At 44.0% G+C, this 144,179-nt stretch overlaps 4 protein-coding genes across 9 annotated transcripts in view; 1 reads left to right on the top strand and 3 right to left on the bottom strand.

The window, feature by feature from the left end:
* Window positions 1–10,725: 10,725 nt before the first annotated feature.
* On the top strand, window positions 10,726–80,592 carry dpp6b (dipeptidyl-peptidase 6b). Of its 4 annotated transcripts, none has more exons than XM_061694919.1 (26): window positions 10,726–10,810; window positions 59,212–59,326; window positions 61,116–61,214; window positions 63,811–63,905; window positions 64,001–64,075; window positions 64,149–64,201; window positions 64,948–65,029; window positions 68,700–68,820; window positions 70,908–71,062; window positions 71,359–71,456; window positions 71,554–71,680; window positions 72,837–72,875; window positions 72,975–73,082; window positions 73,157–73,248; window positions 73,327–73,374; window positions 73,469–73,581; window positions 74,283–74,330; window positions 74,421–74,519; window positions 74,613–74,682; window positions 75,127–75,321; window positions 75,396–75,450; window positions 75,531–75,633; window positions 76,171–76,226; window positions 76,318–76,390; window positions 76,484–76,557; window positions 77,604–80,592. In XM_061694919.1, the coding sequence occupies exons 1-26, from the start codon at window positions 10,754–10,756 to the stop codon at window positions 77,748–77,750; spliced, it is 2,397 nt and encodes a 798-aa protein (XP_061550903.1). In that variant the 5' UTR covers window positions 10,726–10,753; the 3' UTR covers window positions 77,751–80,592. The 4 variants fall into 4 exon arrangements, with proteins under 4 accessions (XP_061550903.1, XP_061550901.1, XP_061550899.1 ...); XM_061694917.1 differs by lacking the exon at window positions 10,726–10,810 and adding an exon at window positions 24,851–25,223; XM_061694918.1 differs by lacking the exon at window positions 10,726–10,810 and adding an exon at window positions 45,313–45,389.
* Window positions 80,593–82,316: 1,724 nt separating this feature from the next.
* arhgap21b (Rho GTPase activating protein 21b) lies at window positions 82,317–115,960 on the bottom strand. Of its 2 annotated transcripts, XM_061694022.1 has the most exons (24): window positions 115,730–115,960; window positions 114,559–114,748; window positions 105,660–105,821; window positions 105,527–105,548; window positions 101,196–101,288; window positions 100,377–100,455; window positions 100,233–100,287; window positions 94,490–96,029; window positions 92,188–92,334; window positions 91,906–92,008; window positions 91,734–91,779; window positions 91,453–91,578; window positions 91,050–91,349; window positions 90,878–90,939; window positions 90,656–90,798; window positions 90,429–90,571; window positions 88,554–88,712; window positions 88,391–88,469; window positions 88,207–88,280; window positions 88,022–88,111; window positions 87,760–87,927; window positions 87,579–87,684; window positions 85,191–85,222; window positions 82,318–85,094 (listed from the first exon to the last, which is right to left on the bottom strand). In XM_061694022.1, the coding sequence occupies exons 2-24, from the start codon at window positions 114,631–114,633 to the stop codon at window positions 83,580–83,582; spliced, it is 5,319 nt and encodes a 1,772-aa protein (XP_061550006.1). In that variant the 5' UTR covers window positions 114,634–114,748; window positions 115,730–115,960; the 3' UTR covers window positions 82,318–83,579. The 2 variants fall into 2 exon arrangements, with proteins under 2 accessions (XP_061550008.1, XP_061550006.1); XM_061694024.1 differs by lacking the exons at window positions 100,233–100,287; window positions 100,377–100,455; window positions 101,196–101,288; ... (2 more) ...; window positions 114,559–114,748; window positions 115,730–115,960 and adding an exon at window positions 97,065–97,197 and having other exon boundaries at window positions 82,317–85,094.
* A 1,582-nt stretch (window positions 115,961–117,542) lies between these two features.
* prtfdc1b (phosphoribosyl transferase domain containing 1b) lies at window positions 117,543–126,568 on the bottom strand. Its single transcript, XM_061694972.1, has 9 exons — window positions 126,439–126,568; window positions 126,167–126,273; window positions 125,390–125,573; window positions 125,125–125,190; window positions 120,962–120,979; window positions 119,669–119,751; window positions 119,418–119,464; window positions 119,190–119,266; window positions 117,543–118,472 (listed from the first exon to the last, which is right to left on the bottom strand). The coding sequence occupies exons 1-9, from the start codon at window positions 126,484–126,486 to the stop codon at window positions 118,425–118,427; spliced, it is 678 nt and encodes a 225-aa protein (XP_061550956.1). The 5' UTR covers window positions 126,487–126,568; the 3' UTR covers window positions 117,543–118,424.
* Window positions 126,569–133,994: 7,426 nt separating this feature from the next.
* LOC133411942 (pre-B-cell leukemia transcription factor 1) overlaps window positions 133,995–144,179 on the bottom strand; it is a 64,264-nt gene continuing 54,079 nt past the window's right edge. Inside the window, exons 4-9 of one of the 2 annotated variants that reach the window (XM_061694809.1) lie at window positions 144,087–144,179; window positions 143,393–143,528; window positions 142,604–142,763; window positions 141,770–141,882; window positions 139,154–139,243; window positions 133,995–134,735 (exon numbers count right to left, since the gene is read on the bottom strand). The exon at window positions 144,087–144,179 is cut by the window's right edge and continues 98 nt beyond it. In XM_061694809.1, coding sequence (XP_061550793.1) covers window positions 134,643–134,735; window positions 139,154–139,243; window positions 141,770–141,882; window positions 142,604–142,763; window positions 143,393–143,528; window positions 144,087–144,179 — 685 coding nt within the window. In that variant the 3' untranslated portion in view covers window positions 133,995–134,642. The remainder of the gene's footprint in view (window positions 134,736–139,153; window positions 139,244–141,769; window positions 141,883–142,603; window positions 142,764–143,392; window positions 143,529–144,086) is intronic. The other variant, XM_061694810.1, reaches the window with a different exon arrangement.

A 144,179-nucleotide genomic window follows, 5' to 3' on the forward strand; every position in this document is an offset into this window, starting at 1 on the left:
TTGCTTTGGACTCTGTCCTCCACTATTTGACCTGAGTCTGTCGATCTCAGAGCCCTACTGGGTTTATATTCCATTAGCATTTCATTCATGTATGCAGGACCTAAACCATTTAGTGATTTATAGACTAGTGGCAGAACTTTAAAATCTATTCTAAAGCTGACTGGAAGCCAGTGTAAAGACTTTAGAATTGGAGTAATATGCTCTGACCTCTTTGTTGCGGTCAGAATCCGAGCCGCAGCTGTTTAATGCTCTTTTTGGGGAGTCCGGTCAGAAGACCATTACAATAGTCAAGTCTACTTGAGATAAAAGCATAGATGAGCTTCTCCTGATCTGCTTGACACATGCAAGCCTTCACTCTGGATATGTTCTTCAGATAGTAGGAGGCAGTTTTAGCAATTGTAATAATAGTAAAAGTCAGGTCGTAATCTATCTGAACACCAACGTTTCGGACTTGGTCTTTGGTTTTTAAAGAGAGTGACTCCAGGTATTTACTAAGAGCAAGCCAAAAACAATTATCTCAGTTTTGTTGTGGTTTAATTGAAGAAACCTTTGGCTCATCCAGTTATTTATCTGTTTTAGACAGTGACCCAAAATGAAATGAAAGCACAGGCTCTATCTTAAAACTTCATGCATGCTCGCTTTAAAAGGGCGCTATATTGTTGGACTGAAAAAAAAAATAGTCGTTCCTGTGGAGCCCCAAATGTGTTTTTAATTTGAGTGTTCTCGAGGATCTATCGCATTGTGTTTCATTGCCCCATGTATGCCTCATTTGAAAAAAATACTCATTTGTTTTCATTGTGGAATGGAAGTATTATGTTAATTCAGTGAGGCAAAAAAGATGCCAATTTAACAACGTTGTAAGCACCATAACATTACATTTACTAATGGAGCTGAATGTAACTGTTGAGCACTGCAGCCATTAAAACCATCGGTGTGAATTTGGCTCCTTCGGTGCAATTCAGTCAGTCAATTCGCTTGGTAATTCTCGAAGTCTGTCTGTCTGTCTGTCGGTCTTTCTGTCTGTACAGTTATTGTTTCTTGCCTTATACCTCCCTTCTTCCTTGACCATCTGTGACGCTTACTCTGCCTCATTCTTTTTCCACAGTGAAACCAACATCCAGTGCTAACTGAACAAGCTTATATTGGTTTCTTCACATTATGAGCCACAACTGTGATCAGTTTTGCGTTGCTGTGTTTATGCTGAGACACCTGTGGTTTAATGGAGTTTCATTTTTGCCAACTTTGCTTACCATAATGCAACACAAGTGCATCAGAGTGCAAAATATGTTTTCGTGGGTGAAAATAAGATGTTTCTAGCTAGGTGGAAAGTATTTGACGTTCACCGGAAAGGGTGACCAATTCAAAAAGTACGTTCAGGGCACTGAGCATTTGGTTCAGACAATAGGCTTTTGTGTTTTCTCAATTGAGAAGAAATTCTTTGAGGTGATAAAAGCAAAATCAAGAAGGTCAACCGATCAATTTGCGAAACTGAGATTGTGCTAAGGACATGTTGAAATTATATAAATATAGTGGAAATGGAAATATTTGATTTCTTTCCAGTAAAAAGACAATTTCAAAAACAAATGAGGTTTACGCACGACTTTTGAGATGGTTACTAAGTTTTAAAATGTGAGTGAACCCACACATAATGAGGAAAACATTGTCTTGTTCTTATAGTTGTGTTAATCCAGATGAGCAACACAGCACAGCACAAACGACATTACCGTATTTCCACTGACAATCACAACCAACCAGATGTCTGTCGTCGTACCGAGACTGACCTGTGAGGGGCAGTACGATGGCACAGGGCAAGAAGAAATAGTAGTACTGTAGTAGAAAAAGAACTACAAGAGGATCGGTTTTCTGGTTAGTTTGTCTGGTGACTACATTGCAGTTGAAAATTCTTCCAAATGTTGAACAGGTTTAACATTTACGATTGTCGGCTCTTACCGTTTTCCAAGCAGATCGGGGATGAAAATTTGCTCTCAACACACCCAACACCACACAGGATAATTGCTCACGATAATATTTTAGAGACATAAAGGGGGGCATTTGTGTGTGTGTGCGTGCCGCACTTAAACAATAATTATAAGGGATTATTACTTTGTCACTTGTCTTGTCTGGCTTCAGTTTTGATCCTTTTTGACAGAGTGCACACTAATTAGCCCAGTCTGAGAAGAACTGTTAGGTTATAAGAGTTTGATCATGTTTCCACCATTTTTCTTCTTCTTCACAGTCAGATGTGACGTTTCAAACGAATTAGTACCTCCAAAAGGGAACCAAGGCATTCTTTGAAACGGGCCACTTTGTTGAGCTGTGAGACGCAGCTGTCCTGAATCTCTCCGCTGGGCAAGGTAGTGTGGAGTTCATCTGTCAATAATTAAGCTTGTGCTCATTTAAAACTGTGTTGCAGGTGTGGCATCTTCAGAAGTGCCATTCTCGTTAATTCATAAAAGGCACCAAAATAATTCAGCATGTTCGCCGCATCCAGAGACAACTATTGGGTAACATTCCTAATTTTCCAGGACCCCATCATTTTTTAAATAATTTAACCTTAATAATATTGATGTTAGAAACCTGAAAACTTGACGTTATTAAATAGACGCTTCTTTCCCCCACTCGGGAGTAAAAGTGACAGGTCAATAGGTGCCTGTTACTACTACTTTTACTGCTACTGCTACGCCACCATGCAGTTGTTGAGGTGAAGTTAGTTTTAGAAATTCACTGTTCTGGTCGTCTTCGCGATGAAAACAACTCAACAGCACAAGCCAATGGCAGGCATGCTAAATTAAAAATAAAATGTATTTGCTAATGATATTAAAATAATAATAATAGCTAACTAATACAACTAACTATTATTATTATTATTATTATTATACATTTGTACAAATAAAGGCCTTCCCCACCTAAATAAACACTCCCGGTGACTTCAGGAGGAAATATGGTCAAAACTTTACAGTTGTAATGATTTTCAGCAAAAACAAATAAAAGGAATAGTTATTCTATTCACGTTATTTGCGAGAACAACAATTGTGATCACGGTTTAGTTACATAATTCAGCAAAGTTTCAAAACATTTGCTCAAATGTATATTTCAGTGACCTATGAAGGGTTAAAGCGAGGGGATGAAAATAAGTCATGTGATGCAGGTCCATCAGGGAGGTGCCTGAATTCTCGTGGCTGGTCAAGGGATCGCCTCAAAGTTTGATGAGATAGACAAAGGTCAAAATTCCCACTGACCCCCACTGTGGTCATCTGAGATGTAAAAATGTGCAAAGATTATCGTCGCAGAAATTCCCAACGTGTCAAAGTTATGCATTAAAGGGGGGTATGCACACCTTGAAATGTAAGCAACATTCCAAATGGAACACCTGCTTTAATCTTCAGCAGTAAGGCTATTAAGCTACAAATTGCGCAAGTAGGGTGTCGAGAGTAAACAACATTTAGCTGGAGGCATATGCAGCACCTCAAGCTACTGAGTTGGAGGAAATGTCTCCCTTGAACCATCTGTCATTTGGTATTTTTTTGAGGACTACACTTCCTGGACACTCCATTTGGTGCACATTCATGTTGTATGCCAAATTCTGCCCTTGCAAAATGAGTCACACTCATGTGTTGAAAGGAGGTATTCATTTAACAAGAGTTTTATTCTTTTGCTTATACTTTGCAGTGTAAAACGACACTGCATGATACTGAGATGTGTTTTTAGTTCTACTGTGGAAACTACAATTACTATCAATAGTAAACATACAAGGACCAGAGTCAATCAAACCTGAGTTTTAAAGAGATGTTATGCATTATTTGTTTTCATTTAAACAGTTTCCAAGTCTTTTAATAACATGCCCGGATATGCTTTAATAACCAAGGCATCAAGAATTAGAATTAGATATATTTAGGAAAAACATTTCATCTTGCTGAAATCAGCCCTTTTTTGAGAGGCCGGCCCTGTCTCATGCAAGTGAGACGCCAAACCTCATTGCAGAACCATCCGGACTGTTATGGACGCAAAGTTCAAAAGCCAGCATCTGTGATGGTATGGGGCTGTGTTAGTGCCAATGGCATGGGTAACTTACACATCTGTGAAGGCAGCATTAATGCTGAAAGATACATACAGGTTTTGGAGAAGCATATGCTGCCATCCAAGCAACGTCCTTTTCATGGACACCCCTGCTTACTTCAGCAAGACAATGCCAAACCACATTCTGCACGTGTTACAAAAGCGTGGCTTCGTAGTAAAAGAGTGCGGGTACTAGACTGGGCTGCCTGCAGTCCAGAACTGTCTCCTATTGAAAATGTGCGGCGCATGATGAAGCGTAAAATACGACAACGGAGACCCCGGACTGTTGAACAGCTGAAGCTGTACATCGAGCAAGAATGGGAAAGAATTCCACCTCCAAATCTTCAACAATTAGTGTCCTCAGTTCCCAAACGTTTATTGAATGTTGTTCAAAGACAAGGTGATGTAACACAGTGGTAAACACGACCCTGTCCCAGCTTTTTTGGAATGTGTTGCAGCCATCAAATTCTAAGTTCATGATTATTTGCTAAAAACAATCAAGTTTATCCGTTTGAACATGAAATATCTTGTCTTTGCTGTGTATTCAATTAAATATAGGTTGAACGTGAGTTGCAAATCATTGTATTCTGTTTTTATTTATGTTTAACACAACGTCCCAACTCCATTGGAATTGGGCTTGTAAAACATTTGTTGATTTCCCACTTGATGGGTGGGCAGGCACTCAAGAGACCCAACTATTTGTATACAAGCTATTACAAAGTCAATTTCCAATAATGTGTCTGCTTTTATAGTACGGAAAATGTAGGTTACAAAATATATATATATATTTTTCGTCTTATTTTTATTTATATAAAATGCTGCCATGAGATTGACCCTGTTTTTAGGTCTTGACGCTATATCATCATATTTATGAAATCTAACGATAGGGCTTAGTCGTCTAGAATCCACGTATCGTTCGAGATAACGCTCCCTTACCATAAAGTTTACTTCACAGACTTTCAAAGAAGTTTATCTAACGTAGTTCATCCATGCAAGACAAAATAGTTTTCCAAACTTAAGGAATCATCATAAATCACGTGCCATAAATCGTTGCTGTCACCAAGCCAATCAATCAGCCGCAGCGTCGCCTGTGGCTGAGAGCGTTTGTGAAAATACTGTACAATGAAAAGACGCAGTCTCCCTCCGTTTAGCATGATGAATAGTTATACTGTCTTTGTCAAAATAACAAAGCATACGGAGACAAAAGACTCAGATGATGAATAGTTAGATTTTTTTTCAGCTAGTATATGCAGACCTGTGTGTGTTTGTGAGCGTGCGTGCGTGTGTGCGCGTGAAGGGTATTTCTGTCATCATGAGAAACTTTCCGTGCCTTTTCCCCCACGATTCAGCCATGTGTATTGCATATTATGCTTGCAAGTTGATGCGTGAAGGTGGCGCTTGGTCCCCCTTGCTTGGATACAGGTGAGAGTTTAGCGGTTAGGGTTAAATGAGCGGACAGTTATGGTTGCTATGGTAAGAAATTACTTTCAAAGACACTTAGGCTGGCAGATGGAGCAGTCCAACCGTGCGCTCACATTAAAGCAAATTACTCTTGGCAGTGTAGTACAAAAAGTTCCTACATCATGTCAGCATTTTTATGTATGGTGGTGGTTTTGTGTGTTTGGTGACAAACTTGATAATAACAGACGAACCAGGAATGTTACTGACAAGGAGCTCGTTTTTGAAGCGTGAAGCAGCATTTCTAGTAACAGTACAACTCTGAAAGATGTTCATGCTGTATGCAGATATGCACTGCACACTTTTGGCCCTGAGCAAGATAAGCGGTAGAAAATGAAAGAATAAATATCACCATCACTGCCACTGAACTGAATGTGTACAATTTTTGGTGTAGAAATCATCCCAAATACATTTGGAAACACATAAAATGGGAACATGTTCAAAATAACAACTGTGACCCGTGCACAGTGGACAGAGAAAATAAAATGTATCGTGTATTCTGTTTTTATTTATGTTTAACACAACGTCCCGACTTCATTGGAATTGGGGTTGTCATTGAGATATCAATCTGGAGGTTTTGAACATAACGCACCAAATTCTTACATATGGTGCAGCACTCACATTTTGTAATAACTTATGGAATATGTAAAACCATATCACAAAATGTGGCAAAGGATGTAACATATTCTGTTTAGGAATTTGATTTCAAAATGTGGCTTGACTACGTGTTGCAACTTGACATAATGCTGTGGTGCGAGAATGCTCAACATTGCAATTATTCAACGCAAAAGCGCCTCAAGGTTGTTTGTCTCATTTTGTAAAGTATGCCCATTTGACTACGGATGGTACATACATAAACCCTCGCTGTAATTCATATCATATCCCACATCTGGCTTTATGGTTTTTCCTATTGCCCGTTACATTGAGTTTTTCTTTTTTTCTTGTGGTGTCTGGCACTCTAAAGTGACTTTTACCAAATCAGACAGCCCAAATGCATGTCAGTGAGCCATCCGATGGCCTGTGTTCCCGCAGGCAGGCAGCTGTGTGTCGTAATCCCTGGCAAAGTGAGAGTGGAAGAAGAGAAAATGAATGCTAAGGAAAGTGCCCATGTTTATTTGGCCATTCAAGTGGCCACACAGTATTTAAGCAGAGTCGCTTTGAAACGTGTAAGTTCTTTCACCGTTTGTCATGCTGGTCATTATCTGCAGCGACCGAAAGGCAAAAGGTTGTGTTCCGATCCAGTGAGGCAGAACACGTACCGATAATCGAGCCGAATTAAAAAACAATTCCCGATTGTAATTTAAACTGATAAATTACAATATGATTGTGTGTTGTGTGTGATTATCTTGAGTATCCAGTGGTGTGTTGAGAGTTATTGTTTTTCCTGCTCAGACAACGCTCAGGGTCAGCAACCGTAAATGTTAAACCTCTTCAATCGCTACGATCACTAATCCCAACATCTGCGTCATGACGTCAAGTCAGACAGGTGTGTTTGGAATTGGTTCGCCTTAGCAGAGGTCTGCCTTTGTACTTGGTATTGTCATGCAAAGGACATCTGGGGGAGGAATTGGAAATTTAGCAGGAAGTCCATTATTTATCCTTTATTTTGCTGTACGATGGAGGAGGAATAAATGAGCCCTATGCAAATCCAACAATCTAATTTTCAGTCTGACTGTACAACTTTGAATGTACCAACCTATGACTTCAGTGTTTTCTGATTATATTATATACCATATTGATAACTGGTCGGTTTACAGCAACATTGCCCGTGAGAGCCTTTGCCTCAAATTTGGTTCACAGGTGTATTTTTATGGTTGTAATGTTGAGCTTGCTAAAGTCTTATAGGCTGGATTTACACTGCATACGTTTCAAGTGAAATTTAAACGACAGTGAAAGCGTAGGCAATTAAATATGCTGTAAGAGGTTTAGCCATCATGAAATACTTGGAGCAAAATAATTCCCAACAGCAGTCTCACGTGGAGGTTAGCCTCAAATCATTGAGGACGAGTCAGCTCAGGCCAACAAAACGTTAAGCAAGAGTTCGCATTTGTGGTATGGTTCACTTCTGTGTTGACGCGTGCGGAGTTGCTTCTGCGCAATTTGAGCATCTGTGTATGCGTGTTGTTTCATGTCGGTGTAATGTAAACACGGTCACATGGCATATTGTATGCGTAACTTGAAAATATGTATCACTTCGGAAGTATACATGAAAATAGACAGCCGAAACTGTCAGATACATGTAGACATCGAATCAGAATCGGCCACTTGGACCTGCAGTGTGAATCCAGTCATCGTCTCACATGCAGCTTCCGTGCGAAAGCAGAAAGACTGAAACCATGAGATGCACGAGAACAACTTCATAAAACACCCTCAGGACTGGTTTCTTCATCGTCCCCCACAGAGTCTCATCCGGCCAGCTTCCTTGGCGCAGGTTCACAGTCTTCACTAACTTTTGTAGTCTGTAGTAGCATTGTCTCTACTCGAGCCTTCCTACCATAATGTTACTGTGTAACAAGTGGACCGGTAATTGGCCTCATGTGGCTGCAGAGCCTCTTGCTCACTCTTCCGTAGACACTGGCACCGAGCCTGGCTGCTGTCCATGGTGCTGATGGTGGCATCGGGAAGGCGGAATGCTTTCGTGCTGATCAGTCTTGTGCCATACACAAAACGTCGTGGACTTTATGATCTCTCGTGCATTGTTTTGCACGGTCGAACGCACAGAGAAGTCCATTTGTATTGCAACGTGAACAACCGTTCGGATGCAACCTCAGTCCAGCACACACAAAAATGTTGTCTTTTTCATCTTTACTATTTGCATTGAGTGGGTGGAGAACTATGTTGCCAACACTCTGCGCAATGGGGGCTCATCATGCCTAAATATTATTTCTGCGGGAACACACAGTACTACGGCGGACCTAAGGAAATCCTGTAACGAACCAACTAACTAAATGAGTCATGAATTATTATTTTTTTCAATATTTATTTCAAAATGTATTTCATTCTTTCATTACTTATTTATGTATTTCAATATTTCATTATATCAGTATTTATTTCATCATTTCACTGTATAGTTGTTTAATTTTGGCACTCCTGTCCCCCAAGTGCATCATGAAACAATCGTATCTGTCATTTGATTCCCTCCCATCAAACTCAGTGGGCGGGACTAGCGCTGATCCAGTCCCAATCAAATGACTTGTTCCTGTTTGATGGGAGAGGATGACACATCAAATTATTTCATGTTGCACTGGGCAACTGGAGTGCAAAAATGTCATAAATAAATTGTGAAATCATTGAAAATATACTGACGTAAATAAAATAAACATTGAAATCCTGCAATAAACATTGAAATAAATACATATTTAAATAAATATATGTAATAATTAGATACATAAAAATGTAAATGCATGTTGAAATAAATTAATTGAATAATAATAATAAAAATAATACATGAGACATTTAATTATTTATTCATTTATTTAATTCTGGCCCTCCACACAGTATATTAGCGTCACCATCCTGTTTCTTAGGTACAGTACTCCTCCTGTGTGTAGTTCATGTGAAGGAAAGCCCCAGATGCACAACACAGATTTCCCTTTTTGACCGTCTGGCGAGCACAAAAAGAATGATGTTGTTGGACAATTCATGTTCATGTTTTTAGAATGCGGCGGAAAGCTGCAGTACTCGAAGAAAACCCGCGCAAGCACGGAGCGAACAGGCAAAATCCACACAGGAGTCGAAATTCGAACCCAGAACCTGTCAACTGTGAGGCAGGTCTGCTAACCACGATTCACCATGCTACCCACACGATAATATAAATGAAGACATTTCCCCCCCCCCAGTTCTCCACAGACTACAGCGGGTTTGTCATAGCTCGACTTTAATCATGGAACACATGCAAATATAATTGCAGAGCTGCTTAAATGATCGCAATATCAATATTTTTAGCAGAAGAAAACTTTGTCCCATTTCCTCTCTCTAATTGCGATCAAGGTCAGCAACGGCCGGCCTGATGATTGGATGCTCGATTATCCTGTGGTGGATGTTAAAAGTGATTTTTCCTAAATGTTAAACCTGTTGAACAATGACAATTGCAAATCCTTATGTGGGGGAGTTGACGACGACATAGTTACTTATGTCTTCTTCTGCTGCTGCCGCCGTTGCTACTGTTTGTTCTTCTTCGTATTTTCCGGCCGTCTGGGTGCCCTGTGGCAAAATGTCGCTACTATGACAGACATCTGGTTTGTGGGAGGAGACTCAACATTTTTAGCGAAGTTATCGTTTGTGGCGCGCTGTGTTGGTCATCTCCAGCACACGATACCCTAGCGCACACACATGACGACTTTTTCCTTGTCACGTGTGGGGAATCTCTCAGTTTACAAATCATTTAGGATGTTCAAAATCGGTACGCGTGTACCTCACGTGACTTTATTGTTGACGTCGAATGCGCAGAGGAGCTAATAAAGCCATTAAAGCAGCAAATCGGTGCTTTGTGCCTTTATTGTCGCCGCCACCCAGCTCAGCTGTGAAACGAGAGAAGGGCGTTAACCCCGAGGAGGCCGACCTCGGCTCCGGGCAAGGCGTCTCCCGACCGCGGTCAGGTGACCGTGGCAGGAAAGGATAACACTTCGTATTAAGAAACTAAAATACATTAAAATACAAAAAATAGACGCTGCACTTACCATTACTGCTGACAGTGTGAAAAAAAGGAGGGCGAAAAAGGCAAAGATACTCCCGCCGCACAAACACAGACAAGCACTGTGCACTAGCTAAGCAGAAACACGATGGTGCTGGGACAAAATGGCGGACGAGGCACGGGCGTCGTAAAGTCGAAACGTCGCAGGTCGAGTGCGTCGTAACTCGAGGACTTCCTGTATAAAGCTCCAGAAGACAAGAATGACTAATTCCCCCCATTTAACAGTCAGTAGCAGTTATGCAACAACAACAAAAAAAAAAAAGAGAGAGAGAGAGAGAGAGAGAGAGAGAGGGAGGGAGGGAGGGAGGGAGGGAGAGGGACTGCAACACTTTGCTTTTCACCATTCGGCGGAAGCGAGTGCCACAGGTGGGCAGCATTTCATCTCATCCCATTGCTGCGTTTAACCGCGTTCAGTTGCATCCGCTTGAAGAGAGGAAAGCGCGTGCACGCCCCCGGGGCTTTTGCTTCGTGCATGCGCGCTGCGCGTGCACAGACCGCGCAGGGAGAAGTTGCGTTCACTTGTTCCGTTGCAGACTCCGCGGGAAGATGAACTCGTCAGCAGGTGCGGGCAACTACCGTCGGGCGTCCATCATGGGGGAAAAGGTAATGTCACGTGCTTACGGAACCGTTAAGGCGAAAGCACGCGAATGCGACGTGACGTCAACGTCTCTTGCTGCGCTCATATTGTCCTTATGCCATCTTAATAGTCCCTATTAACAGATCAGGTTACTAGTTTCTTTGTCATGTACCTTGGCTCGAGGTTTTTTCGAAATGTTGATTTAAAAAAATAAAAAATAAAAATCAATTCTTCACAGTGGAAGCGCTCCAAGTACTCTTACGACTTTCTGAATAGTTGCAACACATTGTGACAGAGGAAGAAGAAGAAGACGAGAAGTGTAGCCGCTGAGTGTGTTGTCGGTTAGCACGACTGCCTCACAGTCAAGAGGTTCTGGGTTTGAATCTCTGCTGAGGCCCTCCTGTGTGTCGTTCGCATACATCCGTGCTATTCAAATTCAATTTGTTGTCACAATTATATAGACAAGGCGGCACGGTGAAACAGTGGTTAGCGCATCTGCCTCACAGTTCGGAGGATGCCGGTTTGAATCCCGTGCGGCGTTCGATTGTTCCCCCCGCGCTTGCGTAGGTTTTTTTCCCCCAAAGACATTCTTCTTGGGTTCATTGTCGACCCAAAGTTGTCCTCAGGTGTGAATGCTTATTTGTCTATGTGTGCCCTGAGACTGGCAGGCAACCCGTCCGAGGTGTACCCCGTACCCGGCCGGCCTCCAGCACAAAAGTCAGCTGGGGTCCAAAAACGATGGACGATTGCGCTGACGTGCCAAATAAAGAAAAAGATGAATTGCATCACAACAGCGGCAGCGACATAATGACATCGACATCGGCACTTACCGGTCGGTATCTCACAGTATATTTACAGTTTTGTCTTCTTTGATCAAGTTGTACCTAATGTTGTGCTGTGCGCATCTGCAAGATTGTGTAATGTCTATTTCAGCCGAACGGATCTCTCCCCTCGGTGGGAAAAATACGAGCTAAATTCTTTTCTTTCATGTTGTCACGGCCCAGCGATAGCGCTCCCACTACGCCGTTTCCGAGAAAGAAAGATCCAAAGTTGAATTGAATTGCACAGAGAAGACGCGTCAATTGTTGAGTTGAGTAAAGGGAGAAAAGAAAACGTGTCGGCGCATGAAACGCTTCTCTTTGTCGCAGGCGAGGAAGTTCAATCATGGCAAGCCCGTCTGCCGTCAGAGGGCACGTCGGCCCACCAATCGCTTCGAGTTCATGCCTCCGAGTTATCCTGACTATCAATATTTGTTCCCCATCCATTTTCTATCGCGCTCATCCTCATTAGGGTTGCGAGTGCGATTCGGACTGCTGGCCGTTCCGGGCAAAAGGCGGCGTATTCCCCGGACTACTTGCCGGACAATCACAGGGCAACGTCTGTTATATTGCGCTCTCTTTTTTTCACAATTCAAAGCAGTTCCCAGGTGTCTCAATAGCACGTCTGTGACACGTTTACGGTAAAATACTCCTGAATCAGATCACAATTTACACACCCTATATCTTGTCTTGCTGAAATCAGCTGGTTTGTAAGAGCCCCGTCTCATGCAAGTGAACTGGGTCTCATCGCGCCTCATGTATTACTGGGCCGATGGCGAGTCTGATTTTCGTTACCGCTAATTTTATGCCTAACAGCGGGCTCGGTCTGGTTCGGTCATCTTCTTTTCTGCCTCCCTCGGGCTGGTCTGGCCAGTGCGTGCTTGCTTTCCACTCGCGGAAACGGAGCCTGAAGCGTGTGTGGGGTGGAACAAGTGCCTATAAAGACAAAAAGCATTTCAACTTGTTAAGGCAGCGCTTCATCCACTGCACTGTGTGTATGTGGCATATGGACACATGATTAAACACGAGCACTGCTAACTAATGCTGGTCTGAGCATCCAACAAAACTCTACTCTGCAGCTCTACTGACCTTTTGGATTTGACATGATAGTGAGGTGGTTGTACCCAGCGGGCATGTGCATGATTCTGCATGATTGCGTTTCGGACGGTGTCGCCCGGCCGGGCAGGCACTCCACAGATCCAACTATTTGTATACAAGCCGATAAGTTCATTTCTGCGATATATCCCCCTTTCATGTTTAGATTCTCTCTATCATGATGTGCCACTGAGGAAAGAATGTCTTCTGTCATGAAGGACACGTGCACCTATTGGCTGACTGGCCAGGTGCACCCATGCATTGTGTTAGTTTGCCCTCTGCTGGAGGCTTTAAAACAAATTGTGATGAGTCAAATGTGACACTGCTCCCACGATGTCTTGCTCCTGAGCTTTCAAAGTTGGCATATTCAAGTTGAATCAAATCTACAGACTAACAAAACAACAAGGAATTGGCGCTGAGAGCCTCTTGTCTGCTCTCCGAGGACAAAAATGGACATTTGGAGTGCCACAACGTGACAGCAAGGCTATTGGATGACGAGCTGCAACGTTCCAGGATTTGTTGCTTTTATAAGCTGTTGCCGCCTTTGCTGTGATGACACCTTTTTTTTGATGTGTTCAGAAGCAGAATCGGAATCATCTTTATTTGCCAATGATGTCCAAAAAACACACAGGGAATTTGTCTCCGGTCGTTGGAGCCGCTCTAGTACGACAACAGACGGCCAATTGACAGAGAAGACTTTTCAGACATAAAGATATTGACAAAAACAGTCACTGAGCAATAAAGGGTTGCTAGTTATCTGATAATGCCGGTACAAATTTTTTTTTTGTTTTTTTTGTTTTTTTTTGACAATTGCGCAAAAAGATGCAGAATCCTCTCGCACCGGGAGCAGTTCGAAAGACTAATATTGCAACAGTCCGGCGCAATGACCATGGTGCAAAGGGCGCCGAGACTTCAAGGAGTGTATGCGGTCGAAAGTGACTAGTAGCGCGATCATCTGGGACAATGTCGATTGTGCAAATGTTGCAGATACTCCTCAATCAGTGTGCAAATGGAGCAGATGCTACTCTGGCCTGAGTGGCCAGTATTGGTCAACAACAGATATGCAAATAGTGCAGCGTGGCGAGACCGCTACAGTGAGTGCACGAGTAACGCATAATTGGCCCGACAGAAATGTGACAACGAACTCAAGACAAGAAAATTGCCAGCATGTTGCAATGGAATTGTAGGTTAGCTGTTTAAGAGGTTGATGGCAAGAGGGAAGAAGCTGTTGGAATGTCTGCTAGTTCTAGTTTGCATTGGTCGGTAGCGCCTACCCGAGAGAAGGAGCCGGAAGAGCCGGTGACCGGGATTTTGCACGCTCTTGTCTTAGTTCTGGCAGCGTGCAAGTCCTCAAGGGCGGGTAGGTTGCTGCGCAAATGCTCATATTGAAATGTTCCCCCAATTCGATGCTTTTTCCTATCATCACCCAAAAGTGCACTGTCCAAACTCGGCTCGCTGTGAGTGCGTAAATGTGTCTATTCCCTGAAAGTCACGCATGAAACCACCACCAAGCTTCAATGCATTTGAAACCAATGTTATTCTCTGCCATTTTGCTATTATTTAATGTTCTTTAAAACCAATGAAGAGATGACGAATTGCTACTTTTATATTTCCTCATCCGTTGCATCAACATTTCTCAAATTCATTTCCTTGGCCCGTGGCCCGTCCCTCTGCAAGGTTTCATGGTGATTTATCAATGACGTGGTTTTGCAGCATCCTACACTAACAGACAAATGCCTGAGGCAATAACACTCAGTGCCTTTGATTGAGACCGTCAGGGAAGTATTCATTTACTACGGCATGTTGATTATTGGGCAGCACGGTGACCTAGTGGTTAACAGGTCTGCCTCAGTTCTGATTTTGGGGGTTTTGAAATATGGCTCGGGCCATGCTGTTTGGACTTTACATGTTCCGCTTCCTCCCTCCATGCAAAAACGTGCATGAACTCTAAATTGTCTTTACATGTGAATGGTTGTTTGCCTATACATGTTTGTTAATTGGCTGGCGACCAGTCCAGGATGTACTCCACCCTCACTCAAAGTCAGCGGGGATCGGCTCGAGCTCAGCCGTCACCTGCAGAAACAAGTTGGACGGATGTTGATCACTATGGGTGTGCAGTGCTTTCGTTGGAAGTTGTAAAACTGTTGGGCACCTGCAACGTATTGAGAGGCGTTCCTAATATTTTGGTCACCTCATTTACCTTAATACAGTGCACAATGACAAACAAAATACCCCTCTGACCGTGTCAATCTCAACTTTAAGGAGTTCTTGTTTTGTATTGTGCAGGTGTACCTAATGAATTGTCATTTTAGTGGAGGTTGTCTCACACTGCTGTTGCATTTTTAAATATGTATCATTTTAGGGGTCCAATGTTTGCAGATGCTCCATTCAAATCTCACTCGCAGCTTAAACTGCATACTTTCCTTTAAGCGAGCAGACTTTGGTTTGACAAAATATGGTTTGGTTGAGGCGGTAGCCGACTGGTTATAGCGTCTGCCTCACAGTTCTGAGGACCGGGGTTCAATTCCCCGGCCCCGCCTGTGTGGAGTTTGCATGTTCTCCACGTGCCTGCGTGGCTTTTCTCCGGGCACTCCGGTTTCCTCCCACATCCCAAAAACATGCATTAATCGGAGATTCTAAATTGCCTAAATTAAATTGTGAATGCGAGTGCAAATGGTTGTTTGTTTATGTGTGCCCTGCGATTGGCTGGCAACCAGTTCAGATGATAGCCGGGATAGGCTCCGGCGCTCCCGCAACCCTTGTGAGGAGAAGCGGCTCAGAAAATGGATGGATGGTTTGGTTGAACATATTGGTGTTTAAATATCCAAGGGTTAGGGTTATTTCATTCTTTTTTTAAATTTTTTTTTTACTTACAAGTTACAGTACTCGGGAAATAGACTTGGGAGAGAGCAAAAAACAAACAAAAAAACAGGTTGAGGAAAGCAAGCTTTGCCTCTTATTCGAAGAACAGGCACTAAAGAGAACATTTTGCATGTGTTTAAAGCGCGGGACGGGTAAAACCAGATGAAAAATAATTGATCAATTATATGGTCTCTCTGTATCTCAGATCACGGTTGCGGCTGGAACGTAACCCCAGCGATAGACGGACGTTCACTGTGCTTGCCCAACACCAACAAGATTTGTCACTTAACAGAAGCTAAAGCTGGTAACACTGTTTGCCCAAGCTCATCTGTGCTAACACTGCCGTTCTGCTTACCTTTTGGCTTTGATATGCAAATGATCTGATTGTGCCACCCCAATTTTGGCAAAATTCCGAAGGGCTCGTTCACAGACACATTTTCAACAATTACATAATATTCACTTGGTTATTTAATTTGGGATGGGCAGGCAGGCAGGCAGGCTGGCAGGCACTCCGGCGACGCAACTATTTGTAAACGAGCTTTCAAAAGGTCACTTTTGAAGGTATCCAAAAAGTCCAAATGAACAGACAAACTTTCCCTGTCGCAATCTGTATGCAACAAGGCGCATGGAAGAAAAGTCTTCCAAATACATTCCGTATTCTTGCAGCGAGCCGTGTGTTTTTCACCATCCACCCATTGAATTGCCTGCTTAAAACGTTTGTATTGCTGCTCGCCGCTGTCATTAGCGCCTGCAAAATGACTTTCAATTTCCTGGTGCACACACACACACACACACACACACACACACACGCACGCACGCACGCACTACAGGCACAGCTTGATAGCATCTGTTTATTCTAGCCAATGGCCGTACTTAGAATGATAATGTCGTGGCACACAATAGCACATTGTTCAATGAAATGAAATTTGGAGACAAGCGAGGTGAGCCCGCACAACTGGAGAGCAGTCATTTGTCTGCGCTAACGGCCTCCGAAGAGGCGTCTGCTATAGATGAGGAGCGTGTTTGCGCACCTCCCGGCCACCCGCGAGCAGCTCCTCCGTCTCCGCGTCGGGCATGCGGGCGCGTTGCCGAGCTTGCCCCTGTGACGGCAGGCTCGGTCTATGGCCGCCACCTGTGACAGATGACCTGTGGTGAACACTCCTGCAGATAAAACCGCATATCTCATTACTGCACATATCGCTGCTTATTATTACTGTGACAGCATTTGTTCGTTCCTCACGCGGGTCTCGAGCACGCTCATTCCACCTTGAGCTCAAAGCGGAGCTGCTGCGGGTGGCTGAGGAGCATAGTAAGCGCAGTGGAGGGAACTTTGGCCTCCTCAGGGGAGGTGTGCTGCTGGAGAACGCTTCGGGGCCGTTGCGCCATTTAGGCAGGGAGGTGCGCTGCGGTCTGAAGGACGAGCTCATAGCCGCAAGAAGGGCACATAAAGGTTTTAGCGGCATCAGGGGGGACAGAAAGTGGAGTTTTACAGTGGAACGAATGCCCATGCCTGCAATACCCTTCCCGCTATGCTCATGTATTGATATTAAGCTCGTGCACTGCTCCGATTCTGTTTCTTGATGCCCCCAAAAATCATGGCTCCATTAGCTTCTCAATGGTAAACGTTGAAGGATTTCCTCGATTTTGGGTTGTTATAGGTGCAGCTCAATAAATGAGAATATTGTGGACAACTTCATTTATTTCCATTCAAAAAGTGAAACTCTTTTATGATATAGATCAACCTCGCACAGTGAAGCATTTCATGATATCCATCCATCCATCCATCCATCCATCCATCCAGCGCACCCCAGCGTTCTGGAGCCTTAGTCAGTAGACTGTTAGCCTCCAGCTAATGAAAACCCCAAATTCACCATCTCAAGAAAATGGAACACGACATTAAAAGAAATTAAATAAAAAAAATAAATTACGTCAATAAATGACTGTTTACAAATGCCAAAGGATGCCAAAGGCTCAGTTGTGCCTTTTCTTGTGCCACGTAAACATCATCGGCTCCTTACAGAACCCCCCGATGGACAAAATACACCAGAAAGTTTTCTCTTGAGCACCAAAACGTTTGCACAAGAAACCTTCTGGTGCGCACAAGAAATCTGTTTGGGTTTTAATTTCCACCCCCATGTTCCTTTAGGGGTCTGTAACTCCGTGCATCACACGTTTCATTTGTTTTGCTCTCAATTAGCACTCAGTGTCGCTCCCAAAAACTGAAAACTGCTTGTGATAGTGTTAATAAGCAGCCTTAAGCGGCCAGGCACGCGCATGCATGGACTCCAAGTGGTGTTCAAGTACCTGCCCTTTTGCCATTGATTAAAAATAAAAGTGCCCTTTTTGCTGCAGCCAATTTTTCTTTCTTCATACAGCAATATTAAAAAAAATAAAATAAATGAAAATGAGCCTCTCTGTCATCAATTCTACCCAAAGTGTTCTGATAACTGATGGGAATTTATTTGAGTTCTTGGGAGAATTATACATATGCTCCCGCTTCTTCTCCTCCTCCTCCTTTTTTGTAAGATAAGGCTTCTGTCTTGATGTCTAGTTCTTGGTAATGCCACCGGCGTATTTTCTCTGTGACGAATGTCTTCGTTTTGTTCCTGGTACATCTGATGCTTTGGATTTTATTTGATTTTTTTTTTTGTCCCCTTCTTCTGACTCGTATCTTTGAATAATACGATCCCTATGATGCTGCAGAAACCTTCTGCTGATCATGGCTTGGGTTGCAAGATGGTCGACAAAATTGTCAGGAAAAGCCTACTAAATATTACTAATAATACTAATACTACAAAATGTTTACTGTACTTGGTTGTTTAAATCCACACTTGATAGGGCGGCAGGCACTCCAGAAAACCAACTCTTTGTATACAAGCAAAGAAAAAGTCATTTCCATCGTGTGTCCCCTCTAATATGTTCGTTCAAGTAATTCTTCCGTGTCATTGATTTATGTTAGCTCGACAACAGCTTTTTGTTTTTGCATTCTGCAAAATCAGCGGAAAAGTGACAAATGGAGGAAATTAGAATATGAGCAAGCAGAGCATCGCCGCGCGCGAAAGTAAATATAATAAGTAGTGAAATTCAAGCCTCATTGTGCGTCGTTAATTTCCCATCAGGCTGAAACAGCATAAAATGCAACAGTGACCTTTTGTACTCATTACACTCACGGTGACGTACCGTGAGCTATCAGCGCTCGTAATCATGGAAGTATATGTCAGGGTGGTAAATGTGACAAAAATGTATTATTGGGGGGGGTTGTTTAAAGTGTCCCAGCACTAAATCAGCTTGTTAACTGTACTGGCTGTAGCTACAAGCGCTATGTCTGGTTTAACTCAAAGGGCTTTATTATTCCCCTCTTCAGTCACTGTAAAGCAATTACTCCTTGTGATAGAACCTTATCTCCTGTGGCGCACACGCAAATATGAACTTTATTTCACCTTTTATACCATGGCGTGGGGCGACACGGGACGACTTGACAAACACAGCTTTATCCTACGCAGCGAAGCAATTATAAAATAGCTTTAATAGTCTTGTTTTACCAGCCAGGAATATATTTGAAAAGCGCAGCTGCAGTTGGAAGGTTGTGCAAATCAAACTTGTGAAATACGAGTGGACGCCCGGCAGCCATTAGCTATGACGGACTGCTCTACGGGCGACGGAATTGAGCAGATTCATGAGTCACGCTCCTCACACACGGCCGTTTAAATATGATTATTTATGCCGGGCCGTCAAATCTCAAAACCTATTACTACCACAAGGGTGAAAATAAATTAAATCCAGTTGGCTGCTCAACTTTATATTTTTATTTTTTCACTCCAAGAAAAATATGCACTCACTGGCCACTATGATGAAGTCAGGGACGAATTAAGGGTCACATTCTTCCGTGCGCATCCTGAACTGGTCACCAGCCAATCGCAGGGCACATATCATCAAACAACCACTCGCGCGCACATTCGCACCTACGGGCAATTTAGCCTTCAATCAACCGACCACGCATGTTTTTGGGATGTGAACATGCAAACTTCACACATGCGGGGCCGGGATTTGAACCCCGGTCCTCAGAACTGTGAGGCAGATGTGCTAACCAGTCGCTCACCTTGCTGCCTACTTTCTTTCTTTTTTTTTTTTTTTTTTTTCTTCATTAGTGAAACCTTGTTTGACAAGCAATTCGAGGCAGCGCGTTGGCCGACTGGTTAGCCTCACAGTTCAGAGGTCGGGAGTTCAAATCCGAGCTCCGGCCTTCCTGTGTGGACTGTGCAAGTTCTCCCTGTACCTGCGTGGGGTTTCTCTGGATGACGTCACAACGGTAGTTTCCCACCTCTTCATAATCCTAACGCTATTCATACGGAACAACCATGTGTACTCCTAAATGCGTTAGGAATTAAAAAGTTGCCTATTTTTGACAAAAAAAAAACAATTTTCTACAGAAAAAAAAAAATCAGTCTTCCAACAATATTTTCCCAAGTAATATTGCGGTATTAAAGTCAAAGGTTAGCAAGAGGAAAGTTATCATTTGGTCATAACATAACAAGTGAATTCCAAAAATTCAACTTTATTCTCGTAATATTATGCGTTTTCATTCTGGAAAAGACACTTGTATTGTCTTTAAAAAAAAATATTAAAAAAAAAAGCATTAGAGTATATTTGCAACAAAAACAAAAATCTGCCATTTGTTGCCCAACAAAATAGGACTTTATTCATGTAATAATCTGCCTTTTCTGGTGTGCTGATCTGCAAGTCGACTTTCTAGTTTGTACCCACTTTACTGTAAGTACTAGTATGATTATTGATAATTTTAATCATAGAAGGATAGTTACCTATCTACAGTCCATTATAGGACTGAGTGCCTGAATGACAGCTCAAAGATGATTTATAATGCGTTCAATTCAGCCAACTGCACGTGTGTACACACACACACACACACACACACACACACGCACACACACACACACACACACACGGACACGGAGGCGGCAGGATGATGAGCCATAAATAAGGAAGCATGTTGCTGCGGTTGATTTGGCATGGCATCCTGGGAGATCATTAGTGACCAACCAAAGTCACAGAAAATGCTTGAAAATGTAATTATGGCTGGAACTAAATCCAATCCATTTTCTTATTGAGCTGGCTGATGAGGTATTCCCGGGCCTTCGGCAAACATTTGATGGACTGATCTTGTTTCTTCCTTCCACCCAATTAATTTGTGTCACTTGGCATGTGGGACGCAAGCTGATGGGGACAACTTATGGCATTTGCAAACAAACACGCTTGCGCGCTTGTTCTAAATGCTGCAGCAAACGTTAACGTTTGCTGTCGGCGATGCGTCGCTTAAAAAAATCCAAGTAAAAATGCATGATTTGAAAGAAACAGGAACGTAAAGCTCAAACCATCATAACAGTATATAGCTGACGAGGTCTTTTACTCTCTGGCTGTTTCCAAGTCTTCCAACAGAACTTGTCTTTTTGGAGTTATTCCACGTCGTCCGTCGTTGAGGGAAGTGTTTTAGCGTACAACAACATCTGTGCGTCTTCGCTAAACTGAATCTTCTCGTCGCTCGGGTGCAAGCGTGCCAGGAAGAAAGTAAATCATGTTGTCGCGGCGTGTCAGAAAGTTTGACTTCTGAACGTCGACACTAAGTTCATTTTGTGCTTGCCCTCGAGTGCGTGTCATGACACCTGCCTGTCGACGAAATCATTTGGGAGGATTTTGCGTGAAAGCATTTGACAGGCAATGCATTGTAATGAGTAAACGACTGATGTCATTTTGTGACTATGTTAAGTCATTGTCATTTTTTTCATTTTGTGACTCTGTTAAGTCATTTCAAGCGTTAACATTTTTTAAGAAGTGTCATTTCAGTTTTATAATGACTCGCATAGACTTTGAGTTTGTTGGTCACTGCGGTTCTTTTTGCAAAAAAAATCAGAGCGTAAGTGACGGTCCTACAGTTGACTTTTTCATAACTCAGACGTGCGCTCGAAAGCTATAGCGGGGTCCAGTGAGAGTCGTTAAAGCAACCACGCAGTTGATACTCGCTGCCCGGCAAGTGGAACGTCTGAGCCCGTCATCTGTCCGGGAGACGTCGAGGTATGTCCGGAGTCTCCCGAGGGCGCATTCATGAAGTGGGGGAAACAAATGATGACGGGGAACCATGTGAACTTCTGCGGAAGAGCAATCCAGTCTACTAAATACATCTGCTAAAAGCTGTGAACTGAAAGCAAATGATATGTCCTCCTTTTCGAACGAATGTTCAAACCTTTGCAATCGGCCGTGTGCCTCACACAGCAGGTAAAGGACAGGGAGAACTGACTGGAGCATACAAAGGAAATGACAAGAAAATGATGATTTTTTTTTTTTGGAAAGCGGATAAGCGGTACAGAGAGTAGACGCATGCAAAATGGCCTCCCAGACACAGTCGTCTCCTTCCGAACATTAGTCACGCCGTCATAATAGTTGATGGTGAGTAAACACTTTTGAACTGTGAATTATAAGTGGCTAACTTCTTGCACTTGTTTGACAGTTGCTTGTCCAATATTGATGGCAAAGGTTTTGAGTTTTTATGGGGAAGATACAAAATCAGTTCGGTTTTAATCTGTATTTCAATATGGTGATGGCTCACCTTATTAAATAAATAAGAAGGCACTTTTTTTTTTAAGAGTAAGTTTATTTGTGCTGATGCAGCCAGTCGCCTTGACGACGCTTCGCAGTTGTTGAAGGAGCCCTATCACACCAAATGGGAAATTCGAACAGCGGGATTCAACGGGAGGTTCCGAGACACACGACCGTACGCTCCCAGCTTCCAAATCCCCCCCCCCCCTGGTGAAGATGACTCATTCCCAGCAAATACGTAGAGATAGTTTGAGCATGTGCTGGGCAGAACGACAAAGATTCGGAGTCCAATTCCGGAGCTGCTCTGCGAGCCGTAAAATCATCTGCAATGGAGTGTGCCCGATACGGACGCATGCGGACTCCAAATTACTTCAGTCGGGAGACACGAGATGGAAAAAGTGCAGACTTTGATCAGCTCAAAAAACGGGAGCTTCGGTTAGTTTAAAACAGTTCCAGCAGCACGGCGGACAAGTGGTCGGCACGTCCGCCTCTCAGGCCAGAGGTTCCGGGTTCGAATATCGGCTCCGGCTTCCCTGTGTGGCGTTCGCGTGTTCTCCCCGTGCTTGCGTGGGTCTTGTCCGGGTACTCGAGGTACCTCCCGCATTCCCAAAGAACATGCACGTTAGGTTCGGTGAAGGCTAAATTGTCCATAGGTGAGGACGTGAGCGTAAATGGTTGTTTGTCTTCATGTGCCCTGTGATTGGCTCGCGCCCAAAGTCTGCCGGGATTGGCTGCAGCTCACCTGCGAGCCTGAGGAGATCGAGCGGTACAAAATATGGAATCAAATTGATCCAAGGTGTTTCATTATCATGTCTCGTGCCTGTGAGATGTTTTCGTCCTAATACCCCAAGGATCAATCATCGTAGAGTGCTTTATACACCATAGTTTTTTTTGTCCGGCTGAAATCAACTTTCATGGGCGACCCTGTCTCACATTGCAAGTGAGACTGCCCTCATCCCGTCCCAAACGCCGCTGGGCCCGTGGCAGTTCAGTCTTTTGTTACCATGGCAACCGAGGGCCGAACCTGAGCGAGCTGACGAGCGGGGCTTCGCGGGCTGCCTCTTCGCCAGAGTGTGTATGCGTTCTGGCCGGTGTTTGGCTGTCTCTTCTCGCGCGTCGCTCGGCGAGCTGTGGCTAGCCGGTTGCTTCTACTAGAGCCCAGAGTGTGGATGGGGGGGGGGTACTTAACTACAAGGTACTTAACTACGTTGAATGCGGTTGGATGTTTGCCGGTGGTCGGAGCGCTTCCGTCAGACTGCCCCCCGCAGGGCAGCGGTGGCTATGCGGTAGCTTACCGTCACCCGGTGTGACTAAAGAGTCAATGGATCATTGATGAAATTGCGAAGTGTCTTTGAGTGCTTAGAAAAAGACTATATACAGTAAGTGTAATGCATTATTATTATCTGATACTCCTGGAAATAAACATATTCCTTAAAGTGTATTGGAAATTCACCAGAGTAGAAACTGTGTTCTTTTTTTCTTTTTTTTTTTTAAGCTATCCTTTCATGCAGTGTGGCGGAGCCGTACGCCTCTTCATGACGTCTTTGTCTTTAGAATCGGTCGAGTGGCGTATGTGTCCCGTCAGTCACAGTTTATTTCGAGCGCCGCGTCAACAATTGTACGTTTATGATGACGAGGCGGCTCCTGCTTGGTGTTCGCGCGACAGCAGCTGGCGCGTTGCCCGTGCGAGGCCTTGGGCGCGAACACCCCTGAAAAAAAGGACATTATAGAGATAACTGAGATAAAGCGGTTGCACAAGTGTGCACACCCTCTGGGGATGTGGCTGTGTTCGGAATGAACCAGTCACATTCAAACTCCGTCAGCCACCATTTATGTGCATCTGATTAACTCCAGATAAAGTTCTAGTAGGCTTTTCCTGACAGGTTTTCTGCTTCCTAGCAGAAGCCTGACACTTTTGTGTCATATTCTCTCCGCTGGGTTATGGCTGTTTTCGCTGTGTTGCATGGCACACTATTGTTTATTATTTACTGTGTATTGGAAAATCTATTGATCCCCCCCCCCCCCCCCCCTCACTGATAACTTCGAACATGCGATCCCTCGGACCTGAGCGGACTACAAAAAATGTTATTTGTAAATGTTAGTTTATTTATTTGTAATGTTTATAATTGCGGTTGTTGAAAGCACGTTTCAGTGCGATGCAATGCAGTTCTTCCAACTACAACCACCATCTTGTTCATGAATTGTTTTATGTGCGTGTCAATTCAAATGGAGCACGATTATCACTGAAAATGCAGAATTGGCCGACGTTGCGCCTGCCAGCCTGTCTTAATGCCACGGAGAGGCACTCACGCTCCGTTGTGGGACCATACGACCAAATAGTTGTGTCACAATTCCATCTGTAAAAAACAAAAAACAAACACCACGGAGACCTACAATGAAAACCAGTGTAGGATCTTTACGTCCGTGCGTAAAGAGAAGCTCTACGTGGCTGCTGCCTCATTGCATGCAGAGTGCGTGCAGCCGCCTCTGTGCGTCCTTCACTGGCTCCACGCGTGAGGACGACATCATCGTGGACCCCCACCACCACCACACACACACACACACACACACACACACACACACACACACACTTTTTTCTTGTTGATGTGGTTGATGTGACCGCAAAGTGGGCGCCTCCGCATCCGAGCTGCTGCTGCTGCTGGTGACATCGCGGACGATCGTGGACGCGGGGCAGGAGGGGCGACGGCCAACGTGGTGTGCATGCAGAGGAGGGCGCGCAGCCCCTCGGACAAAGCGGAAGAGGACGGCTGTGCCAATATTGCAATATCACGTCGGGGCTGCAGGAGTCACGCGCGCTTCTCACGCCGAGCGACAACCGAGAACCGAGAACCGAGAACCGAGCGTGTGCCCCCGTATCATGGCTTCGTTGTACCAGAGGTTCTCCGGCAAGATCAACACCGCCAATTCCTTCCCGCAGCCACCCGAGGCCAGCCGCCTGCTCGGCGGCCAGGTGGCGGACGAGGAGCGCAGGACCCCGCCGGATGCGAGGCTGCCGGTCCAGTGCCGCAGGAAATGCGCGCGGGACGACGAGGATGTAAGACGCTGTTCTTCTCTCCCGCACTTCTTTTGGCTCGATTGTGTTCGTTGGCTGATGATGCTCACGTTTGCTTTCAAGGTGCTGCGGGCGCCTTTTTCCTATCGCTTGGAAAACGACAATATTTGAACAATGGGATGTATATGATATATTGAGGCGGGTTAGTGGTTAGCATGTCCGCCTCGCAGTCGAGAGCTTGTGTGTCGGAGTCTTGCCTTCATCCAAGACTCCCAAATTGCTCGTTTGTGCTGCGGCTGACCGGCGACCGGTCCGGGGTGCACCCCGCATCCCGCTCAAAGTCAGCTGGGATCGGCGCCAGCTCACCCGTGACCCTATGGTGGGGAAAGGTCAAAGGTGTTCGTGTCATAACAGCGGGAAAAGTGTGGGTGTTGAACCCTTTCACCGGGCACGGTGCGGGCGACCCTCCATGCGTGTCGGTCGGCACGTCTGCCTCACAGTCGAAGGTTCTCGGTTTGAATCTGGGCTCTGCCGTCTCAATGTTGTCCTGTGCGTTTGTGCGGCTTCTCTCCCGAGACTGCCAATCGTCCGTAGGTGTGACAGACGTGAGCGTGAATGTTCGCGTCTGTCTGTGCCCCGCTATTGGCTGGCGATCGGCCCTGTTGCTTCCCTCGGCCAAAATGAGCCGCCCGCTGGCTTTATTCGGTTTTAGAATCGCAATGTGTCTTGTGTGTGGCCCACAACTTGCATCGTGTCTATTTGAGACTCAGTAAGATCATACGGTTAACTTTTCATGTGTTCAGGCGACAGGGGGGGAAACGATTCTCCGTTTGGCAGTTTGGCGGCAGGATTTGATTAATTTGCAACGATGTGCAAACACAGTCACACTGACCCGCACGTGTTGAGAGACGACTAATTCATTTGTTCCAAGTGGCCCATGAGAGCGAAGCAGTGCGTGGTTATAAATCACCATTTGTGACCTCCGATAAGATAAATGGACCCTGTAATGGTTACAAAAGCCTCACAGTGACAGTAAATGCAAATGGGAGCGCTTGCATTCACCAAATTGCTATTCAATTATTGCACCCAAAAGTCGATTCTTTAGGTACACCTGCTAAACTAAAGCGCTTTTTACAAGCGATCGTTCTTCAAATTCAGACTCTGCCCGACGTGAAGTTAAAGCTAACCACCGAATTCATCGCACGCCGCGGGCGGGCCGACGGCCACGACTCGAGGTCGCGTGTCGCTGTCGGTCGCGCGCGTGGCAAATTGTTGCCGAGCGGCAAGGAGAATTTCACGATTGAACGTTGGAAAGAAAATGTTGGTGTTAACGCTGCTAATCCAGTCGCTACTCATCGAACTCGTCATTTGTGCCAAAAGCTGAACATTCCGATTTCCTCATCCCGTGACACGACGGCATTTCAATTTGTGATGTTATGCAAAATCGTCTCGCTTCCATGGAACTAGTTGCATCGCTGGGTTTCCGCCAAACTCTGAGCAACTGTCTGAATACACACACGTACACACAGTTGAGTGTTTCAAATGCTGCTCCCGTGAATGAAAATGCTTTTATTCTATATATGGGCACTCGGGTTTTTTTGAAAGAAGTTGAAGCTCTTTCCTCAGCCCCCCCCTACCTGCACCCTTGGTTGCCATGGTAACAACATCTGTACTCTCCATTGGCTGTCAAGTTGCTAACGTACGAGCTTTTTGAGAGAAGCGGCAATTGTTTTGGATTGTTACAAAAAATGCACAATATATCCTTTGTAGCCCAACTTCAAGATGCAAATGGGTTTTACGAGCATCCTGCTTGCTGCGTCACACTGCAGATCACGATTGTTGCCGTCGCCCTTTGCGAGTCCCACCCCCCGATTCTTTGGAACCGCCTTGAACTCACGTCATTCCAAAAAGAAGCCACCCAAGTCCTCGAGGTTGCGTCAAGGCCACGGAAAGAGCTCCCGATTGGGCTCGTCGGCTCTTTTACTGATGTCGTCCCCGAAATGGCTGCCAACGCAGATATTTCTCTGCATTATTGACGTTTGGCGCAACGATCCGCAGGCCGGAGCTGGCCGTCAACGTTGCGTCTGCTCTTTAGCTTCCTGCAGCTCGGCGCCTGTTTAATGAGGCGCGTCATTGCGAAGAAATGCCAACAATTGACCTCGGTGTTGGTCGTGAGCCGACGCTGTTTTGCGATGCGGCCTTAACCTTGAGGTCACCTTCGCCCCCCCCCCCCCCCCCCCAAATTGAGTAGCGCACTAGCGCGAAATTGCTCGAACCCACCCACCGACCCGTAAAAGCCGTGATCGCGACCCGTGTTCAAAGTTTGCTGTTGTTGTTATTGGTAGAGCTGGACCGGAACACGGAAATGGTTGATTGAATCGATTTCCATCCCCACGTTCCTCGACGTGTTTTTGGGGTCTTTGTGTCGCAGCATTGATGAAGTGCGCTCCGCGTGTGAGCAGCAGCGTCCGGCTGCCGAGTGGCGTCGCTGAGGGGGAGATCGGCGGCCGTTCTTTCCACTTTTCATTCCCTTCGCCGTGCATAAAAGCCCAGCGTGTGATTGATTATTGTGTGCGGAAAGGCGGAAGGAACACGGTGACATTTAATAGCAGGGATGCATTTGGGATGTGGGCCACACTGACACGTTAGACAAACATTTGGTCCGCTTTTGTAACACATTGATTGATAGCATGTGAAGAATGCGTAACCCGGAACACGGTCCGTTCCTCTCCATATTGTTGCCGTCACAAGACCTTCATCAACTCTGCAGCGATGTTTCGGGGTGTTTTTGAAGGAGAGGAGATGTGCATGTTTCCCCCCCCCCCCACAACTTGAAACAGTTCCCACGTGTCTCAATAAATTGTTTTTGACATTCTTCCGTCAAAATACACAAACGATGAAGAATTACAGCACACGTAACCTCAACTGATCATGCTCTGGTTCAAATCGCTTGGTTTTTTTCAGGGGCGGGGCCACGCTGTCTTTCGCAAATGTTGGTTACCTTTCGTTACCGTGACTACCGTGACTTTTTCCTAACTACTGTTTTTCACCATTTCTTTTTTTTCCTGAGTCTTTGATCGTGGCAAAAACGGCACAGAGTGACACAGGCAGACTCTCGGATCTCACGGGCCACACCGCTAGGCCCCGCCTCTTTAAGGCACATGCGTTTACAGTACACATACACGACAATACGTACTGTATTTTTTGTAAAGCGGCGCACGAATCGGCGGTGACTCGATTCGCGATTAAAGTGTGCACGGAAAAGCAATCATCCAATCAGAATTTTCAGGCTCGAATCAGAACGAATCTTAGAATATGATGAGCTGCAACTGCTGCCACGTCACACTTACTTCAAAAAAAATACAAAATACTTTTCGCCTCGGTTTATGGCCGACGCCGTTTTGATTTGCTGCGCGTAGTTTTTGCGTATGTGCACAGTTGAAGTTGTTTTCACCCTTTTGCAGATGGGTCCAGAACAATAAATAAATGTCAATAAATGGCTTTTCCTTGTATAAGCGTTTGTATAACTCTTCAAGACTTTTAAGACCAATCTAGTGACTGTTAAAAAAGACAACTAGCAACAAATCGAGTGAGTTTTTGTGGTGTTTTTGTTGACCGGTGGAAACTTTGAGACTACTTCCGGAGCAGGAAATGTTCAACTCTCCGTGCCCGCACAGTCTTCACACTTGATGGGAGGGCAGGTACTCGAGAGACCCAATTATTTGTATATTAGCCTTTGAAAAGTAAATGTGTAAATCAAATGTTGCTGCCATCCAAGTGCAAAAATAAGTTAACAAAGTTCATTACATTTTCTTTTTTTTTTTTTTTTTTTTTTTTTTTGGTCAAAGCTTTTGAGTTGCCGAAATGATACTCGCGCAAGTGCACTCTAATCCATTGTTGTTCTCTAACGCAAGAGAAATTCTTCACGATGCATAGTCGTCATCTATGGCCACGTATTGCTATCTAATTCAAAGCAGACATTTCGATACCGCTGTTGCACTGGATTATCTTTGGCGTGTGCAAAATACAAACTCGTAACTTGTAATCGCTCCAAAGCAACGACAACAGAAGCTTATTTGAGTGTCAGGAATGATCGCTTCATCCCCACAGGCTTCCCTTAAGGCTCCAATACTGCCTAATTGCGATTTAGGATATTCTGGAAATGTGACTTCTAATGGAGTGAGGGCGTGCGATATTGTCCCAGAGGGAGATCGGAGACCGCGAGATGACGCAGCTTTCATCTACCAGGATAAACACCGAGGGAAACAGTTGCTTGCGCTCGCCACATCTGTCAGGTGATCTTCTCACAGCTGGAGGCCATCAAGTGCCTCCCTTTAATTGAACTTGTTGAAATTTCACGCTGGTACTTTTTACGATCCAATTCCGTGCCCACTAAAATGTTTCATCCTGGAGGATTTTGGAGCTCAGAAGGAACAAATGAAGCATTAGTGTCTGCTCAGGCGGCACATTCTATGCATGTTGGCTTCTTCCACAGATCTAAAAATAAAGCATTTAGCTTGTTGAGAAGAGGTCAGCGATGTGTTGATGTCTCCACGGACAATGGTTTCTGCTCTGAGGAGGGGTGCTCTTGGTTGACTTACAAATTGTATGACTCGAGGGGCATTTGAATTCAGCAATTTCAGCATTCTAATCGATATGAAGGTTTACCCGATGAAGCACACTTTTCCGCAGGAGTCATTCGAAAAAAAATTCAACCTTTAATTAGCAACTTACAGTTGCGCCGTGCAAGCAAATTTCATTCCGACAAACGTCTTGATATATTTTAGTCTCACTCAAAAAAATGTCGATTCCATCGATGTGCAGGGCCACGCCTGCTATATCGCGACATTTAGTACGTCTGAAAACAAGGACAATGGAGCTGTCGTCAGATGAAAGCAGTTCAGAAAATGACTTTAGTCAAAGATTCTGGCCCAACATAAACAGAGGACAAACATCTATTAAGGTAGTTAAAAGGACAGAGCCCCGCCCCCACCTCAGAACAGTAGTGCAGCATCCTCGGCAGGACCTGGTGCTCGGCGTTGCCATGGTTGCAAAGGTGGAGAGGGCGAGGCTGGAAGCTGGCAACACACACACGCACGCACGTGCGCGCGCGCGCACACACGCCCTAGCGGTTCTGGCTGCCATCCGGAGATGACGCAGCCTCGCCTCCGTCTGCTCGTGTCCACTGGGACGAGCTCGATGGGATTTTTTTCGTTTCAAGAAAAGTGATCAATCTGACTCCCGCTGACAGCGCCGGTGTGTCACGGCGGACAGAATCAGTCGGTATCGACCCGCCACCCTTCCTCTGTTCCCATGGGGGCGTAGCAACAGGTCACGCGAACCCCCTCCGCATACAACTTCAAAGCGATGCTAAAAGCACGTTTATCTGCACTGTCACTCCTGTCGGCTGCACATCGGCACTCCTGTCCGCTTCCTCGTCCTTTCCTGCATAATTATGCCGCGTGACAATGAATATTAATTGTAGCTGAAAAGAAGGCGTTCTGAAGAGCCTGTGAAACGGGATCCTCGGCTGCCATTTTACATCATCTTCACATCGCTGCCATCGGTAGTTGTGCTGATTAGTTATTCATGGAGTTAAAAAAATAAAAATAAAATCCTTGTTGATAGCATTCACATCCTCCTCGCTGGTGATTCAATTATTTACCAGATGTGAGTTTCTTTTCTATTTCAAACCGTTCCCAGGTGTCTGTGACAAGCTTTCGTTAAAATAACCCAAGGGTTGAGAACTGCAGCGAGCTTTCCACACCTCATTTCTTGTCTGGCTGAAACCAGTCCCTTTTAACGCAATACAAGAGAGCAACCGGACTTCATCCCCTGTGCAGTCATGCTCCAAAACATTTTTGAGCATGGACACATCGCCAAACACCAATACCCGCCACTGCGTCTTCACAGAGCAATGATGTACCAGAATAGCAGAATATTTATCAGAATCTAACACTAATCTGTGAATAGAAAAAAACAACAACAAGTTAATGCAGCTCTGCTTACCTGTTGGCTTTGGCTCGACAAGCGGGGAACCCAGCAACATCAACACATTTTGGTGTGCAGAGAAAACCCGATCAATAGCGTCGCGTTATTAGAGCCTGTCAAATGTTGGTTCTTGTCGGTACAAGAGCAGCAGCGCCGTGCCAAATATACTTCAGAAATTTGCTTTTGGGAGGAAATGCACTCAAGCATTCCCTTTGCTGCCTCTGCTTAAAATGGAATTCTCATTTTCTATTCTCTTCAAGGTGAAAACATTGTGTTTAAAAGAACATTCTTTATCAAAGAGAGCCATCCGGAGAATAATTATTAATAATGAAAGCAGAACTTTAAAGCAAGTGCAGGGGAATTTCAACAATATTTTTGACAGCCCAAATTAGAGCAGCAGAAGCGAGCAGCCATTCCTCCCGAGTCCTCTCGCTGTCTTTTTCTTGGCTGAGCCCGGCACGACTAATCTGTTGCGTCACATGGGCACATTCTCTTATCGACCCCGCCACGATACAGCGGCGACACGGCTCTGCCACACACGCAAAAGCAGCCGCCCTCATTTCACCGGCGCACGCACGCACCACTTGGCAGAAGCAATGCGGCGGGCGACACACACCCTCCAAGTGAACAAGGTCGTCCTGAATTCCCGAGGGATGCGACACCTGAATGCAACACGTTCATTCATTTCAATTCATTTCATGAAAGTGTGAGTGGAAGGAGAAATCTTTTGTGGTTGGTGGGTACACTGACTGGTAGAGAAGTATGTGGGCAGGTAGACTAAGGTGAAAGACTGGTAGGTAGACAGGTAGATGTGTAAGAAGATGTACTGTCCACTTAGGTAGGTGGACAGTTACAATGGCTGGTAGGACAAAAAGTGGGGAGTCTTGGAGACAGGGTCGCAGGGAACCTGCTCGTTGGTTAGTACGAAGGCAGGTAGGTTGTTAAATAGACATTGAGGTTGACTGATGGGTAGCGAGGTAGAAAGACCCTCGCGAGGATGGATGATGGGCACCGGGTGTAAACGTACGAATGTAGCTAGTAGGCAGGGTCGCACTCAAGTAGACATACTGGGAAGTCGGAAGAACGTAACCTTATTTACAGTATTCCCAACAATGTTGTGCCTGTACGTAGCCCTTATACCTCGTCAAAATAGGGAAGAAAAGCATTGCATTATGTCAAATAGGAACATCAACTTGTGTAGGATGTGCATGCATCGTTGCTGTCGTTAAATAAATACCCACGACAGAAGAAAACAGAAGCAGACGGTGTGAATTTGTCAGGTTGCGAAGAAACGCCTTCTTCAGGTGTTAGTTGACAAGATTCCACGTCTGGGCTGCTTCAGTCCTCCGATAAATAAGCTCTCCTCGTTGCGTCCTTTCCGGGCCTTTGCTGAGCGCTGTCGTCTCATGTTGAAGGTAAGTTCGCGCCTCGTTGCCGGAAAGCAGCCGGGTAGAACAAACGAGTAACGTTGAAACGGAAAATGTTGTCGGATTTGCGGATACCCGCTGCTCGTTTGATTCTCTTTTTGTCACGACTCGGTGTCGCACCTTCCTGTGCGCTCCCAGCACGGCCGCGCCGATCCAGGATGTGCATCTTCGCCATCTCACGGCACTCCTCGTGGCTCAACGAGGATTCGGGGTGACATTCGGCACTGCGGAGACTCGGAAATGGGAGAGCTGCAAGATTGCTTTTCCTGAGCCGGGAGTCGATGGCTGGCTCGCGGTGAAGTTGAGCGTGTAGAGCTCGCACGGCGCACAATGGCGATTGGGGAAGCTGGTAACGATTCTTGGGTGGAGAAGTGTATGGAGGGAGGTGCAGTGGGGGTTCGCAGTATTGAGCGATTGACTGTTCCGGTGTTGGCAGCCTGTCAAATTATCCCCCACCCCCGACGAAGACGGAAAAGCCCAAGCGTGATGATTGATGTTCACCCGCTCGCCATATTGGTTGGTGCATGACGGGAATGTAGATTTTGTTTTGTGCGTGTTTTTGCAGGAATGTCTCCGACTCTCTGAAGAAAGTTTGTCCGCCTTAGCCTCGCCGGATTTGGTTTTGACACTGACCTGTAAACATGATGACGCTAACTCCTTGAGCCGCTTAAACGTTAATTTAGTCCACAGCTGTCGACAGACGCTGTTTACGTGCAGCTCGGCGACGCACAGGTGGGAGTGAGGGAGGCATTTAAATGACACGCCACTGTCAGAAATAGAACAAAGTCCACACCCACCAACAAAACCACTGCTGGCCTAAACACGAGCAGAAGCACTGACGTACATTTACGACTCAAATTTGTTCCCCGAAATTGTATTAGTTTATTTCCAAAGTCGATTCTCTTTATCTCGTAGGGTTTCTCTTTTGCTGCACTGCCTCCAGTATGTGAATGTGGATGTTAGATTTAGTGTGCAATCAGATTGCAGCGTATGTGTTGCCATGTCAATCGAATCGGGCCCAGACTGCATTCTAATTGGACAACAGTGTAATTAGAATGAAGCCTGGGCAACTGCAATTTTATCAACTATCCTTATCTTCAAAATCCGTTATTTCCTCTAATGGATGCCCCGATTTGTTGCTAGGTTTCTCATCCACTTAGCACAAATTAAGCCTTCCCTCAAATTGATGCTTCCTTTTTCACGTCAGGAAAAAAAAAGAAAAACACCCTCAACTCCATTGCTCGCCAAAACAGCAGCACCTACCGAGGAACATAAAACAGTTTTCGGAGTCTTTCCACATGTTCCTTGCACAGCATCACATTTTTTTTTTTTTACAGGTTAAAATAGTTACCAGGTGTCTTCATACTGTAGCATTGAGAGAGCGGCCGTGTCTAATGCAAGTGAGCCACAGGTCACTCCGCTCCATATGCTTCTGGGCCAATGGCGAGTATGGATTTCGATTCCATGACGTTGAGGGGCGGAGCTAGTGGTGAGTAGATGTTGAGTGCGAACCGCGAAGGGCACGTGAGCCCCCGCATAGAAAGCACGGATTCTGTTTTCGCTCGTGGAGGCAGCACTTCATCACCAAACTGCTGAAATACACTCGTCACTTAATATTGTTGTATATGGATCCGTGCATGTGGCGCATGCAGCGGACACGATTGTGTTTCAGACAGTATAGTCTCGCCGTGGTTTGGAAGTAGCAAATCTTCACCCAGGCGAGCTTCCAAGTCATGGGTGGTCGGAGAAACTTGGTCATCATGTAAATTAGCCCCACTGCTACGTTAGTCAGGTACAGTTCATAACGACTTGCGCACACAAATAGTCGGATCACAAAAGACTTACTCGGTTGTTTACTTTTCAAGTCACTTTTCCATATTGGGACCATTTCCATAACAAAGTCTGCGCTGAGCCCAACTTCATCGCTAACCAAAACAGCAGCATCCACCGGGAGCATAAAGTCTCTCTGATGATTTAAAGTGACTGTAGACCTTTTTTAAAACGTAGCTTTAAACTGCTGGTCAACTTGTCCTGAATTGTACTGGTAATATTGTTTAATGTTATTGAAAAATGCATTGCTTGTTAAGGGAGTAATTTCGTTTTTAATTTCACTCGATGTGTGGGCAGACGCTACAGAGACGAGAGACGCGACTATTGGTCTACGAGCCCTTAAAGAGTCACTTTTCCATGCCAGCGTCCCCTTTAATTTCATCCATCAACATGAGGTAATGATCCGCTAGTGGAAGAGAATACGCAGCTAATAAGTTGTCACTCCGTTTGTAAGAAGTGATTTATTTTGGAGCTGGGAGCAATTTTCCCACCTTCATTTATTGATTGACAAGTGACAGAAGCTGGTCACTGAGCGACTCCGTCAGCACCGTCACATTTGAGGCCTCAGAGGCGCAGACGGAATGGGACTCCTTTTTGGGGTTTGTTTGCGTCCCTCCGACTTTGCCGTCGTCCGTTTAACCGCTTGACACTTCAGCTGATTGAGCGCCAGCCTCTTGCTGTGTGCAAAACAAACACCGATGCGGGGTGTCGTGTCTGAGCAGCTGCGTGTAGTGTTGATCTTTGCCGAACAGCAGCAAGATGGAGCTGACGGTGCACGTAAAAGCCTCACTGCTGATTGTTCTCTTTGTGGAGAGCTTGTGTTTCAAGGACTCGCCTGTCGGCCTCAGATGCCACCTAAGTGGGGCACCGACACATTTTTAACATCTCAACCGATTTCTGAAATGCGAGATACCCCACGCATAACCAGGGAAACATCAGCATGTGTGTGTACATAACTTGTGAGGCACATTGTATGCACACAGTCAACACAACACGTCGCTCCGCTGTGTTGCGTCTGCGACAGCGCAGGCTTCGGGTCCTTTCCTAATTAGCCGTCGTTCTGTTACACGTCACAATCACAGCGTCCGAGGCCCGGTCCAACTTTGCGTTGACCGCACGCGGAAGGATTTGACATTCGACCGACTGAACAGGTTGAACACAACACACAACGGCTACGGCATCTAACTTCGTGCATGACTACAGCTACGCTAGTTAGCGTCAGCGTGGCTAGCCGACGTACTGTATATCTGGTCGAACATGAACTAAGTTTCACGTCGGTTATGCCTTTCATAGAGAGGAAAATAAAGTATTAGACTTTGCAGAGACCGGTTTGGGACCATGACAAACTATGTGATCGCTAAGTACAGATACGGAGTGGCTAATTTGCGTGCGACTAACTCCCCTCCGCTGGCGTGTCGTCTACTCAAGATGACCAACACGACGCACTGCACACGTAACTCATACCTCCTTCGACAATCCGTGCAGATCGGGGAAGAAAAATGACTTACTCCACACCACAGGATAATCATTCGGGATAATCTTCTTGAGACGTCTGACAATCTGCCCTCTGCTAAATTCTTATAGTGTTGTGTACCCCACTTAAGCAGAAATTGGAAGGGATAACTTTCTCACTAATTTTGTGTGAGTACAGTTTCTTCTTCTTTTTGACTGGACACATAAATTATTGCAATTACTGCGGATGTGGCGGCGGGGAGCTATTCGGCTCACTCGAATTTAACGGACGAGATTCCTGGGCTCCCGCTGACGACGACGGGGATGATTCCCCCTCAGGGCTGAGGTGTGTCTACTTCACCACCAGATCGTTATTCAGCATCGCTCGCTTTCTCGCTCTCTCTCTCTCACTTTGCATCCTCATCACTCGCCGCTCTCTCTCTCCGTCTTGTTGTGACGCTCGCCGCCAAAATGAACGCACGGAAGTTGTCCCGAGTGGAGAAAATGTGGAAGGTGAGTGCTTGAATGTCTTTTGACCAGTTTTCAACTCCTTCTTTTCAGTCTTTCCAATTGTGTCTTGTTGAACACTTGAGTGACACATTCAAAGGAGTGACAAGCTGTTTTCAATGCTCGAGGAGTTTTTTTTTTCACGTCGTTCGCTAGCTTTAAAGTAGTGACGATATAATGAGCCCTCGAGTTGGCAGCCAATGTTGTGTAAAAGAGTTGGAAAATCATTGATATTGCCCGTTGGTGAAATATCAGTCAAACATAGTAAAAAGCAACTGCGTGGGATTAAATATATATATATATATATATATATATATATGTATCATTACAGTTTATAGCAGCTGTTTCCCACTCAATTTGTTGGATTTGTAGCAGTGTGCATGAATAAAAAGTGTATTTTATGAACATTTTCTCCTCATTACCTCACTTGACTCGTGCGGTAAGATGTGAAAGAAAACAGACCGACTGAGTCCAGGGGAAAAATACCTTAATGCATTTTCCTTTCAAGCTGTGGTTAAGCAGTGTCTGCACTATAATGCATATAGTGCCTCAGCATTCCCATAATGCTTTGTTGGCTTTTTTTTTTTTTTTTTTTTAGATAGATGCATATTTAATAAGCCGCCCTCATCGTACAGCGATGGACCTGACTTTTTCGAATACGAGTGTTTTTAGGGCCCACATAGGACACGTTTTTACATCTTTTCAATTCATCCTGAAGTTTCATCTCCTATTTTTGACAGCTTACCTGAAGTCTTTATCCGAGTGAAACTGGTTTGGTTGAACCACATGAAAAGTAGAGATTTTGCGGCTGTACGGGAAAGCACATCTCCAGCTAAGTGTCGCTGCGCTTTTATATCCGCCGTCTCCCATCATTTCCCTGGAAGCAACACGAGGACTCCGATTGTTGTACATTTGCTCATTTCCTGATTCAAAGCACTCATTAAGTGCATGACAATAGACTTCCTTCGATCAGTTTCACACGCAGAGTACAATGACACCAAAGTCAAACACACGCTGGTCTTTGGAACTACTGTAGTTATTGCCAATAGAAATGATGACAATGCCACGAAAGGCCATGTTGAGGCGGACGATATTGAACCCCAAAGTACACAACAAAGGTTGAGCAAGTCGAGAGAGTTCGATGAAATACAAAGTGCACGCGGAAAAAAAACAAGGGCAAAAGCTTGATGGGACAAATAAGGTAACAGTAGAATATTGCCACGGAAACGTGCCACGAAAGTAAACAAAAGAACCCCATGTTCACTACACAAAGGAAAAGAAAGAAAGAAAAAAGAAAGAAAAAAAAAAAAAAAAAAAAGTAACGACACTCGTACTTCAAATAACGGGCGGAACAACGATAGAACACGAGGGATGGGAATTGGGGAGAATTTTGCATTTCGGATTCAAATATTGATTCTGCTTATGGATCAGATTCCTTATCGATTCTCACTGGGTAAAGGAATTAAATAACATACATGATAATGATGTACAATATCATTACTGTCGCTATCATTACATCCTGTATGTCAGAGGTTCTCAACTGGTGGGTCGGGACCCAAAATTGGGTCTCGGACCCATTTTGTGTGGGTCGCGGACAGTGAGTAAAAAAAGTTACATGAATTCCCATTCTCATTTTTTTTGGGTACAGTACAGAGGCCTTCTAAGTTCCCACACGCAACGTAGAAAAATGACAGGAAAAGAAATGTTCTGTGGCCACTACTAGTTCACTTTGTAAACATACAAAAGAATACAGTGCAGCTCAGCCTTCGGCTGGCAGACGTCATGGCAAGCAATGTGCCTTTGGAAGTACACAAAACTAGTTTGAAATGCCATTTCAAATATAATTTACTGTACATGTTTTCAGAGGCTAGTTTTTGCAACAACAACAAAACAAAAAAACAATTCTGTATCGATCTTAACTTCTCTAAAAGTGGGTTACGACTTTGCAATAGGAGAATGCAGGTCCCAGGGTGACAACAGTTGAAAACTACTGCTGTATATCATTCCATTACAGACATACATTCCATTTTCCAAAGTAAAAGCAGATGTTTGAAAAGGTCTTTTTTTGTGATGAAACAAAAGATAATCGGTCAGCTTTTATGAAGGACTATACAAAAAAAAACTGTCGAGAGGCTGACATCAGAGGATTTGGGCTATTATAAGGTAAAAATGGCTCTAAATGATTCATCGATGTTCAAAATAGTTGTCAATTAATTTGATGAGCGATTACTTGTCCGGTACTTGATTAATCGTAACAGCTCTAGTTGTAAGACCTTTTAAAAGATATATATATATATATATATATATATATATAGTGTTTTGGAATCATAGTTTGTGGCATATTTACGGTTTAAACTGACTTCTAAACATTTTGCTTGTTTCTTTTTCACTATTTGTGGCGGGTCTCGTCCCCTGGGGTTAACTGTACCATCGTGACTTCACAGCTGTTTATTTTCAGTGTTATTATAGCTTTAAGAAAGATATTTTGGGTTTACAATCAGCATGGATTTTGTCTGTGGATGTAAGTCCATACTCCGCCACCGGTCAGAAATATCGGAAACATAAACAATCGGATCAGCGGAGGCGGACGCATATGTACTGTAGCTTTAACTCTTGCGTTGCTTTGAGAGTTCGGACCATATATACCTTGCGTGTATTAACTGTTTCTGACGAGCGCTGAAAGGAGCCGCGTTAATTGCGAGTGTCGACCGGAAGGTCTCCGTCAGCTGTGGGAGTCCTTGGAGATGACGAGTTGATGATGAAAACCTTTTCAGTCGCGGCCGAATGGAGCAGCGTTCATTCACATCCTTTGCACCCATTTTCTTTTAATCACTCCCTTCTGCCTCTCCGCTCCCTCGTGCTTTCAGAGGGATAGAATAGTCCTGAATTATTAACGAGCTCAACCTTGAATGTAATTAATGATCACGTCCTGGGAATGTAATATACTGTCGTGTATGTCAAATTGCTATTGGGTCCGTGTTCAACACCCTGCCTCGTAGATCTTGAATACATGTTCAAATGTATTTTGCTCCGTTTAAAACCCTCATAAAGAGCTTACAAGGATCACATAGATGGAGCTGCAAATAGGTTGATGTGCAGACTAAAGGCCTCTTTAGACTCCGGCGACGACGCCCGCATTACGTCACGTGACCGACGAATTGGCCCGGGCGGCGCTGCCCCTCTGCGTCGCATGACGCGCACACGGCAAAAAACGGTTGCTGCGCGTAGAATGCCGCGGAGATCATCTCTGGGGATTGGCCCGTTTTCGTCACGTGCTGTGATGACAGCATCATTGGTTCAACAGGCCGCCGCCGCCGCCGCCGCCGCCGCCGCCTCGATCGATTTTGCAGCATAATTAAACGTATCATCTGGTCATCTCGGTCCATTTGTTCGAGAAGACACTGTTCCACGGTCGCCATTGTCGTTGCTTTGTTCCTTGTTACGGAAAGGAAAGGAAAAACGGCTAGCGCTGTTGTTTATTCTGTCAGAATGAAAGGAGATTGTCTCCAAAAAGGTCCCGGTGTCAAACCGTTCTTCGAACCGACACAACGCAGAAGACCGCCGGTCACATCCGCACGAACGGCTGCCAATTTTCACAGTTGTGTTTATGCAGGCATGTAAAAGAACCATCAACGAACTTTCATCCCTTTAAACCTTTTAATGGATGCACTAAATCCAAACTTAGTGCTATGTCTTTCTTAAAGTTAGCATTGTAACAACTTGCTGCCATTTGTGTGGAATTCCCCCACCCTCCCCAAAAAAATAAACATGGAACGAGCTTTTCAAAGGCCTCTAAAATCCTCCATAACAAATATTAACGAAAAGGAAATGAAGTCCCCGCAGTGCTCTTCTCACGAATGATGTTCCATTTGGGAGTTTTCGGGCGAAGCGACAACGTTTGAAGCGTCTCGGTAATTTTGACGCGTCGACTTTGAGAACCCCTCCGAATTTCGGCCCATACAAGCTTATTGGGGAATATTTTTAACCGAAACGAGCCCGTTTGGATGCCACCCGCCCATTTTCACACCACTGGGCGCCACATATTCTGGAAACAAAAAACAAACATTTACTCATAAAATCAAGTAGAAATGAGCTAGAAACAAGTGAAAATGGTCGAAAAAAAAAGTTTACTTTGGAGGTGATGTCTTATTGTAAGTGTAATCAGACGGGTTTTGACAAAGACAAATATTCTACGTAATATTTTGAGCTTCTGCAGTGTTGAAGCCCATTTACGTGTTGACTGACTTCAACAAGAATGCCCTTCATCACCTTTCACCAAACTGCGACGTGTTTTGACTATTAGATACACCCGCCATGTGATGTCTCCGCTTTTAACCTTTTATACGCTGCGTATTCCGAGCGGCAGCTCCGCAGACGACGCAGGGACGCCGTGTTGCCCCCCGTGTCGGAATGCAGGAGTGACAGCAGGCCGCGGGGGACGAATGTGATTGAGCGCCGTGGCGCAACGCAAACATCTCGTTAAAAAAATCGGCAGGCCTCGTTGATCGAAGGCCTTAATCGGAGAAACTCTCGGCGAATGTGACTTCGATGTGCCCGGGAGGATGTTGGAAAACGCCTTATCATCCGAAAAATAATGAGCAATACATTCCACGTGAGCGTTCCTCAAAAACAACGCAGCACTGTGGAAGCGGAAGAGGGGCGTTCATAATAAAACACGGCGGACAATGACTTCCCGTCAGGCCTTATTGGTTCAAAGTGATAACGATCCGTGTTCTGGTCTTTGTCGGGTCCTCTCGTCTGTGTCCTTCATTTTCCCCATCGCTCTTTCTGAGTGTGCAGCTGTGCGCTTTGCATGCCAGGAACAAATACAGTGTCAGCCTCCTAGTGAGCACGAGGGGGCGCCAGCGTGCAGCGTGTCTGTGCACTGTTTGAGTCGGCGTCTCTTTTTTTCTTTTATCTTGATCTCAGCAGCCCCCCCCCGGTTTCTTATCATCAATAATTATATTCATTGATGTAAAGACACTGATCATCTTCATTTTCTTTCACAATATTTATTAACCATGATTTAAACTGGTGGGAAACAAGTCAATATCATATCAATATGCAACATTTTAACTCAAGTCAAGTCCAAAGGGAATGAGAGAACAATGGGCACAACAACAGGAATAATCCCATTTCGAGAAATCTCTACAACATATTCTAATGACCGCTTCTACAACATTGCTATGTCCCAACACTAATTTCGAGCTAATTTCGGAACAGGCCAGTGGGCTGCTCGTATGACCTTTGGAGGGCACCGCATCGGTCGCCCCTGACTTAGTCTGGAGCTGAGATTCAAACCCGAAATGCTGGAACCGTAAGGCAGACGCGCTGTACACTAGTCCTCCTTGGTGCCACATTAGAAACTGCTTTCGGGAATACACAGACTATTTCGACAGTCAAAGCAAAGTTTGTCTTATCGTTTATTTTCTTATGATTATCCATGGGCAGGGTGGTAAAAAAAAAAAATCTTACTGTGTGAAGTTTGCATATTCCCCTCCTGCTGAAACGTGACTGTTCATTAAAGACTCTAAATTATAAAAATACGTGCAATAAAAATGCGCAGGTGTAGATGTGGGTGCAAATGGTCGTCTGTCTAAACGAGTCAGGCGATTGGCTGGGGGTCAGTCCGGGGGTTACCTTGCGCCTCGCCCAAGTGAACAAGCCAAATATGGAAATGAAATGAAATAGACACACTATCATCACACTATCATCCTCTCTCATTTGACAAGTTCTGTCTGCAAACAGCAAACATTCAATATATCCCCCAAATCATTTCCTTTTATTCATACTTACAATCTGCATCTTTGCCGCATTTCGTAACGTATGATTGACTTTTGATATATGATCATTTGCAGGCACGTGCATAGCCATTTTGAAATATTGACGAATGAAGAAAACCAGGGACTTCTCTTATCCGAGACAAAAGGGGCCGGTGCTGGAGCGCCGGCGGGGGTCCGTGTGTCCACATGCCCGATAACGGGCGGTGTCGGTCGTCTCCGGTTCGCCACACGCAAGAAGAGCAGTCAGAAAACACATTCCCTTTTTTTCCTTGTCATGTGTGGCGTCTCCAAAATAAAAATAAAAATCAAGAAAAAAACGGTTAAGATATAAAAATCCAAATGTGTGTACCCCGCTTAAGTGCGCCTAATGAACAGTTTACTTTTGTCCAGATCAATCTGCTAATTGATTGTCAAGCATTGGTATGAGCAATTAGTGCTTTGCCCAATGAGCGCGTTCGTTGAAGCTCGTTGTCGTCAAGAGCTAGAACGCTGTTATCGCCTCTTTTCTTAATTAAATATTCATGATCTCTCTGCAAGTCAACATGTTATGATTTATATTTCTCCCTCCCCCCCCCCCCCCTTTATAATCACTCCATAATTAATTATAGAGTTGATTCTGCACTTTGGCTTTCACAAATGGCCGAGATCGAATGAATCGTTTCCTCTTCCTGTTTAAAAAAAAAAGAAAAAAGAAATCAAAAGCAATAATGCCTCTTCTGAGAGCACTAATGGCGCTGATGGGCTTTGGTATAATGAGGGAATCGTTTCCGTCCTTCTGCTGTCTCTCCTGGAATATGGTTCTGCTCCTTCTCTCCCCGCAGACGACTGGTTGAAAAGGCCAGCGGCTGTGCTCTGACTTTGCATGACTTCTGAGGAAATACGCTCTGGGTCGTGTTCCCGTGTGTGTGTGTGTGTGTGTGCAGTGCAAATAGGCAGACAAGCTGTGCTAACAAGAACGTGCATTGTGTGTGTGTGTGTGTGTGTGTGTGTGTGCGTGCGTGCGTGCGTGCGTTTGCACAGAGTGATGTGACACACACGCGGCGCAGCTAGAGCTCCAGCGCTAACAATGTTCGGAGCAGCAACTATTTCTGCTCTATGTGGGAGGACGCTAACAGCGTCTCTCAAGAGCCAGGCCGGCAGCGGCGGCGGCGGCAGCAGCATCCTCTTTGTTTTACAAGCGCACACAGCACAGCCAATATCATTCTTTTTTTTTTTTCCAACTGATAATATGCAAATGTGTCCTCGCCCACGCTGTTTTTTTCTGTCAGCCGGAGATTGGGCTTTTCAATTTGGCGAGAATGGACGGAATCTCTCCTGAAAAGAACATCAGGGGGATACCTGGAAGGATTTAGTTTTTGTTGCATTGATTCTTGTCTCCTTTTGCCGCATGACGGACCGAGAGCCCGCGGTGATTTGATCCACGCCGGCAGCTCATTTAGATCGTCAGCTGAGCTGTCAGATGGCGCCTGTAGATTGAAACCGACGTGTGACAAATTCACGAGACAATGAAGAAACTGTGCCGAGACTTGGAGCGGCAATGGAAACCGGGGATGTGATAATATCGGAATATTTTCCGATAGCGATTATGCTTCAGAGTATAAAAGAACAGCGAGTTGACCTTTCACGAAGACAACCCCCTTAGATACTGTTGCTAAGTGAGCCGAACCTTTAAATGATGCTTCCATTGTCTCCGAACAGTCAGAGGTGGAAATAGTTCTCATGCTGAGCTTAAAGTCGAAGTACTGAATGAACTCCATCAGTCAAGAAAAAAGAAAAAGGACACACTCAGAAATGTACTAAAGTACCAAAGTAAAAATGTATTTTTACTGTAAAATATAGTATATAATACCCATTTTGATAATTTGGCGCAATGGGTGTGGGGGGCGGATAATCCCAATAATCCTGATTAATATCTGCGGTTAACATTTTGAACGTGCAGCAGATGAAATATCAAGAAATAACCTGTTCCTGCCATACTGCAGCTGCTTTGGCACCTGACCTCACTTGGCAATCTTGTGTTTGATAGGATTCAAAATGAATAAGGTTCTTGATTTTGACTGGGGAAATAACTACAGATTACTTGGAAAATACCGTTTTGGAAGCAACAGTTAACATAACCATACAAATATTCTCTGCCCCCCCCACCCGTTAACAATTTTTTAGTCAGATATTCACCTATTGGCAGATATGTGAAATGTATTCTCTGTTTTTGTTGTCAGGACACAGCCCTGTCTAATAAAAGAGCTTTGCTTTGGCGCCCTCATGTGGCATCTGGTGCCAAGGAAATATGTTGAAGTGAGGAGAGGAACTTCCTTTAGTCCGGCCATAGCGCTGTCAGTGCTCTAAACCTTTTTATACAGCAAATAGTGGCGGAACACTGTTGCGTTATCATGACGATAAACAATGAGTTTTCTTTGTCTCTTTTTCCTCAACCGCCAATGTTGCCGATCTTTCCAAATGGAGAAAAAGATCCGTAAGGTTTGAAGCCTCGATGACGGGTGCGGTCTTGAATAATACGCGAGGGAGGATGAAATGAAATGTGTTTTAAAAACAGGCAAGGGATAATGATATAATAATATCCGGTGTGTTTAGGCCAAAAATATTGTTTACTTCTCACATTCACCTCAAAAAAACAAAACAAAACTCTCACCCACACCAAAAAAACCTCCCACACTCACTCAAGTGTGAGCCTCATATATATATATATATATATATATATATATATATATATATATCAAATTCTCTTTTTTCAATTTTGATTCCATTCTGTAAAAAGGGAGCCAACAATAATCACCTCCTGTTTGCTGTCTATTGAGTCTTGTCTGACATTTGCTCCGTGTGCGTGCGTGTGTGCGTGCGCGCGCGCGTGCGTGTTTCGGTCAGAGGAGCAACAACGTTCATTGTGCTGCAGAGGTAAAGCGAACCTCCCACATGGCAGCGCGTCAGCCGCTGTCTGCGCCCACGACGGTCGTCATTATTTGCGCAAATCACCAGATATCCTTGAACGCTCACGCTCGCTCGCTCTCCTCCTCCTCGCTCTGCCTGCCTTTCTCTCTCTCTCTCTCTCTCTGTGTCTCTGTAGTCTTCATTATTCTGCACCTGTCAGCAGCGGACGCCGCACGCTCATCCCTCCATCCTCTCCTCCTTTTTTATTTACGCCCATGACTTCCGCCAAAGAGGGCAACGGGCCGGAAAAAGGCGCTCAGCAGCCGGACCAGGTAGGGCCTCCTCTTCGTCGCCGTCTCGTTCGATGGCATCGCTTTCTCATCACGTCGGCGGACGTTCGACATGAGGGTCGGGACACTCGTGTCGGGAGTTGCCGCGCGGCGAGGGTAACAAGCGGGCCACAACTTGCAAGTAAATATTCCATGAAGTTGTTGTGACCTCGGCCCCCCCGCGGAGCAGCCTGAGCCCGGCTCAAGAACCGAGACTTAGATTTCAGGGAGCTCATCTGACTTTGGAGCAGCGCTGACGTGAAACCAGGGTGGAGGCAAACCGAGCGGGTGTTACATGATGTGAGTGTCAATGGTTGCGCGGACGAGGCCGCGGGGAACGCTCGGACTCGATGTAATGACGTGTAGACACGCTTTGCACAAGCGAGACACGATTAACGTCATTGCTCGGCTATGAGGAGCTCGACCGCAATCTCGCGGAATTGTTTTGTCGACGGCTCGACTTCATGTTATTGCACCGCACGTGTCCGTTGTTGGGCTGTCGGGACATTTTCGAGGTCTGTAAGAGTGAGAAGCTAACAAAACACATTGAGCTTCAGTGGAAAGAGACAGCCAATGTTAAAATACATTTTGGGATGTAAAAATGAATACATGCAAAGTAGAGAGAGAGAGAAATCATTTGGTGACATACAGTTTAACTTAACACATGCAACTGAAAATGAAACCAATCTGTTAGGGTGAATTAAATAAATCAGGGTGCACACTAGTGGTGGGAATTCCAGACGAGTACGATATTATTGCTATGTAAAGCCAATTAACAATAATATAACGATGCAACATCTCTGGAGCGTGACGATATCTACAGAATGCAATTGAAAAGAAGGGAAAGGTTGTGTCGACTTCAAAGAGATGCATACGAAACAATTAAAGGCGATATCTTAGGATGTTTTTTCACAGTTGAAAACATTTCCCAGGTGTCTGAACGTTGACGGTGTTCCAATATTTGCGATCGAGGGTAGTTCTCGATTCATTTTGGGAACCTATTCTCGGTTACTTGCTGACAAACTCATCTATTTGTTGTTTTAGCGCTCTCTGAAATACCAAAAGATACCGCGAGACGACACGAAACAAAAACGGTCGGTGCCAAGAACTATGTTAAGTAACAAATCTCCAGTGAGCAACAATTACCATTTCATTAGTTGCAGTTTATCGCTTATCGCTCGCTGCCTCTTTTGTTTATGTGTTTGTTTGTTTTTTGCTTTTACTGCAGTTTTTAACTAAATCAGTTTTTGTCATTAGTATAAAATATGGATACAATTTTCTTTTCTTTTTTTTAAATCCTTGAAATTCCACTTTTGTTTTTTTCATGGGTTTCACTTCGTCACAATCAATGCTGTATGATGACGTCGTCCTCATTTTGATGTAAACGGTCTATTATTGACACACTGGAAGATCTGAAGTTGGAAATGACAAAATCCGACAAAATCTCCGGGGAAGTTTTATTACATTTGCAGTAGCACAGCTAAAATAGTTTTTAAAAAAATGAGTAAAAAAAAGAAAAAGAAAATGAGTTGGACGCAAATGGCCAGCATACGTCGGTATGTTTGGCGTAAACGCAACGCTGTTTATCACAATTTTATATCCACTGTAGATTTTATGTTCCTTGGTGTCTTGATCGGATGAGATTTGAACATTTCAAATGTTTATTTATTTCGCGGAGCTTTCGCTATCCATAAAACCTGTAAAAAAAAACAAAAAAAAAAGGCGCTGTACTGTACGAGCTGTCTGGAAAAGGCGGCGAGGAGGCGAAGTTCGCCGATGTCCGTCTTCATTCGTCAGACGGCGTGACCCGCATCAACTCACCTCGGCTTCTTTGCACCGTCGGCAGCCCGTTACGAGACCGTTTGCGAATGAATGACCTCGCTGCAGCTTCAGCGCTGACCTCGCTCACGTCACCGAGCTCTACGGGCTTCCTCTTCAACGATGCAGCGATATCATCACCAGCTCGCCAAGCGCAGCTGAGAGGCACGGCTGAGATTTCGACTCTCCTGCTTCGAATGCGTCAGCGCGTCCTTCTTTAATCCCAAATATAAGCCAATAAATAGACGAGAAAAGGGCACAGTCTTCATTAGCGGAGTTGTTAGGGGCACAGCGAAGGGCGCATCTCCGCTTTCCTTCTCTGGCACGTGTTCGCTCGCTTTCTTATGTTGTGCCACAAAAGATTGTGACGCTTTTGAAGGCAACCTGGAGCGAGATTGCGTTTCAATCTTCACTCTCTCCTTGCTTCTTCTTTGCACTTGTGAGGCTGACGACGGCTGCAATTACACTGCGGGTCCAAGTGCCCAATTTCCGTTGAAGGCCTACATCGGATTTTTGAAACACCTGTTTCAATTGACACATATCCAACCTGAGTGTGTTTGTATTCATCATCCATCCGTTTTCCGTAGGTCTTGTCCTCATGAGGGTCACGAGTGAGCTGGAGCCTCTTCCCGCTGACTTAGGCGAGAGGCGGGGTACACCCTGCCGCCCTCAGACCGCGTCTAACGGGTCTAGAGCAGGCTAGACCGCTGGTTTTACGCCATCTGGGTGAATTTGAGAGGGGGGCACATGCAGACAGCTTTTGAGGTCCGCCGACACGGTGAAGTCGCCAGCTCATTGCGCCGTATTTAAAGGGAGCGAGAGGAGCCGCTTCGATTGGCGGCCAATGAAGTCGGCTCTCATCGCTCCCGCGGTGGCGAAGCCCGCCTGCTCTCGGATCTGAGGATTAGCAACACCGGTCTAACCCGTCGCTGGCGCACAGGATTTCCACCGTCCTCGAAAATAGTGCCCCGTGTCTGTAATGATGGTAACATGTGACGTGCAACACCCTGGACTGGTTGCCCGTCAATTTCGGGACACATATGCACAAAGAATCGTTCTCACTCACACTAACACCTGTGGACAATTCATAGTCTTCAATGAACCTAACCTAATGCCTGTATATGTTTTGGAAAATGTGTGAGGTGCCAGCCACAGTACTCAGAAAACCACACGAGCACACTGAGCCGAGATTCGAACCCGGGACCTCTCGACGGCGAAGATTACGGCTTATCGTGTTCGGGGGTTGCGGGGAGCTGAAGCTGAATAAAACCTGAATATAACATTAATAATCTGGGTGAATGAAACGTTATATAGCACTTAGGTGGCCTGGGCTGACTCGTCCGCTTATTGATTTAAATGAGGGTAACCTCCAACTTTCCTCCACTGGCTGCCGCCAGCAATTATTTTGCCTTTGTACCAATCTCGAACATGTCCTATTTAGACCATATTTAACTGTGGATTCTTTCGCTAGAGTTTAGATTTAGAGCGGATGTTTATTTTCCTGTGTTGATTCGCGGTGTCTAGGCAGACACGGGCGGGTGTGCGTCGCCAATCGGTGTATTTGGATGACGTCGAGCTGGCGTCGACAGGTTATATCCGATCTGGGTGTGTACGCTTCACTCGCATCGGTGGGAATCCGATACGCATCCGATTTTTATCTACATTCGGAAGGGGCCTGATTTGGAAGATATCCGATTCCATGCATTTCCTTTCTCCATCACAATTGTGTCACTTGAAGCATTCTGTGTAAATCCAACCTATGTGTTTTATATATATATATATATATATATATATATATATATATTTTTTTTTATCATATCATGGAGGCCCTGAGAGGCAATAAGTTGCAAGCCATAAGGAGATGCTCCAATCTTCCTCGATTGCAGTTATCTCAAGGACCTTCCTCGTGTCCGATATTCTTTCAACTCTGACTGCCGCTTCAACGAATCTGCCCAATGTTATACCGAATTGAGCACTCAAGAGGGACCTCTAATGACCAATGTTACCTTTGACCTCATCTAATCCACCGCAGATGTCCTTTCAAATCAAAAGGCAATTACCTGTGCTATCCTTTCAAGTCAACAAAAAAGGCGAAACGTTTTGAATTAATTGATTGCAAGTTGTAAAAACAACGCTTATACAACTACTTATGAGTTCAATGATTTTAATACTATAATGACGACCGCATACGGTCCAATGATCCTGGGGCTATAGCCGTTCTCCAGTTCTCCATGCAATACAGACTTGAAACAGTTATCAGAAGTAGTGCCTAGCCCCAAAAATATTATTTGAGCAATTTTAATGCTATAATGACCATATACGGTCCAACGGTCCTCAGATGGAATCGTAATTTGACATGTGCCAAGGGTTCTCCATGCAATACGGGTGTGAAGAAACAGGGCTAATGCAGTACATTTTAAATAAGAGTTCAGTGATGCTGTAATGACCATACAGGGGCAGACCAGTTGGGACCCTATAGTCCAGTCTAATGCTCTCAGTAGAATAGCAGTTGACAGGTGCCTGGCATCCATGCAGCATAGATGTGAAGCACTTCTCAGGAAGGCGACTTCAGGCACCCTAACATTATATATGGCCTTTTAGAGGGAATGGCAGATGACTGCTGGCGAAGTTGGGAGACTCCGTGCAGCACAGATGTGAAGCAGTTCGCAGAAACAGGGCTTCTGTGACTTTAATGCTTCCGTGACCGTACGCAGTCCGGTGGTCCTGGAGCTATAACAGTTCACCATACAATACAGATCGGAAGCACTTCTACGAAACGGGGCTCGTGCAACTAAATATTTGTCAGTCATTTTAATGCTGTGATGGCCATTTACATTCCAGTGGTCAGGGGACTGGAATTCAGTTTCCAGGGGGCAGAAGTTTGACGTGCAACACAGGTGTGAAGCACTTCTCAGAAAATAGCCAAATCTTCCTTTTTCTTCACTTTCTGCAAAATAACATTTGTTTCATGACGTGTTGATTTGGAACGGAATAAACGGCGTTCCCAATGCATTTGCGTGAATGCAAATGAAAGTTACCTGATGAAATTTGAATTCTTTATTCTATTCTGAACACAACCGTACAAGTTTTCGTTGTTGTCGTTTGTTTCCAGCGAAGACTCCAGATTGCAGGCTTTCTAGGGCATGCCAAATCTCACGGAGAAAAAAAAAAAAAAATAAAATCATCAGTGATTAAATGTCGCCTTTGAGTCTGCACTCCGTGATTAATTCACCTTCCCTTCAGAGTTTTACCTGCTGAGCCAATCACCACGAAATCAATGGGTTTTTGTTGTTCTTCTGAAGATGAAAAAAGACGCCAGGTGAAATAACTTTTTTTTAAAAAAGATATTTCACATTTTCTTACCTACCTCTGTCAAACACTGGGGATGACGTTATTCATTTTTTCCCCCTTTCTTGTTTTTACAAAGAAAACAAGGCCACACAAAGCCCAGGAAATGTTGACTGATATATTCACGTTTTGTACTCTTCCTTGGTTTTATTTGGCGCAAAGCTACCTTATCATCTTTTTTCAGAGTGCAAAGAAAGTCTCAGCATTTATGTTTTGTGTGACTTAACATGGATTTTCTTTTTAAGGTTTCACTTTTTTTTTAAACAGACACAGCTGGATTGAATTGACTCTTTGGTCTATAAGACTGTTGTTCATTTTTATAGTGGCTAATTGACTTTGTTTGTAATTTAAATGGCCAAGCAAAGAGAAGTGCTTTCTTTTTACAGCCTTTAAAGTCACCACAAACAAGTTCCTTGATGCTTTTGTTGAATGATAAGGTCGCAGTGTAAAAGAAGGATGGTGTAGGAAATCGCATTTACTAAGAAACAATTCCAGCATGATCGCAGTATGCTGTATATTGTAACCTGTGGACAGTGGAACCTCCGTTTACGAATGACTTAGTTGAAAAAGTATTCTGTTTACAAACAATAACAAATAAATAACACATTTTTGTAGAAAAATGACCTGAGTGAATGCACATTTTGGGTTCGTGGACAGTCTTGGCTTAGCCGGAGAAAGCTCAGTTTTGCTTTTTCTCATGCGCGTCAACACCATTGGCACTGTGCGTCGCACATTGCAAGTGTCCAAGTTATCCCTCAGTTGGGCTCCACAGAAAGTGAAAACTGCTCACAAGAGTGTTATTACAAACCCCAAAAATGGATCCCTGTTGAAAGAAGAAAGAAGCATTGGATAGATAAACATGGATAGATAATCTACCGTCTGCACTATTGTAAATAGTGCAGATGTGTGTGTGTATGTGTATATATATATATATATATAATATTCAGTATATTCATTAAAAGTAAAGACGAATCTGAAGTATTTTTATTAGAACAAAGAATTACATGTTTAATAAAATTGTTATAATAATAATAGCAATAGTTATTACATTCTAACTAACTCATAATAATAGTTATATAATGTAATGTGTATATGTGTATGTATGTATTATTACAAGTTAAATGATTTCATAAGCAGTATTGTTATGTGATTGATTTGGGAGAAGATAGTATGTGAGTAGATGAATAATAATAATGATGACCTGAAGTTAAATAATTGACTGTCAGGGTGAAAACTGATCCTATGAATACAGTTAAGTCACATGAATCATTGAACACTATTTTGACTTGTGCACTTGGCTTTTATTATCAGCGGCTGCTGCTATTACTATTTGACGTTGCACCAATCGGACAAAACAAGCACAGAAGGCAGGAAGCGACTTTCACCGGTAACGGCACCAATGGTTTTGCGCCCGGCGCAAGGACGTGCGGGGACGCAGCTCTCTTTCCTTCACTTGACGAGTGACTTGATGGTCCAATTAGTGTTCGCACTGTGAGACTGCAGATTTTTTTTCCGCTTCACTTTGCTTCCAAGCTGCCACCTTGGCGAGCGAGCGCCAAGCTGTTTGGCCACAAAGCGAGATAACAAGTCCACGTAGAAATGTGCTGCGGTCTCTTCCACTAGCAAAAAGTCAGCCTTTACATCGATAAAAATGCTTGATTTGGGCAAAGGTTTTAGTTTCAGTATGAATTGAGAATGAATGTCTTCTAAATTCGACACGCCACAGACAAGTGTTGCTAACAACAGTGCCAAAGTTCAGGGTACACAAAAAGCTCCGTTGACGATTATTTCTTGAGGTTGGGAAACCTTTTCGCTTTGCTCCTTATTAGACTTGACAAAAAATATGAGAAAGTGCTTGCTCGATAGCGTTTGTTGTGCCTAAATCGACCAATGAATTAGAAAAGCAACAGACCACAGAAAATACACTTTATCGTCATGTGTGTTTACATTTATTTCGATATTAAATTGTATTTCTTTTGAACCGCACACTCTCACAATATTGTTGTGCTAGTTGGCTATTACGGGGGGGCACGGTCTGCCTCACGGTTCCGAGGTGAACGAGAGTTTTTCCCCCCGAGAGTTTTCTCAACATTTCCGTTTTGAAGTCAACAATTAGCTGTGCAGATCCCACAGTTGTGTCCAAACAACACGTTGTTTCCCTTGGCTCGCCTCGGGCGTCTTTAACGATGCCTGTCGACGTTTGCCGAGGTGGACCATCTGGATAGGCGAGAGCTGAAAAAGCCAAGCGGCATAAATTCTTAATCCCCTCTCATGAGCGGCCATGATTTATTGATGCCGCGCCAGGGGAAAAGTTTACCCCCGTGTCCAAAGGCCGCCGCTTCGACTGGTGTTTTGATCAGAATCACAGATCCCGTGTCCGGTTTCTGTGCCGGATTCAAGTTTAAGCCCGTGGGCTCACACATGTGTCGCACGGTTTGGTTAACGTGCATAATTGCCCACAGGAGTTATTATTCCTCCTAATCCCCCCGTGCACTGTACTGGACTGTGAATGTGATACCAATGGGTGCCGGGGTCCCCTTGGCAACCAGGTACTGACATCCGGAAAGATTTATTTCACACTTGAGCGGCGAGCAGAGACAAAGAGATGCTTCGAGTCTAAGCATCTAGTCTAAGCCTGAGACAAAGGGGAAGTGCGAGGCAGAGCGAATTAGGGAGAGTGGAAGGAAGCTTGACCGGAAAAGGAGCCCTCACTTTTAAAGCGCACGTCTCCAAAGAGACGGGAACATTGTGGCGAATGGATTTGGAGATAAGGTAACACCCGTGGAGAACTGGAGGCTAATTTTGGGCTTTATGGGGAGTGCATCAAAAATGTCTGCTCTTTAGCGGGGTACACACATCCTGAGAGTCAGGCTGAATTTGAGCATTCCCTGTCAACAAAGGCCAACTTCTCTGATGTCTAATGAGAGATTATCATGAGTGATTATCCTGCGGTGCGGGGTGTGTGAAGAGAAAGTTTCTCTCCCCGATCTGCTCGGAAAACGGTCGGGGGCCGACAATCGTAAATGCTAAACCTGCTCAATATTTCCAATGGTCAACATCATTCTGCCAATTCTGCCAATTAGGAAGTCAATTGAATTAGAAAATGGTTAAAATGTTAAAAACATGATATTGGCATTAATATTGTTTGTTACCCTGCTTTTACCAGTGTTTAATGTGAGACAACACACGATGAGGAAAAAAAATAGATTATTTTTTTTATTATAGTGTGTGGTGTACAGTGAACTTTCACATATTCGCGGTTTGGCATAACGCAAATTCGCATGTCCGTCGTAGTGGCCTGTTTAGTTTAGCATGCTACAATGTGATAGTTGGAACTAAACACGGATTTAAGCAGATTCCGACCATTGTCGTAGCTTCTCCTTAGCTTGTTAGTGAGTTCTCCACTGATCTTCAAGCCTGGTATCTTCTGCGTCATGCTTAGCCTGTTTTGTTTTGCTTAACTGAAACAAAGGCAAAGTCTCAATTCGACATCAGTTTTCAATCTGCAACATTTGCACAATCGACACGGTCCCAGATTATCGCACTACTCGTCACTTTAAACTGCATACATTTCTCGAAGTCTCGGCGCCCTGTGCACAATGGTCATTGCACCGGACTATTGCTGTATTAGTCATATTAGTCGAACTGCTCTCATTGCTTGAGAACTCTGCATCTTTTTGCACAATTGTCGAAAAAACAAATAATAATAAAACAAATGTGACCGTCATTACCACATTACTAGCAACCTTTTATTGCTCAGTGACTGTTTTTGTCAATGTCGTTATGTCTCCAAAGTGTTCTCTGTCAATCGACTGTCTGTTGTCGTACGAGAGCGGCTCCAACTACCGGAGTCAAATTCCTTGTGTGTTTTTGCCCGACTTAAAGATGATTCTGATTCTGATGTCATCATGAGTAGTCTTTTTAGCGTAGCTTGCTAGCATACTGCAACTGTTGGACGTATGATGAGCAACAACGTAAATCATTCTCAGGGCATTGAATCGAACGCAACTGGGCTGTTCTGGTTGTCTTAAAAGATGTTTTGCCTGCCATCCGAGAAGGCTTCACCCCTTCCGAAGAGGCTCAATTATTTAACCTCGAACAAAAAAAAAACCAAAAACGCAACACAGCCTCTTTTGGCTTTCGGATGCCTCGACCACTCTTGTTACAACCGAATGGAATATTAACGAGGGCGATTCCAAGTGATGCGTGTGTCGGTGGGCAGAGGCCTCTCTTCAGTGCATCTTAATGATTGTCGTTTAGCATCCCAAGAGTTGATAGCCTGCCATCCGTTGTTGGGACGTGCCTTTAACTTAGGGGTTTCCACAGCAACACTTAGGGTCGACAGGAGCTGTCCTATCTAGCCTATGTGCATAAATGGATGAAGCTTGCACGGATGACAGACGAAACCTCTTCTAAGACAAACAGTCCAGTTGCGATCCATTCAATGTCGTGAGTGTTAAATGACGGGGATGTACTTAAATTTACTGGCAACAATCAGTTTACCACAATGCGACTATTTAACGACTCAAGCTCAGGAACCTGCTCCCCACACCCCAACACATCCTGAATCTGCCTGCGGGACACAACCATGGGTGTGATGCATTTCAAATCTTTATTTATTATTATTGTTATTATTTATTTTTTTGTATGGCGGTCTAGAACGATTCCACCTCTTTCCTTGTGATCAGGCGCGCCGGGCCAATTAGTCGCGTCGGGAGAGAGACGCGACCGGAACGAAATATTTACTCAAATGCCTCCCCGGCCTGCAGCGCTGCAGTTCAGAGAGCCACTCGGTCGCCGTCATACAGCTGTCGCACTCCTGTACTGTATGGAGGTGTGTGTGTGTGCGCACGTCAGGCTGATGCACTCCAGTGGTGCATTAAAATGCCCTCAGAGTGATGGTACAGGGCCTGTAATGGTGGACACCCGTCACGGCATTCTGCTGCTCTATTTCGGGCTCGGGCGGGAAGATCCATGACATCTTCCGCAGCGTCGCTCCTATCAGATATCAGATAACTGCGGCAGGTGAATATGTCATGAGTGCAGCGAACCAATATGCGCCGAGAAAATCATTTACCTCGCTGCAATAAAATCCTTCGATTGGCGGGCCTGCTGTTTTCCGTGTGTACTCACTGCTTTCGCTATTGATTTGCAGCACGGTGCGGAGAGAGACGTATACACACACACACACACACACACACACACACACACACACACGCACCCAACGTGATGGAGTTGTTCAAATGGAGCGATCTCACTTTCTAAGAGCTTAAATGGAGCTCGGTGGACCAGTGATACTTTTGAAAAAAAAAATGTATGCAGTGCGATTCACTGTGCTTCACATACACTAAAGCGAACGTAATGTGATGTATGTATATAATGTAAAATTAGACAACAAACAATATTTTGTGATCTGCCTAGTTGTGAAAATGTGTTTGTTAGCAAGTCCTTCTGAATTTTGCTGGGTCCTGAAGTCACGATTCAGCAAATTGACATAATAATCGCCGCGACACCGAGTTTCTTCCCCCCGTGACTTGGCAGCTAGCCTGGGCGAAGGTCTGCCACTTTCAAGCCACGGCTGAATTGTGGCTTGAAAAACTATCACGTCAAGCCAAATGAAGAATCTGTGATTCGGCGGCTTGTTGCTGAAGTGCTGCCTCCAAGAGTAAAAATGTCTTGTTTTTTTTTTTTTTCATAGGGGTTTGCTTTTCTTTTTTGAGTCTGGGCTGTTTGAGGACGAGTAGCTGATCACCTATCCTCAACACCCTAGTGCCGCCCTCAGTCGCCATAGTAACGAAATCCCATCGGCCTTGGAAGCGGGTAAAGAGTGGCTCATTTGCATGAGACACAAACACCCCCCGCGCCCCAAATTTCAAGTAATTTCAAGTGGCGCATTACAAATGGATGTTTAGTGTACTGTAATGGGAGAATGGCGGAGACTTTTTATGAAGCGTTCTATCTTGTTGTCGGTCTTTGCCTCTGCTAGATTGTGCTTGTTCATTCAAAGAAGCCAAAGAACAAAGGTCCCATCAGCAACTGGCGTCGAACAACGCGACGACAACACTTGACACAACAATCACGCCGAAGTCGCACAAACATATGAATGAACTGTATGCAGTTACGACCATGTTGACTTCAGACTCGATGAGCTGACCTGACTCAACACATCCAATATTTCTTTTACAGCGAGGTATTCTGGGCCTCGTCCATTTAGTGACACGCAGATTCATTAGCAGCACTTGAAAAGTCTATTATGTGACTAATTGGTACAGCAGGTAAAAAGACTCCAGTGAGTAATGTGCTCAGCCCTCCTTGGCGTGATTTCAACTTGAAAATGATTTTTGGGGAGCTCAGGTAGAAAACCATTGCAGTAGTTGAGCTAGTGCAGAAGGAGCAGTTTTGGAGCTTCAGTGTTTTGGGGACACAAAACAAGGAGGAACCCAAATTTGGTGAGGATCCGGGAAATGTCTCACAACCCATCCGTTGGTCGTCCTTCACGAACCAGGAGCTAGCTCGCTAACGAAAAATCCTCTTTCGAAGAGAGATTGGCTGCTGAATTTCCCATTTCATTCCTTTACACTCAATCATCGTCCTGCCTTTGTTACGTACTTCTTCTGAATGCCAAAACTGACGGGACAACTAACTTATCCCCACCGTTGTGTTTCAGTGCCAGTGACGTTGAAAAAAGATGGACTTTTACCGGCAGCGTAAAAGATGGGTGAATGTTACAAATATGACACTAACAACAACAGTTTGACCTTGGCGGAGGTGTATAATATTAGAGCATTGCTTAAACAACCACGGTCGACTTTTCACTGGAACGGCACCGTGCGTGATTTGTCCAGCCGTGAGAGGGTCGCAATGTCGGATGTTGACTACGGGGTCCACGTGATTTAGAACGTAACCAAAGTGCCCCCTGCGTCCATCAAATGCACACGCACGCGTCATTCAGGTGCGCTGCAAGTCGAAATCTTAAGCAGGGTGACCCATTATTTTCCCCTTTTCCAATCAAAGTCAGCAAGGGCGACAATCGTATATGTTAAATCTGCTCAACGAGATGGAGAATCCTTCTGTGTGCGGGCGGTCTGCAGAGTTTGGGATTGTGAAGTGAAATGCAACGATAGCCGATCAGGAAGCGGCCTGTTGCTGGACACAACTCGAGGCGCTACCGCTTGTGTTGAGTGTTTGTGTAACGTTTCTCACCAGTCATTCGCCACATTTAATACAAATGTCAAAGAGAAGTCTTTGCTACTGCAATGCCGTTACCAGATAAGCTAACAGTTAGCCTGGCTTCTTCGACGTCCTCTCCCACGATGACTTTCTTCTATGTTCTACGTTGCCTCCCGCATGCCTTTATTGCTGCCGTGACAGACATTTGGTTTGGGGAAGAAGACTCACGATTGTCGATGCAAATATCGTTATTTGTGCGGTGTGCTGTGTTCATTTGTGCGGTCTCTCACGTTTTCAAAATGGGTTCAGCTGTTAAACATTGGTAGGTGCGCACGCCGCTAAATGATCTGTATAAGTCCTTCTCTCTCTCTCACACACACACACACACACACACACACACTCATTAACTCAGTTCAGTGGGCTGTTCATCTGCTTCAGACACACCGAAAAGGTCTAATTACCTACAAGGATATCAACAGGTGGACTGATGTGATTGGTTGGCTCCTCTTTTCACCATGACCACTTGACTCAATGTGCGCGTGTGCGTGGGCGTGTGCGTCGGTGTGTGTTGTACATCTAGATCACAGCTATTAAACTATCGGCGGCCCTCGCTGGAATAAAGGCTGCCCTCAGAGGGCTGATATAACTGAAAGTGTGTAAAAACTGAGATGGCTGAACAAAAAAAGTGTCGCGTTCCCCTGCATATTTGTGATTTACTTTTTTTTTTTTTTTTTTAAACCTACCTTGTTGCAGCATGTCTGGTTTAAGTCGTATATACTGGAAGGCCGTGAGCAATAGACATCTAAAATAATCCCCCAGACCGGATTTAACTGGAAGTCGGACGAGATGTGTGTGAGCTGACATGTCAGATGTAGATGAAGACCGTTAGCGACACCTGACAGGAGGCGAGTTTTTTTTTCTTTCTTTCTTCCTGAGCATTCCTTCGACTTGGCTTCAATCTTAATGGCCCCCAGTGCCACTCACTCACTTTTAAAACCAAAACTAGCCAAGAGTGAGTGAGCCAACACATGCCGTGACCACAACAAGTAGGAAGGACAGCCCAGAAGTCACTGGCAAGAAAAACACAATTGTTTTTTTTATATGGGAAATAGGTTGCACTCCAGGAAAGCTATTAGTTCCATTCAAAAGGTCCGCAATTCAAAATAGATTTGAATTGCTAGCTGCTTCATCACTGCAGAATTTGATCACTCTCTGTGGTCACGTCACATTTGCCAGGCGGCTTGTTGCTAGTGCTAGTTGCTAGTCATAAGTGCCGGAAAATGCTCTGTATTCAAATCAAATTGTTCATCTGGAAATCTAGTGGGGCACTGGGAAATAACCATGTGTGGTTGAGGACCACCAGTACAGAAAAGGGCAAGTCATATTTTATGAAGTTAACCTGCGTCTGACGTGATTCCAGCAAACCTTCTAACAGTGTGTGTGTGTGTGTATGTGTGTGTGTGTGTGTGTGTGTGTGTGCGTTCATCAGGACCTGGTGGGCAGCTCGCCGCCGCAGAGGAACTGGAAAGGAATCGCCATCGCCCTGCTGGTCATCCTCGTCATCTGCTCCCTGATCGTCACCGCCGTCATCCTGCTGACCCCCCGTACGTACCGAACGCAAGCGCGCACACTTGACACTCATTCCCCCTGCTGAGGAAACCCAATCATCTTGACTGAATTTTTATTTTATTTATTTTTTATCTCAATGAAAAAGTTGATGCAAAAGTGCAGTCCGAACAAAATGTGCAGTTAAGGTCGATGATAAAAGATTCTTCCTCTTTCTGCTTCTTTTATGACACAAGTGTTGTGAAACTTGAATGACCTTGTATAACTTATGCTTGACGAATTGATTTCCATATCAAAAATCAGGAGGAAAAGCCTAACGATGCATTGATGGCGAGGCTTTTATTTTGAAGTTGGCCCTCGTAGCACGTTGGCGGCACGTTACCGTGACGTCGGCTTTTTGACTGGAGGCTGTCCTGAGGGCAGTTTATATCACCATCACATATTGTTGCCACCAACATCAACGCGTGAGGAGAAGCGGTCAAGAAAATGGACGGATGACGGTTATCGTGCATTTTCGGGGTCACCCTGAAATGTTACCCAAAAGCCAAATCAATATTCCTACAATACATACAAAGTACGGTCTGTGCTCTACTGAGTGCGGTGCTGGTTTGGCTCGCACCTTCTTCTTTAAACTTTTTCACGTTGACTGCTCAGTGTCAAAGCTGGCAAGGTTTTACATGATTATGAGCTGATTCCCCCCCAAAAGAAGCTAATTTTTAATGGAGAGGACGGTCTTTTGTCAAACTGGCGCAGCTTTCGTCTGAAAAAAAAAACCAAAACGCTTTTGTGGAGCTCTCGCTCATTTGTTCATCTCGCGCCAGCGGCTGATGACACGCCGGCACACAAAGTCAAAGCCGTCGCAAAAGACAACCCCGCTGCGTCAGCCTCGCCTTTCTCTTTGTGATCGTCTGCGCCAGCTTGTCGCTCGTCTTTGTGCGGCTCGAGAACCGCGCGGCCGATGCAACGAGATCGATAGAACAACAGCAGAGCTCCCTTTCTCATCTGTGTCCTTGTCTAAAATTGCTCTCCGATAGATAGCAGTGGTAGTTAACGTATGAGCTGGGGGCGACATGCAGCCCGCTCTGTTCTTTAATCCTGCTCGACCGCCCCCCGCGGCCGCTCATAGCACTTTTCAACCCCAAAAGAACATCGACGTTTCATCATTTTTAATAGAAAATCTGTCATATGAAGCGATACTGTCCGAGTTGCGCACATTTGTCTTTAGGTCAACATGTTACCATGTTTTCCATATGCAGTACACACACACACACACACATACACACACACATATATATATATATATATATATATACATATATTTGTTATCAGTTTATTTGTGTAAACAACACGTGGTTAATTCCAAAATAATGATCCCTGGTTTTAATGCACTTTGTTTCCCAAGAAACATCCAAAGGTCCTGATGATGCATTCATTCAAAGTTAAGAAAAGTTATCCAAACATAATCAAATATAATGAGTTATATTACTTTGAGAAAGTAATTGAAATCGTTAGACTACTAACTAACTAACTACATTTCCAAAGTCATCTTCCCAACACTGGTCATCTGCATAGCAGAAGAAAAAGAGTAAGAGTGTGGTGGGGTGGAGACCTCCACCCCCGAGTGACACCCTGAATTCAAAAAAAAAAATCGCATTTTTTTTAAATCGTCGTCAAAAAAAAGACGTGTGAAATGTTAATCTGATTTCAGAGGAGCGACTTGAAGCTTCTCCCCAGACGCACGGCGACGCCATTTGCACCTTACAGTCGGTCGCTGCCGCCCGCGTGCCGCTTTTGATTTTTCCTTTGGTCTTGACGTTTGCTTGACAGGTGAAGATGACAGCCTGGCCCTCAAGAAGAAGGTCACCCTGGATGACGTCTTTGGTCCGGACCTCCGCGTCCACGACCCCGACGCCGTGTGGCTCGGCGGTAAGTCGGACAAGAGCAAAAATATCCAGAAATATTATGACGGCCGATTCTGCTTTTATAGTTTTAAAAGGCACAGAGGTTCTTCCTGGGGCCGGCTGGGATATTTCATCTTGTGGCCAAATCCACATCCAATTACAAATATGTCCGGGAAGGTTTCCAAATGAGCCAGAAGCATGCCAAATATCTTGAAGGTCCAACGAATGTGTTTTCCCAACAAATTACTTGACTTCAATCAGGAATTAAATTGTTTTCTTTAGAAAATAAAGGCCAATCATTTCAACTTTTATAGGGACATCAAAACAATTTCAAGTGCGTGTCACCAAAAAAATCATAAATAACAATCATTTCAACAAAATATTATATGTAATTTTAAATTATTATATTGCATTAGGAGTTCAATAGTTGTCTCGATAAAATACAGGCTAATCAATAATTGTACGTTCCAGTGACCAGTAATACTATTGCAATTAAATATATAATATTTTTGTAGCTACAAAATATATTTATGAATAAAATAAATAAATGAATGAATTAAAAGTGTTCTCAAAACTATGTTTAAATATGAATGATTTTATATGTTTGAAAATCAAAGCTGTATTTTCAAATAATTAGCGATAATTTCATCATCAAGGTCCAGGAGAAATGATATATAAGAATGGAATCGTTTTTAAAGCCCCTCCATGTCACATTGATTCGGAATACATACTCGGCTGACAAACATGAAAACAAACTAATCTGAAAAGTTCAATTGAATTGGGCGTTAAAAAAAACAAAAAAAGCTTTCTTCAAAAAACCTGAGCTCACCCTAAAAAGTATCCAGTCATGTCAGAATGTCATGATTAAGAATCAAAAGCATCCTTGTCGCTTTAAACCGCATCCACTCCTTGAAGTCTCAGCGCCCTTTGCACAATGGTCATTGCACCGGACTATTGCAATATTAGTCGTTCGAACTGCTCTAAGTGCTAGAGGACTCTGCATCTTTTTGCACAATTGTTTTTTTGTCAATGTCTTTATGTCCCCAAAGTGTTCTGTAAATTGACTGTCTGTTGTACTAGAGCGGCTCCAACGACCGGAGACAAATTCCTTGTGTGTTTTGGACATACTTGGCAAATAAAGATGATTCTGATTCTGATTCTGATTCTTATCGCTTCAGCCTTCTTCTTTTAAGACAGTGGTCCACCAAAAAATAAGAAATAAAATAAAAGTTTCATAGACTTTTGACTTGATGCCCCCAAGCTTAGAACTGTGAGGCAGGCCACTATTTCTTTGTGTTAGGAAATAGTCCGAGCAAATGGGGAAAACGATACTCGCTGTTATTTAAACAATTGAAAATCTCGTTTGGCATATTAATGCGTGACAAGCACGATAAGATGCGTTTCATTCAGGAGGCTGATGAAAACGTCCTCAGCGTCTGACGAAATCATTGCGACGTGGCGCCTCGCCTCTCAATTGAAAGCAATCCGGTCCCGTTTGGGCCCGACGACCTTCCGTCCTCAGCGGTCCGCATCAATATTTTTGCGAGCACGTCGCTGATGCCCGCCGAGCCGCTTCTTGCCTCACTCGGCTTTGGACTCACCTCTGACTCGCGAAGACAATGCAAAAGTGTTTCACAGTCACGTTCATCTGCACCATAAAGACAAGACGGCGACTGCTTACTTTAAGAGCACCAAGTCATACATTTAATCCCACAAATGAGAGCAATTTCATAGTGTGAAATACATCTTTATGCCTGGCTAGATCGTCATTACTTCTTATACCAGCTACAAGCTTTCACAGGTTGTTGTTCTACGGCAGCGCAAGACATCTGGTTACTTTCAATCGACCCAATCAAAACAATTGCATTTTGACTTTACTTTTGATTCCATTTTGGTGAAACCCATCTCTGATCAATTAAATATTTTTGTATGAAACTTAAGCGTGGACCTGGTACACGCACATTGATTTTAGTTTTCATTTTTTTGGTCCTGTTCGGCTCTTCGGTCAAGCGGAAAGGAGGATCTGAATCCGTTTTATGGCGGAACAGTTTTACTTTGCCACGGTGGCGTGTTTAAGATGCCGCTGTGGTTCTTTGTGTTCGGATGGATTTTTACTGAAAATTCAGTCGGACGAAACGTTTTAAAGGGGAGTGACAGAAAAAAAGACAGTGAAAAGATAACTAGATAATATAGGAAGGAAAGGCAACAATAGGCGGGACATTAGCCGTACCAAAAATGAGGAAAGTAAATCATTACGTGCCGAGCACAATGAAACATTAGATTCGAGTGTCGTATGGGGCAGTCGTGCTACACCCTGTGAAGGAAGGACAGGACTGGACAGGACAGGGACCGGAGGGGAAGCGTGCAGGACGGAGGTCGTGGACCGGGATGTACGAAGTGCGGTGGGGATGGCTATGTGAATGATAAACATCTCGCAAGTGAGGGGATACCCAGGACGTTCGCATAGTTACGAGTTATTTATCGCAATAAGTGAGTGAATAACCATGCCACGCCTCGCCCACCCGAGCGCTGCACGTTGAGGTCTAGATTGTCCTGCCCTGATCTTGAGGACTTGGAAGTGAATGAAGCCACCATGACGATGTTTTATTTCACGAGCGCAGGTAACGAGCTGCTGTATCGCACAAGAGAAGGCGACGTCGTCAAGCTTAATGTGGACGCGGAGGAGAAACGCGTTGTTGTGCCAAACCAGATGTTTGTGAGTCCACCTTAAGTCCAACTTGCAAGTCTCACTTCAAATACTGTGTAGTTGTCATTTCTTGTGTTGTCCCCCCCGTTCTCTGTCCCATCCAGGAAAGATCGAAGGCCGCCAGGTATCAAGTGTCACCTGACCTGCAGCAAGTGCTCTTCGCCTTCAACTTGAAACTGGTGAAAACATCAGCACTTTTCCTTCCACCGCGGGAATTTCTCGGCATTTGATGTGTTGTTTATTTCTAAACAGATCTATCAGCACTCCTATGTGGCCAAGTACATCATTTACAGCCTTGTAACACAGTAAGACTTTTTGAAATGTTATTTTCAAAATGATATACTGGTCCTCACGCACACGTCTGACCTGACAGCGTCTGTGTCATCCCCATCATTTCAAATATCGTGAGGTGTGTTTTGCTGCGCCCCCCCCCCCCCCCCCCCCCCCCTACAGCTTTGATTTGCAATTTAATTTTAAGTCTTCAAGCCTGAGAAGTTACTTAGGTATCAGACAGAAATTGGCTTCTTAAAAAGTTGCCTAAAAAGATGACTTGAGACCTTATTCAAATTATTTTCTGGCGTTATTTAAAGACAACCCATGCATTAAGGACACTGCATTTGCATCTTAATAATTATGTTGCAGCATGTTGAATTCCTAAAAAAATGTTTTAATGAAATATGATTTTTTTGTTTTTGTTTTTAAATAGTCGTTATATTCTCTTGGGAGTTTAAATAACGACACCAAGCTGTTGTGTAAAATCTGATCAGTTGAAATTCAGTACTGCGTCGTTGTCAGTCTATTCATGTTTTCAGCAAGTTATCTTCAAAGATGTGTAATGGATTTAGAAACACGCCTCTGAATTCACTTTACGGGGTCTTTAGGGGGTCTAATAATGCTTTGTATGCCGAATCCAGCTTGGCCCTCAGTTAGCTTCCCAACTCGTTGTGACCTTCGCCGTGACACAAAAAAAGCCTCCTGGTGTGTTGTCGCAAAGCGCAACGACACGACGCATCCAAGTGCACGCGTTTGTCATGTTGTTTGTGCCCCGCAGGGAAACTTGGCCCTTGAACCCTCCTGAGGTACACGAAGCTGTGCTGCAGTTTGCTGGGTGGGGACCCAAAGGCCAACAGATGGTAAGGACACACACACACACACACACACACACACGCACACGCACACGTGCACACACACCGCCCTGGCTGCAGGATTGACACTGCAGGTCCAAAAGCCAAATTCGGATTTGATGCCTGTGCCCCATGTTTATTTATTTATTTAATTTATTTTTCATTCACGTCACGGAGCACATTAAACGAATCCGCCGATGCCCAAATTGCCAAAACAACAAATATTAAACATAGCGCTGAGCTGGGCTGACTCTTTCCCGGATTGGTTTAAATGAAGGTCATCTTCACATTGCTCTACTGGCTGCCGTCTGCAATAAATGATGAACACATCTCTAATGTTCTTTTTTAATTCTTTCCCTATACATACATGTAAAGCAGGTGTTTATTTGTGTTCTTTGATGGGGGAATATCTGATCTTTGTGTTTCTGCTCAAGTCGTATTGGCAGATATCTGATAGTTATTGGATTTTTTTTTTTTTTTTGCACATTTGGAAGAGGCCCGATACCTGATTCAGGTGTTTTTCTTTTCTTTTTAATGCTGCCGTGACACACATCCCAATAAAACATCGGAATTGTGTCATTCGAACCAACCTGAGTATAGCACAGCAGGTGAACTTTAACATGCATTTCACCCTCTGGACTGAAGGGGGCGCACAGGTGATGGTGAGCGCCAGCATGGCAGATGGCTTCCTGGTGGCAGAACCGATTATTTGGATTGTTGCCACGGGAACCAAAACACATGGCCCAGGCTGATGTGTGTGTGAGAGAGAATGTCAGTGTGTGTATCATCAAACACTGATTTTTATTTAGTTCTGTCCAAGCAGATAAATTGACCGAGTGTGTTCAATGACTTTGTTTTGTTTGCGTGCGTTTGGCATTTCGTTGCACTCATTGATATGCCGGGTCAGCAGGATCAGGATCATTGCCGCTTTGTTTAGCTTTCTCCCCGCAGCTTTTAAACCGAAGAATTGAACAACAGAGGTTTTGTTATTTGTCGCTTCCCGCGTGGTTGTGAAGTATCGGCGACTTTTGAATCTCTGTGGCGAATACGAATCGAGAGCGGCACGCGTGCATATTTGTCAAGTCACGTGGCCCGAAGCGAACTCAATCATGCTAAAAACTCATATATTCAATATTAGAATTTCAGATGAAAAGCCGTTTAAGCATTTATTCCATAGCCTTGATCTCCATCTTAAGGTTCCTGTACTAGTACACACTTTATCCTCGCTAGAAGGACAATTACGCGCAGTAGTAGAATGATGACACACCAGTAAAACGGAACGTCTCTCACTACTCGTGCCACTTTTGGCGTACTAGTACGCAGTTAAACCTTACTAGTAAACTACTGTGCTGCACTAGTAACACAACTAGGCTCAAATAATATGCATGTGTCACACACTAGTAGCACTAAAACTAATGACATGTAGTTGTTCTACTAGTCTGCCATTGTTGTCCTACTAGTGTGCAGACAATGTCCTACAATAGTGGAAACATTTTTTACTTTTTAAAACACACTTGCTCTCTGAGGGCCAAATTCTCCTGTTCGTATCTGTTATTATTATTTATTTTTTTTGTATTATTTTTTTCACCTGTAGTACGCGCATTATCCCGTCCAGACACGCCCACCGTTGCATAACCTGGGAATTTGTGCGCTACCACCAGAGACGCGGGACTCACTGAAGTCTGAGGCTGGCTGTAAATCACGGAGCGTGGAGTTTTCCTGAGACTTGAAAATTGTCATTGAAATCCACTTGAAAATTATAGTCCACATTAAATAGGAAAATGCCTTACATAGCGGACGTGCCGTCGCCAGTGGGACGTGTGCACCACTCCGTCTAACATATTAGACTTTGAAGGAGAGCGTGTGTGTGTGTTTTTTTTTTTTAATTATGTATGAAATAAATGCCATTCAAGTAACTTCATCAGAATACTGTGCTACAAGCCCAGTCGCTCAGGACGGAATTCTCGGGGGATATCGAGGATATCTAATAAATGCCCAATCGGCTTGCCATAACGTCATGAAATTAATATTGTCAGAATGTTACAGTTCTCAGCCACGTCTGTACAAGCACCGCACTAGCACAACATGTCCTGGCAGGTCCTTTAATATTTAGCACCGCTAAAGTAGATGATCAGGGGTCGCTTCGGCCATGACCGTTAGTTGACCGTGCACCTGCCATGAAGCTATTCGGATTTTAAACTACAATTGTTACAATTGTTAAGCTCGTGGACCATTGGCAGGAATTTAAATTAGCTACAGTAAGACACATACCGTTGCTTTAGTGATGTAAAATGATGTTCCTCCCTCCTTCTAAATGTTTTTTTTATTTTTTTTACTTGGTACATGCTGTATCATAAGCATTTTATTAAAAGGCTGCAAGGGAACTTTGCGAGCTGAAACTTCTCCGATGCACATCATGTTAAAGGCGACGCCAGGAAAAATGAGACGTTGCGCTCTTGTCTATTGTCTCTTATCCGACTTGTTTCCCCCCCCGTTTGTATTCCACCTTCTTTCCGAACAAAATGATTTGGCCTTACATCCATCAGAGATGGAAGCATTAATCACGGCGCGCACGTCAGCGTGTAAACGTGTGCGTGTGTGTGAAGTCAAGCATCAGATGAAGATGCCCATATTAAAGCACAAGCAATTACTCCGCTGTGACAGAGCAATCAGCGCGATGCACGCACGCGCACACACACACACACACACACACACAGGTGTTATATTGATGTACAAGAAGAGAGACAATGATGAGAAAGATGAAAATGAATGCAAATTCAAGTAATGCTTGGAAAAATAGTCGACAACACTTAAACAACTTCATTTGTGCCTCGTCGGGATTGCGGTTGCTGCTTTTAGCCCTCCCTTGTTTGTTTTCTCATGAAATCACATTTAGTTTCCTTTTAGCATAATTGCCAATTCGAAGAGTTTCTTCCGCCATTTGGCAAAATTCGATTTTACTCTTAACACCACATGAAGCACATGAAAGCGACAACATGTAATCTCACATTGATGGTACACTTGCTTGTACAAAAAGGTCACGGTCATCTATTTAGCACAGTAGTTGCAATTGTTTTTACACTTTCGGCAAAGCAACAGATAAACAACAAGTTACAAGTAGGTCAAACATCTGCCGTGTAGGTAGGTGGCAGGAAGCTGCAATGTTTTCAAGTGCGTCGACGAGGACGTCACGGCGCCACCGTTCCAATTCACGCTTTACACGGTGAAAATGGAATTCTGATCGGTTTGGCAAAAGAATTTTCCACCGCTGCGGAACCGAACGAAATTCATGCAAATAAAAACGGGTGTGACTTCACCTGTCGTTGTGTTGCTGTTGCACGTATCGGACGGAATTAAAAATAAGCGTTCAAACTGCCGCTTACGCGGCACGCAAAGAATTGGGCCTCTAAGTGTATCTTCCAGTAATGACTTCAAAAATAATCGGGCAGGCATTATAACTTGGAAAAAGTCAAATAGCATCCGAGGCAACTGTAGGTCACCTGTTTGAAAATTGGTGGGTCTGCCTGGGCAGCTCATGTTCTCTCACGTCATACGACAGTGCCAATCAAAAGTGAATATTCATATCTTTGCCAAAGATGAATACTTGTACTGTGTTTGGATGCCGTCGATGATGCAGGTTTATGATGACGTTGCCCATTTTGCTTGCCTCTGGGTCCAGATCTTCATATTTGAGAACAACATCTACTACAGAGCAACAGTAGAGAGTCGCACCATCCGCCTGGTTTCCACCGGAAAAGAGGGTGTGGTCTTCAATGGCCTGGCTGATTGGCTCTATGAAGGTAGCGCTCACGGCGCTAACACTACTGCATTGAAAAAAAGAAAGACATTGTCGATGTTTAAAAGTTCCTACAGTCGCCGCCGTTGACACGAAGCGTTGAGTTAGCCGCTATTGCGCACTTTTAACGAGTTTACCGGTGAAGAGATCTGTGACGCCGGGGCGGGAACACGTCACAAATCAGAAAACGCGGTCGGACGACATGACATGACTCGTCATTACCCATCTTGCTCAGGTCCAAGTATATGTGCGTGTATTTTGAAATCATTTTATCTCCTTGAATGTTTTTGTGCGGTGGGACGGCGCCCCGGCGCCCCCCATCAGCCAGCCGCCGCTGACATCGACACGGCTTTGTCGGCTCCGTTTTGAGCGCCCCGCTGTCATTTACGATAAAGCTTCCAGGTTCAGTCAACCAGTCAATGGCGACTTATTTTCTCAGAAATGCTGTTATTAATTCAGGATTCATTCCCAGGGGGGCTTTAATAATAATCACTGTTATGAATGTGTAATGCCATTACAAAATGCCAGTTACGATCTGTAATTTTGGTGAACTGCTGCGGGGGTCGGCTCTAATCGTGTCCTTATTAATGAGATTATTTCCTTTTTTTTTTTTCGTGGCCGCCAGAAAGCCAAATGAAAGACGTAATCCGTTTTCATTACCGTGCAAAGATTTGTTTTGTGGCGTTCTTTTCCGCCGCCTCGTAAGGATTTATCACCCCGACACAAATCATGCAGCTTATTCTTACACACACGTACGTTAGGTTGTATTGTCCGTCCGTCTGTGCTGCTCTCATCCTTGACTCGCACAAAACGAAATGTGATTCATATGCGTTTTGTTTTCCGATGGCAACTTTCCGCCATCAAGCGAGGGCAAGCGGTGCCAGACGCTCCGGGCCTTGAATCGTTGTTGCGACTGGAGTCCCGTACACTGACGCACTGCGACTCACTCCGCTGCCTCGAAGCACTACACACTATCAAATGAATCCGCCATTACACTCTTAGATTATTCAATACACAAAACCCCAGAAAGATCATTTTACAGATGTTTTATGGCTGACAAATGTTGACGTGGGACTATCAACGGGCTGTTTCCATAAAGCTATTGCGCCCCCTTCTGGATTCAAAACGTGGTGCCAGGATTTGGGGGGGAGTAATGTCAATGGATTATTATTTTGAAGAACAAAAAATGGAGAGCCACAATTTTTGTAAAACAGTCATCTTTATTTATTTGCTGTAATATGGGGAATAATTTTGCCTTTTTGACGTACTGTAACAGCGGATTAATCACTTGGATCAAGGCATCACTTAATCTTATTTTATTGTTTTTTTTTCTTCATTATTATTATCTTCTATGCATATCAGAGTGTATATTTGAAAGCCTTTATTTAGTTGATATCATGACATTTTACATTTGTTATCTTTCACATTTCACATGTTACATTTTATATTTTCACATGTTAGCTTTATGTTGGCGGCACGGTGGGCGACTGGTTAGCACGTCAGCCTCACAGTTCTGAGGACCGGGGTTCAATCCCCGGCCCCGCCTGCGTGGCTTTTCTGCGGCCACTGCGCTTTCCTCCCACATCCCCAAAACATTCGTGGTCGGTTGATTGAAGACTCTAAATTGCCCGTAGGTGTGAATGTGAGTGCCAATGGTTGTTTGTTTCTATGTGCCCTGCGATTGGCTGGCGACCGGTTGAGGGTGTGCCCCGCCTCTCGCCCCAAGATGGCTGGGATGGGCTCCAGCGGCCCGCGACCCGCGTGAGGAGAAGCGGTAAAGAAAATGGATGGATGGATGGATTTATTTCTTTTGATTTGTTTGATCTTTTTTTCCCATTTTGTCAATGTATTTCAATGATGCTTTTTCCAGACAACCTCTTGCACCCAAACATCAGTCAAAATGCGTCAATTATTATTGTCACTGCCCACTTCAAAATGTTGACATCTAAATGAGATCTAGCGAATAGAAAAGAGGAAAAATACGTGACGCAGCATTTTCAATTTCCATTAATTGACCCACATTCATTTCGAAGCGGTTGCTCTGACTTTTGGTCTTTGGAGCGCGTTTGATTTGCTGCTTTTTTTGCCCAGAGGAGATCCTGCAGAGCTACAAGGCCCACTGGTGGTCTCCCGATGGCCTGCGTCTTGCCTACATGACCATCAACGACACGCTGGTGCCAAAGATGGAAGTCCCGTTCTTCACAGGAACGCCATATCCCAACACTTTGGAATACCACTACCCAAAGGTAACTCACTACAAATGGGGGGGGGGGGGGGGGGCTTGATTTTCAGTTGCACATGATGACAATGTGGTAAACTGACGTAATTATCCCCTTTTTCTCAAAAAGAATGTCTACTCGTGTGCGACTGTGTTCAAATGAAGTCGATTCAAAGGTTCCCCCCCCCCCCCCCCCCCCCCCCGACCCGTGTGCTCTAACATGCGGATGTTGTTGTTTCACACTGGAGCCAGTAGCACGGTTGGCTTTTGGTGTCACGGCCGAAACCCTAACTGACATATCTGCTTTCCTTTGGGCCTCTGCAGGCCGGGGAGGCAAACCCTGCCGTGCACCTGTCGGTGGCGAGCCTCAACGGTCCTCTGCACACTGTGGTCATGAAGAAACCCGATGACCCCCGAATCGGGTGAGAGCCCGTCCGGAGGTGTCGTTAATCTGCTTAAGTAGGCGAGCCCGGCGGCGGCGGCGAGTTCACTGTCCCTGGTCTTTGCTGGCTTTTCCAGGAAGGAATATTACATCACAATGGTGAAATGGGCCACCAGCACCAAACTGGCTGTCAACTGGCTGAACAGAGCGCAGAACAACTCCATCTTGACTCTGTGTGAGGCTACGACAGGCGTCTGCATCAAGGTGCAACGTTCGGCAAAATGCATTCATTGTTCGGAATGGCAATCCCAGAGGTGGCGAAATCCTCTTTGATTCTCCCTGGTTCACGGTCCTCCGTGTCGCTCCTCTCCCTGTTGCTTTTTTTTCGCCTTATAAGTCCCCAAGATGGCGACTCATCAATCGAGACCAAAGTTATCTTTACCTCTCTGTTTATGTCTCCACCGGTGTAAGTAATAGATACATCATAAGTTTAAGTATAATAAACGTTTTTTTCTGGGGTTCAAATAAAAATACGCGGAAACAAGATTCATATCAGGACGGGAGGGCGGGGACAATGGTTTACAACAGACTTCCATTACGACTTCCATTTTGTATGTAAGTCAGAACAGCAGTCGTAAAGTCATGATTACAGTAAACATTGAGACGGAAAACACTCGTAGGCTACACATTTAACAGACTCAAATAATAAATCGGTAGCAAAAGGACAATTGATGACATTACTCTGTGGTTGGCTTGCAGACTGGAAGGCGTGCAAACTAGTTTATGGAAACCAAGGAGCTCCTGTAGACCTACGTGCTGTAAAAACTCCAGACTCATGCAAAATGAAAAATAAAAAGACTTACTGCCGCTCCCGTGTGGCCAAGATCGGTATTGCATGTTTAATCCCTCTGTTAGCTTTAAATCTTTATTCTTGGGGTCAAGTCGACCCCTGAAACTTAAACTTCCGGAAAATGATTCGAAATATATATTTTTATACGTAAGTGTTTGTAGGCCAATGCCTTTTTCTTACGTTTTCTAAGTGAAAAAGAGCCAGAGGCTCTAAATGAAAATTAAGCATGTATAAATAAATAGTATAGTGTCAATAAGTGAAGTGAATATGGAACACAGTTGAAGTTATGCTGTTGACCCCCCGCCCCGCACCACGCTCTCTACAAATGAATCACTGCCCAAGTATAGTTCAGTTGTATTTCACTTTGTAGTCCAATAAATGTGCCTTACATTTTCAAGAACTGAAAACTGGTACTTGGTCTACAAAGTTGGAGAAGCGCTGCTCTAAATTGTACATGAGTGTGACTGTGAGTGGAAATGGAAAAGAAGAAGAAAAAAAAAAGTGAGTCCTTTCCTTGATGCAATTCTGTGTCTGGGAAAGGCTTCCATAATCTTCTCACGTCACTTTCAGAAACATGAAGACGAGAGCACAAGCTGGCTGCACAGACAGGTAGGTGAGAAGCGTCACGCGCACACGTTTACACCTAAACGAGAGGATGCGCGCAAGTCTACGCAGCGGAGAGACGCGTGATTTTCTCCCGCTGTGCAGAACGAAGCGCCGCTTTTTTCCCACGACGGACGCAAGTTCTTTTTCATCCGAGCGATTCCTCAGGGTGGGAGAGGGAAGTTCTTCCACATTTCTATGTCCACCTCCACGGTACGGCACGGCACGGTTGAGGGCAAATGTGTTCGGCCTCCGAGCTTCCGTGTTGACCCCTCTGTTCGTCTCAGCCTAACACGAGCGCGGACATTCTTCAGTCGCTGACCTCGGGAGACTGGGACGTCACCGACATCCTGGCCTACGACCGCCAGAGGAACCTCATGTCGGTTTGTTGGCTTCCGAGCACGCGCGTTTGCACCGTCAGACTACTGGCGCTCACTTTTTCCGGCTTCTTTTGCAGATACTTCCTGAGCACGGAGGACGACCCCAAGCGGAGACACTTGTACAGGTAGGAGCGTCCCGGGCGCCCCTACACGCTGACGCCCGTGTTCGTGCCCATCCTGAATGTAGCCAAGTCACGTGCCCGCAACGGCGTTTTACAGCACGGACACGATTCCTCCGTTCAACCGCTGCTGCCTGTCCTGCCAGTTCAAGTGCGGCTATGTGGACGTGTCGTTCAGTCACAACATGCGCTACTTCCTACTCAGCTGTAAAGGTCAGCCACCTCCAACACTTTTACTTCTTCTGGATTTTTTTTTTTAACAACCTAAGCAATCGCGCCCAATTCGCAGTTGGCTATTCACAAATTTCCCCTTACTTTTCTGGAGACCCTATCCCCCGCTATTTGCGGTTTTTATGTTCTGTCTATAAGGCAGACGGCTTCACGGCTTACAAAGGAAGGCGACATACTTGCGCACTTTCGGTGCATTTGATCAAAATCCAATCAATAAGCCATGTGAAGTCATGTGACTTATGGCTCTTTTCTCTCCCTTTTGAACGATTGTTGTTGAGGATTTATTCAATTTTCATTCATCTCTTTTCTTTAATGTAGGGTTTCTTTGCGGGTTAAATAAAATGATTCTTATTTTTGTCGTCGTGTTTTTCTTGTCAACATGCTCAGTAAAACAAAATGTAAGAAGTTTGAAATGATATAAGTACTTCAGGATCTTAGTTTGTGGTTTATTTACAGTTTACACAATTAATCAAGTCAATTATGGACAAAATTAGGCCTGTGTGGTTAAGAATAAATCATCTTAACATCTTATTTCAATACTTAATAATATATTGTGTAATAAGCAAATATTACAGTGTGTAAAATACATGAAATAATGTATGCATTATGAAGTTATTATTACGATTATGATTAAAATAAGACTTTTTTATTTATTTATTTTTTTTAAAAAACTTTCTTCACAGGGCCTGTCATTCCCAGTGTGGCCGTCTACAGAACAGAGGACAAACAGAGTAAGTGCGACATTTCATACTTGCGAGAAGAGAACTTAACTCGTGCGCAGACTGTCACGCGCAGCCGGCGGCGTGTGTGTTTATCTGCAGAGCTGCTGGACGTGGAGACGAACAAGAGAGTCAACACGACGTACAACAACCTGCAGATGCCCAGAGTGGAGTACCAGACCATCACCATCGATGACTACAGTAGGCGTTTGTGTGTAATTGACAAATACCAGACTGCGTGAGTGTAGAAGGCCATTAACTGTTGTGTGTGTGTATGTGTGTGCGCGCGCGCAGCCCTCATCATGCAGATTCTGAAGCCGGCTGGGTTCGTAGACGCAGCCCATTACCCCTTACTGCTGCTCGTGTAAGTACGACCCAATACAAATCGGTTTACTTTGTCCTCCCCAGTTTGGGTCGGATGACTGGACCATTCGGATCCCCAGCCCCGCCCCCGCCCCCCCCCACACACACAAAATCAACCGATAACTCAACGAACCCCTTAAGTGTGGTACACGTGTACCCATTTGTAACAGATTCAGCATCTCTTGTCAGACAAGCGTAAAAAGAAGTGAACCATTGAAACACTGAATGCTCACTTCACGCGACTTCCAATGTATAGTTTTCGCCTCACTTCTTGCTGAAGCTGCCGCTTCTTTTGGAATAAGTATTAAGAGGGGAAAAAGGCACAAAAAGAAAGCGCAAAACTCACAAGGTCGATCGTTTAACGCCCCTTAGCTAGTTTTCCGAGCGAGGCTACTTGAGGCGGAAATGCGGCTTAAGCCGGGACTCTGTCTTCTCCCAAACAAAGTGACGGGACGCCCGGCGGCCAGATGGTGACCGAGCGCTTCCAGGTGGACTGGGCCACCATCCTGGTGAGCAGCTTCAGCGCCGTCGTCATCCGCTTCGACGGCCACGGCAGCGGCTTCCGGGGCACCAACCTCCTCCACAAAGTGCACAGGAGGTTGGGGAAGCTGGAGGAGAGGGACCAGCTGGAGGCGCTCAGGTCCGACTTTTGGGATTTGCATCTGTTTTGCAAAACTGCAGTTTGTTGACGTGCGCCGCGTCGTTCGTTACCAGGTTCATATCCAAAGAGCCTTACATCGACAAGAATCGGATGGGAGTGTACGGAAAGGTGATGCTCCGCGCGATTCTGCGGGTCTTTCTCAATCTTCAAATCCATGTTGGCTTTCTGAATGGAATGTTGTCGTGCAGGCTTACGGAGGATATTTAGCCACACTGCTGCTGAGCTCGGACGAGTTCGCTCAGCTGAAATGCGGGACTGCAGTCTCGCCCGTCACCGATTTCGAGCTTTACGGTATAACTTGATTTTACTTGTGTAACCGCGCGAGACTCGCTGAGATTGCCAATGTCTTACGAGACCATAAGAAAATCAAATTACACGTCCTGATTTCACTATGAAACCATCTCGTCAACTTCCCTGCAAGTCGACAAGTACAGTATATTTATTAATTAAGTTATTAAAGAGACAATGCATTGTTATATACTGTACAAAAGCAATTGCTAAAGTTATTTCATTACATTTGAATAATATATGGAGGGAAATCAATTTAGAAAATGTACAAGCAGATTAACTTCCCTGGTTTACATATAAATTCAATTGCTGATGTCGTTATAACTAAAATCTCAGCAAATCTACTGTAAAAAAAAAAATACAAGCAGATGCAGATCTACAGGTGTAGATAAAAACTAGTTTGATATTCTTTTTTGTACGTTATGCAAATAAAAATCAATGAAAGCAAATCTGTGTGAAAAATATGTCATTTAATATCATTTTAAAAGCATACAGTAAAATACTTCGATGACGTCCCTTTCTCTCTTTTCTGAACCACAGGGTCGGCATTTTCAGAACGATACCTGGGCCTAAAGACGGATTCCAAAGTATACACGGTATTAATCACGTTCATGTCTCACGTTCTCAAATCGTACATCAATCGGGAGCATATTTCTCACCGCGAGCATTTTTTGTGCCCCCCCCCAGATGTCCAATTTAGCTCACAGAGTCGGTCAGTTGGTGCAGAAGCAGTACTTGATCATCCACCCCACAGCAGACGGTATCTAATAACTCTCTGCACTGCTCGACAAAGACGATCGGCTGCGTTTTTTTTTTTTTTTACTGTGTCGTATAATTCTCTCTGTGTCTGTAGAGAAAGTTCACTTTCAGCACACGGCCAAGTTTATCAACCATTTAATCAGCAAGAAGGCCAATTACACTCTTCAGGTGAGGTGTGTGTGTGTGTGTGTGTGTGTGTGTGTGTGTGTGCGTGCCGTGCTTAGTGATTCTATTATTATTATTATTATCTGTTTTGAATAAGACATAAGTAATGTATGTATATATTAATGATTTGGGGTTCAGGTGTGTATGGTCGGTGCACATATGTATGCATAAGCATATTTGTGTGGGAATATATATATATATATATGTGTGTGTGTGTGTGTGTGTGTGTGTAGCAGGGTTAGAGTAGATAGAAATGATGTGTTGTACTGATGTGATATTATTGGTCTAACTTGGAGAGAAAGATTCCAAGGGTACGAAAATTACAAGCTGCGTTTCAGCTGTAAGCTTTTTTTTCGCTGCGCTATTTTGTTCTTTTTAGTGCGTGTGTTGTTGATTGTTTAACTTGTGATTTATGATGTCGGCCAGAATAAATAGCATTCACTCATATCATTCATTCGCAGATGGGTAGTTCCATATTTTTGAGGTCAATGAGTTCTAAAGGCAATGTTTTATTTTTTGGGGGGTGCAACGCTAGCAGGCGTGAGTTAAATTCTATAGTTCGAGTGAAGGCGGCACGGTGGCCGACTGGTTAGAGCGTCAGCCTCACAGTTCTGAGGACCCGGGTTCAATCCCCGTCCCAGCCTGTGTGGAGTTTGCGTGTTCTCCCCGTGCCTGCGTGGCTTTTCTCCGGGCACTCCGGTTTCCTCCCACATCCCAAAAACATGCATACATTGGAGACTCTAAATTGCCCGTTGGTGTGAATGTGAGTGCGAATGGGTGGTTGTTTGTTCGTGTGTGCCCTGCGATTGGCTGGCAACCAGTTCAGGGCGTACCCCGCCTCCTGCCCGATGACAGCTGGGATAGGCTCCAGCATGCCCGCGACCCTAGGGAGGAGAAGCGGCTCAGAAAATGGATGGATGGATGGATAGTTTGAGTGAATCAGTGACTCAGTTTGGTCGAAATATAATTTTCTAAAAAAAAAAAATAATCTTTTTAAAAAACGCCTTGCGTATAACGCGCGAATGATCGAGTTGTCTCCTTGGTATCAGATCTACCCAGACGAGGGCCACTTCCTGCACAGTGAGGACACCCAGAAGCACCTGAGCCGCTCGTTGGTCAATTTCTTCGGGGAGTGTTTCCGGCTACCCGAAGTGCCGAAGGACGTGCGGCGGGAAGTGGACGAGGACGACAGCTAGACCCGCACCTCCTCCCGTGCATCGATCGCCCCGCCCCGTCCGAGCCCACCCCCGCCGAGCCCCTGGCACAATATGCAACATGTAACAAAATCAAGTGACCCGACTCGGAAGTGCCGAACCCGCACGTTGCGACGGTCCTCGGCTTCCGCCCCCGCTGCCCCGCCCCCCCTCCCCCGTCACCCTGTGCTGCCCGCTGCCCCCCCCCCCCCAACAGGGAACGTGAACAGATGTCCTGCCCCTATCAAAGAATCGGCCGTGTTGTCCGATGGGAAATCCTGGAAAACGGAAGCGGGAACATTGACGACCTACAGCCCGGAGAATACACTCACCAGACAGTTTATTAGGTACAATCTAATGCGCTCCAAAACACAAGCTGTATTATTTTTACATAGCTTATAATGCTCAAGTTTTGATAGCTTTCATAGTAGGACTGCAACTAACGATTTTTTCTTTCCAATTTTAATAATCAATAGATGAATTGGATCAAAAATATATCGTTTTTGAAACTTCCATCCCTTTATACCAAAACAGCACATTATTTCAAACTGACATGAAAAAAAACCCAAACACATTGATTCTGATTCAGTCTTATTTTGATTAAACACATCATAATCAGTCTGCTTTCATGAAGGACTGCAGAAATCTGAAAATAATTATTGTAGAGCGGCAACAATCTCAATTTTAAGTAAAACAAGATCAAAATCAATCCAAATAGTTGTTGATTAATTTAATAATGATTAGTTGCCGATTAAGTGGTCAGTTAAGTAAGGTTACGTGGTTGCTTTAAATGCACGACCTCGAAATGGTTTTTGCTTGATATTGACAGTCAAAATTGGACTGGGCGTGGCACCGAACAGCTTGAAGGCTCTTGAAAGAAATGGTCATCTTCTGCCGAATTGCTGCGTGTTGTGAAGCGAGTTCGGTGGAGCTCGCTGTGACTGTCGAGCGCACGTAAACAAAGAAATTGCAATCGCGTCGCTCAAAAAGTCAAGGTAAATACTTTTCAAAGTTATTCTTTACCAACTGTCAATCCAAACTCAGCCTTATTATCTTTGTCGATGTTGCACAATTTTGGATCGAGCTGCTGTTTTGGACGCCATGAGCCGAGCGCACGTGTAGCTAATCTTGTGGTCGCGGAGTGTAACGTAAAAGTCAAATTAGGATATTCGACAGATCGGATAGGACCAGATATGTGGTGTGTTTGCCACAATTTAGCGCAAGACGGAGCAGTAAAACAGATCTGAGGTGGGGCCTCCAGGAAACCAGCACTTTTCAGCACAAAATATCGCCCTCTATCGACATGGAGACTGAACTGCTAGTTCCCGGTGACGGTCGCCTTGCCAATGCGTTAACTGGTTGTTGTGTTCACAAGTACAATACTCTCTGTTTGGTGTTTTCCCACCCTATACAGTAAGTGCCGTTTGTCTTTTGTACAAAGGAGTATTAGGGAGACACTGAGAAGAAGAGAGAGAAAAATACACTTAAGGTTTAAGTCCTAATCTTACAAAGGTAAAGTTATCTATTGAAAAAAAATATATATTTGTATTTGGGAGAATTTGTTGTATTTTCACAAAAAATATATAGTATCTCGAAAACAAATTTCTTTCTCAAAAATGTACAACTTTTTCTCATTAAAAAAATACTTTAATCTGGAAAACAAACAAAACATTCTTGAATACATACTTTTTATGTGAAACATTTTTTTTTCATTTGGAATTATGATTTTTGTTTCCTCTCTAAAGTTTCGGCTTGTCCCATCACAGGTTACTCCAACTTTGTTCACCTAAAGTTAGGACTTGTTTCTCAAAAATATCTGATTTTACTGTGGTAAAATTACAACTTTAATCTAAAAAAAAATCTGGATAATACTTTCTTGTAAAGTTGCAACTAAATCTAAAACAATGTATCGCTGGCATTGCGCGGATTCCTCATATCTCCAAAAGCAACACTTTTCAGGGAACCAAATAAAGAAAATAAAAAAATAAATAAAAAAAACAGCACATTTGTTGAACCGTTAAAACTGTATTGTCAAACAGAGCGATTTATAGAAACATGTAAATCTACGAAATTTAGACGTGGGAGGTTTCAGACCGAAGCATTAAAAAACATTACGTCAGTCTCATTAAATTAGAACGTTTTTTTCATAAAATTATGAATTTGATCTCGATAATATACAACCTTTATGTAAAAAAAAGAAAAGAAAATGCACTTTACCTACACACACACACATATATATATATATATATATATATATATATATATATATGCCAGGACGACTGGCAACCCTAACGACGATAAGCAGTATATAGAAAATTGGACGCTTGTAGTGATTTATTTAGATTTTCAGGTTGGCCTAATACTCCTTGGTACTTTTGCGTGGCTGCGTCCGTTTGACAAATCAAAGGCACAATGTTGTAGTTCATCAAACGTGTACAAATATTCAATCGCGTCCACTCTTTGGGTTCTTTTTAGTCACCGTGCCTTAAAAAGTGGGCGGACGTTCAATATTAGAAGCCCACGTGACGATGGAAGTGAGGGAATATGACTTCTTTTTCTGTTTGTGAGCAAGAAAAACATTTCACTGATCAATTTGACAGTTTGGCGGAAGATATTATACTGGTTTGTAAATGTAGATTTACAATCGGCAGATGATCTGGGGAGTTCTCCATGTTGAAGTCTCATTATGTTGTGAATTATTTTTGTGTGCTAAATGGCGAAAACTCTTTACCAGTCGAATTAGTTCGCGTCAGTGGTTTGTAGTCAGCTGATGACGTACAAAGTGTATAAAATAAGACAATGTTTGAGTCTTTATGTTGTATGTGCAACTTGTACATAAAGCATTTTGAACCGTACCTTTTTGGTGTCTTTGTTATTTTTTCTTTGTCTGGAAAGGGTCAGGGTTCCTCCACATTTGCAATTTGAAAATTCTGTACTTTGTCCAGACCCAAACTTCCAGACTGCTCGGTTAAAAAAAAAAAAGTAAAAAAAAAAAAAAATGGTGACATTTGATTAAATAGATGTGCATCATTCTGATTCTTGATATTGCACTATTTGGCCAAATAATTTCCAGAAGATTCTAGCGAGCTAATGCAGCTCGTGCAAATAAAGAGCAATCCCAGATGACAGGACGACTTTCACAAGTGCCGCCTCCCCCAAATCAGTTCACAACAGTTCACACAAAGTAGGCAATAAGCCTAACACACTAACCCCGTTTTGAAACCCTGACCCCTGTTAATTCCACATAACATATCCTGTCTATATTATCTGTGTGCCGGTTGTCCTCTGTTGGTCTTTTCTGCATCAAATTGTCGCAGGGTCCCATCCAAAACATCAACGGTGACGTTCGTCTTTGTCCGTTTATTTTTTTTGTCTCGGCGTTTTTATCGCCTATTTTGTTGTTTTCTTGGCGTTGATTTCAAGCTGTCGGAGTTCACTCTTCAACTACTTGAGACGTTCGAAGGCTGTTATGTAATGACATTTTCCGAGCCAATCAGAATCGCGTATTCACCAATACCATGGTGTCATACTTTGCGCTCTCACACGAACATCGTAGCCACGCTAACAAGCGCCTAAAAACAACGGATCGATCAATATGTTAATATAATTTTTAGATATTAATCATAAAATAAAGAGCTGTTGTAACATTCTTGGAAACATTGATATTTTTCCGTAAAATAGTTTCTATTTTACATTCTCTTCCAGTCTTGGAAATTTATGGAAATTCCACACTTGCGTAGGAACCCTGAAGGGTGCGCCAAACTTTTGTTACGGAACGTCAGCACCCTCTAGCGGACGGATACGGCACTGCTGGCAAAATAACAAATAAGAACGTCACGATAGAGATGCTGCCGTTTTTTGCGGTTTACTGCAACAGCTCAACAGGTTACTGTCGGCTGTCGTCAATGACAACGAGAGCACAAGTAGCTCCAGTACCCACAGTGGGACATGCCCAGTGAGTATCCGGCTCGTTTCCTTATTCTGCACCAATCACACATCACGCTCGCACGCAAGTCACGCAACACGGCGCCTTCAGGAACCAACATTATGACGTCGAGAGCTCGACATGTCCTCAACTGGTTAACGTTCAATTCACCCGTAACTTTTCCGACCAAAATAATCCAGTCCGTTACAAATAAGAATACTATGTCGTCATGAAATTCAATGCAATGAATTCCAAAAATGCTGTTTTAGGAGACGATGTAATAATCATTTACCACACAATGAGAAACATCTACCACCCCCAGGTTCATTTAAATAAATTACAATAACGTTGAAAAGTTAATTTAATGGGGTAGTTAAATTCTAAAAGCGAAACATGTTTCATGTTCAAGGCTATTCTAATGGCCATAGCTTACAGCTAGTTAAAACCTCAGATACACCCAAAAATTACAACGCAGTATTACAGTAAATAAACTACAAATGCATGATTACTTGATCAGACCATGGGTCACCCACACTTCTGCATGCAGCAGGTGGTCCCAAAAGTAACCCACGGGCCTGTTCTAGAAATAGCTCACTTTTGATGGGACACTGTGATTTACTAGGAAGTGATCATTCGAAAATGGAAACAAACCAAATGATGTGGGCGTTTCACTTTTTGAATTGCATAACTACTGAAATGAACTTTTCCATGATATTCTAATTTATTAGGGCGCTGCTGTTGTATGAATAAAAACAACACAAGACATGTCATCGCCATTGACAAAATGTATTTCCAGTGTTTCCGGAGTCTGTGCACTCCTCTCCCAATCATACGGAACGCAGCATTTGTATGGTTTGCGCTTCCACATACGCTGTACCATCATCATCATCATCCCACAATGACTGTACGGAATCCTGCGACGTAGGATGGAAATGCGAAGTAAAGCAGCTAAAACGTGGCATCCGTATGTACATTTAAGTTACGTATTTTACAGTGAATATTTAAAATTCAAGTTGTTAAAGAAAAAAATTAAAACCAACTGTGGAAACAAAGTAGAAAATGTGTTAAGACCAGAGTGGAATGCCTCAGGAATGGAAGATCGGCATTATTCTTAGAGAACCTGTAGAACGACAGTCAACAATGGAAAAGGTCATTCACAGTACTGTATAACAAGACAATATGGCACCCTTAACATTTCATTGTCAGGCACTTCCTAAGTTTTTTTTTTTTCTCTCAATTTCATTATCCATTTTCTGCTCCCAACTTTTTGTTTCATTTTGTTCACTGCTCTTTCGAACCACAAAGAAGTGTATTATTTAACGTGTGCATACTGCAAGTCCACTGTCTTCTGGTCAGCGTTGTACCTTTGGAAAAGCCTCTTTGACACAGCAAAGAGCTCGTCAGCAGTCCTTGCGCACGTCGTACCGAAAATGCGATTCAAGTACACACAGAGCACGTACGTACATTTTAGCATGAACACAAGCGTCTCAAACTTTTAGTCGGCGTTACGGTGAGCACATCTGTCTGTACATTCTTCATTTGGTTACTGGTTCACATATACTATCACTTTTATTTGCACAAAAATAACTCATCTGCAAAAACTATAAATCTATACCTTTTCTAATCTTTCTTAAAATCTAATCCTTCATTCATGTGTCACTGTGCTTGGCAAGTCTTCAGTGTGGCAGATATTTGCGTAAGGAGGGAGGAAGTCCTGCGCCTGGTCCGTCCCCACATCGGTTATTATTAAAAAAATAGATGTATAAACCGTATTTGTTCCATGCCTTAAACACAAGGTCCACAGCTATTGTCTCACACGCACTTCACATGACAATACGTTACGCGTACAACATGCTCATTCACCAACATCACACAGACTTGAACGACCAAAGTACAAACAAACAGACTCACAGGTACTGATAGAAGCGCGAGTGGACCACCTGGGAACTCGCCAGTTTGTGCGGGTGCGCCGTGGCCGACAAGCTCAGACTCTTAGCCTGCGGCGCGCCGCCGTTCAAAGCCTCGGCAGCGCGATGCGAGAGTTCCGAGGAGCTGTGAGGACCGCTGCCTAGGCACAGCGCCCCCTGCTGCTCAGCCAGGTCCAGGCTCACCTCGGGATTGCTGGCGCGATGGCGTTCGCGTGCGATCCAGTCGCCAATGGAGAAGTCCTGGGAGCTGCATTTGGGTCTCAGGCGGTCCACGGCCGACAGCTCAGAGCGGGAGCCCGAGCAGAGGGCCTGATGCGGCCAGTCGCCCAGAACCGCCAGCTCGGCAAAGTCCCTCTGCCCGCCCATGGTGTGTCTGCGCCGGATGTTGTTCTTCTTACTGCGGCCCTCGACGCTCCGCTGGCTGCCCACGCCGAACATGTCGTCCACTGACACGCGCAGACGCACTTTCAGCCGGTCAGTGATCTTCAGTTTCCACGCCGGCTCCGCCTTATCCAGCTCACCGCGGGACGACGAGCTGAGGCTGCCGGTGGAGCGACCCTTGCCTGAAACCAGCGACAGTCTGTTGGAATCTTTGTCGGCGCGAGGGCCATCCAGCGAGGACTCGCTGTCGGTCTTCTGTCGAGCGGCTTTCTTTCTGGAGAGCGTGTCGCAGTCGATGAGCCTGTGGGAGGCCAACGGTCGCGGGGCCTCCTGCGGGGCTCGGCGGTCGGCCGACGCCGCGGCGAAGACGGAAATGTCGCTTTCGCTGTCTGTCTCGGCGGGCCGGCCCTCGCTGAAGAGCTCGCTCCGCTCGTCGTCGGCGTCGTCGTCCCCTCCCCTGCTCTCCGCCACGGAGCGCACTTCCGGACTCAGGGTGTTGAGCTCGCCGCCGGTCATGAAGGTCATGGACGACGTGGTGGAGTAGTCGGAGGTGATGGAGCACACTTCGGCTGCTGGCCCGCCGGCGCCCGCATCCTGTCCCAGGGGCGCCGTCCTGCAGCGTCTGGTTCTTGGTGCGGAGGCCCGGGAGCTGGTGCTGTTCATTGTACCGAGGTCGGACACCGTGTCGTCGTAGTTGGAGGGCGGGTCCGACAGCGAGGCCTGGTGTGCGACCGCTGCCGCCGCGTGGCCGTTGAAGCTCGGGGAGGGGGGGGGTGACGCGAACGGAGAACCGGCGAGACGTGAGGAGGCTCTGAGTTCGGGAGGCACCTCGGTCTCGTCGGCTTTGTCGAGCTGTTCCTCAGAGCTGTTTCTCGGCTGCTCTGTCTCGCTGGTGCCCTCCTCCCTCTCATCCTCCTCAGTGCGACTCGCTGGAGACCAAGGAGACTGCTGCTGGCTCTCTCCCAGGATCTCCTTCCTGGGGAAAGCGTCCAGGTCGTCATCCGAACTGCTGGGCTGCGCTTTGTCTTTGGACTTCTTGCGCTTGCGGCTGACGAAAAAGGAAGAGCGCAGCATCTCTTTGCTACACTGATCCTTCCCAGACCCCCAGAGGCTCTGTGGAAAAGAAAACAAACAAACCACACCATCAAGTGATTGAACCAGGGCGAGAATTAACAACTTGCGAGAAAGACAACAAAAAGAGGACATCACCTTTGATTTGGAGGAGTCACTACATGCTGAATCTGCATCAACAAGGAGAGAATCATTAGTAGTCTGCCAGCAGTGGGCTTGCGAAAGCCAGTCAATTAGATAAAGACAAGCAAGAAAAAAAGGAGCAGATTGATGGCTTGCTGATATCATCACTGACAGACATGAGCATTAAGGAGCGCAGCTGGATGGAAGCAAGATGACTCACTTGACAAGGACAAGTAACCACACTAAGTAAGCGGTTTGTGGGCACGAGGAAGAGGAGGTGGCAGAAAACCAAGCCTGAAATGACAGAGAAGCGCAGAGAGAGACGGAGAGAAGGGGGAGAGATGAAGCCCCCGGCGGTTCAAACAAAGACGGACACAAGCGGCTCATGCTCGGGCAACGGTGGAGGCAGCGACGGCACATCACGGACACAAACGTCAGTCAGGGAGCATCACGTTTTGCCATCGACCAGCTGGAGGCATTTCCCCCTACTCAAAAGGCGGCACAGAGCGGCGGGCGTGATGCGCTTGCATTGACTTAAGGCCTGAGCTGAACAGATCAGTGAGTGTGCGTCGCTGGCAACCCTTCACATTACATCTGTGTCCAAACGACACTACTTCCTGTTCTCTTCCTTTAACATGCACCCTGTTATTTGCAAAAAAAAACAAAAAACAGACTTCTACAGTATTTTGGCGAGCAAAGCACAACCCCCCCCCAGGAGCTAAGTTCTGTACTTGGAATGATTTTTTTCACCCAATAACTCATCTTCTCTGGGTCCTGCGAAAAAGGCAAATATTCTGTTAACATTCTGATTTGCTTATTTTGTGGCGTCTCTGCGTAAAAGAGGCTCAAGCGACTGTCCCAAGATTACGAATAGATACAAAGGAATTTCTAGAGCAAAATTAATCTCTAATCTAAGTGACGTTTTGATCATTTCACATTTTTACGTTAGCAAAGGTGCATTGGTGTGCATGACCATTATCTTTCATTCACTTGGGCAACTCGTCTCTTGTATACATCAGTAGTTCGAGGGCCATCAGAGAGGTCAAAAGGGAACTGTCTATCACAGCCAAGTATAGCCATCAGTTTCTGGTTGTGACTTGAGTCAAGTTCCTTTACAGAGTTCCTCAAATGGATCTCGCGCCGCTGAAAACATTCTTGGGTGGGCTCGATGGTCTATTTACAGTTCAGACAAAGTCAAGCGTTCTAGTGTGCATCAAAGGATGAGCATGTGTCAGCCTGTTGCTGATCTAATAACAAAATATAAAAACAAAAGACAATGAAAAAGCACCAAGCCAGACCACAACATTCACAAAATCAAATCAAAATGACCTCCTGCTTGGGGTCCCATCCACAAATACGATGGTATCAACAAGCTGCAATTCAGTATGTGTTCGTTTGTTTGTGATTGCATGTGTGCCTGAAAGTATCCAGCTCAGTCCCAGCACTATGCCCCCACTCCCCCCAGACATCATGACAGATTATGCCACATGACCGGAGCGAACCTGAAGTTGACCGTACCATGCTACTTGTCCTTGCGATCAGCTTTAGAGACAAGAGACAGCAAAAGGGCTTTGAGAGAACGTAGGGCAGCATTGCGCTGTATCCCCTCAATGCAGGGTATTTGCTTTGAATGTGAGACGTGCACATCACAAGGAAAATGACAAACATCGACTTCTCTTTCTTTCTTTTTTCTCTCTTTTCCTCCTTTTCGCCCCCAATTTAAAAGAGCTGCGGGTTTCTGCAGACTAGGCAGCTACACTGGGCACAACACTCGTCCTTCTTCCTACAGTCCCAGCTGTCCACCACTGACAAAACAGAGTCCATCAGTGACATCATCGAGTGATAGACGCCGCCCACTTGGCCTGTGTCAAGATGGGGTCATGTGTGAGTGCTGGACAAGGTTATAAGGGAGAGAAACAACACACTACACACAGAAGGGTTAAAAAAAAAAAAAAACTTCCATCCGTTTGTTGTTAAGTTTGATTTTCTTTCTGGGAAAGAACATGCCGGCTATGTGAGACGAGGAGGAAGGGAAGAAAAGAACTGAAAGAAAAGGAGTCGTCGCCTCAACACAGGTAAAGCACAGGTAAAGGAAAAAATGGCTTGGGTGAGAGGAAAAGAAAGTAAAAGCAAAGAAACTAACAAAAATAACTTGGACAATTGGAGCTATAACAATGAAACTCAATAAAAATGCTTACGGTCAAACCACATGTAATAAAACTGTCTCAGCCAAAGCATGTAAAAAAAAAAAAACTAACAGTCATTAGGGTTAATATTTAGTACATCAATAAATATGTGCGCTTCAATAGAATAGCAATGGATCAGACTTTGCTAGCTTGGACAAATATTTGCTGTGGTGATGTGTGCGAGTCCGACGCTGAGAGAGACATCTCAGCGGCTTACCTGAGACTTCGCCCGGCGACACCGCAGTCCGTCCGATGTTGGAGAGCAGGTGGTCGATGTTGGGCACAGGCTGAGACTGCACTGTGCTTTCCTGCTCCGCCGTCGTCTGCAAGAAGGAGGAAGGAAAATATGAGGCCGCGACCACTGGATAAAAGCTACTAACAAACGGAAGTCCACATACAACAGGATCTTCATCGCAGTCTTCAGTGAAGAACCAGTCATACTGTTGGATCAGGTTCTCAACTATCTTGCACTGGTCAGGCATGTGGTTGACCATGTTTGTCATGTTGTCCTCGGAGGTTCGGACCAGCGTCGGGCCAAACACAATGGCCAGATTTCGAGGTTCCATCTAAACAGACAAAGTTGAGACAAATGATATTTGTTTCCAAGGGGAAAGCAGATGTATTAAATATGCGTGATGACAGCAACGCTTCATGCCACACCTTGTTTTTCTCACAGTTGTCAGACACCCTCTTGAGGTGAGCACAGAGAAATTTTAGGGTTTCATAGTGGTGATCAGGCAGTTCCTGGATCTGAGGGAAAGAGGAGAGTTGCAGTGTTCCAACTGTTCCTCTGAACAATCACGTTTGACAAAAGTTGTGTGCAAATTGGTGCCAAGATTCCTGACCAGCTTCTTCAGCTCCTTAAGTCTCTCAACGGAGTTCTCTGTTCTGTTGGCTTCAATAAAGTCAGCATACTTCTCTGTTGAGCAGACCCAGAAAAGTCTTACAGCACATGCAGTTTTAAACAGAAGATTCCAAAAGAATAGCTTTTTGACAATGTCTTTTTCACTGCACCTAAAAGAGTCTTACCATTTGTAAACAGGGGTTCGGGTAGTTTCCGGAAAAAAGACTTGAGTAAACTACTGATGACATTAAGATCTCTCCATTTCTGTGGAGAAGTGCAAGATTGTAAGTGTGCTCGGTAAAAAACGGACTTGAAGCAGAGAGCGTAATTAAAGGTGCAGCCACTCACATCTTCTTGGACGTCGATGTCAGCAATGCCTTTAGTGTTGAGTTCCTCCTGCATGTTAGAGATGGCGGCGTTGTTTCCAGGAACTCTGTAGATCCCCGTGTACTCCAAGCCTCTGTCCTCCACCACATTACAACACACCTCCACGATCAGGGGAACAAACTAGGACACAACATCATCATATCATTAAGTCCAACCAAAAAACAAAACACAAGGCCTGAAGTGGAGTACACACATAACTAACAATCGGGCCAACTTTTAGTATTTTCCTTCTTTGTGATCAAAGTCATCAAAAGGCCAATTCTCGGAAGTCTCTGAAAGATTATTCTGAGCGATTATCCTGTGGTGTCGGGTGTGTTAAGAGTGATCGTTCCTCCCGAGTACAGTAATCCCCCGCATATTCACGTTTTTCTCTGTGGAACCTATCCCCAGCTATTCGCTGATACTGCATACTCACCTATTCAGTTTTTGTGCTTTCTCTCGAAAATGCCACAAGATGGTGCCAGAGCCTTGCCTAATAGATAAGTAGTACATTGGTGTCAAGGAATCTATGTTGAAGCGAGTCACCTTGACTGAAACTCTGTAGCTTTGCTCTGAATGGCGGGAAGGATCAAAATTTATCCTGGGTTGCTAGCAGAAGATGTTACGAGAGTCTTTGCCACATGTGCATTTATACGCACACTTGCGGCGCTTTTTTTCCAAATGTAAGCTATTTGTTTTTAAGGGTAATATAAGATGACTGGAATTATAATAAATTATTTTGGGAACGTAGTTTGTGGTATAGTTGTATACTCCTAGTTTATATTATGAATCTTGGCAAATTCTAAACATTTTTAGTGGATCGCCATTTCCGATTTTTCACGAGTTGCGGCAAGGCTTAGTCTCTAGTAGAGGCTGACTGACACGGGTGTGGATGTTGACTCCCCCTCGCTCCCGCTCCCACAGAGGTTGATCCCACTCCCAAGTATTTCAAAAGCAAATCCTCTACCTCCCACTCACAACGATCCCTTCCAATCCTGAGTGTTTAAAAAAAAATTTAAATAAAAAATAATAGATAAAAATCCTGCCAAATCCTGAGTGTTTGAAAACAAAAAATCCCACCCAGTCCCATGTTTTTGAAAAAACAAAATCCCACTCCCACAGAGATTGATCCCAATCCCTTGGGATACAATTTGCAGTATGTCTGCTTTAGTCAACATAATAAATAAACTGAATTACCAGAATGATCAAGAAACAAAAAATAAGTTTAACAAAAGCTGTTTTAGTCCCTTAGTTTACCAATGTTAAGATCGATGCTGAGGGTAAATGTTCAAATATTGTTTTGATAAAGAATTAAAATAAAACTGCATCATGGTTTCACCCTTGGCATGGTTTCCACCCCCGTCAACTCTTGCCATCATGCTTTCCATGCCTGTCCATTCCCAGTGACTTTGTTTTCATAGTTTCCGCTCCGGCCCGCCCCTGATGGCCTTCGCTCCCGCTCCTGCCCAATCCCGTGTTTGATGGTGTAATTCACTCCCATCCCGCGAGAATCCCAAAAAAATGTCAACCTCTAGTCCTCATCCCCCACAAATACCCGAGGGGTTACTTTAGTCTCTAGACATACTTAGCAGGGGACTGTCTTTTGCTCATGGTCTGATGCTGCAAACCCAAGCCAATTCCAAATTGCTGACTACTACTAACTACCGGTATAGTGTAAGCAGTGTTAGTCAGCGAAGACATGGCTTTGAACTATGGAAGCCGCTAAGAAGGGAAAAAAAGAAAAGGAAAAAAAAAAAATCATCCTGACCCAAAAACCTGAATGCATCGCTAAAATCAATGGATCCCCCAGCCCCATGATCTAGTGAGACTTTCATGTAGTATAAAGCTCTGACACACCCTATTGCTCTGTGCGGGTGGACAGTCATCCAGCCGCACTCCAAATGTGACGCCAGCCGGTGTCTTCTTTTCGAATGGTTTTCTCATGATCCCCGGGATGCCAATTTTCCATGCACCTCTGTCCCTCGGTGGACTAGCCTCATCTGAATAATAAGACAGTATTTGTTACGATGTCCTCCAGCAAGTGATGGGACAACGTGTAAACATCAGCTTTTACTATACTGTACCTCTCAGTGCCCTCCGCTCTTCTGATTTGGGGGAATGGGGGCTGTGGCTCTTGCTGTCGGTCTTCCCTCCCAAAAAGGCTTGTTTGATGCTCAAGGACTGACGGGAGGTTTTGGGCGAAGGTTCAGACCTACTGCTGGGCGCGCTGATGAGTAGAGAATGCAAAAGATGAGCTTGATATTTGAGAATGTTTGGCTAAGTAGCAATAATTGGAGCCTGCAGACCTCATCATGTTGTATTCTTTGATCTTTCGACTGATCAAATCCTGACTTGTTACCGTAGCATTCTGAAAAGGTGTAAAAGGCACACACTTTTTGCCATTTTGTTTAGAGATCATAGTAACAACAAAATGACATTTAGATTCATTAACAGCGGACTTTGGCAACACGCACTCACCTCTTCATCTGGATTACTGTTTTCCTGAATGACTCGAATCCAGGTCAACATGTCTTCCCTCCCTTCAGCCTGGAACAAGTACTCGCAATCGGAGGTTGTCAGACGCAGCACATTCTTGCGCCGTGTGTCGCTATAGGAGATGTCAATCAGGCATGCCTTAATGCTGATTCGTAGCGGCTCCTCGTCGGGCAGCGTGGTGACGTGCGATAGCGCATCTTTCCTGTCCCTGAAGAGGGTTAGTGTGTGACCTTGTAGAACTGCATACATCTGCTTCCATGACTTCATCCCTCCACTAACACGCTACAGAGAGGAGACATGGCACACATGTTAAGCCCATCAAAACAACTACGGCATATGTAGCATTTTTCTTCCTTCTACCCAAAACACAACTACCCAGGAATACCTTATTTTTATCGGTACAAAGCTGCCTAAAGTTGAGCAACCCTTCCTTGGAAGAGTCAGAAAAGATATCTGCAGAGGAATCCCTATTAGATCCAGAGTCCCCGGACGATTTATGCCCATCCAGTGCCTGTAACAAAGACATGGAAGTGCATCAAAAGTATGCAGTTTGTAAAGGACGAAGGTATATCACTGCTCGTCTCCAATGATAAAAAACCTCATGCACCATGCCCATTACTACACGTCATTAAATTGATGTTATCCATGATGGCGATGGTAACTCACCTTTCTCAGGCCTCTGAGACTTGGCATATGCCTACTAGAAGATCGTCTGAAAAAAGAACAGATAAAGGATTGAAAAGGAGAATGAGCACAAGATCACATTAATGCATAATAACATAATGCAATAAATTAAAAAAGAGACCAGAGCAGTGACTGGAAATACATTTAAACATACCCTCTCCCGTCTTCTTGGCAATTATCCAGACCTTCATCGTAGGATTTAGACCGCTCAGTTTGACTGGCAGATTCTGACTCCAGCAAAGCACTTCTCAGGGACTCTGGAGCAGAGCATATAAACATCATGACTTGCAAATTAAAGTTATTAGAGGAAATGTACTTGTCACAGTTGCTACCAGATGTCAAAAATTCAATGACCAATGTTCTTATCGTAAAGAATTATGGATTGTCAAGACTGTATTGACATGACCATGGCCCAACCAACCCCAAAGCCTTTTACCTTGGTCATGTGACAGCTGTCGGCGAATGGGAGGACATGGTGAGTCAGGACTAGAAGGACCTGTGGCTATTGATGGTGGGACAGATATGACAGCGGAGGGTGGAATAGGAGCAGCATTCTTGTCAACACTGGGGCTGACGGGCTCATCTATTATGACAAGGGGAAAAAAATATAATAATACAAAATCTGAAGTGAGCGTAAAAAACAAATCGAAAGGCCCGTGTGTGATTTCGTTGCATTCAGCAACAAGGTTGCAAACTGGAAAGAAGCGCAAACCAGTCCCCTGTCCCTCTCTGACCAAGCATGCAAGCACCATCCTACAGCTCTTCAGACATGATTGCAGCTTAACGTGATACATTGCCTGCTAAATGACAGAAACGCTACTAAGTGATATTACTATAATGTCAGGACATGACATTTTGACCGCTTCATTCATATGCGCTAGCATACATGTTAACATATTATGAACACAAAATAAAGTGCATTAAAAACCATTTGTACAATGGTGTGTGTCAAAGTTTACAATTTGTATGAAAGACTAAAGAGGTTCCAAACCTGGAAGCTATTAAAAGTAAAAAGTAAAAAAAAAAGTAAAAGCTAAAGTTACTTTAAAATGCATTGCGTTTCCTTGAATTGCACTCAACACCTGAGAAATCCCAAAACATGGAATTCACAAATATTAAAACGGCAAAAACCAAATCACTGTAGTTTCAAAGCAAAACAATTAGATGTCAAAAAGGTGACCTTTGCCCTTTTTATGTGTAAAATGTCCCCAGCAACTTCAAATCATCGCAAATCAAAACTACAGTTTGTTATGAAAAAAACAAACAAAAAAAGAATTGGAGACATGAACACAACCTGATAAAGAAGTTAGTACTTACAATTATGCCCCACCGCCTCTTGCTCTACAGGTCTGAAACAGCTCAGATTATAAAGCTTCTCCCTGTAGACGCATTTAGAGCTAAATTTAAAGCCACTGTCCCAGATCTAGCCTGTACCAAACTTTGAAACAGGGCAACTAAAAGGAACATCAACGTCAATGCAAGGTTTCCGAGGGGTCAGAATAATTGAGGTGTTCATAACAAATCTCATTTACAAAACAACTCTAGTCTGTACTATTCCAACAAATATTTCAAATAATTTTTTGTGATGGGTATACTTTAAATCTTAGTCGTCATCCAAGTCCACCTTAGTAGTACACAAATCTTATTACACAAATACTACCAATGCGGACCATTAAAACAACTACATGGACCATGTATCACTTAACTATGCAGAATGTGGGTAATGGGCACAAAAGCTGATCAATGTGACTGGGGGCCATTAAACCGACCATTGATGGTGGCCCGGGGTCTGCTCAATCAAGACACTGTTCCCATGGGCGATGGCACCAGTCCCAGAATGACAGTCCTGGCGTATTAGCACTGTCACAGCTTGCTCTGTGTGCACCTGGCCTGTCAAGCCAACTCCACAAGCCAACAATACATGGATCACAGCAAGGTACAACCATTGCTGGCCAATCTCAAGGGTAAATCGATATTAAAAAGATTGGCGGATAAAAAGTAGTACAAAACTTTCGAGGGAAAAAAAGACAAAAAAAAGAAATGAAAAGAAAATGGAAACAAATTGGGGGGGGGGGGGGGGGGGGGGGGGGGGGGGTATCTCCCGATGGGTGCATCCGTGTGTGCAGAACAGAGTGTGCGGGGTGTACTGTATGTGTATATTTTCATTTGTTTTCAGCGATTATCTTCAAACATGTATAACATATTTAAAACCAAATCGATTAAATTACAGGACCTTTAAACATTACCTTGTGATATTGATATCAAAATACATACACTGTCTACAGTATTTGTCTATTTTCACTTCAGCGATTAGCTTCAAACATGTATAATGTATTTAAAACCAAATCGATTAACTTACAGGACCTTTAAACATTTTCTCGTGATCCTGATATAAAAATGCATTTACTGTACAATATGAAAGCTAGCTGGGCAATATAGAATACAGAATTTTACAGTGTGGCCCTGCTGCAAACACAGTGTACATGCCACCAATACCGATTAATGTCAACATTCAAGGATGTTGTCTATATTTCCAAGCATCTCGGCAGAATGAAATTTAGCCAAACCAAAATGCCCTGAAATGAGAGCAATTACACAACTACGTGGTTTGGTAGTCCACAAGCAACATTGATCTATTTTGAATTGTTTCCTATGACAAGCTTTGTTGGTCTGACTCATGTTACCACAGCTGTTGCCATGACAACAAAGAGCTTGCAACTGATTTTGTTTCCTCTTACCGATGAATGGAATAGAATCCAATGACTCATCCAGGTTGCTGGAGCAGGAGGTGTAACGTTCCCCGAGGCGACGTATATGCATCTCCCGACGTGCGTCGTTGGGAAGCCAGCATGCCGCGACGTCGGCAGTGGAATCTGCCCCCTCGTCATCATTCACAGCAAGGATGTAGGAGGGGTGGCGCAGAGGGCTGGGGTTCATTCCAGACGGCGGCTTAGGCCTCATGACGACCCCGGACTCAGAGAGGCTACGTCCAGTCGCCTGGCTTTGAGAATCTTCACGGCTCGGTTTGAGGATGCCAGACCGCTGAGGCATCTGTTTTTGGGTGGAGCATGAAGAGGACCTTTTCCCTACAAAGGTTACATCCCTCTTGGCCTCAACAGGTTGCATGCTTTCAGCTCTCACTCTGTTGTGGCCTTGATGGTTTTTGTGGCCAGAATGGTTTGCATTTTGGTCACCACTTGTTTGCTTCGCAAAATGTGTCTGTCTGTCTAAGAGCATGGGTGGGGAGTGGTTCTGGAGAGAATTGGGTCCTTTAGTGTACATAGAAGGATTGTGTGGCCCCCTCTGGCCACTGTTGTATCCAACAGAAGGCCTGGACAGCACGGCCTGTCTCGGCATAGACTGTCTGCTGGGCCTCATACCATGATCTGCTCCTCGATATCCTCTTCTCTCAATGGGCTGAGCAATCTCTGTTGGGTCAACATAGTCTGTGGAGTGTGACCGTCTTTTATGCATAAGGCCATCTTGAGACATGCTCCTTGGTGGCCAGTTCCTGGCGTGGCTCATCCTTTCGGAACTGATCATGCGGTCCTGGGAGGCACTGCGTGGGGCAACTTGGAAGTGGGGGGGCGGTCCGTGGTAAGAGCGTTCATGGGAAGTACTCCTTCGGCGGATCCCCTTCGGACCCCAGCCCATTTGGGGAATGTGATGTGAAGTTTCAAAACTATTTTGATTGGAAGCTCGCAGGCTATCAAGCCTCTCCTGGATACTACGACTACCATGAGAATGGATTCCTTTGTTGTCAATGTATTCCCTATACGTTTGGTAGGTTCGCCAATCAATATTTCGTTGGGTGGCTGGGTAGTGAGGTGTGGGGCCTCTATATGGAGCAAGTCCTGGCCCGCCGTGATGGACCTCTGTCTTTCGCGGATGAGGATACTGCGCTAATGACGCAGGCCTCCCCCTCACAAATGCAGGTTCCATGTAATCTATTCTATGTGCTGGACCCATACGTCCCATATGCTCAGGTGGAACCACCATTGTCGTCCTCACACTGTCGTTGCGCATGCACACCGCCATCTGACTTTTTGGATATGACTTAGGAGGGAAGGATGGGGGCACAGTGATCTCCTTGCGGTACCCATAGTCGGAAGGTGCTGCTGAGCCCCTGATGCCCGGACCCGCTGAGTCTGTGGCTTGGGCCATGCCCGTAGGCTTACAGTCTACTCTTGGGTAGCATACAGAGGGCGGCTCAGGAATGTGACAGGCATTTCCACTGTAGCTGCTGTGGACACGGAGGTAGGCATCATGGGAGTAGGCCTAGAGACAGAGCAATAAACTTGTGTTAAAATAGACAAGGAGGTGTGTATGATAAGCAACAGTGAGCCACTAGATGCTTAAACAAGTCCAGCGTAACATACTGTAACTGTTACTGGAAACGCATGTGTGTGTGGGAAGGACATGTTGCGGTGCGAGTGAGTGGAGGCATTGGCAGTTCAGGAGTGTCAGTAGTCTTCATCAGCTTTTTAATTTTGAGTTCACATGCAAATATTTTTGATGAAAAAACACCAGCGATAGAGGATTTTTCAAGACAACAAACTATGTGGACACCGGTAGAGGAATTTTCAAGACAACAAACTATGTGGAGACGAATAGACATAACTAGTGTGGCTATTTACCCATGTCAGACTGACAGATTCCTCAGACAGACAGACACCACCAGTTTCTCTCCCTCATTGTGAGAGCTATTTTTAGCCTGATTATGCTCCAAGACCTTTATGAAAATTAAAACTAATCATTTGTATCAGGAATTGTTTGATTACTACAGGCAGATCTTTTCCCTTTATAAACAATGTCTTGGTAGAGGACTAACCTCTGTGTTTCATTCCTAATATACTGTCTGAGCAACAAGCAAAGGGATATGTATCGGTATTGGGACTTTGATCCGGCTGGGGGGGAAAATAAATAAATAAATACTTACATAATGCTGTGTGGGCAACAATCAATGTGTTTGGCTCTCTTCCCCGCCTTTCGCGAGAAAGCATAAACATGCAAGAGAGTTCAGAGGCCACTGGCCCTTATCACAATAATGATGTGACAAGCAGAGTGAAGACTTGACGAGGTTTCACTAAGACGCCTGCGGAAAGTCTTAATCTAACAAGTAACACAGTAAATCGGCCATTTCTACAGTACATCTGAATTGCCAGCTCAGAGCTGCCCAGTGGACAATCAACAGGAGTAACGTAAAGCTGCACACTACACCCTGTAGCCATGATGCTGACATGCATGCCATAATATGCAAAATGTATGCACCACGTTAGTGACAAATAGCTAACTCGTCAGCAGTTTGCTTACCAGATGAGTTGTATCCAGGAAAAAAAGGCTGCCATTCGAGCATGTGAAAACAAGAGCGTTAAGAAATGAAGACAGAAGAGAGAAGGATACCAGCAGTGTGAGAAACATGCGGTCAGAAAAAGATCAGAGTAAAAGACAGACAACATCAAACAGCTAAAAAAAAAAGGCCAAATTTGACAAGCTAAAAAATATTCTCGAGCCACAGCGATACACTGGGAGGGAGAAGCCGCATACGCGAAGTGGAGCGTTGCCGCGTTACGACCTGCCTGTGACAGTCTGTCCTGGGCGAGGCGGCAGGAGCGCGAGCTTGCCTCTCATGTTGCTGTTAGGCATCCACGGTTGCATCCATACTCAACCACATTATTACGCTAACTGGATGAGGTGCCTCCAGTCTACGTCTCCCTCTCCCTCCCTCTTCTGCTGCTGCTCACATGACAGAAGCAGCAGCTGCTGATTATACACTCCGCTCTGATGGTAGAGCTCCCACTCCCAAGCTTTCCCCCTCTCCTCTTTTCCCCCCAGCATCAACCTGTTTCAAAACACAGGGCAGTCAGCTGATTTCATCCACTCGACTCGGCTTATGATCCATTCTTTCTTTTTCTCCCTGTCTCTTGGCATTTCCTTCTCTTCCCAAGCATACAACTACCTCTTTTTTCTGCTCCCAGAATGTAGCCTCTCCCAATATCTTTGCTAAGCAACTGCTGCCTGTCTCCAAGCAGTCCGTGTGTGCTGCCTCCTACAGTGTAATGTCATCCCAATTGTATGTGTGCATATCTTCTGCCTTTAATGGATATTATCTCAAAAGTCTGTCTCACTTCAAAGAGTTACATTTAATGTGGCCACAGGCCACCTGATGTGCAATAGTGTGGCCGGCAGCATGACAACAGAGGCATGCGATACATTGGACTATGGAACCAGAGTAAGGCCATAGGGGAGGGGGTCATACAGGGGAAGGCTCGAGTAGTATCAAGAAATAATATAATGACATCTAGGATCATGCATGGCTTAAGGGACATTGTACAGCTGCAATGATTGTGTCCATGTCTCCAAAAAACATTGCACATGCAAATCATCACTGGAAGTGTACAGGAAATATGTCACTTGGAGCTCAAAATCTCAAATTGTTTCATTCAAGTGTTTAAGAAACATAAGATAGTATTTGTTTTCACAGAATAGTGGCCGTTAATTAGTCGACGGCTGCCTAACCTTGCTTTAAAACCAGATCTCTTGTTGGAAACCCCAAACAAAGTTTAAAACCGTAGCTTGAAAGTGTGAGCGTAATTTGAAACCTTTACCCTGGTGGAACCCTAATTTAGAACCCTACTTTCAAACCCTAACCTGGCTTGAAACCCTAAATTGAAACCTAACCCAGGCTTAACCCTAACCCAACTCTCATTTGAAACCATAACCTTGGCTTGCAACCCTAACCCTTGTTTGAATCACTTATGCAGACTTGAAACCCTAACTCGGACTAGAAACCCTAATTTGAAAACATAGTTTGAAACCCTTACCAAGGATTGAAATACTAATTTGAAAGAATTACCTTGGTTTTAAACCCTGATTTGAAACACACATGCACACACGCACACCTTGTATGAGTATTTAAAGCAAAACAGTGTACAGTACATGTTTCAGTTGTGTTTTGAAAGATGGAATACCTTCTTTTGTAATACATTGGGACAGTGTAATGATTTATTGATTGAATTATCAATAAAGCTATGACGCGGCCAGAGAGAGTACACAGGGGAGATTTCAGGTTAACAGCGATTGGGTTTCATTATATAAACAGGCTGTCAAATACACTGTCAGAAGCGATTCCTTAGCATCCGCACATACTCTAGCACTTAAGAGCTGAGTGCAGCTTCACTTTGCTCTTAATATGCAGAGTGCATATTGTGGCAGCGGCCTGCACTATGAACACAATTCATAGTCATCACAAGCTCACAGCGCTGATTCTTAAGCCCGCACAATTAACAGCTTTGGTGGTGTGCAAAAATTTTACATATAATTATCACTATTTCGGCAGAGTTAAACGGAAAGATATTATTGCATTTACATGAAGGTGAATTGAGCAGTGCTGAAGTAGCGATATATGCCGCTACCTTTCCTTTGGACAGCGAAAATTGGATTCCCAGAGTGCCCATATACACTACTCCCAAGCCCGAATAAAAAATGGGTAGGTTGCGTCTGGATTGCTGACTCAGGAAGGGCATCTGGCATAAAAACTGTGGCAAACAAATCATGCAAGTAACTCACTGTGGCGATCCCAAATGAGAAAAGCCAACAACAATGTGAAAAGACAGGAACGAACGCAACGATCACTACATGTACAGTATATGATGCAAACACGTACACAAACACACCACCATTGCGCCCTCCCTCCTCCAACCATTAGTCACTGTGGCATTGCATTTGAAAGCTCCCACATTGCATGACCTACACAAAGAGTGACATAGTGGAGGGAGACCTGATCACTGTTTGACTTGAACGGAAAACAGGTTCTATAGAATGTAATCTTTAGTAATATTCTATCAAGATTATCTCTGTCAGCAAAATACACAATATTTCAGCATTTCCGAGGAAAGGTATCCTTCCATCCATTTTATATCGCACTTTTCCTCACCATGGTCTTGGGTGAGCCGGAGCCTAGTCCAGCTGACAATGAGTGAAAGGCGGGGTACACCCTGGACAGGTTACCAGCCAATCACGAGGCACTAGAATTCACACATACATTCACACCTATGGAAAATGTTGTCTTAAATTAACTTAACATGCATGTATTTGGGATTTTAGCAGAAGCCGGAGTACACCGAGAAACCCACACAAGCACGGGCAGGACATACAAACGCCACACAAGGCGGGATATGCCTCATGCGGAAAACAATTACGGTAAGCTTCATTCCTTTGGATGTGTATGACTGAACATATTGACAAAGTGTATTTGAGAGAACGTGGTGCATTTCAACGTGACATCTTGCAGACAGAAAAGCTGTTCCATCCCGATTAGAAGGCCTAGATAGAGAACGCTGATGGGATTTTAAGATTCCTGTCCCAGACCAAAACTAGAGCAGCTCTCTGGGACAAGATGAAAGCAAGAGGGTCGCTTTTGTTCCAAAAACAGAACAAATTGTACTTGTGGTAAAGCAAAAAGGTGTAGGAGATGCATACCAGCTGTAGTATGTCCTCATCTTTGGGCATCACACAAAGTTCCAAAAAGTCACCGCTGTGAGGAATAGAAAGTAAAGGCAATTTAAATGAGACCAAAGCCAAGGTGAACCATAATTCATTATTGAATTGGTTATTGCATCTCACCTGTCTTGGATCAAAGATATAACCTCACAGTATGCTTTCCCAATGATACTTGCGCCATTCACCTTCACAATGCGATCACCTAAAGGACATTTAGAGTAAATATTAGCACTTGGTCGATTTTTTTGCTTTGTGTTGCAGGCCAAAGTTTGAGTTAGGAGTGAGCTTGATACACCGCCGGCACTCGAGTGAAGCGGGGGGGGAAAAAAGTCACTGATGCACTTTCAGGCATTTATTGAATGGGACAGTCAAACACATATACAAAATGAAAACACTCGCAAGGAGCATGGCACAGACACACCCCTTAAAAGGCACACATCAACACACAACTGTACAACAGTAAGTCTGCGTGTGGGAGTTTGTTCAATTAAATTTTTAAAAAATATTTTGTTTCTTTACATTCTTTTATTATTATACTTTTATAGTCGTATTTTACCATACAGTGCTTTTGGTCTTGATAAAAAAAAAGTTAAAACAAACAATTATAATTTCGGCTCGCTAACTATGCCGGTTGTACTTTCTCTCACACAGTGTACACATTATTCGTAGCAAATAAATTGAGACATGCATCATGTATTTCAGTTGCCTTTGTTTATTTTTGCTGTCAATTGGATTAGCCCTCCGTATGGCTCCTAAGCAAGAGAAAAGTGCAGGTGATTGTGCAACAACGCCCTGGAAAGTGCTGCAGTTCTGGCGGCGCCTGGGGAGCTTTTGCTTGCAAGGCTGGGTGCATGCTGGCATGTATTGTTTTTATTGAAATAATTATTTTAAATGATGAATTAAGTTTGTGACTCGGGGTTCCACTGTATAGATAGGTCCTACCTGTACAGAGGCCAGCTCCATGTGCAGGACCGCCCTCCTTGACTTGCTTCACGAAAATAGTGTCCATCGGCTCGAGCCTGTTCCGCTGTCTCCCTACCAAACGAGTAAAAGAAACAACAACAAAAAAACTAAGTGTACACATTACATTTATCTGGTGGTTTTTCATAATCACTCAGGCTGTAACAGAAAGAGGAACAAGAAAATTTGGCAGTGAACAGCAGGCATTTACTTTAAGTAAGAAGAGAGATAGGTTGCATGTGAGAACAAGAGAAAGTGGGTTTAATCTCAACATTCTGAGAACTAAATGAACATTGGGAAAGCAAAAAAATAATAATTCTCAGACCAGTACTTGGCCCACATTACATATACTGTATGGCAGGTTTTAACAGAACGTTGGAGGGATGGGAGGCAGCACCTCAATAGAGGGAAATTGTGTGGGCTCTAGCTAGGTGGATAAAAGCTGGTAACGCGAGGAAAACCAGTTTGCTCGGCCAGTCCTTGTTTCCTAGCAGCTGCCCAGAAGAGAGGGGGACAAGAAGGATGAGTGTGAGAGAAAGGAAACAGAAGTAGGTGGAGTGACAGTGGGCTCAGCTGCACTACTCCCACTCTTTTCTTTCTCTCGCCGGTGTCCAGTGTCAAAGAGTTGCTCGTAGTTAACATTCTGGTAGTGAGTCAGCACACCATGGCACACTAACTAGAGTGGAATGGTTGCCAGAATGAGAAGAGGAACACTCATTCTTATTTAATTACAAAGTGTTGTTTTACGCAGAAAATAAGAACTAAATATGCCATTTTAAATTTCTGGAAATGGTGAGAGACGTGTGTGCCTACAGTTGTCCTTTCTTCTCTTCCCCAGAATCTTACTCATGCACTCGCTCATTGTGGGGCCTCGCGTTATGTAATGTACTGCAATCAGGCACACTCCCTCTAGTGGAATACTAGGACACTTCATTTTTTTTAAGGGGAGAGTCTTGTCATTTAAAGGCACTGTCTAGATTTCTACATTAACATTCACCATTCATCAGAATGAGGACAGTAGGTTAATGAGGGTTTCTGTAAGCTGTGCACTACATTTACCATCATTCTACTGGGCACCAGTGGCCAACAGAAACAGTGAGTTCACAGAGAGCAAACATTGTCTAAATTAACCATATGTGTTACAGAATGAATAGTCTAGAATTAATAGAATACAATAGAAAACTCAAGGTGCCCAATTGATGAAAGTCTCACTGTAAATTCATTTGATTTGGCATGTATCAATACATGGAAAAGGATGACGCGCTGTGGCGACCCCTAAAGGGACAAGCCGAAAGGAAAAGAAGAAGAAATGATATACCACTTGATGAATGTAACTTGAGGGAGTGAGGTTGTACTCCACCATAGTGAGAACGGAAAATCATCTACGCCACGCTGGACGACTGGTTAGCACATCTGCCTCACAGTTCTGATCCCAAATGCCAGCCTCGCCTGTATGGCGTTTGCATGTTCTCCCCGTGTCTGCGTGGGTTTTCTCTGGGCACTCCGGTTTCCGCCCACATCCCATTGATTGAAGACTCTAAATTGCCCGTAGGTGTGAGTGGTTGTTTGTTTATACGTTCCCTGCGATTGGCTGGCAACCAGTTCAGGGTGTACCCCGGCTCTCGCCCGAAGCTAGCTGGGATAGGCTCCAGCACGCCCATGACCCTTGTGAGGATAAGTGGTGACGAAAATGGATGGATGAAATCACATCATTGCGCTGATCACGTCACATGAAACAAAAAAAGGGACATTCTCTGAATTCATTCATATAAAAAAACTGCACTGAGTATTGCTTTACAGAACTGTTGGTTCGGGACGGTCTCAAAGTTAAACACTAACCATGAAAAGAAAATCTTTGCTGTTTCAAAATAAACGCTATATGAAGATTTAATGGCAGCTGATTGCAGCGTCCACTGGATGTGTACGTGAGACAAGACCAGGGAACATTAGATTGTGAGTGCACCCAAACTTGAACCCAGAGCTGTAACAGAGGAGCTTTGTCTTGAGAAGCTGCAGACTCTAATACAATAAGATAATTGATGGTGGCGTTCAACTGTGCAGGTTTGATGCAAGTGGAGCACATTTATTCATTTGCGCTCTTGTGCAATGTTTGTGTACATGAATTGGATACGATTGGAATATTGAGTGGCCATAAATCGTTTCTATTTCAGTTGTTCTGGTGTCATTATGAGAACCCTCAAATTGCTGTCATTCTGTGAATTGGAGGCTATTTTACGGTCAAATTCTTAGACGGCGGAATCAACTATGAATGCCATGAACTGTTATGTCAGGAAATTACCAACATGCGTCTCTTCTCTCAGTGTTCTTCCATCCCATGGCAACACTGGTTCATCCTTGAGAGAAAACTCAAAGTCTTGAGGAAAGTATCATCAACAGATTAATTGGGTTATATTGTGCGAGACGGCAACAAAGATTACTTCGGATCAGATTTCACTTCCTAAACACGTGAATGATGAATTCCATGAGGGATTGCATTTCCTTGAATCACCTCCAAAGATTACAAACATGATTGGAATCACTAACACCCAGCTGGGAAAATTCCAGGGACAACAAGCTTTTATGATCGCCCAGAAAATGCAAATAAGCTCATTGAATATCACTGGAATCCAAAACCTATATTTAAAAAAAAAAGAAAAAAAATATATATTCTGACACCAGTAACAAGTTTCTATACTATAGTTTAGGACTTGGCGATGTAATTGATATATCTATTTTTTGGGGCTCAGATAAATTTTATTTTATTAAAGAGGGGGGGAACAAAAAAAATACTACTTTTTTCCTTTGGCGGCTTCCGTAGCCTGCAGAGGCGCACTGTCTACACTGATGACATGGCAGCGAATAGAATATATATATATGAATGAATGAGAAGGGTGGAGGGGGAAGAGTGAGGCTACAGGGAGAAGCGTGGGTGGAGGACTTGAAATACTTGGGGGTCAACAGTCCAGAGCAATGGTGAGTGTGGTCAGGAAGTGAAGAAACGGGTCCAAGCGGGTTGGAACGGGTGGAGGAAGGTGTCAGGTGTGTTATGTGACAGAAGAGTCTCTGCTAGGATGAAGGGCAAAGTTTAGAAGGCAGTGGTGAGGCCAGCCATGATGTACGGATGAGAGACAGTGGCACTGAAGAGACAGCAGGAAGCAGAGCTGGAGGTGGTAGAAATGAAGATGTTGATGTTCTCTCTAGGAGTGACCAGGTAGGAGAGGATAAGAAATGAGCTCATCAGAGGGACAGCCAAGTTTAGATGTTTTGGAGACAAAGTTAGACAGAGCACACTTCGATGATTTGGGCAGGTCCAGAGAAGCGAGTGTGAGTATATTGGTAGAGGTTGATGAGGATGGAGTTGCCAGGCAAGAGAGCTTGAGGAAGACCAAAGAGAAGGTTGATAGATGCAGTGAGGGAAGACATGAGGGCAGTTGGTGTTATAGAGGAGGATGCAGGAGATAGGCTTACATGGAAAAGAATGACACGCTGTGGCGACCCCGAACAGGAAAGCACAAAGGATCGATTAAACTCAGAAACCGGATTATCAGAATCAGATCAGAATCATCTTTATTTGCCAAGTATGTCCCAAAAACCCACAAGGAATTTGTCTGCGGTAGTTGGAGCCGCTCTAGTACGACAACAGACAGTCAATTGACAGAGAACACTTTTGAGAAATAAAGACATTGACAAAAACAGTCACTGAGGGATAAAGGGTTGCTAGTTATCTAATAATGCATGTACAAATTGTTGTTTTTTTGACAATTGCGCAAAACGATGCAGAGTCCTCTAGCACTTAGAGCAGTTTGAATGACGAATACAGCAATTTTATTTTAAGGCCAAATTGCCAAGTCAGGCTCTAACTTTTGATAGAAGCTCATTAAAAACTTCAAATCAGAGTATTTTCACTCAACAATTATGGCATGACTTTGATGTGAGGATTTGTTGCTTTAAAACAGAGCAGTATCTATTCACGGAAGAGCAAGGTTCAAACACAAATGCTCCAGTAAAAAGTGAGGCCAGCCCTTTCTGATGGGCTTTCTATGGTGAGGGAGAAAAGCGGCAAGAACAACAAAGTGGAACAATATGAAGAGGTGGGACGCCACAGGACAGTAGCAGATGGTGCTGACCAAACCGTTCGTGCCGCCACAAAGGTCAATGACACGGGGAGCGACATTGTTCTTTGCACACAAGGAAGCTAAAAGAGCCAGAGAGTGGCTAGATTAAGAGTCATTAAACGTCAGAGGCACCGCTCTTACTCCAGCTAGAAACACCTGCATTTGCCTTTCTTTTTTTTCTTTTTTTTTTTTGCTTACCTCTACGCCCAACATCTTCCCCCTATAAAGAAAACAGGAAAAAAACAGCAGTAAATCAAGCAATCAATCAATCATAGATTATTTTGTGAATATGAAGTCATGGAAACCAATTAAATCACAGCCTGACATGTACCAGGAAGTAGTGCGTGGATGACTCCGGCGGGTACACAATGAAGTGCCGTAGGGTAAAGCCAAATCCGTGACAAGTACGACGCAGAAGCACCGTTTTGGGTCTCGGCCAAGAAAATGATTCCTCTTCTCTCGGGTCCAAGCCTCTCCACTCGGCAGAGTCATTCTATAAACAGAGGAAGGTGATGGATGAATAATTTTAATTGATCAGGTGTCCCCTAATTAACTTTTGTACTTAGTATTACAACCCCAATTCCAGTGAAGTTGGGACATTGTGTTAACCATAAATAAAAAAAGAATACAATGATTTGCAAATCATGTTCAACCTATTTTTAGTTGAATACACTACAAAGACAAGATATTTAATGTTCAAACTGATAAACTTTGTTTTTAGCAAATAATCATTAACTTAGAATTTTATGGCTGCAACACGTCCCAAAAAAGATGGGACATGTGGCGTAAAAGACTGAGGAAGTTGAGGAATGCTCATCAAACACGTGTTTGGAACATCCCACAGGTGAACAGGCTAATTGGGAACAGGTGGGTGCCATGATTGGGTAGAAAAGAATTGCTCAGTCATTCACAAGCAAAGATGGGGCGAGTGCGTGAAAAAATAGTCAGTTTAAGGACAATGTTCCTCAACGTACAATTGCAAGGAATTTAGGGATTTCATCATCCACGGTCCATAATATAATCAAAAGGTTCCGAGAATCTGGAGAAATCACTGCATGTAAGCGGCAAGGCCGAAAACCAACATTGAATGGCCGTGACATTCGATCCCTCAGGCACCACTGCATCAAAAACCGACATCAATGTGTAAAGGATATCACCGCATGGGGTCAGGAACACTTCAGAAAACCAATTTCAGTAAATACAGTTTGGTGCTACATCCGTAAGTGCAACTTGAAACTCTACTTGGCAAAGCAAAAGCCATTTATCAACAACACCCAGAAAGGCTGTCGGCTTATCTGGGCCCGGGCTTATCTAAAATGGACTGATGCAAAGTGGAAAAGTGTTCTGTGGTCCGACGAGTCCACATTTCCAATTGTTTTTGGAAATTGTGGACGTCGTGTCCTTCGAGCCAAGGAGGGAAAGAACCATCCGGACTGTTATGGACGCAAAGTTCAAAAGCCAGCATCTGTGATGGTATGGGGCTGTGTTGGTACGAATGGCATGGGTGATTTACACATCTGTGAAGGCACCATTAATGCTGAAAGGTAGATACAGGTTTTGGAGAAACATATGCTGTCATCCAACCAACGTCTTTTTCATGGACACCCCTGCTTATTTCAGCAAGACAATGCCAAACCACATTCTGCACCTGTTACAACAGCATGGCTTCATAGTAAAAGAGTGCGGGTACAAGACTGGCCTGCCTGCAGTTCAGACCTGTCTCCCATTGAAAATGTGTGGCGCATTATGAAGCGTAAAATACGACAACGGAGACCCCGGACTGTTGAACAACTGAAGCTGTACATCAAGCGAGAATGGGAAAGAATTCCACCAACAAAGCTTTGACAATTAGTGTCCTCAGTTCCCAAACGTTTATTGAATGTTGTTAAAAGAAAAGGTGATGTAACACAGTGGTAAACATGACCCTGTCCCAGCATTTTTGGAACGTGTTGCAGCCATAAAATTCTAAGTTCATGATTATCTGCTAAAAACAATCAAATTCATCAGTTTGAACATTAAATATCTTGTCTTTGTAGTGTATTCAATTAAATATAGGTTGAACATGATTTGCAAGTCTTTGTATTCAGTTTTTATTCATATTTAACACAACGTCCCAACTTCATTGGAATTGGGGTTGTATAAACCAAGAGGGGAAAAAGGTTCTACAAAGTGGTATTTTAGTCTAGTCATACTTCTATCCAAAGCAATATGTCTCTCTGGTAACATTTGTAGTGTGAAATAAGCAGCTGCAATGATCAGTAAACATGCCATTTAAAAACAGAAAGAGATAGTTAGCGTGAAACTAGCGAGGCATCTAATTTTTGGTCACCGAAGAGATTCAAGTGGATGATTCAATTCATGGACGCTCGTTACCAACACCCTGGGCGTAAATTGGAAAACTTGAAAGCTTTTGCTTGCTCAAATTAAACGTTTTGGTATATATACGTTATATTTGTCTTACACAATTGTATAATGCACCATGTCACGTTCAACTTTTGACAGAAAATAAATACTGTATTTAAATCAAAAGGTTACGAGGAACAGAGAACATTTAAGATTGAAAATAATAGTGACTGATTTCATATTGTGATATATATCGATATCGACTGATATGTAACCAAATATTATGATCTGATTTTTTTCTCGTTCAGCCCTTTCTGTGCATTGTTGGAACATCAGTGCCAAATAAATATTTTTATTTTGCAGTTGATTTATTTTTTGAAACATTGCTATTAATTTATGCAATTGCAATACCTTGCTTTTAGTGAGGTTAGTACAAAGTCAGAGCCATAAATTCAATTTTACTCATAATTGGTATATTCATTTCTTCCTGTCTTTTGGCCTTGGTTTCCTCTTCAGTTTACGGTTTCTGCCATGAATTTTCATTATGGTGCATCACTAAGAAACATTTCTCAGAGTTGAAGAGATATGTACAATACTTAAGCCTTGCTCCCTTAGGGCTAAGATAATTTAAAAAACATCGTTTTGTCAGTCATTAACAAAGTGAAAAGTTGTTCAGATAAAAATTCATAGAAAAGTTCACTATATTCTAAGAAGGTATCTGGAGTAAAGTTTCTCTAGATAAACGTGTCAGCTCCATCGCCTTTAGTGTTCACACTCAAGGTTCAGTGGCATCCCATTTTCTCAGCTGGAGAATGAAGCATGTCAACTTTTTAGGGCTTTGGACACCCACTCCTGTGTTTACTGACTATTTATAACCTCACACCTTGATGGTATCAAGTGTGCAGTAACAGTGCCTCTTTGTCCACTCCAGCCCTATATCATATTCCTCGATTCAGAAAACATCTCTGTCATGCCTTGTATTTCCACAGTGAAAAAAAAAAAAACTGTCCATTGTATCTCCTACCAGCTCTCCCCTCCCCCTTAAAATGTAGACTTTCCCCGCTGTGTGAAGAATTTGATGAGCTTGCGTTGATGCCCTGCGCCTGAGCAGATATGCCGGGTGATAAATGAACTGAATCGCCACAAGATTTAACACAAACAGACGATTAAAGGCTGTGTGAGGTTTTGATTGTGTTATTGATTGATCACACAAACGCACTCAAGTCTTTGAACAGGACTGAATGCTTGCAGCAGCGCTCTCTCATTGACACAGCTGTTGGAGGGGAGAAGTGAATGTGTGCAGCCGAGTTTCAAAAAACAAACACGAGAAACTATTTGCTCACAGCACCTTTAAAAGGGCCGAGCAATGGCTGTGAGTGCCACCAGATGACAACTGAGCCGTGGCTCATTAAAAGTGTATTCGATACACATAGGCAAGCATTCTTTGACAGTCTACATTGTTTTATTTCTGCTCTTACAACATAAAGCACAGGAAATTAGGGTGGGCATGAAATGGGCAGAAAATAGACCCATTAATTGATTGTTGTTCATGCAGTCTTAACTAGTTTGCTGTCGAAAGAAGAGCTACGTGACAACAGCTTTTGGAAGTTGAGCCATAATAATCTCCTAAATATGACTTGAAACAGAAGCTGAGAACAGTCAGGCGGATGCTCCCATGCTACAATCTGATGGAACATGAATGGAGCAAGTTTATCCAGGCCAGCAAAGTCAGCACAATTTTCATCACAGTAATCCTGATATGATATATCTCTAATGTTGAATTAATCATATTTCTCAACAACAACAGTTCTTTATTGGTTTTATGTGGGTTTTAATGTAAGAAGGGGAAGTTACACCTGATGATTGTCTGTTTGGTTCTTCTGTTTTATTACAATGTATTCAATGTCTAGTTGTTTTATTATTCATATTCCACGTAGTCGATCAAGGAAATGTAGTCAAATGCCCATCCCTATGCAAAACTTGGCACAACGGCATGTATTGTTTACCAGGGTAGATTTTAAGAGTGAATAAGCGCTTCACACACACACAGTGCCTTACTACACTCCTGCGACTGGCTGGGAAACATTGCTACAGGTGCAGCTCACACCTGAGTGTTTTTGATGAAACTAGCACAACCGGTTGTACTGTTTTGCCAATGTTCGCTTGGTTTGTTTTAAGATTATAGTGCTTCCAGTAGAAGTCAGTGCCGTTTGACCTCAGGAATCTTTCGTGCCACGGAGATATATTCTAATCCGTAGCCAGAGAGGCATTGCCGGCAAACGAGTCCCAGGATCCGATTTTGCAGGAAGTGCATGTGGTCATTCTGATCGTTAAACACGGTGGGGAGCGAGGGGGCGTCCTGACATGCACATGCCGAGCAGTGTTATCATTGCCACATGCATATAGTTAATACTGGTGTGACATTCCACCTCAATGAATCCCAGACATTTTTCGACTTCTCTGGACCTCCACCGACCCCCAACAGAATTTGTGTGTGAATATCCCTCCGTAAATTCTAATGCTAATTTTCACTAGCCCGTCAATCGGATTTTACATCGAGCATTAGCATTAAGCACTAAAATGGACTATGTGTTGTATTTACATATAGTAAAATGTGTGTAATTATCTTATTTGTTGTGTTTAGTTTTATAGTAAACTAACTGGGGTGTCAATAAACAGCTTAAAGCACGCTCAGGAAGGCCAGAGTACTTTGACAGTGCAGGACCTTGCGCGCACGCGCGCACATACACACACACACACACACACACACACCGCGCTGTTCAGCACATTAATCGTTTTCCTATGATTATGTTATTTTATGATCGTGAGAAGCCAAAATCGAAATCACGATGAAAATTCGATTAATCCAGCCGTAGCCAGCCCAACTATCTCGTAGAGTGGCTACTAACTAATTGTAATTATATTTGAGAAATGTGACTTTTTAATCTGTTTCACACAATGTGTCCAGAGGTCGCAAACAGCCTGGTCTATCCTGTGTAATAAAACCATGCTGTTTACACTGGCTGACACACTCCAACATTACAATGACCGTGCTGTTGTTTCTATTTGGAGCAGTTGTACTGACAGTAAATCGCCCATCGAAGGGGTATGGAAACACCTACAAATAAAAAAATTACTTCTTTTTGTGTGACATTCAGTAAACTCCATCACTTGCTACCGTTTGAAAAAGTCAAGAGTGAGTATCCATGTTTATGCAACAGTTCTTGCACAAAACAACCCTACTGAGAGTGTATACGCACACTCAAAAAAGAAGTTGAATTTCCACTTATTAGTAACAAATGCTAGAATACCCCACCCCGTGACCTGTGTGTTTGAAAAATATAATTGGTGTCTGTAAATGTCATTCTACCAGTGAAGCGCGACATACTGTAGCTCTGAAAAAGAGTCAAGTACACAGTACTAAAATGTGAGGCAACCTGCTTGTCTGCGGGCTGCCAGATTCTACACCACGTTACATCCAAGGGAAACACTTTGCTGTGAAAAGTCTCAGCTCATGGCACTGGGGCCGTTGCATTTTTGCAGTGCAGGACAAGGTTTAGGAGCAGCTAACAGGTGGTTAACTAATCAACAGAATGCAGAATACATGTAGATGTGTGAGCAAATGTGTTGATTGTGATGTTTAGTCTAGCTTCTCAAGCTAGCTATTATCTACCTGCTATATGCGTGTCAGTTCTGATCAAAAGTTAGCGTGTTAAATGTGCTATAGTTTAACAATTACAACATTAGTGGTTGATTTTATTTCAGAGAGTCAATGTTAAAAAGTTGATGCCCGAGATGCACCAGTTTAATGTTTATTAACCCCCCTCATTCATCATCAAAAATAAAGAGAACATTTTAAGAGTTATCTCAGAATGGCTAACTTGCGCTGCTACTTGTATGACAGTTAATTTAAATGTTTCTTAAAACATTGCCTGCATGGTTAAATAAAGTTTTTTTCATGCTGTAGTAGTGTGGGGACTCTGGAGCTAATTGTTCCAAATAAAATCTAATCTCAATGAGAAGCTTGAGCAGTTTTTAACAATGTAGCAGTCACACAATGTAATAGGGGAGCGAGAAGAACTAAGGCAGGGTACACACATGCTGACAATCGAGCCAAATTTAAATATCCCCCACGTGATCAAAGACAGTTCGCGCTGTTGCTGGACACAAATAGAGGAGCAAATGGTTGTGTTAAGTGTTTCTTCAACATGCCTCACAAATCATTTGCCACACTCAAATTGACGAGAAGACTTTGCAATGACAATGTAGTTACCGGAAAAGCAAACAGTAAGCCTTGATCCCCCCAACTACTACTATAACTCCTGCTTTTTCTTCTTGGTATTTTCTGGCAATCTGAAAGCCCTGTGGCACCATGCTGCCTCTCACAGGTCAGTCTTAGTACTACAGCATACATATAGCATTACGTGTGCGTGTTGTGCTGTGGTCATCTCCAGTACACCACACACTACTGAAAGAGAGCAGTAATCACAAGGTGATTTTTTCCTCGTAATGTGTGGGGTGTTTCACATTTTAGAAATCAAGGTGTGTACCCCGCTTAACAGGTGGTTAAATCAGCTACAGAATATGTGGAAGAAAATTCTCTGCAAAAGAAGGCAAGATTACATTAACCATTAGTTCTGTTTTATGCATATTCCGCTTTTAAGGAAATAAGTGATTCATTAAAGGAAGAAGGCCATTTTCAAATTGCCACGGAGTGAATGTCTTCATTCGATTGCACTAAAACAGCACAAGGGACATCTGAATCACCCTATAATGTGTGCCCCGCCCCTGAGACACTGCAGACACTACCATAGGGCAACAGGAAGTAACAGACTTCTTCTATCCAATTGTGGCTCAATTTTCCCTTCCGATTGCCATCACTTAGCCATGTGATGCCTGTGCAGAGGCTTCTGTGAAAGGCAGCCAGTCCAAATGAGATAAACACTGACCTTTAATGAGGCAAAGATGGTAGAGGTGGGTTGGTTTGTCCGTAGACCCCTGCAGCACTAAATATGGATTACGCTGCATTATCCAAAACAATAATCTACTTCACTCTGCTCTCATTTCCCTTGCTCCTCTGCTAGGGCATAGCAAACCAGCTTGCAGGTGATGGGGATCATAAAAAACAAGCCACAAGCCTCCTGACATAGCAACAAACCTGAATCGACCATCGAACACAGCTGTATGCACACTGGAACAAGGAAAATGTTACCACAGACATTTTACAGATAAAAGGCGATTGACTGGTACACTCAATGTGACCAGAGGAATCCAAGTTGTGAGAAAAAGGGGGAACAAAAAGAAACAACAAGAACTACTAAACTACTACTACAAAACTAAGCAAAGCCAATACATAATGGGGTATCAAGCAGTGTTGCTAAATGATAAAATAACCACCAGATCCAAGGGCCGGAGACTCCGGGGGGTTTCCTACACGACATTAGCACATGAATCGGCTGGTGGTCCGGCCTCATTAACAGTGGGATTTCCACAATTGAAGCTTGCCATTCACATCACACCGCCAATCATGCTCAAGCTTGTCGTGATCAGGCGGACTGCTTCAATCGTTTGACTCATAGAGGCGGTTGAGAGGATATACAGAAGCTGGCTCTTTATAATAACAAAGAGAAGCAGATAATGTATTCAGTTTTCTTGGTTTTTCGATAAAAGTCTGCATGATTACCACAGTCTTACGCTCACAGTTTAAAACTGTGTGGAAGGATGTTCATGGCCAACGCTACCCAAATACCGCTTCAATGTTCTGACAAAATGTCACTAACAATAATCGAATATCAGTGAGCCTGTCGGCAGATAATTACTTTAATATCTGGTTTATTACTGGGGAAGGGGAGTTCTAGACCACCTTGACGCTAGACCATGAAGCTGTCGTGGCGAGGTTTTGAATCCCCGAGAACGACTGCCGACACAGAGCCAATGGAAACTGCTGACTATGAAACAAAAGGTGGACGAGACATCAAGAAAACTAAAACTACTTAAGGTGACGTTTCAGGGCAAGTGACACTATTTGAATCGTCACTGTAATTCTGACGCACTGACTTGGAGAGCCCCTCGGAATTTCGGCCAGCGCGAGCTGATTGGTGGATAATTTTAACCAAAACTGTACCCACCCCTGAATAGAGGGGGTGACTGTGGATGGATGGATAATTAATTTTGAAAACAATAGTCAACTAAAACAGTTTGCGCAACTATTTGTGCTCAACTACTTTTGGGGTTTGATATCAAAAAATGCTTGGGATATCGTAACATTATTTAAAGTGAATAAAACTTGCAATTATGTTACAGATTTGATCAAGAAACATGAAGTAGACGCACATGATTTGCTTGAGCGGGCCACATAAAAAGATGTGGAGGGACAGCTTTGGCTCCGGACCTTAAGTTTGACACCAGTGGTTTATAGTAAAATACTTGTTCAACTGTGGTTATTTGCATGTGCAAAAACATATTTTACAGTCAAGTGCTATTAAAAAACGACGATTGGCCTCAATTCGCGATCCTGTGATGGAATCGGAACAACTCTACCCGCAAATGCTCAGAACACATTCATGACACGACAGTGCCGCAACCTTTTTTGTATCCCCTCGAGCACATGACCCGTGTTCATACAAACACCGGACAGACGTGAACATCCAACAGAAATAGTGGGAAACTAGAGAACAGAATCTAACAGGAGTTGTTACAAGCACAAACAGCTGGGCCAAAGTGTCAAGCCCCTGTAACTCCACCCCCACACCGGAGTCAACAGAGGGATGACTCTAGAAACCCTGAATCAGCTGCCCCCCCACCCCACCCCTTAAAAAAAAACAACAACAACAACAACAACTTTCAGCCTCACAATCTAAAGATATAATCGGTAGATTAATGCGTACCTCACAGAACGACGATCTCGCTTGTTGTCGCTCGAGATCGTCATCACAAGACTGAGCCCAACGTGATGCCATCATTCGACGTGACTTCAACTCCTCTAGCCAGTGAACGCCCACATCTGGTGGGAAGCCAGAATCCGTGTTCCACGCCTTGCAATGTATGCCTTTATCCGTGCTGGATTACCTAATCCATCTGGAAGAGAGAGGACAAGTGTGGACATTATATATATGAACAGCAAAATATGCATCTGATTCGGACGCCTCCCCGGTGAGGTGTTCCGGGCACGTCTCACCGGGTGGAGACCCCGGGGACGATCCAGGACACGCCAGAGAGACTAGGTCCTTCGGCTGGCCCGGGAACGCCTCGGGATCCCCCCGGAAGAGCTGGATGAAGTGGCTGGGGAGAGGGAAGTCTGGTCGTCCCTGCTAAAGCGACTGCCCCCGTGAACCGACCTCGGATAAGCGGTAGAAAATGGATGGATGGATGGATGGATGTGTTGACACTATGGTAGAGCATGCTTTGTCAGCATTGATAACTGCTTGAAACGACTTCATGCTTGTTCCTTCAAATGAGCGAGAGAGTGCTGGGAAAAGTGATAACAATTAGGAAACAGATGCAAGTAAAGCAAGAGTTCGGCGCTTAGTGGAGGTTTGCGCAGTGAGCAACAAACACCGGTCTTGCTGTGAGCAACAAAGCACATGTACGACCGATCCGGTCTTGTTGTGATGGGTCAGATGAAGTGAACGCGGTGCGTCGCCGCAGCATCACCAATGGCCAGCAACAAGTGAGCCAAGGGACAAATTGGACTCACCCATTCCAAGACTCCAAAACGGAGGTTATTCGTGCCTTCGTGTACTGTATATAAGATATTACCCCCCTGCGTCGACATAATAGTAGCAACCGGTTTTGTGATTTAAAGATGGCTATTTTATTGTTCGATTTCGACGGGCTGAGCGTCTCGAGTCGTTCTCACGCGAACTGCTCTGAAAAACCAGCCGTTCGTTCACTTGTTTTATACAATAATACTCGCTTATATGAGCCCCAAAAGTAACCGAATGGCTTGTTGTTAGGCGGCGGCTTGCGCGGTGTGTTCAAGTTGGAAAAAGTGCCCATGAAACCGAACTGCTAGCTAGTTAGCAGCCATGCTAGCGGCTGGAGTTGAAACAAAGTTACCTGAGTAGTTGCGGGGCGGCGTTCCAGGCGGTCGTCAATAACGGCGAGTAAGCCGAACAAAACCATAGCAAACGGGCTCCGCTGTGGCTCGACGTTGACATAATGTTATTATTATTTGGAGTATCAACGGCGTCCCACACGGGGGAGGCGCATGGTGTACTTTGGCGGCTGGATTCTTTTTTTTCTCTCTCTTCTCTCCCTTGCTTCGAGCGTTCCCAACTCCCTGGGAGTCCACCTTCGGTCAACAGGACGCGATCAGCCAATCACAGGCGGCCTTGCATTTGATCCGACCAATCACGCGTGACTTTACGCAACGTAGCCACAGCGCTGCCAGAAACTCGTGTACAACCTTTCATAGTTTCATTAACACAACCAAAGGTGGAATGTTTTTCTTCCTAGCACTACCGTAAGCGTTTATCTGTGTACAAAAATAATTTCCCCCTTTCACAGTGTTGTTAAATTTAACGAGGGGTTATAATGGGAGGTCGATCCTGTCTGGCATGTGGATGGCAATGCATGAGGAATGTGGATTATACCGTTCGCCTAGTGGTCTGTGCAGGTCATTTAAGTTCTACGAACACACGCACACACCAGATACTTCACGATGAAGCCGGCCGAATCTGAGGGGCTTGGTGTGCTTCAATCCTCGGGGCCCCCGACAAATGGTCCCCTTTATCCCCATGGAACAGAAGGGGCCACCTGTTTCTTTTGGCCACGGTTGGCTTTTGTTGCAGCAGAGGTCAGTTCAGGCAGGATACTTTCACAAAGCTCTCCTGTTAATGTCTCCATAAGCACACACAATTGCTCATTGGTTACAACATTAGACATTCTCCTTTAATGAATTTTTTTTTTTTTTTTTTTAATTGAATCACCTCTGGAAGATCTAAAAGTTATTAGTGGGTGTCTTCAATGCAGAAGAAATAAATATTACAAACCAATCTAATGCAGTCATCAGTTTATAAAAATCCGATAGCTGCTATCACATTTGTGGGCGACTCAGATCACACCTATAGTCTATCACTGACCTACGCCAACACAGCCGTAGTAAAGTCATAGTTACAGTAAATATTTGTATGGAAAACACTTCTGTCCTTACTTATAGAACAACCCAAAGAAAAACAAATAGGCCCAAGGCCTAATTCAGCAGGCCTTCTTGTGCCGCACAACCACATATTCTTACGCCGCCGTGCAGACTAGTTCATTGTGTGCTGCTCATAACCTCGACATATCATAATTACAGTCAAAGTGTGGATAAAACAGTCAATCATGACCTACGTAGACCTGCTTTCTTTTTTCATACTTTGTTCACAGATGCAAAAACACAATTAGTCAATTATGGTGTTCAAATTGATGATTTGAACCATCTATAATAACATTTCATGACTATGCTAAGTAAACAGTCTAAACATATTTTGTGCAAACCCTGCTACTTCATAACTGTATGTTTATTTTTCCTTCACAAAATCATGGGCGACCTTTAAGAAAAAATTATTTTCCACGTTAACCGAAAATGACAGCTTGCACTTACGTCCTATCTTGTTCAATTGTTTCACGAGGGAATTATCGTTGCTGGTTAAAAAGGTCAGGCTGGGAATCTCACCTTATTCCCGTAGCAGAGAGTGAAAAGCAGTTTTGTTTAAATAGCACTCGGTGTTCCCATCTTAAAGACCGGGAGTCATATGTCAAGTGTACACGAAGAACACAACCGTTCAACACAAACGACTCTTTTGTGCCTTTTGAATCATTTGTGGGCAACCTATTTTCTATTCTGGTATTGTGGTCAGACTTGCTTCATGAAAGGGTTGAACTTGCAAAAAGAAGAAATTGACAATGCTTTTGTAACATGATAGTCGTGACCCGTTAATAAATCAAGCCAAGGAAGATATAAACTCAAGGTAGTCCACATTTGAATACATAGAAAATTCCTTTATAAATGCCAACAGGCAACGCTCAAAGTGGTTTGATGTACAACACACAAAAGCTCAAACAATATTATTTTTTTAAATGATTAATTAATGAGAAACGCAAATACTACATAATAAAAAAGATGTCAAGGTGTGTCTGAAAAGCTACACTCTCATACCAAGAATTGCAAAACAAATTACAGTATAGAAACTTTTCCAAAGTACAGTAATAATGTGATATGTCATTTTGTTATAAAATGCTACATTTCCTGCTTAAGAATGTGATTCAATTTCACATTTAGGGAGGCTAATTTCCTTTATTACCTCTGCTATGACATTCAGATTAGTTGTAACACAAGTCCCTTCCACTGCATACCTGGTCCTCTACTCCAAAGTGTTTTGTTGTCCTAACTTTTAACGCTGGTCAACATCTTTCTACACTTGTGACAATGTTGAGAAAGATGCGGGTGGTGAGATGTCTTTCATTAACGTTAAGAGTATTTTCATTCTTTTTACACGTGTATTACAGTTAAGAATGTTAATTACTCCTGTGCAGTTACTGTTAAGTTTTAAAAAACGAAATGGTCTATTTTCATTATTTCCTATGAGAAAGTCATTTATAAATCCACGTTCCGCTTGGTGCAAAAACAGAAGAGTTGAACGGCAGTGTTTTCGTTGGTCGTTTCCCAGAGAGAACGTTGAAGAGTAAAGTCGGAGAACGCATTTCTCCATAGCAACTGAAACAGGCTAAAAGTCTGAGATGACATCTGAGTGACCGTGACCTCCTTTCCTCATATCTTGTATTTCATCTTGCCACTGTCGCTGATCACACAGATATGCTGTAAGAAAAACAAGAGGAAAATAAATAACAGTTAAAAAGGAAAATACAAGCGAGTTCAATAACAATTTGCAAAGAGTGGCAAATGGGCCTCAGCCAGAATCAGAATCAGAATCAGAATCATCTTTATTTGCCAAGTATGTCCAAAACACACAAGCAATTTGTCTCCGGTCGTTGGAGCCGCTCTAGTACAACAGACGGTCAATTTACAGAACACTTTGGAGACATAAAGACATTGACAAAAAAAAAAAAAAAAAAAAAAAAAGATGCAGAGTCCTCTAGCACTTAGAGCAGTTCGAACGACTAATATTGCAATAGTCCGGCGCAATGACCATTGTGCAAAGGGCGCCGAGACTTCAAGGAGTGTATGCGGTTTAAAGTGACGAGTAGTGCGATCATCTGGGACCTTCATTTCTGAACCTTCTTAAAACCCTGAACTGGTCGCCAGCCAACCGCAGGTAAATTGGCACCCCACCCTTGATCAACCTCCTTGAGGGCTAATTTAACTTTCCAGGGGGTGCTACTGAGTGAGGTTTTTTCTCTGGGGAGGGCGGGGGGGGGGGGGGGGGGGGGGGGGTCATTTTCCTCACCCCCAAAATACATACATTTACTGGACAATAGGCACGTTGGCAAAAATTGGTGTGTTGAAGTCCCCAAAACGGTGATTCATGAATAAACAACGATTCCGAACAATAGGGCTGATATTAAAATCACTTACATTGAGGTCTCTAAAATACTCATTGTAGTCTAAAGCATATCCAACCACGAAGCGATCGGGTATCTCGAAGCCGACGTCTGAAATAAGTGGAGAACATACAGGAACATCAGTATTTTCACTATTCATTGACTCATAAGTTTAAAAAAAAAAAAAGGTTTATCGCATGTTTTAAATATGAACTAGCCACTGACTCCTGATCATATAAAAGTGGCTAGGTCAAATGCGTACAGTCAGGGGCGCTTGCAGTGTTGTGAGGCACCCTCTTCACCAGCAAGCTGAAGAAAAAAGACACACAGACATTATTAGAACATATTCATGCTCTTGCATATGTGACCAGACTGTATTAATTTTTAAACAGTACCACCTGTGTCACTTATTGGCTCTGTCTACTGTCTAGACTGGAAGGCGGATATTGAGTGATTCACAAAGCGGGACAACCGGGCTGGTTTTGTTCAGTGTTCCACACGGTCATAACTCACCCGGCAACTTTGATCATTTTGGGCTGGAAGGCCTTGACGTGCTTCAGGAGAGCCTTCAGGGTCTTGCCCGTGCCAATAATGCCCTGAGTCGCGCAGCCAACACAGGAAAACAGGATTGAGAAAGCACAAGATTACCGACGTGGAATTTCCAGACAAAGAGCCGATTAATTTCACACTGTAACAAGTAAAGAGTTCGTCAACGGGGCCACTCTTACGTAACCTTTTAGGAGAAGCCTCTAAAAACAAATCTGGCTTCTACTGAATTAACAAAAATACACCTGACCTCTTGTACTAGAAAAGGCTCAAGTGAAAGTGACGAATTCCACGCAGGCCGAACAACAACAGCAGAATTACACTTAAATGGATAAGCAGCAAATTGCACACTCTCATAGGCTGGATTGACAGGCTTCCAGTAACACTATTCTGATGTTTTGCTCTCAAGTGGCACAATTGGGATATTTATCATAGCAGCGCAGAGAGAAATAAAAATGCACGGATAGCTTCAGATTGGAATCAGCCTTCTTTCAAATGGAGCGACAACTTTGACGCATATCCAATGGGAGTCCGCCGCCAGTGCCAGCCTGACCTCATCGAAATGTACCGACTGGTGATGTACCGTGTGCAGACCACATTTAATATGATCACATTAAAAAGCATCCGCGAGAAAAAATAAAGTGAAAGGCTGAAAGCATAGACCAGGAGCGTCCAACTCATTTTTGTCACAGGCCCCATTGTGGTTGTGGTTTCCCTTGGAGGGCTGGTTTGACTGTGTAAATGTATGAATACCTCATATTATGACATATGCACAAGACATTGACGCATAACTACTTTTGAAATCAGAAGCCAGTCAAACATTTGTTTTTTATTGAGCTATTGTTCAATTATTTTAAAGGAGGGGCTGGTAACAAAACATGCTTGCAATATCTCAACATTATCAAATGTCATAACAATTTTCCAATTTTGCTGTTTTAGCAAAAAACAAAGTGAACACACATGATTTGCTTTTGCGGGCGAAATAAAATGATGTGGCGGGCCGGATCTGGATCAGACCGCCGCAATATTTGTGTTGTTCATGTATCATGGTTTACGTGTATATGATTGAACATCTGTGAGCACATATCGAAAAATGATCAATGGTCATCCTGCGACTGCGGGCAGCGTACTTTTCTCCATGCGTGTTGCAACTCAAAACATTTCAAAAGGAAAACTTGAGCTGGCTCTCCTTGACCTGGAACACCATCTTTGTCAGGACATGGGGGGGGGGGGGGGAATGAAAAAACACGACTGACTCACCTCCACAATCAGTACGTTCTTGTGAGGGCAGGTCAGCGAGGGGGGAGACGGGAGGGAAAGAAAACAATTAGTTTGAAACACTTTTTAAAGCTGCCAAGTCAGCCATTCAATCATGCAAACAATGATGGAAAAAGTGAATAAGTGAGTTAATCAACAATGTGCTTGCTTGTGTACAAACTAAATCCATTTTTTTTTTTTTTTTTTTGCGCTTGTCCTCAGAGTTGCAGATGAGCTGGAGCCTATGGTGTGGGTTACCACAATACCCAGCTTAAAAAACAAAAACAAAAAAAAACAACCAACAACAAAATAAAGAACGAGTGGCTTGCGTCAGGATGGGCCCTCGGCATAAAAACTGTGCCAAACAAATCACGCGAGTGCTTGCTGTGGCGAACCCCGATGAGACAAACCGGAAGTCGCAATAACCAGTGCAAGGAGAAGGCAGTCTTTACATTTCAGTTTCTCTCCTCCAAGTGCTGCAGCAGTTTCATCAAATATTGCCAAACACGTGTTGGAGCTCAGGGCTCTGGGTTGCGGTTTCACCTTAAATGGGACACAATGCATTTTCCCACGTCTAATTAAAAACAGTTCCCAGGTCTCGCAATAAATTGGCTCAAACATTCTTCGCCAAGGATAAATAAATACGGCACACTTAACAGTCTCTGGTCCAATCGTTCGTTCTTGGGGTGGCGGTTCTGTCTCGTGGAAATGCAAAAAATGGCTTTCATTACTGTGATGATCGGAGCAGAGCTAGACCCGTGCGGCAAAGCTGGTGGTGAGTCAGTGTTGCCAACCTGCCATTGTCGCTATATTTAGCGAAAAGAAAAGAGTAAAAAGAAAAATAGCAATGAGCAACAAACCGAGTGACTTTTGATGGCATTATTGGAGACTTCTAGAGACTCTGAGACTCCGGAGCAGGAAATGTTCACCCTTCGGCGTCCAGACTGTAAATAAATGACACTTGCGCCAAGCCACCACTGAAAAGCTCGCTAACAGACCCCTTTTTCAGAAATAGGGAGATAACAACCACAACAACAACAACAACAACAAATATCTGGTTGTTTCATTTCACACTTGATTAGTATTTGTATACAATACAAGCAAAAAGTCCATTGATATGACCCCTTCAATTATTAAAAGGGATTGGTGATACTGGCCTTCTATTTACTTGGTATCAGTACTGAAATCTAACACACACACACACACACACACACGCAGGCGTGTGCACCGCTATCAGTCTTGAGCTCTGCTCAAGTACGTCCCCGATGAAATTCTCCAAACGTCTGTCTAATCAACACAAGACATCAGGCGACTATTTATATGGTGAGTATCTAAGCATCACTTCTGCATAGTTAAGACAATACAGAGCCTAAAAAATATTGTATGAATTTGACTCTGCATTTTAAACAAAGGGTTCACCCGAACATGCGTTTGTGTTAATTTCTCCGAAATTTCTGTGTGGAGGAATATGCCGGAAATTGGAATATTTTTAAATTCCACATTACTAGGCAACCCTACGTCATGCCTCTTCCCACAAGGTTTGGCTCACTTCTTCCAGTTGTTGCATTTTGAAAGTTAAGAGGCCGCGTCACAAAAGGAGCTCGGGGGATTTCGCAAGCGCACTCAAAATACAAACATGCAAAGTGAGCAAGGCCGCCGCGTGTCTCAAAGCCTGAAACCTTATCACCAATTTTGGGATTGTAGGCCACGCCCTGCTGCCTATACGGGTCGTGCGCGCGTGTGTTCAGATCAGCTGATGTACATTACTTAGGGATACTCTCGTCGGTCGGTGTACGCACACACATACATGTACGCACACGCACAGAAAAAAAAAAGGCTAAGCAGAAAAGTAATCAGTGCAGCTCAGTGTTCTGTTCTTACATGCCTCATGATAGAAATAACGCTTTTATGCCTATTGACGTGACTCACACAAACATACCAATTCTGAAGCGCCCGCACCTCATCTCAGGCTAAAATTAAAACATTAGTCAACATTTTTAACTGATCCGCCCCAGAAATGATTTTCCCTTGACATCGCTCCACCTCTTCCTTTTTCTCCCCCTTTTGTGTCATCTTGCTGACAAATGGACAGCAATGCTCTTCGGGTGTATTCTCAACAACATCTGTTGTACTTCACAACAAGCTTCTTTTTGCTTTTATTGCAATATCTTGTTTTCATTCGCGATTTGAGATTAAAGAGAAATGGGAGGTTTATACATAGACACAGTGGCATGAAAAAGTAGTGGCCCCCTTGTCAAATTCTCAATTCTTCTCAAATCAAACAACTGTAAATATAAGACAAAGACAACCCAAGTACACATGAAATGCAGTTTTTCTATGGATTTTATTTTTGAAGGGGGAGAAAACAATATTAATGCTTACCTGGCCCTGTGTGAAAAAAAATAATGTCCCCGTGGTTGGGCCACCCTCAGCAGCAACAACTGAAATCAAGCGTTTTCCACAACTGGCAATGAGTCTTCCACATCTCTGCGGAGATGCAGTATTTGAAGAGTTATTGTTCCTTAATAAATCACCATTTATAAACTGCATTTTACGTTCACTTGGGTTATCCTTGTCTGATATTGACATTTGTTGGAGGATTTTAAAGAGTAAAGTTTGGGAACTACGCAAAAATATAAGAATTGGAGAAGGGGGCCAATACTTATTCTGTATATAGATCTGCACGGTGTTGTAGTGGTTAGAATGTAGGCTTCACAGTTCTGCGGTTCGGGTTTAAGTCTTGGCTGCGGCCTTCCTGTGTGCCGTTTGATTGCTGACTGCGGGCGAGAGGCGGGGTACAGCCTGAACTAAGAATAATAACTGCTTTTCATATAATTACAGTATATTGATATATTAGTGTGTGTGTCGTCCCCCCCCCCCCCCCCCTCTAGAGGCCACTGCGCCCTCTGGAGGCCACGGCGCGCTTAGCATTTGCTTATCTTGCCTAATGTGCGAGGCAGCGCTGATTGCAGTTTCCACAAAAGACTTTTCACACTCACATTCAAACCTAAGCGTGATTCAGAGGCTTCAATGAAGCTTACATGGGGGGTTTTTGCAATGTGAAAGTGGCAAACTAATCAGTTTGCCACTTTCAACCACAGGAGGGAGCCCTGAACGCTATCCATATTTCTGAATCGTCGCTCTAGTGTTACTGATGCTGAAGTGCTTCGCTTGCCTGACTCGCCACTCAGCAACGGTGTGAATCTTATCGCTTGACGTTCTCTTCTAGTGACTGGCAACCAGTCCCGGTTTTTCTTTTTTCTTTTTCTTTTTCTTGTCCCGTGTTAACAGAAGCAATGAACGTTTCTCCTCCAGGGGAGACAGAGGTTGCAGATGGGAGGAAATTCTGCCCTCTTGAGGCGATGAGTTGTCAATACAGGATGAGCTTGTGCAGTGACGAGTACTTTGGTCTCCATTCAATTCTGTTTCTCAAGTCACTGTCGCTATTTGAGGTATTTAATGTGCAAATTCCTCACCACACCGGGAAAAGAAAAGGGCCTGTGTCCGCAAAGTTGGAATCACGCAAAGTTCCAAAAGCTTTAGGTAATGGGGAAGAACTTAAGATACGATGACAACTAAACCACATTTCGGATGAATGAATGAATGAATACGTCTGTCTGGATCATTTGTGGAAACAACACTCCTATCATTTTCTTAAAGTGTTTTCCCAAGACGACCAAATGCGGGATCAGATGGAGAGCAAAAAAATTTATTGCATGACTGAAAGATCGTAGCCCCGATGAATGACGCATTCCGGACTGATACCAAATGGCGAATATCCGCAATAAAGATGTCCGACCGCCCCGAGCAAACAATTGCTTTGTCTGTGAAAAAACATTTCCCTCTAAGCGGTCCTGAAAACAAATACATTTTACTCCAAAACGTGACGTTGAACGTCTGAATTAGTGTATTTCTTCCTTTGGAATTTCAGGTCAGCGACAGGCGCTTTCTCAGACACGACCTTTTTTTAAGCGGGCGATACGCATACCAACAATCGGACCACATTTCTCCTCCCTTGCCATGAGGGATGAGCTTCCCGGATGTCTCCGGGGGAGGCGGCGCGCACGAGCTGATGTGCGGGGGTCACCCGCATTTTCAAGATCGGGAGATGCCGAAGGAAAATAAACCAACGCTCACTTTGGTGAGAACACAAATGAATGTATTACCTTTCCAGCTAAAAATGACAAGTCCTCTTCTCCGAGTATGTGAAGGTCTTCTGTGGACTGATCATTCTGAGGAAAAGCCAGAAGGTAAAGTATTATCGTTACTGGTTTTCAGCATTTAACCACACTAATTAGTTAGTATGAAGACACTGCTGTGACAGTATTGCACGATGCTATGAAAAATTGTGCATCGACGTGATCGAGCAACGACCGGGGAAGGACTTTTCCGAACCAAGTACGTTCCAGGGCCTTTTTCCCGGACGCTCACCAGGTAGCTCTTGAGGCGGATGAAGTGGACCCTCATGGGGATGGTGCGGTCCGAGCTGCAGCTGAGCGTCTTGATCTTGTCCACGAGGTCGGCGCAGAACTGGTAGCCCCCTTTCAGCACGCACAGCACCGCGATGTCGTGGTCCCCCAAGTCGTCCATGATGTCGTGAGCGAGACGTTCCGTTCTGGGAGGCAAAACAAATAAAATAAAATAAAAGCGTTGGGGTCGTACTGTAGAAGTGCAATCTTTTCAGTGTTTTGGCTGTAAATTTGCCACATTAGGCATTAATTGAGTACTGCTGAGGTCATCCTCATTTAAATAAAGGGCGGGCTGCGAGAGGCCAACCGAACTCTGTGTCACGTCATGTTGAATATTTCTATTATTCGTGTATTGTCGTCGCATCGTGACTTCTTCTTGCTGCGACCCGTGGAGCTAATTACATTCTGCGCTTGCGTGTTTTCTGAACGTGAACACAACCCTCGCGAAATGCTGCCTGTGCAAACAAACAAAAAATAAAAATAAATAAATAGCAATAATAATCAAGACATATTTCAATCGCGATCGGGCATTTGGGACTTGCAGTGTAAATCCCTCGCAATTCCGGTTTACATGAACCTTCTGTATTCAAAATGTGCTTTTTGGAAGTTTTCTTTTTGGCTGCTCAGCAACTTATTTCCCAAATGGTTTTTTTTTGGTTTGTTTTTCAGCCGGTGAGCTCTATTGTAGCGTTGTGTTTTGTTTTTCAAATGGGATGAGGTGTTAAAAGTAATGTTGTACCTGTCCATGATGACTCCGTGCGGGACGACGACACATTGCAGATCCCCGGCGTAGTGTGCCGGATAGCTGAAGAGCTCCAAACTGTAACCTGGCCAGTCGTCGCCTATCTGCGAAATGGATCAACAACTCGTAGGCGTGCTGCATCTTCCCCTGTGCGACTACTCGACTCAAACGTGCAACGTAGCTTTGCAGCTGACGAGGCGACTTTCCTAAATCGCCGCGCCGATGCGTTGCAAACTTTTCTGCGCTCTCGGATCGAACCGATGTCTTACCACAATCCCGCCGCTCCCTCGCTCGGTTTGGAGCACGACGTCTGCCATGTTGCTTTTCCGATCCCCAAAATGGTCATGCAAGCTTCCACTCAGGAGGAGGAGGAGGAGGAATGTTGTTTGATCGCCTCCCTCCTCTCCTTCGCTCCCATTTGCGATGCGGCACAGTGCCACGCGGCCAAGCTGCCGCTAGGGGCGCACTTGGTCTCGGACTGCTGCAGCACTGCCCCCCCCCCCCCCCACCCCCCCCAAAAAAATAAAAAATGAAAACAAACAACCAAAACAGAAAGGTCCTCAGTTTACGGCGGAGTTCCGTTCCTACCTGCGACGATTCTGGGATCGGAGGTGTGGTGCTGAGCTCCCGGCCAGGAAGCATTTCAACATACATTTAGTTCACCGTTTTGGGCATCTGAACACAATCTCATTCTCACATTTATGAAAGAGAAGCGCAACGCTTTTGTCACCTTTGTAACCTTTTACTCCACTAAGACAATTTTGACACAGCAGCAGCTCCACATACGTATTAACAGTATGCATGTGTGTGTGTGTGTGTGCGTGCGTGTGTAAATACAAAATAAAAAATGAACCTTGGACTGATTTTGGGGGGATTTTTTTTATGAAATGCAATGCCCAACATGTAAAACACATGAACAGAAATGGCCTTTTGTGAAACATTTTACTCCTATTTAAAACCCTCTCAACTGCTCCTCCCTCTTCCTGTGTCCTAATAGGAGTCGTCATGTTAACTTGCACCCGGTCAGTGTCATTTTGACATCTTGGATGTCCTCGGGGCGGAAGTGGCGACTCAGCAAAGGTCATACAGAGAGACTGGAAGAGTAACAGAAAGTCATAGACGTAAACATCTGAAAATGTATTACTCGATGGAATATAAAGTATCAAATGTCTTCTTTTCTAATTGATGCAGGTTGCTCATTTCCCTTTTGCATGCAGTACTGTAGTTGCCATGTTCCTCAGTCCCCGCTCAATGCAGAGATTCCAAAGAGAGAAAAATATGTCTATACATTTGGATTCTCGGCGTAGTTGGGCGAAATCATGGCGCAGACACGAAACATGGGAACTTTTAACGTTTTAAATCGTGAAGAAAAAAATGCATCCTCTCTTGTGGAAGAAAAGGGGGAAAAAATGCTTTTGTAACATTGCCACCTAGTGGAGGAAAAGGAATCTTCGCCTCATTGCTGAGCCACAGTCAAGCTTTATTCTGTTTTGTACCTCATTTAGATTCATATTCCCCCCCTCCATTATTGTCACGTATATGCCTCGATTTGCCTTCACGAAACTTGCAGTGGCCACTTGCGGTCTCGTGATGTGCGTTGGAATGGGCAGCGTGACGTCACGCGAATATGGCATTCACCGCCCTGGGCATCATCATCACCATCACCGGCAGCAGCTGAGATGCACAGACAAGGTGTCTGGGCCGCCCTCCCCTGCTCTTCCTCCTCCTGCCTGGCAGCAGCTGTAATTACGCAGCGCGCAACGATGGCATCCGCGGAGGCGCATGTCGACATCAACATTCCACTTCAATCAGCACCTCGGAGGGATGAGGAGGCGTTAAAGCCACGCCAAAGTGACAGAATCCATCAAGTGCGGTGGGAAATGATCACCCTCCGGACAACTTTGGATCACACTGGGGTGGTTACAACGGAGCACGGGAATCTTCACAAAACAAAAGTGCACTACCGATTTGTAACGTCTCAACCGATGTTCCTTGGCGCGCTTAAAATGCGAGCGACACAGCACACCGCGCGCGTCACGATGTAGTACCAAGACTGACCTGTGAGGGGCAGCGTGGTGCGTCCAAGACTGAAGGACAACACAAAGAAGAAGAAAGCGTCGAAGCTGGGCTACAGGTAGACATGTTGGATTGCAGTTTGTTTGTTAGCAGGAAGACACACGCGCACGCGCACACACACACACACAAGCAAATTCCATGAAACGTTGTGTAGGAATAAGAATCCATTCCCCTATCAAATCCTTCCTTTGCTGTTGCAGTCCACTAGCATTGGGGTCATGGGGTGCAGTGAGCAACAAGAGCCTGCAGATAGAGCTACAGGGCTGGAGTTTTGCTTGTCACGCGTTTTCAATTTCACATGTTAGAAACTACTGGCTGCATGCTTACGCAACACTGCATACACTTTTGTTTGATACATCCCATGACAGATATACACCTCATAAACATAATAATTGCATTACACTTCGTCGCACCGACACAAACAAACGCACACCGTATCAACATAGGGTGCGTTGGGAAGTGCACTCCGGGCGCGCTCTCCGCTACCCGGAACCTTCGGTAACTCAGAGCGTTGGAAGAATGTGTGCCACTCGATATAAGTAAAAGTGACACATTCAACATGGCGGATGTACTGACGCATCCCTAGCGATAGCCAACACGTTCAGTAGTAACGTTCTAGAAAGTGAAGCACGCACTGTCTGTGGGCGGCGCGGTGGGAACATCGGACTGAATTTCCGAACGCACCCTATGTTGATACGGTGTGCGTTTGTTTGTGTCGGTGCGACGAAGTGTAAAGCAATTATATGTTTATAAAGTGTATATCTGTAATGGGATGTATCAAATAAAAGTGTATGCAGTGTTGTGTAAGCATGCAGCCAGTAATTTCGAACACACATATCAGTCAGGCATGTTCAACATTGATTAAAAAATAAATAAAACATTGGAATAATGCTATATTATTCTCTTAATATCTCATAATATTTCACGTTTACAGGTATAAAGTGACTTTATTCCTGTAAAATTAAGATTTGTTTTTTTCTCGTTTGAAATATTACTTCATTCTCATAAGATTAAAACGTTTTACAAACGTATTTTTTACAACAACGACAACTTCTTTCTCAAAATATTATGACTCTATTGCCTTCATAATATTAAAATTTTCTTCCTGTAAAATAATGCCTTTTTTTTTTTTTTTTTAACTTTTTCCCTGTTTTAATGCAGCATTATTCTTGGTAAAATAATGACTTTCGTCTTGTAATATTTCAACTTAATTTTCATATAATTATGTGTTCATTCACATTCCTTTACAACTTTTTCTCAGAATATTACAACTGTTTTCAGAAAAATAACTTTTCTTGTAATAGTTTGACTTTATTGTCATAAAATTATGACTTTTCTCTTACTGCTACACTTTTCTAATAATATTGTGGCTGTATTTGTTGTAAAATAAAAAATTGTTTGGGACTATTCTCATGAGATTGCGGTCATTGTGCTACCTTTAAAAACATTTTCTTGTAAGTGACTTTTTGTAAAATGACCACTTGATTCTCCCAATATTACTACATTTTTGGATAATGACAAGTTTGCTCTTGCAAAAATATTTTTTTCCATTATATTACAACTTTATTTAGATAAATTGCCTTTTTACTCCAAATGTCTGAACTTTATTTTTTCCCTTTTCAGTCAATCCCTAATACTCTTTGTAATATACGGATATCCTGGTATTTTATGATATCATGTTTTTTTTTTTTTACATTGCACGATTACACTGTCACTTTACTGTTTTTATCCCCTAGAAAGTAATTGTAAGTAACAGTCTTAATTTAATTATAAATGATGAGCTTTTTCTTTGGTAATCATTCCCTGTCTGCAGCTGTAATTCTGTTTGTGTTCATCGTTCTGTTAGTCACATTTCAATCTTTAAATGTTAGCTGCAGAAAGTAGAAACAAAGCTGAGATCTGGCATCTCAGATCCAACGCCCTCAGCAAGCGTTACGAGCTATTGTCTTTGCACTTATAAATTGACATTTGTATGCTTCGCTTTCATTGATCTTAAATCTGGAAGTGACGTGTTAATTTGTACTCAGTTCTCGTAGTGCTTGATAACTGATGGCACCGATCTGCGAATAAAGTAAAGCACTCGTCTGAAAACGTCAAGCCTGTCGATAGCTGCTTTAGCCTATGCCGTAACACTTCAAGGATTATATTTCCTGTAAGTATATTTACCTAAACGTGTCTGTATACTTGTCAGTAGAATGCAAGTTTCTGTAGGTGTCTTTGTAATGAAAATAAAAAAAAACGTATGAACTGCAGGTGAAAGGTCTTTTTGGCCGATAATGGCGAGCAGCCACACAAAAGCTTTGTGTCTTTGCGGTGAGCCACGTGGCACGGAGGCCGGGAGACGGCTCGGGATGAGGCCTTGTCACATTTGTTTTTGACGCCCGCGACGGCGGCGCGGGCGGGCTTCTTCGGCCCCCTCGGGGCGCGGGCCAGCAGTCTGGCTCTGGCATTTCACACTCACTCAGCAGTCAAGGCCTGTGACCGTCTGCAGACTTCAGCGCCAACTGCTACCTTCTCCCCTCACCCCGCCGTCGCTGGGCCAATTATGAATATTCACTTGCGCTGAAAGTAATTCTGTCGGACATGCCACTGTCCTGCCCGATAATGTCAGCCTTGTTGTGCGGAGGATTTCAGGGGACAATCTGGCAAGGATGTGGCCGTTATTGTGCTGTCTTCTTGTTATTGTGGTTTCCCCACTGTTTGTTTGTGTTTTTGTTGGCAGGATTACACAAAAAAACGAGCAAACCGATTAGCGTGACACCCTGTGGAGGGGCGGGGCAAGGACGACCCTCATGAAATTGTGATGCTTATCTGGATCGAGGTGTCGATCCATTTTGTTTCACTCGCATTAATTTCTTCATGAAAAAGGCATGAATGTTAGTGGCAAAAATCAAGCATGCGCAAATGGTGGTCATCCAGGCGATCTCATCATATTTAAAAAAAATCAATAAATCAGTGAAGTGGTAGAAATCGGTTCAGAAGGTCAAAAGTGGTTGATGTCCTCTGGACCTCTTGTTTGTAGTAAGGTATTATTTAATTGCATTTTCTTAAAAGAAAATGCAATTAAATCCATGTTTAAATGTACTGAAATGATTCAGTGCTAACCATGAAAAGGTCCGCCCTTTTCCCCCAAGAATAAAAAAAAAAAAAAAAAAAAAAGTCATTTTTGCCGCTTTGCAGATAAGAAGCCACAATTTGGCAAAGAATTCTTTTCAACTTCATGTTTGTCATGTATGCTTAAAAAAAAAGCAAAGAACAATCTGCTGATTTAAATGCTAAAAGCTTCCCTAAAGCCACCGCTAAAATGAAAATGGCGACTTTCTTTTGTCAGGGACTGTAATGTGTGCCATTAAGTCAGACAGGAGTAATTACGAGGAACGAGATTCTCAGCCATAAAAGGACGACGACGTCTACTTGCAGTGTGTCACTTTGGCTCACTTCCTGCTATTCCGTGGCGGCAATGAACGAGCGCATTTACAAAAGCACACTTTCATGTTCACAAAGTAAAAAAAAAAAAAAAAAGAGCAGAAAAAAATGCTGACGTGCGATCACGTCATCTATTTCGTGTGTCCAGAACCCTTTTGAAGAAAGCAAGTCAAGCGCAATGGTGCACATAAATACACGTTGAGGGTTGACAAGCTAGTTTACGGGCAGAGGCGAAGCAAAGAAAAATAAGAGCCCACATTAAGCTTAACAATAGAAAAAAAAAATAAAGCAGTACAAAAAAAAGGCAGAATAATGACGTTGTCCCTTCTATAGTGTTGAAAGGTTAACATTGTTAGCATGACCTTGCGTCTTTGGATGTAGAAAGAAATCAGTCTGAGAGTTACAAGGCAACGTTTACATCAGTTTTGGTGCTTACGAATGGACCGACTGCATAAAGACACAATTGACCAGAACCATATGATATATGTTTGTTTTTTTTCCTACATCAAAGTGTCGTGAGCCGTGAGCAAGTTGATCCTTTCGTGGCGAGTACGGCTGTGGATGGAGCTGCTGTTCATGTGTGCAACTCTATTAACATAATGACTTCCCCGTTTAAATAGATTGTGGTCCATGTCGTCAAACGCAAACTCGGTTAGAGATGTCCTTGATGAACTTTCTCCTCAGATTTTCTGTCAGTTTTAGGACTGGAGCGCCACACACGTAAGGAAAGTCAAAGTATTTCGGATACAGGATGTTGATTGGATACACCAAACGAGCGGCTCACGAAGTGGACTCTTTTGGTTACGCCAGCATTTCAGCATGATCAGAAACGGCAAAGAACACTTTGGTGATAGCTGTGAAATTAGGACGACACTATTAAAAAAAAAAAAAAAAAAAAAAAAAAGGTGAAATATTTAGAGTAATATTACGAATAATGTTGTGGTGTTAGGGAGAAAAGATGACGATAAAGTCATAATATTATGAAAATAAGGACTGAATTTTTCAGGGATCAAATCATCATACAACCTCATTTTGTATTGAAAAAAAGTCAACTTTACAGCAATAAAGTCGCGATATGATGAAAAGGAGCTCAGAGTTGTGCAGGAAAAAAGCCGTAATACACTAGTACAAGAACAGACAACAGCTTGCAAGAGAGAAGTTGTGATATTACAAGAAGTAATAAAACTACAGTATTAGAAAGTTATTTGATGTCATTTTTCGACAATGAACTCAGAATATTATTTGTATTATTACTATTTTCCCCCCATGACAATAGTGTAAAAATGATGAAAACAAGTTGAAATTTGACTACAACAAAGTCATAATAATCAGAGAATAAAGGCTTGAACACATAAAGTCGATGGCAGTATTTCGAATTATTTCTAGAGTAGTGGTTCTTAACTTCATTTTGCTGCAATTCACAACTGACGTTTCTAGAAATTAAGAACGATGAAGAAGATTTTGTTGAAAAATAGCCTCTGACAGTGTATTATATTTTCAAATGAGTTTGACGTCGCACCAAAAGCATATTGCTCGCCATGATGTCCGCTAGCCAGAGGCTGAGCTGCACTGTATTTGTTTACTATCGGCTAATGTGCGAGGCAGCTACACTTGCTGTTGCTCACCTCATATGTTCCACGTGGTAACTTGAAAAATCCAAATTAGAACAGAGTACATGTCATTTTTTTACGAGCTGTCCGAGGCCCACCCAAAATGGGTCACCCGACCCACCAGTTGAGAATCCCCGCTCTCGTGACAAACATGGCTACAGATCTCAGAATATCGTGTTCACGTGGGAATTTTGATATTCACTCGGTAAAATTTGATTTTTTTTTTTCCCGTGACATTTTTTTATTTCTCTAAATACAGCTTTCTTTTTGTAATATTCCATAACCTTGGAACATTAAGACTGCAATCTTTTAAAACGACAACTATATAGCTACGCCTTTACTACTGCGCTAGAGTAGCTTAACCACAGAGTACGGCATGTTCTGACTTTGAAATTTGGCTCGCGTCAGGACCGTCGGGACGGGAAGTTCGTAAACCGAGGAAGCGCTGTAATTGGATTTGAGGCCACGCGCTTTGCAGTCACTGCAATTCCATCTGGACATGGTCACGGACATTTTCTTTTTTTTGCTAACAACGACTTTTGTCTTCAGTGTGCATGGAAATACATACAAATGGATTTTACGTTCCCATGGAAAGTTTCCAACTTTGAGAATTCCTGGAACGTGGCCCGTCTCGGGAGAGGCGACGGCGACACGAAGCTCCGCGTTGGACTCGAGGACGTCCTCCGCCCAAATGAATGACGTCAAGCTTGGCGGACGTGATGACAAGTATTTCTTTATTGTTTTACGGATAACATACTTCACAGGGTTTACCTTAGAGGTGGACATGTCCCGACACAAACTGGGTTCAAAGACGCCGGAGACACAGGTGGGGTGGGGGTGGACATACTCGGATCAAGCACACATTGTAAACAACGGAGCAATATTAGTCTAAAATGGCGTACCATAGAATAAGTGAGAGACAACGAAATGTAGAATAAGTAAGAAGATGTGCGTCTTGCTCGCAAAGACAACTTTTTACAAAACAAATCCCGGTCACTGACATTTTTCTACTTTCTTCTTTGAGTGGCTGAGAGGTAGAATGACGACTAAAATCAACCCACGCTCGGGTTTATTTACTTTAGCGGTTGAAACGGTTGAATCGTAAGTAAGCCCAGCCCTCTCAAGAGAATAGAACAGAATCGAACGTGCGCGTGAACGCTGTACAACGCTCTCCGCTGATTTCGTTAGAATTTCAGTGTTTGTATCCCAAATGTCCAAGCTGAAGAAATACTATTGGTTTTTCGTGTTTCGGCTTTTCCACGGAACCTCTGCGCGCAGCGGCATCGTGAACTCCTTTGTTTTGAATACTGGGAAGGTCAGTTCTGCTTTTTATACAGGTGACGGCGGCGCGGCGGAAAGATTCAGTTGGAGGTGTCCGAATGAACGCTTCCAGGTCCTTCCGTGGGTGATGTCACTGATGAAGGGGTCGGAGCATCTTGCCAGCCGCCGTTTGTCTGCAAACAAAACGCAGGAGCGCTTTTAACATCATAGCGAAGAGTGAAACGAGGGCCAGCAGGGTATAATGCTTCTTAATACCACCCTGCGTATCGTAACAATCTCCAGATACGTTGCAAAAAAATCGATCCCGAGACGCCCTGAGCAGCATGTTGACGACGTCACGGCAAACCGAGCTGTTATTATTGTTATTTATTGTTTTAAGTCTTTCTGCCGCTATTAAGCATGATTTCAAAATGAGATCAGATAAAATGAAAATGAAAAAAATTATGACTACAGAATGAGGAAGACAAATGCTGTAATATATCAAACAGAAAATCAATGTACCGAATGCAATTCATTAAAAACAAGTAATACATCTAAAATCAACATATCAAATACGAATTGCCATATATTATACAAACAAATATACAAACACAAACCCTAACCCTTTAATACTATATATATCTATATTTAAGTAATATATATTTAGAACACTTTATATGTATTGTATAAAAGTAATAATACAAACTCTAATAGTATAATAAATATACCATATTAAATAAAAAAAATAACAAATATCAAACATACAAAATCAATATTCTGCATACAATAAAAAAAAAATAAAAATAAAAAAAAAAAAATATATATATATATATATATATGTACAAAAGTACATAATTGAAAAGGATATAAGAAAAAAATTACATGAATTCATCAAATCAAACATCCCCAGATAAAATGGCATCAAAAGGCAAATTGCATCTCCTCCAACGACAGACTCAGTTTTTACACGCGCACCCTCGCACGCACAAAAGACGACGCTTTTGAAAGAGCTTCATTAAAAATAGCAGTGCGCCAATCGTCCCTGAACGCCATTTGAGAATAACTGAAGGGCTGAAACCAAAAGCTATGCGCACACATTCATATATGTCAGAATAAAAGAAGAAATTAGAACAATAACAATAAAAAAAATCTCTCTTTCAAAGTCGTCTCAAAGGTTGGCTCAGGACCATTAGCGACATCCATTGCAATTTCAACGATTACATGAAAATGGCGACGTGCTTTTCAGCCGCCGCTTATTTCGCAAAGCCTGTTATTTAGCGTAAAGGCTGTCCGTCATGTCATTCAAAAGCGAGCGGCGAGGACAAAAAAAGACAAGCGGGACAAAACATTTCTTGGCTTTCCGGGAGAGGCGACGACGCCCACCAGCAATTTGCGGGGGAACAATTGTTGTTCAAGGATGGAGGAGGAGAATCTGAGGCGGAAAGAAAACTACAGCACAAGCATCCTTGTTCACAACTCGGCTTTGAGCTGGGAACATTATATGAATATATACATTCATCTTCACTTTACAGCACTTCAAATTTATTTGTATTTTCTTTAAATTCATGAGACCATAAATGGGATGAAATAATTCTTTCATAAATGTCAATATGTTGTATTGTTTAGATTGGTGCAATAAAACCAGTGGAAAACGATGGAGTAATTAGTAGAATTATAAAATAATAATAACAATAATATAAAAACAACGGTTGTACATGCTAACATGTACAGTTTCTAAGCGAATCATGCAAAAATATTATTTGTTTTTTGGTTTGAAAATTATTACTCCATAATTAGAATGTTGTACATGACAAAATACATTTAGCATAAAAAGACCGTACTTTTTCAATAAAAGAATCATAGCGAAACAGGATTGGGATGAAATAAAATGAAATCATACATTTGGGTCACACTAACACTAATGATAAACCCCCAAAATTGTTGCTCATGTTTCTTTTTCTGTTTTATTAAAAAAAAAAAAAAAAGTCCTACATTTTTTAAAAATTCAACTTAAGGGGATAAGGCATAAATACGAGTTGTTTAAAAAAATGATGATTCCAAAATTGCATGAAATACACGGGAAGACAAGACTGAAAATAAATAAATAGATAAAATCAAACTGTGTGAAAATGTTCAATTCATGTCGTGGTAGCTTATTAAAATGTTACATGTTGGCATTATTTTCCTGGTGTTAAAAGCAATAAAATACGCCGGCTGCCTGGTTTGTTTTGGCTCACGTAGCGTAACATGAAATGAACAAGGACATGATATGTCATCTCCAACTAACGTCCTTGTTTAGATTTGAAAACTACCTTCAGGCACTTTCAAAAAAGCTTGTATATGTATCCCTGACGTAGAATCAGGACAAATTGGAAGCTTTGTTCTGTGACTCTGTAAAACATGAACTGTGTAGCTTTTGATCCATATTTCAATATGTTTGCTTATGGCCAAAGCCGCTGCCAGTTTTGCATATTTCCACCGAAAGACGTCTGCTTTTATTGCTATGATTGGTAAATAATTGCGGTGGGACACCCCGTCGAGCCTGTTGCACGTCGCAGCGATCTCCACGCGCGGATGTTCTTATTATAGCGCGGGCGCGCGCGAGGGCTGTTGCGGCCTTGTCAGTGCGGCTGTTTGTGCAGATGAATGATCGGGCCAATGTGCTCGGACTGTTAGCCCAAAGCTTCGCTCCCTCTGTCCCCGCCACTGTCGTATTGATTCTGTTCAGCCCTGCGCCGCCTGTCGCTGTGGATCTACATGTTAACGCACCGCCTCCGGCGGTGCCGCCGCCTGCCCCGACATGCCACGCCACGCCACGCCACGCCTCGCCTCGTCGGCCCAGTCCAGCCCGGCCCGTAGAAAAGCTTACTGTCCTTAGTTAAGACCTAGAAAAGTCGAAGCACTGCCTTCAAAGGACGAGCTAAGGATTTATTTAAAGGAGACATATTATGGAAAGTTGACTTTTTAATTGTTTGTGCACAAATAGTGCGTCTCTGGGGGGGGTCTGCCCACCAGTCAACTGTGAAATTAAACAGCAAACCAGAAAATATTTTGTTAACGGTCTGTTTCAGAAAATGTGTCTCGAAGTAAACCGTACTGAATTGCCAAATTGCGACAAGCTAAGTTCACAACATTGAGTAGCCTTGCTTTGTGACAATGCCCTAGCTCTGCGGCGGTCCGGTCGTCACGGCAACGAAAGCTGTACTTCGCATTTGCATGAGACGGCCTGACCCCCCAAAAATCTATTGAAATTTGAGCGTGACGAGTGGATATTAAGTGCGCTGTAATTCTTTGTCCTTTGTGTATTTTGACATTTTGGGAGACATTTTAATGAAGAAACTTGGGAACTGTTTTCTTTTTCATGCAAAATATGTCTTCTTTAAAGTCATTTTTGTGATTTGTTTCGAAATGTGTTTGAAGATAAGTGAGCCGGGATAGGCTCCAGCAGCCCGCGACCCTAAACAAGATGGATGGATGAAGAGAAGTGCTGAAAACATGTCCCAAGACTGAGAACAATTTAGCTCGGAATTGTCGAGAGCAGCATTAAACTCTTTTTCACCTTCTCAGTTGTCTGTTTTTTTTGGGGGGGGCGGGGCTAAAACAGAGCCCAGGTACGCACTCGGGAGTTGCCCCTCCCATACTATATAAGTACTGAGCGTCATCATTTCCATCAGTGGCTATCTGTCGCAACTGCAAGTTACTTGGTCGTAGTAACATGGGCAATTTCTACCACTACGGCGTACTGCGGTTTGCCATCAAGCTATCCCTACAACCCCCCCCCCCCCCCCCCCACCCCCCCATAAGCATTTTCCCTGAAGCCTAATGTGTTTTGTGTTATTTAAGCTACAGTTTCTCTGCCGTGCGCACCCACACGGCGCTCGGAGCAAGGCGAACCCGACGGCCCCGCCGCCCCACGCCAGCCCGCCTCGGCGAGAGTGAGTAGCCGCCTGCGATCAGGCGCACCGCCGTTGGGCGTCATCCAACTCGCCACACAGGAAACTGTTTATAACATGCGCTACCTCGCGAGCTAGCATCTAATGGGCCAGCGAGCTCGCCAGTACGGCACCGGTGTCGTACAATAAGTGGGCGCCTCGCTTGGTTTTGTGCCGTGCGTGCGTCCGCATAACAGCCGCGTGTCAGGGAACTGTTGTCTGCCTGCCTGGAAGATATGGCATGCTTAAATGCAGCATGGGTTACATTTTGAATAGTACAACCACAAGCAGTTGTATAATTTATTTTCATAAACAACCACAAAACCTTGACGCAGATAATTAGCAACCGTAACGCCTCTAGACGTGAGGCAGGGGGGGGTTTGAACTCTGGTTGACAAGGCAGAAGAGTGTTGTTGTGCTCGGATGACACCTGTGTCCTTGTTCCCGTCCACTGCAGGTGTCGCGCTAACGCTAATGTCCCCCGACAGGCGAATTCAGGCCGCTAGCTGCCTCGTTGCCTGCCACCCAGGGCACGGCCGCAGCGGAAGGGGGGAGCGGTCGGCGGTGGAAGTGTTGGGGCGGGCGTTATTGGGGTCGACTCGCCGGACAACGGCCCGACTGAGACGAGCCAAGTGCGGTGGCAGCACGCGCACGCCATCTTTTCATGCTGGCGTACTTACGTTGATGCCCTGTGGACTGTACATCTGGCTGGCGGCGAGGCTGTCACTGTATCCGCCGGTCTGGCTGATAACATGGCGAAGGGTATCCACCTGGAACAATGGAAGAGGGGGCGCGGGGGGCCGGGGGGACAGGGACACAGAATAAAAGTCCAGGTCGGACAAAAGGTACGGATAACAAAGAGCAGCGTGCGGCAGAAAAGGTCAGCGCGATAGTAAAAGGCGAGCGTAAACAGGACACAATCGGTGCATAGGATGCTTGTACAAGCTTGATAACATGCAAAAGGACAAGATATGATGATGAGACACATTAGGAAGGCAATATTTGTACTACTCACGTCTACTGCTGGACTTTTCATATGTAAATTTTCCTTTCCATGTTACTTATTATAATATATATATATCTCTTTTTTTTCTTTGAAGCTGTTTTTTATTTTATTTTAAATTTTTAACGAACTCGCTAACTATTATAATGTTCCATCCACAAATGCAAAAACAGTCACTGATGTCCTAACTTAATGTTCTGAAGCCCTGCTTCCAAGCCATGAGCATAATAACGATAACAATAATAATAATAATAAAAACAATAATAACAATGCCCCGCGACTCAGTGAGGATGTAGTTCGTAGTTTGGAAATGTCGTATGTCGGTCGCATCGTAAACTGAGAATGCCTTGCATTTGACTGTGTGGGTTTTCTTCAAATGATATGTCACTGTATTTGTCTTGCGATAATAAAGAAGGGTTGATTTTGTTCATTCTTGATCAACTCTTCCATGCCAGCGTGTTTGGCTGCAATCGCTGTGATGAACAGGGTGCACACTACATTATTCAGTGGAAGGAGGTTTTTTGTTTTCTGGAAAAGTGCCATTTTCCGTGTTCACTGGGATTTACTTTGCAGCTCTTGGCAGCAGTCAGCCAGGTTATGCTTGAAAAAGCGCACCTGCCATTTGGGTTCCACTACAAATGACTCTACTCAAGGCTCATTTAGTCAAACTTTTTTTGCCTTCCTCTTGTGGAATCGCATAGAGCAGTCGTGACATAGTTGTAAAAATAATACATTAGGAGGAACGGGAGGTTGGATGGTGAGGGGCCGACCCCGAAGACCGCTTTACTCCCTCTGAGAGTTGTCACATTTGCATATTCATGTCGACCTCGGGTGTGTCCGGAGCTGATCTGAATAGAAAAGGGTGTGTGTGAGGGGGTGTTGGATGGGTTGCGGAATGCTGCCAAAAGCACTGAAACCAAACGAGAGAATCACCGCGGGTGGTGTTTCCTTAGTTCCCGGCGAAGACTTGTAACACTCCCGACCGCGGCGCCGGACATCTGCGCCCGTTGGGGCAAGGTCGCGGGGGCACGCTCCGCCGGCGGCTATGCTATGGCTGCGCACGTCTGGGGTGCTGACGAGCGTTGCGCCACTTCCAAAACTGTCCACCGTCGTCTGCTCAACGACGCCTTGACAATGGCCGCCGTGCTAACGGAGAGCCCGAGGCAGAGCACGACCTCCGTGTCTGGTGGAGGTCGAGCTATTGTGTTCATCTCCAATTCAACTTCGGTTGAACGCTTCGACCTCCACCAAGGAGGAAAGAGATTTTCCACGGAAGAGTGGGGCACGGGCTTTTGTCTTTTTACCTCTTAAAAAAGCAGTACGAGCGCTGACTATACCTAATAAATTCCTTGCTCTGATGTTTGTTTGGTAACTGTGGTTTCTGCTACTTGCTAAAGGAATGTCCTTCAGGATCGGTGAAAATTCCGACCTTGGCGCGCCATCTCGGGGCATCGAACAGGGCGCCGTTCAAGGCAGCACCGCTACTGCTTCTCAAGTTGAGTAACGAACAACTACGCTGCTACTGGATAGACAATTTCTAAAGTATGTACCTACACCACGGGACACAAATACCAAGTAAGGGGGCAAAATGTGAGATTTTCACGCTCTTCTGAGCAAAGTGAGCAAGGACCTGATTACCTGTTGTCTCTACAAAAATTATTCTGCGCAATGATTCTGCGGTGTGGGGTGTGTTGATTGTAAGTTTTCCTCTCCGATCTGCTGAGAAAAAGGGACGACGATCATAAATGTTAAACCTTGAATATTTACGATCGCAAATCCTTCTGTGTATGGTCCACGGCAAATTCTGCGACTGCAATGGCGAATGGAACGATGGCCAACTAGGAAGCGCCTTGAAGCTGGCGCTGTTGTCTGACACAAATAGAGGAGCAAGTGGCTGTGTCGAGTGTTTGTGTGCCACTGCCGCTGCGATGTACTTTCCAGAAAAACAAAGTTAGCCTAGCTTCTATTTCTTTTTCAATGACTACTCGTTCTTCTTTCTGCGTCTTTTCCATCAGTCTGGATGTCGTGTTTGTCCTACGACAGATTTTCGGTGGCGATATGGCTATGCGAGTACGCCACACTCGAGCATTTTTGTGTGTCTTTTTTTTTTTTGCCTCGTTTGAGTTCCATGTTCGAGTTTGCACTCTAATGTATGAACCTTCGTGACATATGCAGGAGGAAGTTACTGCACTCTACGAATGAAGCTGTACGTTTCATCCAAATGAGTTTTGTTTATCCGACCGAGGCGCATTGTTGTTCTACGTGCCGTGTTGTAAACTGGAGAGGCGCCTACCTGGGATTGTATGTTGGCCCCAACCTGCCCCCCTTGGTAAGAGTCCCCATTGAGGGACTGCACACTCATGAACAAGTCTCCGGAGTTTGACATGTTAAAGGAGCCAGCAGAACCTGCGAGCACGACAGATGCAGAGGAGGAAAAGAAGAGAACGAAAAGGGACAGAGAAAGGAGTTGAAAAAGATCATGCATAAGCAAAAGTGCATTAGGTGGGTTAGTTTACGAGAGCAGACGCAGCGGGTCCACATTAAAACATCCCCGAAGCGTAACTCAAGAGACAGAAGACAGATAATCGTCTGAAAACTGCTTAAGTCCAGTTAAAACTAGCCTCATGGATTCTATCACTGTTTGTTGTCCACGCTGCGAGTATTTCATTAAGGAAGCAATAATTGATCTGCAGGAAGACCCAAAGAACGGCGTTCGGCCTTTAATGGAGCTCAGCTCCCCAGATGTAAGGAGAGCAGGGCGTAACTTGATTTCAACACCCGGTTCTAATCCAATACTGCGGCGAAAGTCTCTTTATGACAAAAGACTCGGCTTGCCCTTTGACTGGCTTAATGGCATGCACAAGGTCAACCGGACAAGAGGCAGGAAAAATTAAGAACAAAAGGGTCAATAATGAAGAGAGAGAGAAGAAAACGAGTGTCAGATGGCGGGCTAAAAAAAGAAAGGCAAGGGAGGCCATCCAGTACCAACTGGGTTACTTCAAGACAAGTCCGAATAAAACCAAGAGCCAGAGAACACGATCTGACTTTAAGAGCTGAAGCAAACGTCTTTGTGAAAGAAAAACAAACATCTTTGCCAACTCTTCCGATAGCCACAGCTCCCTCTCACCTGCTGAATTGGGAGTGGAAGGCGAGTTGGCCTGGCTGCCGTGCGCCGACACACTGGTGGCGTTGACCGCGGTCCTCGCCGCGTACATGTTGGCCTCCTCCTGGAACTTGCCGATGTTTTTCTTGTAGCGGATTCTCTTGTTTCCAAACCAGTTGGAGACCTTTTTCGAGAGCACAGACGAGATACAGCGCTTAGTGTTCGTCTGCACCGCGCTATAAACAGAACACGGTGTTCGCTGTGGAGCCACAAATCACTTCATTTTCCCTCAAGTCGAGAGCTTTTATTATTTTACTCTCGCGATTGGGCAAATGGCCATCACTTGCTTGGTGGCTTTCAGGACCTTTCAGTGTATTTGACAATGGTACACCAGTAGATAGATAGTACAGCAGATACACATTTGGAGCAATTACGTTCCAGTTATGTGTGGCCATTTTTCGGGTAAATGAATGGAAATCACATGCCTCACTATAAGGCAGTTAGAACCATGGGATTGAAGGACAGTATTTGATTGCGTTAACAATTTGAATAACACATTAAAAAAAAAAACTAATAAACAATCAAAATCATTTTTTATATTCAATAGGAATTGGCTTTATGAAAAGTATGTTCCTACAGTATGTTTAATGAATCTGCATCATGATTTATACCTTATAAATTGAAGAACTGAAATAAATAAACACGTTTCGAATTCATCAAGATGCACACGAGCAGCTCATAAACCCAAATTTTGCACTGAGGTGGTGCAATAACGGTGTAAGTGTCGAAGGTCTCTGGGTTGCCGGTGGTCACCTGGGAAACCGTGATGCTGCATTTCTTGGCCAGCTCTTCTTTGGCCTCTTCGCTCGGGTAAGGGTTGCTCAGATGGGAGTAAAAGTACTCGTTTAGGATCTCTGTCGCCTGTTTGTTGAAGTTCCTCCTCTTTCGCCTAAAGCAGAAGGAAAATGTATTTTTTTTCCCCCCGTCGTAACAAATAGTAGCAGTAATAACTGTTTATTTGCTCCGGAGAACCCGCTACCATTGTGAAGCAGTGTAATGCTCAGTCAGATACTAAAGGATGATATTCAATGATATTCAAAAAGGTTAAGGATGAGAGAAAAGGTGTTGCCATGGCAATGGCAGAGATGCTATTCTACGGCTTCTCTATCGAAGCCGTTGTATAATCCTCATAAATTGAATACAATTTTGGTGTAATAATCTGGAAAAAGTAATCTGATATAATAAAATACATAAAAAAGAAATATAGAAGTATAAAGACGTTGTCTTAATGACACATAATGACACACTTTTTAATAATGCATTGCAATAACAGGCTGAGGTATAAATGTCCATTAAAGGGCTCAAATCAAATTCTTGTACACACCATTAAACTAAAGATAAACACACTATTCATTGTCTGGCCGCTATCAGTTTAAAAGGAAATTTTGGAAAAACAGAAGCCCTCGGAGCAAAAGACATGACACAAGGTCACATGGTGCGGGCAGACCTGGCGTCGAGGAAGCGCGAGCGCAGGATCATGACGGCCTCGCAGGTGCTCTGCTTGAGCTGCATCTGGATGGAGCTGAACTTGCGGTGGATG

Source organism: Phycodurus eques, chromosome 13 (assembly GCF_024500275.1).
Source record: "Phycodurus eques isolate BA_2022a chromosome 13, UOR_Pequ_1.1, whole genome shotgun sequence".
In the NCBI taxonomy this organism is placed as follows: Eukaryota; Metazoa; Chordata; class Actinopteri; order Syngnathiformes; family Syngnathidae; genus Phycodurus; species Phycodurus eques.

What these genes read in the sequence shown, in the direction of transcription:
- prtfdc1b (XM_061694972.1), bottom strand. Translation starts at nt 126,486, where the DNA reads ATGGCAGACGTCGTGCTCCAAACCGAGCGAGGGAGCGGCGGGATTGTG. An exon ending in CACGGAGTCATCATGGACAG is followed by an intron (nt 125,574 to 126,166) that starts GTACAACATTAC and finishes TTTGCCTCCCAG; the next exon opens with AACGGAACGTCTCGCTCACG. An exon ending in TCCGCCTCAAGAGCTACCTG is followed by an intron (nt 125,191 to 125,389) that starts GTGAGCGTCCGG and finishes GCTTTTCCTCAG; the next exon opens with AATGATCAGTCCACAGAAGA.
- arhgap21b (XM_061694022.1), bottom strand. Translation starts at nt 114,633, where the DNA reads ATGATGGCATCACGTTGGGCTCAGTCTTGTGATGACGATCTCGAGCGA. An exon ending in CGAGATCGTCGTTCTGTGAG is followed by an intron (nt 105,822 to 114,558) that starts GTACGCATTAAT and finishes CTCTGTTTATAG; the next exon opens with AATGACTCTGCCGAGTGGAG. An exon ending in GGATTCTATTCCATTCATCG is followed by an intron (nt 92,335 to 94,489) that starts GTAAGAGGAAAC and finishes TTGTCATAATAG; the next exon opens with ATGAGCCCGTCAGCCCCAGT.
- dpp6b (XM_061694915.1), top strand. Translation starts at nt 25,047, where the DNA reads ATGGCTTCGTTGTACCAGAGGTTCTCCGGCAAGATCAACACCGCCAAT. An exon ending in GCGCGCGGGACGACGAGGAT is followed by an intron (nt 25,224 to 59,211) that starts GTAAGACGCTGT and finishes TGCGTTCATCAG; the next exon opens with GACCTGGTGGGCAGCTCGCC. An exon ending in GACCCAAAGGCCAACAGATG is followed by an intron (nt 65,030 to 68,699) that starts GTAAGGACACAC and finishes CTCTGGGTCCAG; the next exon opens with ATCTTCATATTTGAGAACAA.